The 144,179-nt window shown below is 35.2% G+C and overlaps 1 protein-coding gene across 3 annotated transcripts; it reads left to right on the top strand.

Annotated features, from left to right (window-relative positions):
- The first annotated feature begins 46,559 nt into the window (after positions 1–46,559).
- On the top strand, positions 46,560–112,913 carry LOC136038679 (leucine-rich repeat-containing protein 24-like). Of its 3 annotated transcripts, XM_065721961.1 has the most exons (3): positions 56,762–57,645; positions 61,566–61,630; positions 104,928–112,913. In XM_065721961.1, the coding sequence occupies exon 3, from the start codon at positions 105,023–105,025 to the stop codon at positions 106,847–106,849; it is 1,827 nt and encodes a 608-aa protein (XP_065578033.1). In that variant the 5' UTR covers positions 56,762–57,645; positions 61,566–61,630; positions 104,928–105,022; the 3' UTR covers positions 106,850–112,913. The 3 variants fall into 3 exon arrangements, with proteins under 3 accessions (XP_065578031.1, XP_065578033.1, XP_065578030.1); XM_065721959.1 differs by lacking the exons at positions 56,762–57,645; positions 61,566–61,630 and adding an exon at positions 46,560–47,328; XM_065721958.1 differs by lacking the exon at positions 61,566–61,630 and having other exon boundaries at positions 56,764–57,645.
- The last annotated feature ends 31,266 nt before the right edge of the window (positions 112,914–144,179 follow it).

Raw genomic sequence — 144,179 nt, forward strand, 5'->3', positions numbered from 1 at the left:
AAGAAGATTGTTTTGCATAATTTTATTGAAATGATGAAACTCAGCAGAATCTTTTATTTCCAGCAGAATAGTGTTCCATAATGTTGCCCAAACATGTTCTATGGAAAAAAGATGCTTTTTGCGTGTGACAAATGTCCGGAATAAGAGAAAAACGTATAGATGACAATATTAGATAAGCATGTTAATACATCGATTAACAAAAGTGGACAAGTTGTGTTAGTACTGTGGGTGCTAGACTATTTATATATTTATACATTAATGCAGCAGTTCGGGAACTATCAAATTTGGTTTACTGTTAGTAACTGAGATTTAGGAAAAGCATCTTTGATATTAGATTCATTAAAATAAATTAACTTCACATCTATACTTGAAAATTGGCACACCGAGCTTTTTCAGCCTAAGAAAAAAACAGCCTAGATAGGTAACAAGTTCGGTAAATTTTGTTTAGAGCCTAGGTTCCCAACATTGGGCATGGCAAAATTGTGATACGTCACTGACAGGACATTCACCCTTCGGCTGTCTGTGCTAAAGACTATGAGGTAGTTCCACAATGAGTTACAAACACTGATTTGTTTTCTAGTGAGTCTGTGGATGTGAATGCTCGTAGTAATGTGTAGATAAAAATGTTTATATGTACATGTGTATATGGTGCAACAGGTATTTTTTATTTCCCTAGTTACGTGTCTTGGTTGACCAAGAACATGGTAGGACTCATCTTGGCAGAAGAGGAAACATTTTCTTGGCCAATCAGCGTACGTGATATTCAGTTTTCTTCGCCACCTGCTAACACTTAGTCCTGTGTCCACCGCTATACCGTATTGCTCTGTATTTATTTATAAAAATATGTGATTTTTGTGTGAATTAATTTGCTATATTATAATCGAGAAAACAAAAGAAACAGATTACAGAAAACAAAAGAAACAGAAACTCATCTTGGCAGAAGAGGAAACATTTTCTTGGCCAATCAGCGTACGTGATATTCAATTTTCTTCTCCACCTGCTAACACTTAGTCCTGTGTCCACCGTTATGCCGTATTGCTCTGTATTTTTTTTATAATAATATGTGACTTGTATGTGAATCAATTTGCTATATTATAATCGAGAAAACAAAAGAAACACATTATGTTATTATTTTTTCATTTATATATCAATTGAACTCAACAATTATGTAAATTAGCAGTATATTGCCTCTATAACCACTTGTGCTAAAACCGGGCTGTTTCTACAATATTTTGTTTTCGTTGATATTAGTAGTTTTCATTCGGAGATATTTGTCTTTAATACCCTATTTTTCTAATTAATTATGAGTTTGTTTATTTTATTCACAACTGCTGCGCATAAAAAGAGTAGTGCAAGTAAAAAAAAGCTCGTAAATATTCAGAGTAATATTTAAATTTTGGATTTGTAGCCACTGTGCATAATGAACGATCACCTTTCTGCCTCTTATGCTAACTATGCTTGACCAACAAATCAATGAAATCAGGTCGTCTTGAGTTTTATTTCAAGTTAAAACATAGTGTATATGTAAATTCAACTTTAAACTACTTTAAGTCTTTTAAGGAGAAGTTTCCAAAAAGATCAATAATGGAGTCCCTGCTTAACGCACAAGCGGTTAACGTCAATCATAGTTTTGAGGCAAGTTATGGAATATCTTTACTTGTTGCCAAATGTGGAAAAAATCTTTCAATAGGGACTTATTTAATAAAACTATCAACATGAGCACTTCTAAAAATAATCCTGGAAAAAGATGACAATACTTTTAAAGCCATGCCTCTCAGTAGCAATACTGTTTCATGAAGTAGGTAATAATATCTAACCACATTTTGTTGAAAAGTTGAAATCCAGATATTTCTTGCTACAAATGGGTGAGTCAACTCAGAGAGACAGCGAGGTTTTATTGTTAGTATATACAAGATATATTGATAAAGGTGAATTTGCTGAAGAAATCATATCTGATAATCATTAGAAACCACCATTTCCGCCACTGATATATATGGTAATCTTAGTAATTACTTATGCTTCAATATACCAATTGAAAACATAAAATTTTATGCCACAGATGGTGTTCCTAAGCAAAAAACAAGGCTGTTTAAAAATTTATGAAAGATAAGTATCGGAAATGATTTTCGTGCAGTGTATTATTCATAAAGAGAACTTAGTGGCAGTCCTACACTCTGTGATAAAATACTAATGAGTCCTACGCTCTGTTATAAAATACATCGATTATCCGAAGTTAATGCAAATTGTGCACGATCTTGCTGAGGATTTTTGGAATGAAAAGTCTATGTTAGACTGTTACTTCACACTGAGGTAAGATGGCTCTCACAGGGGAATTGCTTAAATATATTCATAGATTTGTAGGATGTACTTAATGACTTTTTGAGTGAGAAGTCTGCAATGAAGTACCTGAAAATTTCTGATGGTAAAGCATTTGTGAGTTATTTCACAGATGTTTTTGACTTTTTAGTTATTTCTTAGTGACTTTTTGAGTGAGGATCCTGCAATGATCACTTGAAAACTCCTGATGGAAAAACATTTATGAGTTATTTCACAGATAATTTTGACTTTCTAGTTATTTCTTAGTGACTTTTTGAGTGAGAAGTCTGCAATGGAGCACCTGAAAACTCCTGATGGAAAAGAATTTGTGAGTTTTTAAAGATATTTTTTATATACATTATTGAGGTATACATTTATTGAGGTATATAAAAAAAATTCTTTCAAAATTTTGGTCCAGTTTCATGATTTCAAAGAACAATGTTCTAATTAAAAAAAAATGATTTCCCGACGCGTGTAACGGGGCCAATGCTAGCGGATATACCTCATATTTTGATTCAGTACTACGATGAACCTCCTGATGGTAAAGCATTTATGAGTTTTCAAAGATATTTTTGACTTTTTAGTTATTTCTTAGTGGCTTTTTGAGTGAGAAGCCTGCAATGAAGCACTTGAAAACTCCTGATGTTAAAGCATTTGTAAGTTATTCCACAGATATTTTTGACTTTTTATTTGCTTCTTAGTGACTTTTTGAGTGAGAAGCCTGCAATGAAGTAACTGAAAACTTCTGAGGGTAAAGAATTTGTGAGTTATTTCACAGATATTTTGACTTTTTAGTTATTTCATAGCTACTTTTGAGTGAGAATCCTGCAATGAAGCACCTGGAAACTCCTGATGGTCAAGCATTTGTGTGTTATTTTACATATATTTTTGACTTTTTAGGTATTAATTAGTGACTTTTTGAGTACGGAGCCTATAATGAAGCACCTGGAAACTGTTGACGGTAAAGTATTTGGGAGTTATGTCATAGATATTTGTGAAAAAAATAGGTCTCTTAAATAAACAAGTTCAAGAATCCGATAAAACTTTCTTGAATGCAAAGGCAAAGATATTTGGCTTTTTTACATTTATTGAGGTATATAAAAAAATTTCTTTCAAAATTTTGGTCCAGTTTCATGATTCAAAGAACAATTTTCTAATTAAAAAAAACTGATTTCCCTACGCGTGTGACGGGGCCAATGCTAGCGGATATACCTGATATTTTGATTCAGTGCTACGATGAACTCTTGGAAATGCAAATGTATGAGTCCGATAGAACTTCTTTCAATATAAAAGAAGTGATTGTATTACTTTTTGATGAGACATAAACTAAATACCTACATTCAATGAAATCTACAAGAAAATTATTTTTACCCTTCCCATCTCCATATTTGGGTGAATGTGTCTTTAGTAATTTTGGAAAAACAGTTCTCATTTGAATGGTGTTGCATTCATATGCATATAAAGAGTAACCCCCCAGCCCCCAGGAGTTTTCGTATCGCTTTGTATATTCATGACATATGCAAAATTATACAAGACGAAGAATGATTCCGTAATTTTTTATTTTTTTTAATTATCCGAAGTAACCCATACCTATGGTGATGGATTGGACGGTTCTAGCATTGGTTTGGTTACCATGCTAAACTAGTAGATTTGGTTGTTGTTTTTTTTCAAACATGTGTAATGCTATAAAAAGTAAATACCAGGATTTCTGGTATACAAAATAGCAATAAAAGTAACAAAATAATACCGATACATAGTAGTGTGTATAAGCTAATATTATAGTCAAAGACTAGTCTCAGGTTGGCTATTTCTGTTTCTCTCAAGTTTCATTCGTGAGGAAGTTTGCAAGCAATGTCTCTGCACGGATATATGCATTTTCTGAAATATCTGGAAGTACAAATAATGAAATTGTGATGCACACATGATATAAGAATTTTAGACATTAAAAAAAATATCAAACGCACCATTCATCACTTAATGCTACATAGCAGTTTAATTAGGTTTCTTGCTTGTTCCCTTCTAAATTATTGGCTCTTTAAACCTAGAATCCCCAAGAACTTTCTCTTTTGGGGTTCATCCAGCAGCCAGAAACAGTCACTCCGTGGGTGCAGATAAAAATAAGTTCTGAAGGCTTTCATTGCTCTTGGATAGTCTTTCGGCATGGTTAGTTCCTTTTGCCTATCAACGACATATGAAAGAATCTCCTCCTTCACACTATTTTCATCACATTCACAATTCTTAGAATCGCCTGCGATAGTTTCTTCGTCAATACTATCAAAGTACTCTTCACCGGAGAAGTAGCTACCTTCGTAAGTACTGTGAGCCTCGTTAAACAGCTATATGATCTTTAAGCTATCTTGCTTCTTGTACCAAAAATTCAACAGCTACATCCCTACTCTCGCTAGGGTATCACTTTAGTTTGAAATAAGGATGACTTTATGTGGCAACAACATAAGTTCTGGTATGAAAAAGTCACTCTTCCATTATAGTAGGAAATCTTTCTTCCAGACCCATAAGAAGAGCATATACCAGAGGCTGGCAAAACCTCGATAAATCTTTCAGCTTTCTTAACCTCTCTTGAAAAGATCAAATTGAACGGTGAATTGCAAGGCAGTGGCACTTTTCTTCCATATTCAGAGCGATCGCTAATGGCTCCATGACTTTCATGTTTGCTTTTATAAAATTGACACCACGAGAACCAAAGGTAGGTTTCTGTAAAGCATCACAGACATCATGAAGCCTCTCTTTTTCGTGATAATCCAATAAACGTATGACACTGTCGCGCTTCAAATTTTATTGAGTTACCACAGGTCTGACGATCTGTCTATCGTATACATTTTTGAGAGTATCTGTGGCTTTAACAAACCTATGACACTGTCGCACTTGAAATTCTGTCGAGTTATCACAGGCCTAATGATCTGTCTATCGTATACGTTTTTGAGAGCATCTGCGGCTTTTGAACTCTTGTTGACAGCGTCTCAGAGATAAGTACACCTGGCAAAATTGGTGTAGAACAGTCACTTTTACACAACATCATTCAATGCTGTATCAGAATCTGTGGATGCAAGTAAATTGAAATGAGGTGAAAATGGGAAATACTCAAATCATTCTTGCTCACTCCATTTGCTAAAAATCTCCCCATTATTTAAAAACGAGGGTAAGTCATTTTACCTGTTACATCTTCATTCTCATCACCACTCATCACTGGAGACTGTTGGATATTCTCTACAGGCTTTACTGAAGTTCGAAGCATTGTCACTTAATACTCTGCGTATCTTTCTTTCAACCGGAATTTTATGTCTTGCAAAGGCACCATTAAGTTTTTCAGTGATTTTATCGTAAGTATGTGAGCCTTTAAAACATAAAAATAAAGGAGCAAAATATTTCTACCTAAGATCTTTGTCAAACAAATTGGCAGTCATCCCCAAATAGCTTCTGTTGTTAGGAGACCAAATGTCTGTCGTTGAGGACATTTGGTCTGTCAGTGGAAACTCATGAATCTTAGCCTTTTATACTTCAGAGCTGAAATGGTCCCATCTGTATTAATTTTTCCGTTAATCTAAAAAAAAATTGTTCATTCCAAACAGAATACAATTCAACATACTCCATGATTTCTTTGTTAAAATTTCTGCAACTGGGCGCTGTTTCATGTGAGTAGAACCCCTTGTTAAACGGTTCAACAGCGTCACAGCGAGCGTCTTCCCAGCAAATTTGGGATTGAAATTGAACACTGGTCTAAAAGTACTTGAGTACTTAAGTACCCTCAAGTACTTCTAGTCTTTACTTAAATACGAATATTAAGTGCTTTTAGAATCTTTTACTTAAGTAGAGTACAAGTACTGAGATTATTTGCTTAAGCAATTACTAAGGTTCTTTTTACTATAAAATTCTCAACACTGCCTCTCATCAAGGAAAATTGCGTTTTATTTTAAAAAATCAAATATACCTAAACGAGTCCTTTTATTTAAGCATTGTCAGACGAAGTTCTTAAAAAAACAAGGAAAGGAAAAAAAGTGAGAAACTAAATGAGAGTGAGTTTCAGCGATGAGAAAAAATGAAATTCATGTTCTTTGCTTTTTGTAATGTTATGTATAGCCCGTTCGGTCACAGAACGTAACCCCAAGTTTTGCGTGCGGCTTCAACGTACAAGGCTTCAACTTTGGCAGAAGAGTGGGCGTCAAGGGGATGTCTCCCCCTCATATTATTAGAACAGCCTGGAAATGATATTTAACACGAACCAAAATTGAGTTTAAAAAAATCTTCAAATGAAAGTATGAGCAACACAAAATTTTTAAATAAAAAGAAATTTAAAGTACATAAAGGATCTACCAAATCATCTTCTTTCACTAAAGATCCCCCATCCCTCTGTACTCTTTAAGAACGAATGAACTAGCACAGGTGTAATATTTTAAAAGTCTTACTTCACATTACTTAGAAAATGGAAGAACCTATCGATGCATATTTGCTTTAAGAAATGTCATTATCCTTTCAAATATTCATAATGGAGACTGGCAAATAAAACAATTGTAAGCACCAACTGCCAGTAATTGCTGCAATCACGAATGCTTTAAGTGAAGCTTTAACTCAAATACTCAAATGCCTTAACTTCAATGTAAGGAAGGGGGGGGGTTGGAAGGTTCAGGTAGCCTTTCATATATGGGACAATTTCTTTTTGTTTTAGATTATATCTTACTCCTTACTTCGGTTATTAGTGTCATAATAGGAAAAACATCTTTCTTTTGAGAAAAGATTAGCCTGAATAAAGAGGGGTTTAATTTATAAAACTAAAATTTAAACTTATTTTCTCAAGAGTTTGAGAAGGATAATTCATTCAGATGGAAGATCAAGTATATAAAATACTGTTTATACATGCAGTGTAGTTTCATAAATTAGTTAAAATGGTAGGAATAATTAATTTTCGCAAACACCAATTAATAATTAATCTGAATTTTTTTCACAAAGAAAGTTTTTCAAAGAAAAATAAAGAGTTAAATTAAATCAAGGATGAGGAAAAACTCAGTCAAATTAATTTTTAATTGAAGAATATTTAGGATAGATAGATAAATAATTTTGTATTTGCAACAATAACATAAATAAATATGACAAACCAGTGCATATGACTGGTGGCATACTTTAGCACTGACAATGTTACAATGTTGCATACACTACGAAAATAAAAACTAGCACAGACAATGTTACATACTTTAGCACTGACAAAATAAAATAAATCAAGCAAAAGTAAATACAAGCCTACAGAATCAGTATAAATATAAAAAAATAAACAAAAAATGATTCCCCGCAATACATTAAACACAAATCAACAAATCATTTGTTATTTATTTAAATATTTGAAAATCCGTCATAAATTACATATAAATCCGTCAAACCTTTAATCCTCGCACCCAATAGTTTTGACAAATTTCATCTTTATGATTATGTTTTGCAATTTTTAAAAAATAGTAAGTTCAAAATTTCTGAAAAAAATATTTTCATCTCAGCGTCGTTAATTTTTTTTTTATAATTTTAAAAACTCTCGCTTATTGCTACATTCTCGTACTGATACTGGAATTGAGTTCCAAATTGTTTACTCAGTATGATGGATGCTGAAACCCGCTCTTGACGTAGGATAAAATTCACACGAAAAATCTGAACGATGAGTGGTTGTATAATCATGAAATTGGGAATTAGTTGAAAAAATACCAGATAAATTTGAAGGTAAACTATTGTATAAACAATCATGACAAATATTAGAAATAGAAATTGTATGAAGTTGATCCAAAGAATATATTTCTAAATTCCCATATAAGTGTCTAACTGAAGATCTATGCTCAACATTAAAAAGAATTCTCATTGCTTTATTCTGGAGTATATGGAGAGATTTAAATACAGATGTAAAAGTAGAAGCTCTTAACAGAAATAAAATAAAGAAGATATGGGTGGACAAAAGAATAATAATAAAAGAAGGATTACCTAGAACTTTTGAAACAAAGGCAAAAGTGCGCTCAATGTTTGATTCCAAGCTTCCTGTGAGTATATTGAGTTTAATTTACCTAAAAGGTTATGTACACCGAAAGGCAACTCTAGTTGTCAAAGTTAGATTACGTACCTACACTTTAACCAATCATAGTAAAAACGGATTAAGGTTTCCCTGTCGCTAAACCCCATAAAACACGAATTTTCTGCAGTTACAACGTATGTTGTAGCTCTGATGACTAAACTTCAAATAAATAATGTATAAGATGGCGCTGTTGTCTCTACAAGGCTCTGCACGAGGTTGACAGCAAATAAAATTGTTGCAACTTTTTCAAGAGTTTTTCACCCATAGGCCAACATCAAATAAGTTTGCACCATAATGAAGTTCATTGTTTAGTTTGAAAGATTTCGATGACAATCATAAAAAGGCTTTTTTTCGTTTTTTTTTTTCGTTTTTATTATTAAATTTGCATTTTGCTAGATTGCTGACACCCGTTTTAAAGTAAATAAATTGAGTTTTTATTTCTGTCATGAAGGTAAACAGTAAAGATATCTACTTTATCGTTTACACTCAAAACTATGGCATCCTATATCTACAAGTGCAGCCGCAGTTTCTAAATAATAGTGCCCATGTAATCCCCATTTTTGCTTTCGTAGCTCAATTACAAAAGTGGGCCTTTTGCGGTTTTTGGAGAGGAAACCTTTGAATTCATCCAAATTTGAGAATAGAATTTGACAAAGAATGAGATGAGCGAAGGAATTCATTTCCTTAGATTACAATTACACACTGCGTTTGATACGGCGGCGGTTCCACAGAGGGGGTGGACAAAGAGAGTACTTGCCCCGTTTCCCGGGTGTAGAAACTTAAGGGGTGCATGATTTCAACTAAATAATCTAACAGTTATGGTCATTTTGGAATGTATGATTTTTTTTTTATTATTAAAGAAAGTAGAGAGCGCAGTTGGTATTAAGTAAAAGCAAATTGAATCCGAAATTTCATTTTTCAATATTTTCATTACCATTCATTGAAAACAAAAAGTAGTAGACCGAATTTAATTAATTTCAATGATTATTTCACATTAAAATTTTGTTAACCGATGAAAATTTAATTAATAAATGAAAGTTTTGTTAAAATTTTGCCTCAAAATTTATAGGAGACTGAAGGGGGGGGACTAATCAAGATTTTGCACCCTGGCACAAGAGAGGTCAGAACCGCCACAGATTTGACAGAAAAACTAGTCAAACCCTGATAACTGATAAGGAGTGCTTACACATGAAAAACCTAATCAGCCCTTTCAAGCATTTTTTTCGGGCCTGAACTCCAAATAGGCTGTCGTTGATAGCTACCACATCGAACACACCCAAAATTGTTGCCTTTATAAGCAAACTTTCTTTATTCTCATTGTGCTTCCTCCTTTTTTTGGCCTTAAAAGTTTAATCTACGCTATCACAATTTGATTCTCTGGACTAGGAGTATTTTGAAATGACATCTATTTGGATCGGGACCTAGGTAGCATTCTGTATCAACGTATCTTGTGTTTGTCATTACATGGTAAGTACGCTAAAAAGGAGGAAAACATTATAAGCAAAGAGAAATTTAAAATTGAAAACTAAGGTAGTATAGTATTTTTAGGTATTTGAAATATTTGTTTTCGGCTATTGTCTTTTATGCTCGAATTCATTTGTATTTATATTTAGAATGTTTGTTCATTGTTTTAATACAGAAAAGAATTGAAATTTTAGTTTAAATACTAGTTAGGATATGTTTGTAATTAATTTGTTTTTGTTTGTAATTAATTTGTTGTAGTTAATTGATAATTAATTTGTTTGTTGGATTCAACATGATCACAAGTTCAAGACACGTCATTGAGGTATCATGGAGTCAAACACAAAGAGTAATTGCACTTTAGTTTAGGGGTATATGAAACATTCGTTTAGAAATTATTATTAATTGAAGACGTTCAAATTACTAGTGCGGAAATTGAGTTGAGGGACGTTGAATAAATGGTAATGTTTTTTTTTAATATAATTCTAATCATACCATCAAACAACTAGTATAACCTTAGTGCGACTATCATGTTCGGACCTCCCTTTGCATGGGCTAGTGCTTGAGCAAATCTTCTTTTCCTTTTTAGCCTCTCACCTTCTTCATATTTTATCTAAGGAAAGTGGTAACTTGAAGGAAAGGAGAATAGAGTTAATGTTTCAGCTTTACCCTTTACCTCTCCCATGAAGTTCCGATTTCCTTTAAGTTCTTTCTTTTGGAACCTCAACTACCCAATTGTTGACGACCTGTTTGGTTTCATTTTGGTCCCAGATGAATCGCTAAAAAGCCCAATTTCAAGCAATCTTTCATCCCTTCCCCTTAAAAGTCACAAATCCATTTCAAGTTTCCTATAACTTTAGCTCTAGAGAGTCAAGGACAAAATTCATTTTCCGTAATACAAATTGATTAATGTTTGGTTAGTTAAAAGAGTCTTCAACACTATTCAGTTGATTACCATAGGATCCCGTCCATTTTACCGGATAAATTTCCTTTTCTCCTTTCATAAAAATTGGCTTTTCCTTATTTCCGTGAAAAAAAAATATTAAGCGAAATAATTTCCTTATTAAGTGAAAAAATAAAGGTTTTTCGACTGAAAGTAAAGAGCAACATCAATATTAAAACGAATATAAATTATTGCGTATATGAGGAAGCTGCCCACTCCTCAACCTTTCGCTCGGTTCCTTGTTACAGTTAAACGCCCCTTGTGCTTCACGAGTTGTTCTTATAGAATCGTGCAAAAAAAAGCTAAACTTTAATATAAAAAGTGGTGGTCGAGGAAGGGACCCGTCTCATACGCAGAATCATTCTTATTCGTTTTATGTTCTTCTCAGACCATTTTTTCCTCGCTCAAAATCCTCCCCAAACAATTCCAGTGCCTCCCTGAGGCACTGGAAAATTCTTCTTGCTTTTGTTTGAATATTTTTGTTTTATTTCTGATCGTATTTAAAATCATGCCATGAATCCCTCTTCTCCATTGAAAATTTCCCCTGAAAATCCCCCCCCCCCATTGAAAGCCCCTTTAAAATTTCTGTATATTTCTCAATGACCAACACTATGTGTAAGCAAAGGAAAAATTGCATAGCCGACAGCCTTACCTCCTTCCGCATACAATTTGCCCCACACCCCTCCCCCATAAAAAATATTGAATATCCGATGATCATTCCCGATGGGAAAATTGAGTAGCCTACTTCCCTTTCCCAAGGGGCTATGGGGTGGGTGGGGTCATGTCATCTCCAGAGGCATAGTTATTGGATTTTTCAACTATTCTGAATAAAGTGGCTGTATAAAAATTTTGATTAGAGGTCATTGGGGACAAAGAGGTGCAGAAGGGGGGCTAGTTTCCTTTTAATATTTTGATCATTTAAAATGGACGCTAAAGCTTTTAATGTCGGTTCAAATGAGCCGTTTCCCGATTTTCTAGGACCATTGGTTTGATACGATAGCTAATAGAAAATAAAAGCAACAACAAAAATAAAATGTATAAAGTCGCATCAGTGATCTTTTTTTCTTACAAAAAAAGCAAAATTCCACATTTTTGTAGAGAATCTTTGTTCAGAGTTTCGAGTACTGTTTGGGGGAGTCACACCTTATTTACAGTTCGTTACCATGAGCTGTTTGATCTAGATGACACAACCTTCCACAGCTTTTTAGCTGTTCTGCTCCCGCGTTAATTTAAAGTCATTTTTAATCACATGTCAAGATCATAGGATCATGCGAAAAAATAGCTAAAACAATTTTAGGATTTTCTAAGTGGCCAGCTTGACCCGGTTTATAAAAGCGAACAATTTTTAAGGTTACTCCTAAGTCTTTGAAGACTAAAAAAGCCATGTTGGCTTGAAGGTTTTGTTTGGAATGATATTTAGAAGATGGCTTGAAAATGTTTTCAAATTTCACTTCTTACAGCTATCAATTGACTGATTAAGGTAGTAAAATGTTATTTTCCTTATTATGATAACTACGCCAATAAACAGCTGAGTCCTTCCACAATAACCTTGTGATCTTGTTGGGTTTCTGAACTGCACTGTAGTTCATAATTATTGCAATTTTCTCATAAAGGATCTTTCAAAAATATTCAAAAAGGAAGTGCTGAGATCTGGAAATGAGCAGTAATTTGCTTTTCTTATGAATTTCCAATACCTATTTCTAACTCACGAAATTGATTTAATAGTAGAAATGCTGTGCATTAGCAGCCAGCTCTTGAGTCAAACTATACTTGATAACATCTTATTAATAAATAGTTCCAGCAGTAGAGTGGTGATGAGAATCTACTTTAAAAACAGATTAAGTCCAATCCACCGTATTAACAAGGTAGGTACAACTAATTATGCTTTAAATCCATTTTTATGCTTTTCGCTTTTGATCTCTAATCCGTAGCTAAGATTTTTGTCAGAGTGTGTCTTCTTTATTGATAAATGCCTTCTTATTCTTATTGTGTAGTGGTAATGATAAGTCTTTGCTTTAGAAAAAAAGGATGGAGTTCCATCTACTTTGCAATAATAGCTGCGATTGACCATAGCTAATTAATCAGAGGTTCTTTAGTATCATATTTTTAATTATATCCTTTAAAATTCTTAATTTTACGTCATGATATTTTTTAACTTGCAGAAATACATTGCATTAGCAGCCACCACTTAAGCCGTAACATGCTCAGATTTGGCACACATTAACAAGGTAGGTGCAAAGTATTTCTTATATATTTTTTAAATTCTACTTTTGTTTAATTTCATCGTCCATTCTTCCTCCTGACACAGGTTCATAAACAAAATCACACCCTGCATGATAGGGAAGAAAACTTAGTTCGAAATTAGTCAAGTTTCTAGTGGTTTGAAGAAAAAGTGGCAACTCTGTCAAGGAAAATTAAACAAAAACTTTTTGGGAAGTAATAGCTAACATGCTAGTTATAATTTTTGATACGTAACCCAAATTTTATGGGGAAGTGATAGAGTAGATATCCAAAATAAATTCATTTGGAAACAAGCATGCTACGGGAAAGTATACCACGAAGGACGAGTCTATTTTGCTTCTCCAGGGACATTGATTATTGATTCCTGTCCTTTACCTTGTGCTACCCAGGTCTGAAAATCTAGCAAAAGGAATTATTGGAACTTGGCAAAACTTAGAGGGAAGTAAGAGTAAGTGTCCAAGCTGTTTTTTGTGGGTCTGTAACCACTTTTAATTCAATCAGTGGAATTAATCCTTAAATTTGTAGTATAATAACATCATCTATATCTGTGGTAGTGCATTGGGTTGATTTCTGCTATGCAAGTAGGGGCCTGGGGTTTGATCCCAGTTGCAGCAAGATTGGGTGATAGTCTTACAACCAATCCTTGTGGAAAAAAGATTTGGCAACTGAAAAGTCATCAGTTGTTGACGCAATGTACACCATCAACAGCTCTAGAGGATCTCTATCTTTTTACTTATGACATCTACTAGAATCATTTGTTGAATCACGAGTCAGACCTGATCGGAAAAAAGTGTCCTATTTGTGTTTCTACTGGTTCCAATCGTATCGGACACCTTTGCTCAGTGGGCTCGTTCCATTCTAATAGGTGGCAAAATACTACGCAGATCACTGCTCCAAAAATGGTATGTTTTATTGTGATGTACGCATTAAACGAATATGTAAAATCTATTTTGTTTAGAACTAATCAACAAAATTATGAGCCAAAGAAACCAGGACTAATCTTGGAGAAGGAGAAAATACCTCAAAAGGAGGAACGATTTTGACAAGACCATGTAAAGTTATCGGTGTAGCCTCCAGAAGGCTTTGAATATGTATTTTCAGAAACCCCCTTCATTTTTTCGTCCATATATTTCCTAAAAACTACCGTTGTCTATAAAAAAAAAACTGTTATCTAAATTTTGATCCAAGGAATCATGGTTTGCTCATTACTAGATTCTTTTTACCGAAAAAGAACACTAATAAAAATTCTCTACTCGAACCTTATAAATCAGATACAAATGACGAGAAAAATCGATACGGAAAAAGATTGCTTTTTCTTTTTCGCACTACTATCTAGAAATATGTAACATTTTTGTTGCTTCAAGATTCCATTTGTTTCCTTACAAGAAAATTTCTAATGTGTCTTTATAATGCAGATATTATGATAAATTTTATGTGTGTTTCCTCTCTCATATCGTTTTCCATCTGTCGCACTTTATTGCTTAGTAAAGAATTTCCATTTGAATGTGTCAGAGCATACTTCAAAAGCACTCTCAGATAAATGCACCTATTTCTGAGAAAACTCTAAACATAACAAGTTTCAGTTATGGTTCTTTATCTTTAACAAGTGACTAATTATCAAGCATATCGTGTCTTCCTAAGGGAGTTCAAGAGGTTAAAAGACTGACAGAGTCTACAAGAAATGACACGTTGTCTCTTAAGCCTAGAAACTGTTTAAGAGCATTGCTTTGAATTTATCCAGATGGTAATTTTCAAACCTTGGATAAAAAAAAAATTGGTTAACTAGGTTTTTTTAGTGTCCTTTCATACACATTATGCGTAAAAAAAACATGAAAATATCCATTAATGCACGAATAAATGTTGAAATAGAGAACTTGATCATAGTAATGAACACAACGGCAATTTAGGATAATTATCATAGCAAAATAAGCGTAAATTGTTCTGGCGATAAAAAAGCATCGTGGATATTTGTTTTATATCATGCCATCGATAAAGGTTAAGAAACACCTTTTGATTTTGCAAAAATGAAGGAGTATATCTCACATTTTTCAGGCTTGTTATTTTACAACAGTAAGTAAGGTTCTGTTATGTTAGAACAGCGGAATAAGGTTCTAAAGAAATTCATGGGAAATATTTTTTATCCAGATTTGGTTTTGAAAATTTGTTTGTAATTTATCCATACCTCAGATTTCTGCCCCTTCTCCATCTCTTAAACGTCAATGTTTGTGTGTGGTTTCGTAAAGGTTTGTCTATTTTCTAAAAATCCGCCTGTTTTAGTTTTTTATTTTGAAGTTGCTACTTGCCTGAAATTTCGTCCATATCTCCCAAGAAATCCTGCGTTTGTTACTGTATAGTGGTGGATAATGTGACTTTAATTTAGTTTTTAGGGCTTATAATGTACGGTGGCCTTTGAGCTAGAGTTACTGAAAGTTTCATTTTTACCAATCATGGGTGATATCTCCCATGAAGAATGCACCTATCTGAAAACGTAATTAATGAACTAATATTTATCGAAAAAATGTCTTTGTAATAGTCCCCTGGCCCAAACATTTATCAGATGAATTTCCTTTTGTTCTCTTATAATTCCTTCTAAGCTTATTTCTTTCTCTTTTCCTTTTCGTCCACCTAAGATTTTTTTCGTCTTTCAAGACTTGCTAGTTAGTTAATGTCTGAAAAATCAACATTTGAGGATGAGTCACCCGGCTGGCTGAACATCGAATTTTTAAAGTTTCACACTGTGTGTCAAGAAGGTGGATACCCTTTGCTGGATTGGTGGAGTAGTTTTTTGAAGGAAAACTGGTATCCCCTATCTTTAAGAAAACCTTAGGGTACGCACTTCTTCCAAGTATGAGAAGAAGTTTCCTGCCTTTTGTTTTAAGCTCACTTCTGTGCATGAGTTTGAATGTTCTTCTTTTATTTTGTTTTTATAGTCTACTGCGTCTATGTATAATTTTCCTAACCAAGGCACAGGTTTGGGATGGTTTGATAAGGTTTTTGCTTTAGAACAGTTATTTGCCCAATCTTGGTATTATTAAAATACGAGGTTAGGTCCACCTTCCTCATATCCAACTTCCGAATACCCTGAGTCTTAAAAAGAGCACTAGAACTTCTGATTGTCAATCAAATGAGACACCTCCAAAGTCTTATATGTTCTGAGGGCATAACAAACAACTCTTGCCATGAGGGCTGTGGGGGTCGCCATCCTCAAAACGTAATTATTGGACCTTTCAATTACGTTGAACAAAATGGCTATCACAAAATTTTTATTGAATGTTTTTGAGGAAATGGTGGACATGAGAGGAGGGTAAGTTGCCTTCCATTCACTTTCGACTATTAAAAAGGGTACAGACCCTTTCAATTTCCAATAGAATGAGGTGTTTTCAAAGTTTTTACGACAACAAATGGCCATCTCAAAGTTTTCATCAGTTGCATTTCGGGAAAATACAAGGTGTAAGGGGGGAGGTGTCCACCCTCTGATCACTCTGCGTCTTCAAAAGAACACTAGAACTCCTGATTACTAATCCAATATGCCACATCCAAAGATTATACAATCACCCTTTCTATAAGTATCTTGTATTCCCACAGGGCATAGCATACATCCTTTGCCGTGAGGGCTGTGGGCAAATGCGTTTTAAATGTTTTAGCTTTAATAAATTAAAAATTATTGAAACTTCAAATAATATATATCAGTATACTAAACTGAAAATCCACAACAATTTTTTTCAGTAAAGTGCAAATTATCTTTTGGTCTTGAGATTGTATCGGGGATGTCAAAGAAATAATTTCTTGACCTTTTAACTGCACTGAACAAAATGGCTATCTAAAAATTTTGATTAGATGTGTCATAGGAATTGATGGGCGTGGGGGGAGAGGTTGTTGCGCTCAATCAATTTTGACTAAAAAAGGGCATTAGCCCTTTTAATTTCCAATCGAATAAGCCTTTTTTGAATTTCTACAACAGCAAAGGACCATCTCAAAATTTCTACCAGATGCATTACAGAAAAATACAAGATTTGAAGGGGAAGAGGTTGTCCATCCTCCCAGAACTCTGAATCTTAAAAAGGGCACTAGAACTTCTGATCACCAATCCAACAATCCTCCTCCGAAGTTTATATGATCACCCTATCTATATATACCTTATAGGCCCTCAGGGCATCACTAAACTTGCCCTGAGGGCTGTGCGGGAGGTTGTCATCCTCAAAGAGATAGTTTCCGATCCTTTCAATTATGTTGAACAAAATCGCTATATTAAAATTTTGATTGGATGTGCATAGGAAATAGCGGGTGAGGGAGGGGGGTTATTTACCCTTTAATAACTTTGGACTTTTAAAAAGGGCACTGGCCCATTCAATTTCAAATCTAATTAGCTGTTTTCGAAGTTTCTACGGCATCAAATGGCCATAAAAAACTTCTACTAGATGGATTTTGGTGAAATACGAGGTATGGTGGGGGTATTCACCCTCGGATCACTCTGAGTCTTGAAAAGGGCACTAGGAATTCTGATTATGAATCCAATGAACCCCATATAATGTTTACACGATCCAATCAAATGAGCCCTCTTCGAAGTTTATGCGATCACCGTTTCTGTATATACCTTATATGCCCCCCCCCCGAACATAACTTACATACACTTGCCCTGAGGGCTCTTGGGAGGAGTAGGGGTTCATCCTCAAAAAGACATAATTTCCGGTCCTTTCAATTACGCTGAACATAATGGTTATCTAAAATTTTGGATTGGATGAGTTTGGAGAAATGGTGGGCGTGGGAGGGGGCTAATTGCCGTCCATTCACTTTAAAATTGAAAAGGGGCACTAGCCCTTTCAATTTCCAATTGAATGACTCCAATTGAAACTTTTTGAAGTTTCTAAGACAACAAATGGTTATCTCAAAATTTCTATCGGATGCATTTCGGGAAAATACGAGGTGTGGAGGGTATCCACCCTTTGATCACTCTGAATCTAATAAAAGACCCTAGGAATTTTGATTAAGAATCCAATTATTTCTCTCCGACGTTTATGTGATCACCCTTTCTATATACCTTAAATGCCCCAAGGACATAATTTATAACCCTTGTCCTGAGGACTTTAGGGGGGTTGTCATCCTCAAAGACATAATTACCGGCTCTTTCAACTACGTTGAACGAAACGGCTATCTCAAAATTTTGTTTGGATGTGTTTGAAGAAATAGTGTACGTGGTATGGGGGCTAGTTGCCCTTCAATCACTTCTGACTATTCAAAAGAGCCGAGCATTTTTTGAAGTTTCTGCAATAACAAATGGCCATCTCAAAATTTCTATCAGATGCATTTTGGGAAAATACGAGGTGTCGGGGGGAGGATGGTGTCCGCCCTCTGATCACTTTGAGTCTTAAAAAGGGTACCAGACCAATTCAATGAGACCCTCCGAAGTTCATACGACCATCCTTTCTATAAAAAACCTTATGTGCTCCCAGGGCATAACTTACAACCCTTGTTCTGAGGGGTGTGGGGGGTTGTCATCCTCAAAGACATAATTTCCGGTCCTTTCAATTACGCTGAACATAATGGATATCTAAAATTTTGGATTGCATGAGTTTGGAGAAATGGTGGACTTGGGAGGGGGCTAGATGCCGTCCAATCACTTTCGAACTGAAAAGGGCACTAGCCCTTTTAATTTCCAGTCGATTGAGCTCTTTTTGAAGTTTTTAAGACAACAAATGGCTATCTCAAAATTTCTATCGGATGCATTTCGAGACAATATGAGGTGTGCAGGGTATCCAACCTCTGATCACTCTGAATCTAATAAAAGGCCCTAGGAATTTTGATTAAAAATTCAATTATTCCCTCCGAGGTTTATGTGATCACCCTTTCTATATACCTTAAATGCCCCAGGGATATAACTTATAACCCTTGCCCTGAGGACTTTAGGAGGGTCGTCATCCTCAAAGACATAATTACAGGCCCTTTCAACTACATTAAACGAAATGGCTATCTCAAAATTTTGTTTGGATGTGTTTGAGGAAATAGTGGGCATGGGAGGGGGGCTAGTTACCCTTCAATCACTTTTAACTATTCAAAAGAGCCCTAACCTTTTCAATTTCCAATCGAATGAGCTCTTTTCGAAGTTTCTACGACAACAAATGGCCATATCTGAATTTCTATCAGATACATTTCTAGAAAATACGAGGTGTGGGGGGTATCCACCCTCCAATCAATGTTAATCTCAAACAAGGCATTAAAACATCAAATTTTCAATTCAATGAGCCCATTCTGAAGTTTCTAAGACCACCCTTTCTATACAAACTTTATGTGCCTTTAGGCCACAATTTGCCCTGAGGGCTCTGGGCGGTTGTCATCCTTAAGGATATATTTTCGGACATTTTAATTACGTTGAACAAAATGGCTATTTCAAAATTTTTATTCCATGTGTTTGGGGAAATAGTATGCGTAAGAGGGGTATTAGCTGCCTCTAATCACTATCGACTTTTAAAGGGGCAGTAGATATTTTAATTTCCAATATAAGAAGCCCTTTTTGAAGTTTCTACAACAACAAATTGCCGTTCAAAAAATTGTATCAGATGCATTTCGGGAAAATACGACGTGTGGGGGGAGGGTATCCACCCTCCGATCACTGTGAATCTGAAAGAGGGCACCAGAACTTTTGATTACCAATACAATGAGCCCCATCCGAGGCTTATGGTCACCATTTCTATATAAACCTTAAATGCCCCCAGGGCATAGCCTACGACCCTTGCTCTGAGGGCTGTGGGGGGGGGGATTTTCATCCTCATAGACATAATTTCCGGATCTTTCAATTACGTTGAACAAAATGGCCATCTTAAAATGTTTATCTAATGTGTCTGGGGAATATGTGGGTGTGGGAGGGGGGTTAGTAGCCCTTCAATCACTATCACTTGAGCCTTTTTCAAAGTGTCTACGACAACAGCCTCAATACAAAGTGCTCTGGTGTAAAAAATAAGAACAAAAAACCAAAAACAAAACAAACAAAAACAAAAAAAAAGTGTGCCCACATCACTCTTTACTTAGGCAGTGCTACTGCGCTGCCTATGATTGGGGTGGGGGGTTAAAAGAACTTTTAACAGACGCAGAAGTTTGCCTGAGCAAAACATATGAACGTAGTATTGAAATTACAATTACAGAGGCAGATAATGATAAATTAAACAGTAAAATGTGCTTGATTTGCGAAAAACCGTTGGAGAATAACCGAAAAACCGGAAAACGTTCAGTCTGAGACTAAAATCAAATTACGAGGAGTTTCAGAAGGATGGTGTATAATGCGTGTAATTCCGTCTTAGAACCAAGCTCTACATACCTATCGGCTTCCGCAATCTTTCCTATGACATTAAATATATTTTACTAGGTCCCTTAAAGCTTCATGACATGAAATTTTAGTTTACCCTATTGCCAAAACAAATGATAAATACGTGTCACTAAAAGTCTCTTGGACGAATGAAAAAAATAGGAGATGTTTTTTTTTTACCAATTTTACCAAAATCTACCAAAATCTTTTGACGCTTTAGTTCAAACACAATGAAACATAAATACTAGTAATACCCCGATTCTAAAATCAATAACTCCCTTAGAAGTTTAATTTTCTTTGGTTACCCTGAAAGGTGTTTTTCCATACTTTTATCCTGATTGTTTTTAAACGTGTTGCGGAAAAATATTACCTACAAAGCAGGCTTTTTATAACGATCTAATGTAAAAAGAAATTTTTGATGAAGTACATGGTTTCACAAAAAAAAATGTTTGGGAAACTTTGATTGTAAAAATTTATGAGAATACACATCGTTGTATCTTGCCTCAGACATGCTTACACTTGCAGATCTATTAATAGAATTTAGCGACACGATCCTTGATCTTTATAAACTTGAACCAAGTGCTATCTGGACACTCCCTCCTTTGCATATGACACAATGCTAAGAATGATTTAGCCCAATAAAATAAAATTATTTACTGATAAAAATATACCTTTTTATATAAAGGGCTAATTATGAAGAGTTATTTTTCGCAACGATCGCTACGTAAAATTTGACCTTGAAGACATAGAGAACCCGACTTATTGACTCTGTCTGGACATTAAATAAAAAAAACGTGTTTTTTTTACTAAAAGTAAGGAGCAACTTTAAACTTACAACAAATAGAAACTATAACGTATACGAGGGGGGTTGCCCCCTCCTCAACGTCTCGCTCTTCACGCTAAATTTTTTTTTGGCATTGAAAAAAAAAGTTACTTACTGTTCTAATTAAACGGCTCTTGCGTCTCAAGAGTCGTTTTAAAGAATTGGGACAAAAGTAAAACTTTAGCGTTAAGAGTGAGGCGTTGAGGAGGGTGCAATCCCCCTCGTATACGTAGTAGTTTCTGTTCGTTTTAAGTTTTAATAATGCCCCTTACTTTCAGTTGAAAAAACTTGTTTTTTTTATTTAATTTCTAATCATTTTTTAAATAAGGCCTGGAAATCTGGCTCCAAATACCACAGAAAAATCCTCCTCCCCACTGAAAAATCCTGTGAAAAATTCAATCCTGATGGAAATTCACCCAATATAATTACTCTTAACTCCTCCAAGTGTAAAATTGAGTCAGTAAAGAAAAAGCAAGACACATAAAGAAATTTCGTACAGGAATTCTGGCAAATTCCCCTAGTTTACAATTCCATCTGAAAAGTTTGGCCCCTGGAAAATTCCCTCTCCATGAAAAATTATCTCAGTACAAAGTCCCCCAGCAAAAAAATTATACTCTCCACTTCACCCGGAAAATGTATGCATACTTCCCAATAACAAATACCATAGGTATACAACGGGCAAATTTTATAACTTAAAGTCTTTTGCCCAGGGGCTATGAGGGGTCATGTTATCTCCAAAGACATAACTATTAGGCCTTTCAAGTATGCTGAACAAAACAGCAATCACACAATTTTGATCGGATGATTTTGGGAAAAAAGTGGCATGGACAAGGGCCTAGTTGCCCTGCAATTTGCGTGGTCACTTAAAAATGGTACCAGAACTTTTAATTCCCTTTGTAAATAACCCTCTCCCTATGCTCTAGATCCACTGGGTCGATATGATCACCCTGGGAAAAAAAACAACAACAGAAAAATAAACAAACATGCATCCGTGATCTTTCTTCTGGCAAAAAGTACAAAAAAAGTACGAAACCACATTTCTAAAGATAGGAGCGTGAAACCTCCACAGTAGGGTTTTCTGATACGCTGAACCTAATAGTGTGGTTTTCATTAATATTCTATGAGTTTTAGGGGTTTTTCCCCTTTTTTTCGAAAATCAGGCCAATTTTCTAAGGCTCTTAACTTTTGATGAGTAAGACTAAACTTCATAAAACATATCTATTTAAATCAGCAACTAAATCCAGTTCTTTTGATACAACTATTAGTAGAAAATTCCGTTTTTTAGAGTTTTGGTGACTATTGAGCCGTATCGCTCCTTACTTACAGTTCGTTACCACGAACTGTTTGACAAAGCCGCTTTACGAATAATGTATGCCAACATTCCGAATGACAATGACAGTTTTTAGACCCCTCAGAGTATCTTGATTTTAAAACCGTTGAAGAGAACAGGAAATATGGGTAATTTGTGGAAGTCAGCGGTGCTTTGGAAAACCCTCTACACTCTGAGGATTTCCCCCATCCAGTGTGCTGAGAAACATTCGATTCGATGAATTACCTCTGTTCAATCAAAGACGGGTCAAGGAAGAAAAAGTGGCTTAGATATCCGCAGAAAAATTAGTCGCTTTTTCTAAATTATAAAACAAACATTATTTTACATCACGTAAATTTTAAATGGATTCTGAAGTTATGATTTTAGAGTAGATAAAATACATATGGTTACCCGGTTTGAGCAATCATCACATATTCATCACTATATTGAGTATTTCTCGGGAAAAAAGCAGAAACAACTACGAAAACAAATAACCAGTTGTTTAACCTGTTCAACAATACAACTTGGCAAGTCTGTAGGATAAGAGGGCAAACAAATGATATGTGACATTGTAACAGATTTTACACACGGAAAAGCTAAACATTTAAATTCCCGGTCTTTCACTAAAATTTCTGAAAACAAAGCCTTGATTTTTAGGAAAAAGATATAATCTTCTTAGTAAAAATGCTGTAGCTAAGGCAGCTATTCTTCCTATTTCCAAAAAAGTTTTGAGCTCAATTTTCTAGGACCCTTTGGTGAAATTTTTTTTTATACCAATGGGGAATGGTGCATAAGACTTTGCTACATAGATACGGATAGTCTCTTTGTAAAAATATAGATATATAATTTAGTCGAGGACTTAACTTTGCCTAACTCCGTCCTATTATTGATTTTTCAAATTGGGAACCTAAAACATACCCACATTTATTAAATTGCCAAAAGAAAAATCAACTCGGAAGACTGAAAAATTACTTGGGTAGCGATTTTTTTCTGAGCTTTTAATTGGGGGGGGGGGCTAACATTTTATTGTAATGTGACTTTAAGTGGGGGGGGGGTACAAAAGACAGTGAAGGTGGTTGGGACATATTTAGTTCAATAAGATATTTTTCCTGGGAACCTTAAACATGCTATTTTTGAAAAAAAATCATTAAAGCGAAGACTAATATGATTCGCTCAATCTATTTTAAATAATAAATAATGGAAGCCGTGAAAATCATAATATGCGGCATTGCAAATAAAGTCTAAGTAATGGAAAATGGAGTAACAACACAATCGTGGTCAAGTTTAAAATCGATATTTGCTTGTTTATTCTTAAGTGGAGGAATAATTTGGGGCCCTTGTCGGCCTATGGGATTACTATAATTACCGGTGGTTAAATGTTAATCTAACCCGTTGCTTTCTGTTATGGCAAACCCAGACCTGTTTTCAGAGGATTTGTTTACTTTTGCAATACTATTATCAAAAACTTCCTGGATATCTCCGTTTCTTATGAAAAGTTTCCATTTTCGATAGTAAAACTACTTGTTGGTCTTCCCCTCCCTCTTTAGAGGAACCAACAAGAGCGGCAAGCTGAACGCGTAGACTTAAAATATTTTGTTTTGTGTTTTGAAGTAATTACCCTTTTTTATTTCTTAACTCGTCAATAATTTCTTCTGGATTATTGGCTAGACACAATCAATATGATATTAAATACCGCTTGAAGGCATTTTTTTTTTTTTTTTTTTTTTTTTTTTTTTTACAAAGAAAGGTTTACCGTATATTGGAATTTTAGTCTGTTTACCACCTATTTGATTTAATACAACATAACCTTGATTGATAGTAGACAAATCTTGTATTAGATTATTTGAGGGATCTAAAAAGCCTTCTTGATTTTTCATTTTATTGCTGAATATTTGTATAGATGGCTGAGTTTTGAAATGGAGCTGAAAAGTCTTCTAAACCTTGTATTTTACTAGGGGAGGTTAGGGTCTCTCAATATACTGATTATCCATCAAGTCCTGGAAGATTTGATGTGAGAATGTGAGCAAAACTTTTCTAAATCATCTTGAAATTAAGGGGAGGGGAATAGGTGGGCGGGGAAGTTGAGTCTCTTCAATACAGTGATTATCGCTAAAGTCCTGGAACAATTTATACGAGAATGTGGACAAATGTCAATATAATTACTATCGCTATTGTAAAGGGAACAATTAATGCGGGAATGCTGGTAAAAAATTTTAATTATCATGAGGATAGTCTGGCAAGGGTTGTATTTCTCTGGTAAATAACTGGCTTGTTGTGGGGGTGTCCGATAAAGTGTCAGTTGATGAGCCCTTATAAATTTGGCTAGTCACAGCAGTATTGACATCTGAAGCACCTGAAAATTGGCTGGCATTAATTTGGCTAGTTGTAGCAGCATTAGCAGGTGAAATACTTTTGAATGGGTCGGTATTAAATAGGCTAATTGTAGCGGCATTTTTTAAAGATGAGGCGGTAATAGTTTGGCCGAAGTAAAACTTGCAAGTGTAAAACTATCTTAAATCACCATCAATAAACAACTGAAACCCAAAAAGAACAGAAATTACAATAAATAACCGAATTAAGCTCAAAAAGAGCAAAAATTAACGTATGTAGTGCTGACAACCACTATTCCCTCTCAGAACCACAGCATAATTTGTACTTTAAAGAAAATTGAAAAAACAGATGACCCTGTGCTGTCAGTTTAATATACACATACTGATAAAAATTCCTTGAAGTTTTAATAATTGTTTATTTATTTAAGTCAAAAAAGTAAAAACATTTCAGAAGTATTTTATTTTCAGTAAAGTGCAACTTTTGAAAAATCCCCTTCATGTGGTAGTGATGACGTACCGTTAGATATACTCACTAAATCCCAACTTCTCTACAATAGGTGACCGCCTTAAACTGGCAACGGGAGTAAAAACAATGTGTTTAGAAAAAGTGATTTGCAGGATTCTGACAATGGAAGAATCTCGTTTACCTGTTCCCCACTTTTGGAAAATCCCATTCACGTGCCTCTGACACATGTATATGTTTACATACAAGAAAAATATATATATATATAATTCCAGCAAAGAAGCTATATAAAATTAAATATCTTAACTCATATTTTTAGTCCTTTATCTTCTTTCCTGATATTCCTCTTATTGTCATAGTAGTAGTAGAACAATTTTATTAGAAAAAAACATTTCTTAATCAATAGCACAACATAAGCGAAGCTTGCGAGGCTGTGCTAAATTCAAAGAAAAAAAGAGACAATATGGAGAATAAGAAGTTATGGAGAATGAGACCATATACCGAGATCAACAAAAAACAAAAAAACATAAACAATACACTCCCTTGCGTGACCCCAAGACAACAGCAAAAAAACAAAAAAAAAATACATAAATATTACAAATGAATAAGCTATGTAAAATTTATATTAATTAATCAGTTTCAAAAGCATACCTACCGACCAACTCCACACGTAGATAAGACTTAAACTGGTCAAGGCTACCTAATTCCTTGATATCTAAACTCAGTTTATTCCAAAGTTTTGAAGCTCTGTAAATAAGTGAAAAAGAAGACCTACTTGAAACTAATCGAGGAACCTCAGTATTACCTCGTATCCGAGTATTGTGGTGGTGAACATCAGACCTCTCACAAAATATTCCTGTAAAACAATCGGGAAGGCTACCTCTGTAATACCTATATATAAAAATCAACGTATAAAAATCACGTAATCCAGCTGCAGGCATTATATTTAAATCACTATACATAGACCTCAAAGACTCCTGATTCCCAACACCACCAAAAACTCGGACAGCATTATTCTGGATCACACGGATTGGATGAACTATCGAAGGGAAAGTACCAAGCCAAATCGACGAGCAATACAAAATGTACGGGTGAATCAGGGAAAAATATAACAATCGTAGAACATTTGGGGGGAAAATATGTTTTAATTTGCGCATCATACCTAAGTTACGTGACAATATTTTCGAAACTGACTTCACATGATCTTTAAATGATAGGGTTTCATCAACATTGATTCCGAGGTATTTGGTGAATCTTGTTCGTTTAATAATTCCCCGCTCCGAAATTATTTCCATAAACCAAGGGTAAAAATTCGGAGATCGAGAGAAAATAACAAAATTTGACTTATCTATATTCAGGTCAAGGTGGTTTATTTTAAGCCATGTACATATCCTGCTCATTGCTGCATTTATCGTTGACATGAGCAGTTCTTCTGTAGGGGCAACACACACCAAGGTTGTATCATCAGCAAATAAGGGCATAGTAAGCTGGGTCTTACTCGTGCCATTGTCAACAAAGTCGTCAATTCTGGGCAGAGCTTTCACAACATGCTGTAGATCATTAATAAAAATTAAAAACAGAGTCAGACCCAGTACGGATCCTTGGGGAACCCCCCAATTAACAACATTTTTACTAGACAAAAATCCTTGTAAATTGACATACTGCTGTCTATTTTGAAGATAACTCCACAGCAAACTCAACGTAGCACCCCTTAATCCATAGAATTCACATTTTTTTAATAATATTCGATGGTCAACAGTGTCAAACGCCTTAATTAAGTCCAAAAAAACACCAGCTACCCTAAGCTTTTTATCAAGAGCATCATTAATTATAGTAGTAATAAATGAAATCGCCATTTCAGTTGTTCTGCCCTTCCTGAAACCAAATTGATTGGTATGTAGAAGTTTATGACGCTCCAAATGCTCATAAATTCTAATATTAATGCATTTTTCTAAAACCCGTGAAACAACAGGTAATAATGAAATTGGTCTATAATTCCCCAGATCATTCTTATTACCACCCTTAAACACAGGAGTTATTCTTGCAATTTTAAGACAATTGGGGAACTTCCCTTGCTTAAAGCAAGCATTAATAAGGGACGTTAATATATGTGAAATGCTTGGAAACACGGCTTTTAAAACAAGAAGGTTAATGGAATCACTCCCAGCCGAAGAACTTTTCATCTCAAAGATAATTTTACGAACTTCATCATGAGTGACAGGTCTCAGATACATTGATACATCGACAGAAGTACCCATAAAAGTCTCAAGCGGAGGATCATTATCAGAAGCTACTGTAGCACGAGAAAATCGAGCCCCAACAGTTGCAAAATGTTCCGAAAGGGCATTACAGATTACAGCAGGCTCATTCGATTTTAACCCATCACTTGTAGTAACTTCGTCAGGCAGAATCGGATCTGTTGAAGATATAACACTTTTAATAATTTTCCAAGTTTTAGCTGGGTTACCACTAGCATCTTTAAATTTACACTCAAAATATTTTTTCTTCGCGTTTCTCAAAAGTTTATTAAGAGCATTTCTATAATTTTTATAAATTCTTGTGCAAACTGGATCATTTTCATTCCTTATTGAATCCCTATATAACTGGTCTTTCTTATTTATGCACCGCAGAAGACTAGGTGACACCCACGGCTTTTTGGGCATCTTTTTCCTTGACCTTGTCCGATTCACTACACAAGTTTTACTCAAAATAGAGATCAATGTATCATAAAATTTTTGAAAACTTATATTTATATCATCTAGATTTTCAACTTTATTATTCCAATCAACATTAGAAATCTCTTGTTTAAACTTTTCTAAGTTACCCTGGTTGAGCACAGGTAACATACTCATTTTCAGTCTAGAACCTTGCAGCCTCGGAAAACAAACTTTAAAACTTGCCGAAATCCCAAAATGGTCAGAAACATCAGTAACAATAACCCCTGGATCTGAAAATTTAGAATTAGAAAGAATATTATCAAGTAGCTTTGCTGTTAAAGTGGTAACACGCGTACAAATATTGATAGTGGGAAATAAACTATATGACATGCAAAGCTGTAGGAAATCTATAGGAGTATTCGAATTCATATCATTAAGGTCAATATTAAAGTCCCCAAGCATGAAGAATGGGTGCGAACCAGTAGGTAGTTTATCCAACTGTTCCTCCAAAATATCAAAAAAGGCCAGTATAGACCCAGATGGTGGTCTATATAGTACAACAACATAAACATCTTTTGGCTTAAGCCTGAGCTGAAGGATAAGTGGCTCAAATAACATCTCGTGAAACAGCACTAGATCAATTCTTACCAAAACCTCGATATCACTCCGTATATAAGCTCCAATACCTCCATGTTGACGAAATTGACGATTCCTATGATAAAATGTATACCCTGGAATATCCAAGAGAGCAGAGTTATGCTCATTTAGCCATGTTTCTGTGAGACCAATAACCTGAAAAATGGAAAGTTCACATATCTCGCTTATAAAATTAAAAGATGAGTTCAAACCCTGGCAGTTAAGATGGAAAACTCTGAGATCTTCAGAATCACCACCACCATTCACGGACCTCAAACCATCCTTAAATAAGTACTTTGAATTACAAGAAACATATTGACCAGCAATCCCAATATCATAATTCCGGTGGAGCTGCTCCGTAAACATACTACCAAAATCCACAAATGAAGCTTCCAAAATTTTAAGACGGCTGTTGCCCGGGGTGCCACAATCATCATCAACCATATTTATACAGTTTTACAACAAAGTAATTTGGCCTCATCTCCACAACAAAACAAAAAAGAAAAGAAAAAGAACTAAACAAGAACAAAATAGAATATAATAAACAACAAAAGAATGACACTTTCCATCTTAGAAAAAAATAAACACAAAAAGAAACAGGCCATATTTCGTTAACCCGTAACGAATCCATGTACAAGTTACCAAATACAACGGCTACTAATTCCTACAATCACACAACCATAATTATTGCGACAAAATAGTAAGTTTTTTTTATTAAATTTTGTTATTATTTTTTTTTAATTATTCTTTTCAATAACAAATAACCACTCACTAATTCTAACAACTGCAAAAAAGAAAAATTAAAAAAAATTAAGAATCCAACAAACTCTTAGCATTGTACCAAGGCACTTTAATAACACGGTTGTCCTTTTTAACAGAGATGCTGGGTGGTAGGGTAGGAGGTACCCAGCATTCCACACCTTTATCCGCCAAACGCTTACGTAACCCAAGTAATTCTTTCCGCAAAACCCGCACACGCGGTGAGACATCATCACTAATAAAAACAGACTTATAAACACCGAACTCTTTCCCTTTTAATTTTTTCGCATTACTTAGAATCAAAAAACGTGCCTGGACACTGTCCACCCTAATTTTAACAAAATTCTTGGAACAGTGAACCACAGTGAATGGTGGCAACTTGTCAGGTGGGAGTGACAAACCAGCTACAATCACCTCAGAAACCCGAGATGCAGCCTCATTCAAGGCTACATCATTAAGGCCCCAAAACAACAAATTATGCAACTTGTCCCGATTTTCATCAACAAGAGACTGGGACACAACCACATTCATTTCCTCATTGCATTTCTTAATCAGCTGTGACTGGGCTTTTACAATACTTTGTAGAGTTAGAAATTCCGACTTTACTGTTGCAATTTCATTGTTTGTTGCATTACTTTTATTTTCAAGCACCATAACACGACTTTTAACTGTACCCAACTCGTTCTGAATTTCAAATACACTCTGCTTTAGGGTTTCCATGTTCACATTTATAGATTGGACCATTTCCAAAATTTTAATGATATTCTCTGCATTCGTTTTCTGGCAGTCCGCATTAACACTCGTATCCGAATTACTAGTAGAATTCATAACCGGATCCGATAGCTCAGCTTCTGTCCGGTTGCGTTTGGGTCTGGCTTTCTTTCCCATCCTGACTTTATCAAAATAATATGTCACCTACCTTTACAAAAACTTATTTTTTACCCACGCTAGTTTACAGCGTGCAATTTGCATAAACCGTTAAAAGGCACGGCTAACACCACATCAGGATTCCTCAGGAACTAGCTCGAACGTAGAACTCACTCCTTTATATCCAAGATTATATTGTAACAATTAATTTAAGCAATTATCACGCTATTATTCACATAAGTCTACAACATGGCATAGCAACCGTTGTATCCGGGCAAAAGCAGTCAGACAAGTTTATCCATTGACTGCTGAATGCGAACAGAATATGATCTATCATTGAAATACTTCTTGTAAAAGCCTCCTCCTCTTCACTATTAAACTTTAAGCATTTTCACTGATATTTATGGCTATGTCTCTAACCTTCCTTTCCATTACAGCACTTGCTACTTCAAAAATTATTTTCCAAAAATTATTCTGACCATTTCCCACATTGTCAAATTTTAGACTCTCTAGTCTAATATTTGATTCTCCTTGGAAAGTTTTTCCCAGATTCCCATTCTGGATTCTACAAAAGTCATAACTTCCTGGTATTTAGCTACGATTTTTAAATTTCAGCTTCAGGGTTAACCCTAGACACTGCTAGATGGTGATTTCTTTTTAACGTCAATAACAGAACTCCTACATACCCTGGTAGGTTCTGTCGATCCTCTCGGTCTTAGATTTACAGTAACATATTCTATAAAGTTTGTCGTCTTTCCACTTTATTACTACTATGTTAACTTATGGGCCATTTATGACCAAATACCGTGTTGGTTTAGCTAGATTGTTGTACCTACAAAATTGCAGCAGTCTATAACCGTTACTATTTTCTTCTCCTACATCATTTTAATGGGACATGGGTTTCATCTGTCCCTATTTTCTACCAGCCCGTGTCTTAAAGCCACTAATAAAAATACCATATTTCTACGTGGGATCCTGTCTATTTATTCCTGCAGCTGTAAGTAAAATTAACATAATTCACTAGTAACATGTCAGTCAGTTCTACAGAGTCGCTATGACTCATTAAATAAAAACAAGTTTTTTCAACTGAAAGTAAGGAGCAGTACTAAAACTTAAAACGAACAGAAATTATTACGTATATGAAGGGGATTGCTCCCTCCTCAACACTACGCTCTTTACGCACAAGTTTTTTAGTACTTTTAAAATACGCTTCTTATTGGTCTATTTAAATGAACCTTGTGTTTCAGGAGTCACTTTTAAGGAATTGGGACACAATTCAAACCTTAGCGTAAGGACCAAGGTGTTGAGGAGGGAGCAATCTCATTCATATACATAATAGTTTCTGTTTGTTTAAAGTTTGAATGTTGCCCCTTACCTTCAGTTAAAATATTTTTTTCTGATCGTTTTTAAATAATGCCAGGAAGTCCGGCCCATGTCCACGGAGAAATGTGCCTCCCATCGGAAATGTCTTCTAGGCAACTAAATCCCGGTGAAATTTACTCCGGACAGTTACCCTTAATAACCGCACGTGTAAAATTGAGACTGATAAGAAAAAGACATATAAACAGAATTTTGTATAGGAATTCTGGCAAATTCCCTCAGTGTATAATTTCTCCAAACAATTTCACTCCCTGGAAGCTTTCCTCCCCACGAAACATTCCCCTGAGGAAAAAACCCCAGTCGAAAATTTGTCCCCTCCGCACCTGAAAATATATGCATATTTCCTATTAACAGATACTATGCGTAAACAATGGGCACATTTTATAATTAATTAATTTGATAAATTAAATTAATTTAATTATAATTAAATTATAAATTAAATTTATAAATTAAAGACCTCTCCTCTATGGCTGTGGGGGTTGGGGGGGATTGCCATGTAATATCAAAAGGTATAGTTATTGAGCCTTTCAACCATGGTGAACAAAATGGCAACATCAAATTTTTATCAGACGACTTTGGAAAAAAGTGGCGATGGAAGAGGCCTTGTTGCTTTCCAGTGTTTTCGTTCACATAAAAACGAGTTTATATAAGTTTCCATTCAAATGAGTCCTCTCACAATATTCTAGGACCACTGGTTCGATACGATCACCCTGAGAAAAAAACAACAACAAATAAACACGCATCTGTGATCTTTCTTCTGTCAGAAAGCACAAAATTCCACAATTAGGGTTTTCTTATACGCTGAATCTGATGATGTAATTTCAATTAAGATTCTATTACTTTTAGGGGATATTTCCCCCTTTTTTGCAAAAATAAGGGAAATTGTCTTAGGCTCCTAGCCTTTAGTGGGTAAGGTTAATGTTGATTAAACTTATATAGTTAAAATCAGCATAAAAAAATCAATTCTTTTGGTATATCTATTGGTATCAAAATTCCTTTTTTTAGAGTTTAGGTTACTATTGAGCCGGGTCGCTTCTTGTTTACAGTTGGTTACCATAAACTGTTTGATGCCTTGCGTATTTCAGTCGTAGTCGTAACATAAGCAACTAGAATTCCATTATTAATTGAATGAAAAAACATGCCAAGTTTTTTTCTGCTGAAAGTATAGAGCAACATTAAAACTTAAAAAGGAAAAAAAACTTGTTCCGTATATGAGAGGGTATGCCCCTTCCTCAATACCCCTCTCTTCTCTCTAAAGTTCTTAAGAACTTTTTAAAATGGTTCTGACTTTTATTACACGGCCTTTGCAGGAGTCGTTCTTGAAGAATTAAGACAAAAGGTCGAACTTTAGCGTAAAAAGCGGGCTATTGCAGTTTTAATATTGTTCCTTACTTTCAGTAGATTTTTTTTAAATTTAATTTCTGGTCATGTTTAAATAAACCCAGAAATCCCCCCCCCCCGTGGAAAATACTTCGCCGAAAAATTCCCCTATAGAAAGTTCCTCCCACGTGAAATTTATCCGCCAGGAAATTATCCTCTGACAATTCCATCATCACCGCAAATTCCCCCAGAAAATTTCTTTCATACGATTCCGCCTAAAAAATACTCCTTAGCATGCTGTCATTAGAAGAAAGACTTGTTTTTTTTTTCATTAATGATCCTTTATAAGGTCATGGCGTAATCCTCATTGTGGGTAAAATATTTCCCGGAAATCCTCCAACCTAATGGAAAGTTTCTCCCATAGAAAGTTTATCCATGAAGAATTTCCGGTGGTAATTCCCCTGTGGAGATTTTTTCCCATGGGAAATTCCCCCGCCACACAAAAATCTCCCAAAGAATTCCTAACCAAAATTTATTTCAGACAATTCCCCCAAATTACCTCCACCTGTAAAATGGGGTCGCCAACGAGAAGGTAAGAGAAATAAAAGGAATTTCGCATACAAATTCTGGCAAATTTCTTCTGTGCAAAATGTTCCCTGGAAAGTTCAAAACTGGAAACTTTCACCCTAATGGGAAATCCTCCCCGTAGAAAATTCTTCCCACCCAACCCCCCCCCCCTCCTCCCTTAGGATATGAGATTGTAACGCTTCTAACAAATTTAGTTCAAAATGTCTTAGTTCGTCCGTCAAAATTTCGATACGATAGTTGTTTTGTAACGTTGGAATATTCCAAGTTGCAACTTTTTTTTTATTTAAACCATTGAAACTAATGTTCCTCAAAAAAATCATTAGGTCCCAAACTAGTATAGGACAGGATAAAATAAATCTCCTCATGTCTACACGAAGACTGTTTCCTCCAACTCATTATATATTCATCTCTAAAAACAGCATTAAAACTGCCCAGTAAACAGCCCATGATTACAAATTATAAAGTTAATTTTGCGCTTGACTTAGTTTATATGACTGTTTTATCATCTATAAAGGTAAATTACAATGTTTTGCCACAAATATCAGCCCTTTAAATGAACAAAATTAAACTTAACATAAAATACAGCTCTTTTGAGGTGGATATTTCTGATTTATGTTTCAGCTTTTCACTGTGAAAGTACACGTGTACATCCTGCAAATTTGTTTCGCCTGCAAATATGATTCGAAAAGCAATATAAATTGACGACAAAATTAAGTTTTTCCGATTTTGATTACCCAAGCTTTACGAATTCTTAGTTGAAGATCTCTCTTAGGTTAAGTTGCATCACGATTTCTTAACATGTGAAAGTCAATTGAAAAGTAGGTCACGAATATCAATGCTGTAAATGGTGAAAATAAAGCTTCTTCTTAAAAATGTAGCTCAGTTAAACATGGACATGCCCAACAACTACCGTAAAAAGAAAAATTCATATGGCAACAAAATAGTCATACATTTTTACCCCTCGGACCAATCGAGCCTATTATCTAAAAAGGAATTTTAGCACAAAACCTTGGGCACAAAAAAAAACACATTGTGAAATATCTAATTGGGATGCCAAAACAGGGTACGAAATCTTTATAGAATTAATTAAAATAAATATTTTCAAAAAAATTTTCGATGAAAAGTAAAGAGTCATATTAAAACATAAGACGAAATGAAATAGTGTCTATAATAATGCAAACTTATAACTAGCAAAAAATACTGTAAAATAAGACATAAAAATCAAAAGGAACAGCAGTATTTGATCTTATGGTTACCTTGTCTCTCGAAACATTTTATAGGGAGTAAGTAGTCCCTCACTTCGAAGATCAAGGTCATTGGGAAAAGCAAGGGATGTTTTTCTCAACAGAGGAAGACCTTTGGGAAACAATAGTTACCGAACTATTTTGTCAAATACACGAGACATTAGGGAAAAACCTTGTTACCAACCATGCGTGTCAGCAAAGTTAGACCTTGGAGAAAACCCTTACTTGCATAACTATTGGAACTAATGAGATTTACTTGCATCATTAAATAACAACTATCTTTAAACTTGATGGAGGAGATAGAAATTCAAAGAAGAATTAATAGCCTCACCGTTTTCAATTGTATATTGTTCGATAGCATTATTTGTAGTAGTATTTTTTTTTCTTTGGAATATTACAAAAATGAGTAGTTTCACTGTATTGAACATTAAGAGACCAGAGGAAGAGAATTAGTGATGAAGTTAAAATAAGGGCTAGAAATGTTGTGGTAGAGACAGCACAAGGGAGCAGATTATTTTTTTTCATGGGAAGAAATATTCAGTAGATATATAATACCTCTGAGTTAATTCAATATATGATATTTTTTGTTTTCTGGTTAACCATTTTAGATGGTCGTTTACTCGTTTACTCTGCTCTTTCCAGGAGAACCAATAAGTGACAAGAGGGTACACGAGGCAAAGAGAGAATCTTTTTCTTGGACATTCCTTAGTTAGTTTCTCAAATGAGTGTTTGAGAAACAAAAAATCCTGAAGAATCTTGTCGCTTTGGAAAAATGCCTGAATCCAAATGATCAGTTTCAAAAGGTGTCCGTGCAGAGGATAATCTTTAGTCAAAGAATGGTTTTTGTCATCATAAAACAGGAATCTCCAGCCTTGGATTGTCGAATAATGGTCACATTCATCCCTCTTACATCGTGGTCCCAATGCATTTACTCAATTTATTGACATACTAATTGAAAAAAAAAAAAATGATATTGTAGATTTCCTTTTGAACATAACCTAGATTTTCAAAAGGCAATAGAAGCAGTTTCCGTGAAAAAATCTAAAAGCTGACATTGAGGTGAAGTCACGAGAATGGAAACAAGTCGACGATTTAAAATTTTGCACACACAAGTTTTATCAGTGTCACATTCAAATGAAGTCACGAGAATGGGAAATAAATCGACAATATAAAATCCCGCCCAGACAAGCTTAAATCAGTTTGAAGTATGAAGTCACATGTTTACTCCTCGTGTTTCTTGACAAAATCTGAAGCGAGTTCTATAAGTAAAAAATAACATTCTCTTAGGGATGCTACATAGTTTGTAATGTGCAACCTCAGTGTCAATAGAGAAACAAATGTACTACACATGTACCCTATGTTTGTATGCATTTGGCAGTTGGTCTTCCTGTGAAAATTGCGCTTTAGTTGATGAATATGATGAAAAGTGTAGATTATACAATCCATGTAAGCTTCATAGAGGACACACCATTAAAATTAAGGATTATAATTCTTGTAATGAAGAAGTTTGTCACTTTCATGTCAGAGAGTTCCTATATGTTTGAACTGTCACTATGATAAATGTGATCAGTGGGAAAATACCTATACCGGTATGATTTGAAAAAATTCTAGACAATCATTTGGTATATTTCTAAGAGACTGAAATCGTCGTTGATTTAAATTATATTAGGAGGAAGAATTTTTACTACACTTCAAGTGCTCGAAAAGAATAAAGTGTGGTTTCTACGTCATCACTGTGAAGACACTGTGTGTTATGACTGTAAGTCTACAGAATTTTATACGTCAGTTACGAAGAGTGATCCACCATTTTAGAATTATGTTAGTGACATTGCATCAAAAAAACAAATTGAAACACGTGAATTTTACATTATAAATGAAAAAAGTATTATTGACTATACAATAAGATACAACAAGTGTGAAACTGCATTGTATTGTGGTAAATGTGATCATAAATTTTCCCTACTCGATCAGTACAAAGTGAAGGTAAATGATCTAGCATCGTTAGTTCTCGTCGACGATGGTGATCATCTGTATGTAAAATAAGAAGAAGAAAGCTAAAGAAAACAAAAAAAGATATTTTTATTTTGTGCATAATTTTTTTTTAATAAAAAAACTGGTAAATATTATCAGAAAACTTTATTCTTAGGGCACTGAAATCAATATAATACAAATAGGAGTTAGTATTTTCCACTATGAAATTATTCAGACAAAGGTTGTAAGCACAAATTCTGAGAAATTCTTTTTAGGTATAGCCCCGATTTCGGAAAACAAAATACAATAGTACATGAAAGCTACAGCTTTTAGTTGTCAAATTATTATTATTATTTAAGAACTAGCTGTTGGGGTGCGCCATCCCAACGCCTAGTTGGTGGGGGCGCTTCGCCCCCCCCAAGCCTCCCGGCGCGCGTAAGTCGTTACGCGCCATATTAGTTACGCGCCATTGTAGTTGTGTCCCTATGTCCCACCTGTGAATATAGATATATATATATATATATATGGTTTTAACTACGTAAAACTTGCGAATATACAACATTCTTTGCTGTCCCATTGTCTTTGCATATAAATAGATTGTCAGGTTATCCCCCTGTTTCCCCCGGTGTCCCCGTTGTAGTTGTGTCCCTGTGTCCCGGTCGTCATTTATATTCCCTGTGTCCCGCGTCCCGGTCATCATTTGTATCCCGGTGTCCCGGTCTGTATATACATTCGTTTTTTAGTTTTGTTTTTCTCCTTTATTTTTTTCCTTTTTTTTTCTTTTTTAGCTTATTTAGATTTTTAGATTTTTTAGTTTTTTTTATTAGTTTTTAGTTTTTATTTCTTTTTAGTTTTTTTGTCCCGGTCGTCATTTATATCCCCCTGTTTCCCCCGGTGTCCCCGTTGTAGTTGTGTCCCTGTGTCCCGGTCGTTATTTATATTCCCTGTGTCCCGGTCGTCATTTGTATCCCGGTGTACCGGTCTGTATATACATTCGTTTTTTAGTTTTGTTTTTCTCCTTTATTTTTTTCCTTTTTTTTTTTTTTAGTTTATTTAGATTTTTAGATTTTTTAGTTTTTTTATTAGTTTTTAGTTTTTTTTTCTTTTTAGTTTTTTTGTAGTTTTTACCTTCTTTTTAGTTTTGTTAATTTTTTTTTTTACTTGTGTCCTGGTCGTCATTTATACTCCCTGTGTCCCGGTGCTTTGTTGATTGCTAATCGAACATTCCTTTTGTCCTGGTCGCTTTCTCTTTGAGTGTCGTCATTTATTTTTTTCTTTTTTAGTTCTTTTAGTTTTTACCTTTTTTAGTTTTTTTTTAGTTTTTAGTTTTTTTAGTTTTTTACCTTTTTTTAGTTTTTTTAGTTTTTTAGCTTTTTTATTTTTTTTATTAGTTTTTAGTTTTTTTGTAGTTTTTGCCTTTTTTTTTAGTTTTTTGTCCTGGTCGCTTTCTCTTTGAGTGTCGTCATTTATTAGTTTTTTCCTTTTTTTTTTTAGTTTTTTATTGGTTTTTACCTTTATTTTAGCTTATTTTTCAGTTTTTTCCTTTTTTTTAGTTTTTTTTTATTTTTTATTTTTTTTAGTTTTTTACCTTTTTTTAGTTTTTTTAGTTTTTTTAGTTTTTTAGCTTTTTTACTTTTTTTATTAGTTTTTAGTTTTTTTTTGTAGTTTTTGCCTTTTTTTAGTTTTTTCAGTTTTTTTTTTAGTTTTTTATTGGTTTTTACCTTTATAGTTTTTTTAGTTTTTTAGCTTTTTTATTTTTTTTATTAGTTTTTAGTTTTTTTTTGTAGTTTTTGCCTTTTTTTAGTTTTTTCAGTTTTGACGTCACCTAATCCAGTTTTTTCAGGTGACGTCACCTGACACATCCATCCATCCATCCATCCATCCATCCACAGACAGACAACTTATTTTTATATATATAGATATATATATATATATATATATATATATATATATATATATATATGGTTTTAACTACGTAAAACTTGCGAATATACAACATTCTTTGCTGTCCCATTGTCTTTGCATATAAATAGATTGTCAGGTTTACCGACTCTTGAACATGCAACATATAATGGTCCATGGGAAAACAATCTGTATTCAGATCTATACCTCATGATTCTAATGATTGCCCTTGAGCTTTGTTGATGGTGATTGCTAATCGACCATTCCCTGTCCCGGTGTCCCGGTCGTCATTTACATCCCCCTGTTTCCCCCGGTGTCCCCGTTGTAGTTGTGTCCCTGTGTCCCGGTCGTCATTTATATTCCCTGTGTCCCGGTCGTCATTTGTATCCCGGTGTACCGGTCTGTATATACATTCCTTTTTTAGTTTTGTTTTTCTCCTTTATTTTTTTCCTTTTTTTTTCTTTTTTAGTTTATTTAGATTTTTAGATTTTTTAGTTTTTTTATTAGTTTTTAGTTTTTTTTCTTTTTAGTTTTTTTGTAGTTTTTAACTTCTTTTTAGTTTTGTTAATTTTTTTTTTTACTTATGTCCTGGTCGTCATTCATACTCCCTGTGTCCCGGTGCTTCCCGGTGCTTTGTTGATTGCTAATCGAACATTCCTTTTGTCCTGGTCGCTTTCTCTTTGAGTTTCGTCATTTATTTTTTTCTTTTTTAGTTCTTTTAGTTTTTACCTTTTTTAGTTTTTTTTAGTTTTTTAGATGAAAATTTTTTTTAGTTTTTTCCTTTTTTTCTTTTTAGTTTTTTATTGGTTTTTACCTTTATTTTAGCTTATTTTTCAGTTTTTTCCTTTTTTTTAGTTTTTTTTTATTTTTTATTTTTTTTAGTTTTTTACCTTTTTTTAGTTTTTTTAGTTTTTTTAGTTTTTTAGCTTTTTTACTTTTTTTATTAGTTTTTAGTTTTTTTTTGTAGTTTTTGCCTTTTTTTAGTTTTTTCAGTTTTTTTTTTTAGTTTTTTAGTTTTTTTTTGTAGTTTTTGCCTTTTTTTAGTTTTTTTAGTTTTTTAGCTTTTTTATTTTTTTTATTAGTTTTTAGTTTTTTTTGTAGTTTTTGCCTTTTTTAGTTTTTTCAGTTTTGACGTCACCTGATCCAGTTTTTTCAGGTGACGTCACCTGACACATCCATCCACACATCCATCCACACATCCACAGACAGACAACTTATTTTTATATATATAGATTAACGACACTTCTTGAGTACTAAGCTCCCTGCGTCGTTTTATTTGTCAAATCTTGCATTTTATTCTGTTTTTGAAAAATAGATTTCCTTTTGCGTTCAATATACGTTTGAATATGGAGGCCATAGAATGTATATGGCAAGCCCAAAGGATTAGAAAATTCTATATTTTTCGTTGTTTGAAGGATGCACAGCTAGTGACCGGTATTTCTTACAGTCGATGAAGTACTATTAACAACGACAATGGTGTGAATATTACCTTGAATTTTGTCAAGGCGATTCGAGGGTAGACAATAGGATTTGTATTTTGAAATGAATTGGTCCAAGTTCAATTTATCAAGTATTTCATTCGTGTTCTTGGTGCCAGGTTTAGTAGAGGACTACCATTGGAAGTGGTTTCCCAATGGGTTTCAAATTGACTTAAAGATATTAATGTAATACTTTCAGTCAAGGCATCGGTGAATGTGAACTCTATACCTAAATTCCCAGTTCCAACATCCGTCATATCTTGAGTGCCAGATAAGTCTAAAACAATTACACCATGAGTTTTTGAAAACATTGAATCATTTATTCTATTTTTAAATAATTTTGAATCGAGATCCATTGATTGTCAATTCATTGTCAATTCAGACAGAGTTCTACTGGAGTTTTTATCAAATGATAAATTTTACAGAGGTATTCTATTCACTTTGCACATAAGAATAGATACGCCGAAAAATTCTAAATCATGGAGGGATGTGGTCCAAGACCCAACGACACTAGCATTCTTCGCACAGGCCAAGGTGAGTTTTGAAGGTATTTCTTGATTGATATATGATGAATCAGTATAACTAAGAGAGCCTGTGACAATCTGGCGTTGATTAGTAACTGTATGAGGAACGATCAGTTTGATATTGTTACCGTTGGCTCTCAGTTTTTCCGTTGCCAATGCAACAAATATCATAAACTGCTGTTCTTGCATATGACGTACTGCTGAAAGTTGAGATTGAAAGTTGCATCAGGTACTGCAGGAATTGTTCTTCTCAAAATGAAATTACCTGGAGCAAGTTGTAACTTAATATCAATCTTTACCCTGAGTAATTCAGGGTAAATGTCAATTCCTTGTATGATTCTGGTGTCATCAGCATAAATTGTATATAACTTACATAGTTTGATAAATTATTGCTAGTGGCTCACCAATATTTCATTAATGTACACATGAATTTGCCTGAACAAGTATGCTGAACCGTATGGTTCTGCAAGCTTTGAACCTCTACAATCCAATTTTCTAATATGCTGAACTTGATAGTTTGATTTCCATTAAGATTTATTGACTTTTTGGGGTATTTCCCCTTTTTTTAAATCAGCCAAATCTTCCAAGAACCTTAACTTTTGATGGGTAGCATTAAGCTTAGTGACATTATTATATATGACATCTACATAAAAAGTCCATTCTTGTCAGTTTCTATCAAACTACCACATATTAGCGTCTCGGTTACTATTGAGCTGACTCGATCCTTACTTATAGTTCGGTACCATGAACTGTTAGGACTTTGCTTGCAAAATGTCCTCTTATTTAAATTTATTTTGTGGCAAATTGAAGCTACATTATAGAAAGTTTTGGAAGCATTATTCATGGTAGGAGAAAGGATTATTTTTGAGTCCAGTTGAAATGTTTGCTATTTCAGAAAATTGTCCTTTTTTGTTCATTTACGTGCACATGAAAGAGTTGAATGTATTTACAGGCGTCTTCTTTTCTTTGATATACTGATATATTTGTGTACTTGGTGATAAATAAAAGTTCAAATAGATAAATTTTTTCATTGACATGTTTAAAATTACATGTTTTCAACTGACAAGTACATAGATCTTAATAATTTCAATAATTTCTTGGAGTTCAAACAGCAATTCATAATTTAAAAAAAAAATTGGATTTATTTGACTTGTTTAAATTGCAGCAAAACATTTTGTTGAAAATTAACTTCATGGTGCACTTAAAATTTGACACATATGAAATAAATTTCAGTACCATGCCTTGTTACGTCAAAATTGGACATATAAGATATATTTTCGTGTAATTTTTATCTATATTTAATTGCTCGAGGACAATTTCTTTTTTTTTTACAAACCATCGTGAGACTAATATTACAGAAGTTACATTACGAAAGTACTAGCTGGTTAAAAAACTTGCATTTCGCAAGAACAATTTCTAAGAAACATCACTTTGAGGTTATACGCAAATCGTATTTTAATTTCAAAGTAATTTTTGCTGGCGAAACAGAATTGTAATAACGATTTAAAAAATAACCTTCTAAATACGCAGTATTTTTATTTACTTCTTGAGACATAAGTTAAGTGATGCATATAATGAAGTATGAAGTAGTAATGATGAAGTATGTATATTAAAAAAATGAAAAGATCCACCAGAGCCATTGCTGACGTAGAGGGCGTCAAATCGACGTTCCACTTGCTGGGTGTTTTTTTTTTTTTTACAGGGACAACTACATGGCTGCCAACTAGTCATATTTGTGAAAAGGACATATTCCCATGTGCCGGGACGTAATGCCATAAAAGAGCAAAAAAGTTGCACCTTTTCGAAATTTTGGACATGAAAGGGCAAAAAGGAACATATTATGCAAATTTACAAGATGAAACGAAACCTTTCCCAACTGGATATATATTTTGGGAAAAAAAGAAACATATAACTTTTCACCAAAGTTTCTTTTTAGCATCTAGATTTTACAAGATATGTCGTGAGTAAAGGATTTTGTCCAAAGTAAGCCACTTTGAGAAAGGTTCAGGAAGCATCTTTTGGTCGATAATACAACTGGTAAAAAAAATCAGCTCTATTTTTTGAGATTTCAAGATGGACACATTTTAGCTAAAAATGACCCATTTTCAGACGCTGATTGTACACATTTATGGACCAAAAAGTTGGCAAATGTGAAAAAGTAGCAATATTGACATTCAACCATGCTGTGGCTGGGAAGTATTTATACATCTTAAGCAAATTGCAAGACTTTCTCAAAATTTATAATAAATATGTTTGTAATAATACAATATCAATGAGAAATAGTTTTCAACTGCCATTCTGATCACCGAGTATTTTTTCTAATTTATTTGTAAAATAAAAATTTACTATAAAAGTATAAAATATAAGATATAAATCACAAAAAATCAAATTTATTAAAAATATGCTACAGGTGTGAAATGTGTCTTTTAAAAACCACGAGTGATGCATTTGATTACATGAAATTACTATTACAATTTCAGTATTTTAATTACTTTTTACTGTCTGCTGTTATTACTATTTTGATTTTGTCATAGAAAATTACAAATTTTAGGTAAAAAGTAATCACTAGAAAGGTTTTTAAACGAATTTTCTCCAATTTTTGCAGTACACTCTGTGCCTTGCTCTTTATTAGGTTGCAGCAACTGCTTTAAATATGAAAACAAATGACCATTGACCTGTAACAAATGGAGTCAATTTAAAAAAATATAAGGGGAAGGGAAAGTTTTTAATATCTAGAAGGGAGAAAATTTGTTGTATTCGCAAATATACCAACAAAGGGCATTTCTCAATAGAAATATCACCATTAAAAGTATTTTCGTAAACTTTGGAAGGGGAGACACAAATATCTAAGAGGCATAACCTCTCCCCGCTCAGCCTAACCATTGATGCCGCTACGTGTCACACAAAATATCTAAAGTTACATTTTTGTAGTTGGGTCTTCAAAAACTCCGGCAGATGTCTTTTGGGCACCCAGAATTTTATTTAGTTATCTTAGAATTTCCATTAGCCGTCATTTTCTAACCTCTATAAAGTATGTACGTACCAAAAATCCAAATTTCGTGAAAAATTGAATCTTACTTTCATCCAATCATTTCTACTCTAAAAAAAGCGCTAGAAGCCACAATTTTTAATATAATGAGTCCTCTACTAAGTTCTTAAAAGCTACCCTTATAAACAAAATGGTTGAAAGAAAAAACACAAAGGGCCTACATTACTCTTTACTAGGTGTTCCTATCCTGGGCCCTTGATAATATTTTAATGGAAAAAAACTGATGATCAGTTTGAAAATTCTAGAAACACCCCTTCCCTCCCCAGTTTCAATGAACCTATTTTTAAGTATCTAATACATTCGACTCTCGATAACTCAAATCTCGAAATCCTCCATGCCTCGAATTATTTTCAGTCTCTGGAAAAACTTGTCACAGTCGTAAAAGAACCATACACAACTTGAAATGATTTTACAGTTAAATTTTACCTCTGTAAATCAAAGCTACCCGATACTCACCTCTAAAATTTGAAATTCAGCAGATAAGCCGTCACCTAATTTTCTATTTTACGTCCACTAGTCAAATTTTACGTCTGTATCTCAAAGTTTTTTCAACGGACCTCTGTTAGTCGGAACCCCGGTATGTATGCTGCAACGTGTAAACTTTGATATGCATTATTTTTGTTTAATATATTTTCGCATTAGATTTATATCAGATTTTTGTATCTGTTTTGATTCTGATAATGTTCAGGTGTCTATTTCCTAGTAAACTAAATTTATTATTGAAATTTGAAAGTCAAGTCTTGACATATGAAAACTAAGTCTTGATATGTCAAGTCTAAAATACACTAAAATACACTCTTAACTTTACAGTGGCTGTTGGAAGTAAATTTAGCGATTTTGTACCTCTGTAGCTCAAATTTTCATTTGGCTTACCTCTATAGCTCGTTAGTCCTGTGGTGGCGCAATGGATTTGACCTTGGCTTGGTACCCAGAGATCGAATCACGCTGCAGGAATGCACTGCAGGGCCGACGCAGGGACCATGGTAGTCAAGAAGCGTCGTTAATTCTAAAATAAATAAATAAATAAATATAGCTCGTTACCCTTATAAGCAGAATTTTATGAAGAATGACCTCTATAACTCGCAGTATAGATAAGTCGAACTATACGTAACTTGAAAAAAAAAATTCGTGGTTCTGTGAATTTTGAGTTAGCGAGAGTCAACTGTGGTAGCTAAATGTAATCAGTTACCAGTTAGTTGTGGTCAGTTAGTCAGTTTGGATGAGAGCTTCAGAACACAGCCGATACTGAGAAACTGCTACGGCTCTATTTATGGCATTAGTACGCTAAATATAGTCATTATTAGGTCAACGATCCCAGGTATCAAATTACTTTTTTTCTATTTTTTTGCTATGTGTTCCAGAAGGTAATTTACGAAAGCGAGTCGAATGAACATTTCTCCAAATATTCTTTGATTGTTTTCTATGGAATATGAATGGGCTAATAATATTGATTAGATAGCCTACAAAGCCTATTTAGTGCTCTGGCTTAAGCGACAATTAATTTGTCGCATTTCAGCCATTATTTATTTCCAAGGAAAATAAATGTCGTGAATTATAATGAATTAGGCACACAACTTGGAGAGTTTTGAATGTACACAGTCATTTGCTTGATGGAAAAATATGGTTAAGTTTGCTTTAACCAAAAAAATGAGCATGACATGCCAAACCAGTTTTAATTAAAAGACATTTTTTGTTGACACGACGAAGAAATATTACGGGAAACTTGGCAATGAAATGATTTTCATTGGTTTTGAAATTTAGCTAGTATAGTTGATTCTTTGGTTATAGGAACACAAAGCTAAAGTTTGAGAGAAGGTGGTAGGCATTAGAGTATGTCTGTTTTTTTTCTATTATTTCAACGACTGGTTCTGTCCCCCTAAGTATTCGAATTAGGAAGTGAGGCCCAGATGACTTGTGCATATCTTCCAGATGTAACACTATATAAACTTCATTCCGCAGCTGTTAAGCTGTGAGTCTCGAAGCCAAACCGCAAAAATATGAGAGCTCCATTCTAAAAGGAAAAAAAAATGGACATCTAAGTGCTACAGCTGCAAAGTTTTCCTTGTTTCCTTGTTGCTCAAGCTAGGAGGCGATAAGTTTCCTTTAAAAGGGCTTTCGTCCATGGCAAATCGAATGATTGGATTTTTGTTTCAATTTAACACCATTTACGATAAGGTCAAGGCTCTTTTCCAAAATTGTCATCAATTTGTGTTCGAGATAACATCTTACTATTAAAACTAATCGAGATAATAGAATCACACCAGAATCCACTATAAATGGCAGTTTTTACGTGCTAGCCAGTTTTTAAACGTGTTTTTCTTTCAATTTCGGTTAGTTTGAGCCCTTTCTTGGTCTTTATTAGGTAGAAGGTACCGCAGCAATTATGATTTTGAATGCAATTTGATGGGTTTTTGCAGCGATTATGAAAAAAAAAGTTTTTTTTTCAGAAGCTTGTCAAAAACAAGTAAGGAGTGACATTAAATCTTAAAATGAATCTTACTTCACTATGCTTCTTTACTTTAAGGTCTTAAAGTGAAAGGTAGGGTTTGTGCGGTCGTTCTTAAATAACTGAGACTAAAGTCAAACATTAGTGTACACAGCAGGTAAAGCAGGAGGAAGCAGCTACTAAACCATAAAAAGCCTTATAAAAGTTTGAAAATACTTCTTACTCTATACTAACAGCCGTGGTCTTTGAGCAGTAGTTTTTAAAAGAACTGAGGTAAAAGTCTTATCTTAGCGTATTAACTTTTCCGACTCCTATTTACTTTTCTAAAGCAAAGTTTCGAGGGAAAAAGCTCATTTGGTATATTTTCTTTTTCTGGTTTAAAAAAAAAATTTGTTAGGTCACGACTTTGGGAAATGCAGATTAGAGCCTTAATTTGAAAAACATTTTTCATATGAATGAAAATCACATTCATATAGCCTACATTTAAAGAGCAACTTTCTTCATTTTTTCCCGGAGGAGATCCTACCGTTTTTGATATCCTTGAAGCAATGGAAACTATACCAAATGACGAGAGAATCCAAACAGCTAAAACACAGGCCATGGAAGCCAAAAATGATAAAATGGAACAAACACGGAGCCCAACAAAATCTGCGGCTAGAAGATATGCGACAATGAGTATCACAACGGGTCACAAATGAAAGCGCAAACAATAATGATGTAGATCAAATCTGCAGTTAGAAGACAAGTGATAGCGAGGATCCCAAACATCACAAACACAATAGATGCACAACGAGCAAAAGGCATGGAAAAGTGCCTAAGATAATAATGTACAAAAACGAAGTGCAACGAATTATGCTAGAAACCAAAACGAGCATCACAACAAATAACAAATGAAATTATGCGGAATAAAATCCGCAGGTTAAAGAAAAGTGACAGCAAGGATCATATCGAATTGTGGCCAAACATCGCACACAATAAAATATAAAGTTAGGAGACAAGCAAGGGCGAGAACCAAAACAAATCGCAAACGGAAATAATACACAAACGAAATTTACGCTTGGACGACGTATGACACAACGAAATCAGCGGTTAGAAGACAAGTGACAGCAAGAATCACAACAAATCTTAATTGAAAACGATGTACAACAAAATCTACGGTTAGAAGACATGCGATAACAAGCATCGTCAATCAAACAGGAATTATTTGGAGAGCAATCAAAATTACAGTGGAATGAAGGAACGTGTCATTTTAATGATCCATAAAAAGTAAGTAAAACTGATGCTGAGATTACTAATCACCTTTCCGGGGAATAAAACCCTTTCATATACGAAGTAATTTCTATTCATTTTAAGTTTTGATGCCGCTCCTTACTTTCCGTTAAAAAAAGAACTTTTTTTTTATTTAATTTCCGAACGTTTTTGAATCAATGCATGTTTTGATTTTGGCTCTCTGCTCTCTGCAGATTAAAACGAAATTTGCATATTTATTTTTTGGATAAATGGGTTTCTCATAGTTTTGATCGAATGATTTTGAGAAAAAAGGAGCGGGGGGGGAGGCCTAGTTGCCCTCCGATTTTTTGGTTACTTGAAAAGAGAACTAGAACTTTTCACTTTTTACGAATGTTTTTATTGGTAAAAGATATACGTAACTTACAAATTAGCTTACGTAACGAACTTCTGTATCCTCAAGTTTTTATTACGTTTATGAGGGGGTTCACCCCCTCGTTAGTACCTCACTCTTTACACTAAAGCTTAAATTTCGTTCCAATTTCTTGAGAATGACCCCTGAATTACAAAAGCCGTAGTATAAATAGTTTAAATTACCGAAATAACTTTAGCGTAAAGAGCGGGGTATTAGGAAGAGGTAAGCTCATCATATGCGTAAAAATTTCTGTTCGTTTTAAGTTTTAATGCTTCTCCTTACTTTCAGTTGAAATTTTTTTTCATATTTATTTAATCATTTTTTTTTATAAATAATACTAGAAAATCCTGCGCTCCCTTCATATAAATGTCCTTCTTCCATGACAAATTCCTCCAAGGAAAGTTCCCCAAACATTTCCCCCTATTCTCAACCCCCCCAACCTAAAAATCCCCCTGAAAACGTCTTTACACTTCCAAATAAACATTACTATATGTAAGCACTGGTCAATGTTCGTAACTTGTAGCCACCCCACAGGGACTGTGGGGGAGTAATTCGTCCCGCGGCTTACTTATTTTCGACTACGCTGAATAAAATGGCTATCTCAGAATTTTTATCCAGTGATTTTGCGAAAATAATTAGCTTGGGAGGGGGCCTAGGTGCCCTCCAATTTTTAGGTCACTTAAAAAGGGCACTAGAACATTCCATTTCCGTTAGAATGAGCCCTCCCGCAAGATTCTAGGACCACTGGGTCGATACGATCACCCCTGGGAAAAAAATAAAATAAAAAAATAAACACGTATCCGTGATCTGCCTTCTGGCAAAAAATACAAAATTCCACATTTTTGTAGATAGGAGATTGAAACTCTTACAATAGGGTTCCCTGATACGTTAAATCTGATGGTGTGATTTTTGTTAAGATTCTATGACTTTTAGGGGTTGTTTTCCCCTATTTTCTAAAATAGGGCAAATTTTCTCAGGCTCGTAACTTTTGATGGGTAAGACTAAACTTGATGAAACTTATAGTTGAAGTACAAAATGTAATAAAGATGTTGTTCTGTAAATATTTTGATCCTTATTGATTTTTCTGTTATTTTCTGTAAGTTTTTCCTAAAATTAACTCCAAACGTTATTTCTGCTTGCAAGAGATGAGGTTTGTTTGGAACCTTCTACAAAAACGAAAAAATTATCGTCATGGACGGTAGCATTTTTCTTTATTAAATTTTACAAGATAACATTTCTAATAAAGTTTATTTTAATTTATTGGCGAATTTTGTAAGTAATTTAAGTGATGAATGGACCAAGAAAGCGTAAAATTTTAAGTTGTATTTTCGGGGTAAAGTCTAAAACTGTGTATTTACTACAGACTATTGCAAAACTGTGGGATTTTTTATACGAAAATATAGACTATACTTTATACAAAAAAAAACGTTTTCTATTTTCATTTTGTTATGTAAGATTTTTTCATCTCTGAAATGAGATAAACCTCAGAAACGTTTTGAAATCTTAGTTTTTAGATACCACAATATTTATTATGGCCGTGTTTAATATAACTTATTATTGAGGCATACACTATTTTAAAATATAATGCATACAGAAGGTAATAAAACATCATGGAGAACAAGAGCAAATATTTTATTTGAGATAGATGCAGCTATTCCACAATTTGTTTTTACATATCGCCCATTCACAGTCAGCTTTGTCATATTTGATCCAGGCATGTACACAAGAATTTTTTCATCAGGGGCTGCAATTTTAAGAGGGGGAAGAAATTATAAAAGACGTAGGGAAAGTATAAGAAAGTTTGGTTAAAATCCAATCATGTTTGTATTTCAAGCAGTAGTAAGTAGTGGTAGTAGTAAGTAAGACGGCACTAGATCCTTAAGGTCCAAACCGGCGGTGCTGATATCCGTTTCATGGCCCTTCAGCCAGGAAGTGCATTGGGGGGTTGGGGGCAAACCATACTGTGCTTTCGCACACCCTTCCTGATTACCTTCCCCAGATTTCTCCAGGTACCCATTTAGAGCTGGGTCGACTCTGGATGAGCTTACAGAGTCACGCCACTGACCCTCGTCCCAAGCTAAATAACTGTCACAACTGGGATTGAACCCGTGCCCCTTGGACACAGGATTCCCACGCCAGTGCGTCAACCACTCAGCTGGAACGGTGTTTCAAGGAAGAGCACCAGCCCAAATTCCTTCCCAAAAGTTTGGTTAGATCCAACAGTGCATAAATTAGTTAATTTTCTTCTGTCTCTGAAATCTTTTCCACTTTTTTTTAGGCCCCTAATAACTCTCTCAGGCAATCAAAATTTATGTTCAAAAACTGGAAATAGCTCCATCAATCTTCCCGAGGAGTTAACTCAGAAAAAGTATATCTTTGCGGTCTTTATAACATCCATGATTTGCACAAAGCTTCGGATATGAATCATAAGATTTATTATCTGCAGGGAAGAAAGTGACTGAGCCTAGTGTCAAGAAAATCCCATTACAAAGTACATGAAGCATGACTTGTCTGTTAGAAAATTATTATAAGACCTAGGGGATTAGGAGAGGGGTAGCAGGCACATGTTAGTGAATTATAAGGCAAGGGAAAGTCAATCAAAGCTGGAACTAGGAAATTACGCAATAAATGAAACAATTACTGGCAGGACTTCCATAATGCAAAGCCAGTCCTTTTACAAATGTTTAACTGCTTAACAGAGTTAATTTAAAAAAAACTTTTTCCACAAAACAAGTTTTTATAAGAAAAGCAGAGCTTAATTTAGCCAAAAATGAGCAGAAATAAAGTCAAATAGTTTTCCAAGCGTAAAACTACCAAAAACCACTATCAATAAATAAATGAAACTTAAAACGATCAGAAATTAACATGATCCACCCCCATGTTTTCCCAAGACCAGAGCATAATTTGAGCTTTATTTTAAAAAAAGATAACCGTGGATTTTTGTAGTAGTATTGGCAGCATGCAAACATTGTCATTTTGATCATATCCTTTATCATTTCCTGAATTTTCCAAATTAATACACTCAATTATTCTTATATTACGCACTTTTGACAATCCTTATACACATAAAGTGTTTCGATTCAGTTCGGCACCCCCTCAGGATTCTCTGAAAGGCTTCCCTGAATGCCTTTCGTCTTCCTGGAGAATAAAGTTCAAACACGCATACCTTTCTCAACAGCATATGCTATGTGTAGACAATTAACGAATTGTCTAGCTTACAATCCTTGGCCTGAGGACTCTGGGGAGGTTGACATTCTCAAATACATGATTACTGGACCTTTCAACAAGGCTGAAATAAATAGATCTTTTAAAATCTCGATAGGATGTTTTTTGGGGAGTTATAGGCATGGGGGGGGTTGATTGCCCTCTATTTATTTTTGACTCTTAAAAAGGACACTAAAACTTCCGACTTCCAATCAAATGACCTCCATCCGATCCAAAGCTTATGCGATCAACCGCTCCGTTAAAACCTTATATGCCCGGGGATCTCTTACAACCCTTTCCCACCGGCTCTGAGGTATTGTGTCAACCCTAAAGACTTTGTCATATGACTTTTGGACTATTGATAACAAAATGGTTATGTCACAATTTCAACTGAATGTGTTTCAGGTGAAGAGGATGTTAGGGGGGGACTAGCTGCTCTCCTTCATGTTTCGCTCCTAAAAGGGAAATACAACTATGTATTTCCAATCAAATGAGCCCCTTCTAAAGTTCAAAAGACTACTCCTTTCATAAAAACCACATATACCCTGAGACATAGCTTACAACCCTTACCCCCAGACTTGGGGTGATTCTGTCAACCTCAAAGGCCTTATTATTTGATCTTTGGACTATTTTTGAACAAATGGCTACCTCAAAACTTCTACTGGGTGCATTTACGGAAAATACGACGTGGAGGGGGGTAATCGCTCTCCGATCACTTTGACTCATAAAAAGGGCACTAGAATATCTGATTTTCGATCAAATGAGCCCTTTCGATCATCTTTCCATGAAAAACCTTATGCACCCTCGGTGTATAGCTTAGAACCCTTGTGTTGAGGGCTGGGGGCTGTCATCTTCAAATGTAGAATTTCCAAACCTTACAACTACGCTGAACAAAATGGCTATCTCAAAATTTTGATCATATGTGTTTTGAGGATTGATGGTTGTGAGCTGGCTGGTTACCCTCCAATCACTTGTGACTAATAAAAAGGGGACTAACCTTTTCAATTTCCAAGCGAATGAGCCTTTTTCGAAGTTTCTACGACAACAAATGACCATCTTAAAATTTTAGATGCATTTCGGTAAAATAAAAGGTGTGGGGGGGTCATCCACCCTCCGATCACTTTGAAAGGTAAGTAGGGCACTATAAATTCCGATTACCTCCAATGATCCTCCTCCAAAATCCCTTCGACCACCCTTTCTATAAGAATCTTATATGCCCCCAGGGCGTAACTTACAACCCTTGTCTTGGGGTCTTTGAAGGGTTTATCATCCTCAAAAACATAATTTCCAGATCTTTTAACTCCGTTGAACTAAATGGCTATCTCAAAATTTTGATTGGATGTTTTGGAGGAAATAATGGGCGTGGGAGGGGGTTAGTTGCCCTCCAATCCCTTTCGACTATTAAAAATGGCACTAGCCCTTTCAGTTTCAAATCGAATGAGCTTTTTTGAAATTTCTACGATATTTCCTTCGATAAAAAGTGCCCTGGTCTAAGAAAAAAAAAATAATAATACATTATGTCCACATCACGCTTTACCTAGACTGCGCTACTGCCGTTCCTGTGATAATGGGACTGCTCTTTTTTTCTAAGACGAATATTCAGTGTAGAAAAATGGGCGTGATTGTTTTAAAAATTGCAGCATTTAACTCAGCCTGTCTGAGGATCCTATAACAATTTCAGTCATCCATTTACGAGTTGGATGAATTTTATATTTTTCCCTAGAAGTATTGTCATAAATGGATGTGCATCTTTATTGCTCATTTTTTTTTTCGTGGTGATCGCCTGGAAGCAGTCTCGTTGATAATGGAAAAGGGCAGAAATTTTAAAAGGGCAGAAATTAACCAGAAATTTTAGATTCTGTTCCCTTTTCCCATATGCAAAAAAAGGGATTGAGCCTCAACAGAACGATATTTTCAACCATTTTTTTCACAAAAGAAGTATATATATATATATATATATATATATATATATATATATATATATATATATATATATATTAACATTTCTGCGTCCAGGGTAAGTGCCCCCTCTGTCCTTCTCTTAAAAGCGCTTTTGCTAAGAGGGAAAGTCCCCACTCCCTTTATATAAATAATGTTTTTATATTTTAATTTGTCCTTTAATCATGTATGCTTTTTATTTCTTTATTCATTTTCTGTAAGCAGAACTGCTTGCCAAGGGTATTTTGTTTTAAGTCGTAATTGAAACTGACGACACAAAGAATTGCGGTCTCATGTCTGCTCTAGGACAAATTCTATTGTAATGACGAAACAACCTTATTAGTTGCAGTTATGATTTACATTTTACAGGAAGAGCCTTATAAAACAGCTATTATGATTTCTCAAAATGACTTTTGAAATAAATTGACCATACCTTCATAGTTCCGTTCCTTTAATCGTTTCCTTTTACAATTTCTACCACTAAAAGTAATACGATGAATTTGTCATGGTAATGAATCTTGAATTGGAGCCATATTATATTCTTCATTTTTGCAATTCAGGTGCTTGTGTAATTTACAGGGGTGAACACAGGTTGAGGCCCATAAGTCTATCAAAGACTAACAAATGATTCATGGCATAATCTTCACTATAATTAAGTCACTGGAGGGTTAGAGGAAGAGGAACTGATTTTAATAATTGAATTCAAGCCTTGATTTTAAGCCAGCCTGCGTTAAATTATACCATCGCATCCTTGAACTTTCAAGGATTCAAAAGAACAGCCTTTCAATCTTACTTTTTTTTTTTTTTTTTTTTTTTTTTTTTTTTTTTTTTTTTTTTTTGGTTAACGATATGCTGGTAACAGAATATATCCTATAAGATGTATTTTTTTTTCGTGCTTGGAGAAAGCTCAAAGGAACATCCTTTGGTTAATGAATCGCTTCTCTGGTCTTCAAATGGGAGGTAGTGAAGAATTTAGTGAGTATATTGATTAGCCTTTCCTTATTAATTAAAAGATATTTTCCAAAAATAGCTGTTAAAACAAAAGTCAACATAAATTTAAAACTAGAAAGGGGCAGAAACAAGTCCATGCAATAAGAACAGCCTTTCAATCTTACCTTTTTTTTTTTGGTTAACGATACGCTGGTAACAGAATATATCCTATAAGATGTATTTTTTTTTCGTGCTTGGAGAAAGCTCAAAGGAACATCCTTTGGCTAATGAATCGCTTCTCTGGTCTTCAAAGGGGAGGTAGTGAAGAATTTAGTGAGTATATTGATTAGCATTTCCTTATTAATTAAAAGATATTTTCCAAAAATAACTGTTAAAAGAAAAGTCAACATAAATTTAAAACTAGAAAGGAGCAGAAACAAGTCCATACAATAAGTCAAACTTTAACCGCAGAGACATCTATAGATAAAAGAGCGACCACCTTCGCCGGCTATTTTTCTGGCGATGGTGAATTAGGGCTTATTTCACAACTTTCTTCTTTTTGAGTCAATTTAAAAACAAGTATTTAAACAGCTAAATTTTTAGTGGGCTTGCTTGAGGATACTCTAAAGGATTTTAACACCCTACTCAAAAAAAGTATTATTTCACTAGATTATTTCTATGGCTTACCTAACATAAGATGCTGTAAAAACGTTTGCAGTAGAAATTATATAATAGCCTTTTGTTTTTAACAACCCTTGGTCAGACGTTGCAACTGAAAACATATCAGCAAGGAACTTTTTGAAGAATTTATTAATTTTGATTTCAATTGATGAGCCTCTTTTAAATAGTATCTCACTTTGGTTTGTCAAAATCATTGCAGCGTCCTAATGTTCTAAATCTCGTACTATCTACTCATTAAATAAGGCAGAGCTATGTCGAAAGTACGCTTAATATCTCCATTAAGCAGTCATTATCGAAATTACCTCATAAAAGGAATGTTTGCTAAGACATACAGTCTTCTATTTCCCTAGCTTGTGAGAATAGAGGGCTGTTAGTAAAATCTATAAAGAGGACTTTCAGCCTTTAAAGTGATAGAACTGGAAATCATTTAAATGATGTTATTATCATGTCAGTCCTTGATCAGTCGTTTTAATAAAGGTTTGCCATAGACACGAAAAGAAAAATTTCAGGCTATTATTTTCAATTTATTTAGGCATTAAGGTGTTTAAATTATTATCGTTATCTTTACTATATTTAAACTGAGGAGGTTCGCCTTATCGTTTCATGGAAGCTTTTACTTGATGCTATTATTTTCGATTTATTTAGGCATTGAGGTGCTTAAATTATTATCGTTATTTTTACTGTATTTAAATTGAGGAGGTTCGTCTTATCGTTTCAAGGAAGCTTTTACTTGATGCTATTATTTTTGATTTATTTAGGCATTAAGGTGTTTAAATTATTATCGTTATTTTTACTGTATTTAAATTGAAGAGGTTCGTCTTATCATTTCACGGAAGCTTTTACTTGATGCTATTATTTTCGATTTATTTAGGCATTAAGGTGTTTAAATTATTATCGTTATTTTTACTGTATTTAAATTGAAGAGGTTCGTCTTATCATTTCACGGAAGCTTTTACTTGATGCTATTATTTTCGATTTATTTATGCATTGAGGTGTTTAAATTATTACCGTTATTTTTACTGTATTTAAATTGAAGAGGTTCGTCTTATCGTTTCATGGAAGCTTTTACTTGATGCTATTATTTTCGATTTATTTAGGCACTAAGGTGTTTAAATTATTATCGTTATTATTACTGTATTTAAATTGAGGCGGTTCGTCTTATCGTTTCACGGAAGCTTTTACTTGATGCTCTTTAAAAAATTAAAGACTAATTTAGAAGACTCTCTATAGTCTTTCACTGTCCATGAAGTCAGTAAATTTTAGCATGATTTTGATTCTCTCGAAATCTCAATTGAGAACAGTTTTTAGTAAAGCGCCAATTTTTCGGAATTCCATAGGGAAATGTCTGACTAGTTGAGACGGGGACAGGCTGATACAAAGATTCTTCCTAACCTTCGTAAATGCACAGCCTCAAGTTGGCGGTTGAAAACAAGTCAGGGTACAGTGGAACAGCTTTATTAGTAGTTTCAGAGTTATGCAACATGTGGTTACTGTGTGACGAATAAAGTGTGATTTTATAATTTAAAAGTCAAATTTTTTGTCGTATCTTAATGTTAAATGTTGTGCTATTTTTCAAAGGAACCCCTCAATTACCACTACATTTTATTTAATAGTTCTTACGAGTAAATTCAGGTTTAATTAACTAAGGAAATTTGAAGTTATTTTTAACAACACATGATGACTTGGGGCAAGTTGATACGACAAGTTGAGGTTAGATGGATAGAGTGTATTAATGTGCCCCAACATAATTTTTACTGTGATTCTATGACCACTTAAGGATTTTGCTGCTTTTAGTCCTGTTTCATCTCGTCGGTATTTTGTTTTCAGTATAACGCAGGTTGTTCAGAATTCTACAAATATAGGGAACAGGCACGTACGCAGGATTTTTTTTCGGGGGGGGGGGCCAAAACCTTCGAAACAGCAGATATGAAGTAGCACTTTTTTTATTTAGTAATGCGAAAAGCACGTATATCGGAAAATACAGACTAACTTTAATCTGTAGTATTGTAGCGAATGGGGGGGGGGGGAGAAGACTGAAGCCTCAAAAGTACGTCTTAGGCTCGGGTTATGTTCATAGCGATTTAGAACCAGTGACTTTCTATTATCTATATTTTCTATTATGATTCTATTATATCCCACTGAAAGGGAAATTTTAGGGTTAACAGTGTAATATGTATGCTGTGGGGGGTGGGTAGTTCTTTTATTGCAAAAACGTAGATTTCAATTAAAAATTACAGTTTCCAAAATTGATCCATTAAAAGCTGTACTTTATCCTGAAAGGGGGGGGGGGATAAAGCCCTAATATCAAGGATAATTCTATTTTGCTGTGGAAAGCAAACTCTCTTTACAAAAAAAAAAAAAAAAAAAAAAAAAAAAATAACAGCACAATTGCTAATTACTTCAAAGAGGGTAAAAAGTTAGACGGAAAATGGGTTAGTAATTGGGCAGTGACTTCACCGGATAATGGAATGCTGTAAAATCCCCCAAAAAAGGCTTCACACATGCATCTATATTCTTAATAAATGTTCTGCTTTTGCCAGAAATCCCAAGAAACCATGGGGAAATTTAACATTTCACAAAGTTTCAGGGGGGGCGTTCCCAAAGGCCCCCCCCTGCGTACGTGCCAGATAGGGAAATATCTCAAGACAGTTTATTTGAAACAATTTCTAAAAATATCTTACCCAAACTGCGAAGCAGTAATTTTTGTTCATTTAAGTTTCAACTGCGCCTAAGCACCTGCGCGACCATTCCCCACAATGGCAGGAGAATTACTCAAGTCGGTTTTAAGTTTAGGCAAAATAGTAGTTTTAAATGAACAATGTTGTTATGGCCGATGAACAAAAGCATTCTCTTCGGCCTCCTGAACAAAAGTTATCCCACTCTTCTTTAACTGTTCACAATTTGTCCGGCCAAATTTGTTTGCGGAAGAAGCGACTGGTAGGCTATTGTTATTCCGTAGATGTAAAACCCCCTGGATGACCCTTCTTTTAAGCTCATCCAAATCCGAAATAAGTTTTTATAGCCCGAAGTGTTTCTCCTGCTCCGAGACACTTGGAGTTTTGCTTGCTGAAACATTCTACAGATTTTACCCTTAGTTAGTGTCAAGTACTCAATGAAGTAACAAGTATTGGATATTAATGTATTTTGGGATTAGTCGTGAATTTTGGATGTTAAATCAATAAATAAACGTAAGTTATTTAGATTGTTACTAATCTGAAATAAAGCTTCTAGACTATTCAAAATTATCCGAGTAAGAACGACAGTCAATCCATCTGAGATCAAACTGATGAATGGTAGACTAGTTTAGGCCTATTGTATCGAAGAAGAATAAGCTCTCGGAAAGGGTTTAGGTTAGGAAAATGAAATTTTCAGGGATGGGTTTACAGGCTAAATTATGTCCCGGGAAGATATTTTTAAGTACCTACGTCCACTCCTTCTCCCTCTAGAGGGCCCTGACCTTTGACGACCTTCAAAAATATGTTTGTTATAAAAGTGAAACCTTGCAAAATAGATCTTCTGCTTAATTGAAGTACAACAAAAAGTTTTTTCAGCTTCAGAACTTTGCTCAATCCCAATTTATAAGGTTTTAAAGATATGATAATACATTTCCTAAATTTTGAAAAAAAACATTGATATGGCTCAGAATTCTAGTCAAATAACGGGAATTGCATTTTCAGAACTAAAGGCAGAGGAAAAGCAACTGGTAAATGAAAATTAAGGTAAAATGTTGTTTTGTCAAAATTTCAATAGGTATAGACCTGTCATGTAGGCAAATTTCAGGGTTCTCTAGAGGGAGAAGGAGTGAAGGTGGGTACTTTAAAATACATTCCCGGGATATACTTTAGCCTGTAGACCCATCCCTGAAAGTTTCATTTTCCTAACATAACCCCTTTCTGAGATAGGAAGAAGTCACTCAACTAGAATTTTACCAAAAATTGTGGTTCAAGAGTGAAAATCTTTCTCGTTAGGCTATTTTTAATCTTACCCATAAAAATACCAAATGAGGCATTATTCAATGAAAACGCCCCGCAAAAAAGTATTTTTAACTGAAACCAATACTATCAATTGTTTATCTGTTCATGAAAGGCCACTGCCTTGGGGGGGGGGGGGGTATTTGGTATAGTATAAGGCAGAGATCCAATAGGGAAAAAAGAGATGCACCATTTGGTACTTATCTATTATATAATACACCCTCGACAAGTGAAATGTGGTTAATGCTAATAAAAAAAAAAGATGAAAATCGAATAGGCTACCTTATTAGCAATATTGTGAGAACTACAACTTAGAAATATGCTCCCAGAACGTAGTGTTACACGTCCAAAAATGTTGCTTCTTGCAAGAGTCCAAGGTCATGATGTGTCCATTGACGCAGTGTTTTGTTTTGGGCAACAACCCCTTATCCTGGAAAAATATAATTGCCTCTTCTTCGGTCCTTGGCAAGTCCCAAATCTTAATTTGAACATCCATGGTGAGGCAATAGTCTATCAATAGTCAAAGCAATCTAACCGGCGTCCTCAAGAATCGCGTTAATAATGAACTAGGTCAAGAATCGCACTAATAATGAACTTTTCTTTGTCTTTGAGACGTTCTGCCGAAGCCAAAGCTCCCAATTTAATAATTCACAAATGACTTTCACAGTTTTTCTAATAAATTATTCCACTTCCTTCATATTTTATTGTCACCAAACTTCACTTCTTGAATGTGTTTTATATAATAGACAAGTACCCACCATTTGACTCTTGACTCAATACCGTTTCCAAATTACTATAATAGTCATTACCATTGCAGTCGTGTCCCAGTCCCCGCCTCCTAATGGGGTCAGATATAGGCGACGCTAGCAATAGGCTATGTACAAAATTTTGCTGACTCTGTTTTTCTTTCTATTTTTATTTTAATGTGTAAACTACGATTATTTTGCTCTTTTTGCATCCCTGCCCAGGCATAGAACCCAGTATTGCCAAGTGCCGATTATAAACATCACAATCAAGGCTAAAAAATAGTGTCAAAAAATGTGTGCGCATACCGTCTGAGGTAAAAAAAGAGGGTATTTTCACAAAAAGTGCAAGTTGACAACCCTGTTTCTTGGGTTAAATGCACTTTTGACAAAATTACCAACTTCTAACGTTAAAGGCGAGTGAAAACTCACATCCTAAAAGAGTGATTTCAACTCGTTGGAGCAAGGCTCCTCTTCCAAACTAGCTCCATTAGAACAACTTTCTTAACTTATTCTTTTCAGAAAAGCTTTATTTTGCTTGTTGGTTTGCACTCTTTCCTGTACTTTTCTCGTCAACAGTTGGTTCATAATGCAAATTGAAAAAAAAAAAAAAAAACTGCAGTGAAGTCAGCAAACATTGTTCAGCAAGAACTGGCGTTTAGTGGATTGCGTCCATGCATTATGAGGGAGGAGAAAGGGGGCTGGGAATCAATTAAACTGTAGCAAATCAAATAAGCCTAGAGTTTCTCTCATAAGAATGAAAAAACAATTTGGGTTGTTATTCCACCCTAGCTAGTAGGCTATAGAAGAAGAAACTTAGGTAAATATTTCGCTGTTCATATTGTTGACCTACAAATAAGGCAAATATAGTGCTCGGTGTTTTTTTATGCTCTGTACGGACATAATAATCGCTTCTGTCCCAAATTCAAATTTAAGTCCTTTTAGAACCCTTGAAAATGACTAAAAAAATTCTGTTTTTTGGGTATAAAAAAGGTTTAAACCATGGATTTAAAACTTACTATTTTATTATAATTTCATTGTTTTAAAGTTATATAAGCCACAGGCATTGGTTAAGTCCGATAAAATATTCAAAATAATTTCTTCATTTTTCTGTCCGCCATGTTTCTTCTATCGGCTTTGATATTTTTCGACACATAGGTGAAACGGCATTTTTTAAGCGACCTAACGGAACAAAAAGAAAACATGGAGGATTTGTTATGAATTTTCTTTAATCAACTTAACCAATCTTGACAAATCAATGTTCGTGAATTTTACAACTTTTACAAAGTGGACTTATAATGAAATTGAAACAAATTTGTGTGATTGAAACAAATGTTATAACCCTTGTTAATATCCAAAAAATATAGAATGAAATTATCATTTTCAAGGATCCTAAAAGTGCTTAAAATTGAATTTGCGAGAAAAACAATTATTATATTCAGAAAGAGCATTAAAAATTGCATCTAGTAGTATGTTCAATTAACTTGTAGGTCAATAACATGAATAACGAAAATTTACCAAATCTTACACCAAGACTACCTAAATTATTAGGCCTATCCTAGTAGTTTCACATACCATATTCTATCCCTTAAATGACTACCAATGAGTGAGTAAAAAATCTTATAATATCTTATGCTTATGCTTTGAAATGAGGCCTAGTGAATGGAGTTACTAAACTGAGTCACTGGAGGGTATATTGTTTGATGAAAATAAATTTTTACACTGAGATGAATATATGCCAATATAACTGTTGGTGATCTTTTCGTCCAAAATTGTTCCTCAATCGCAAAGAATCAAAAATTAAAACAAAAATATTCAGTTTACCTTTGTAGCTAATGAATATTTCGAGGATTATAAGTAGACCTATTGGAAAATATCACTGGTCTTTAGTATTTTTATGTAGTAATCGATTGACCTTTTGCTTGTGGTTTCCAACAGAAACTAAAGTAAATGAAGATATTGGTTATGCCTAATTCAGATGAAAATTCAAAATGAAATGCCTTTCATTTTGACCACAGCTACGTATCAGCCCCAGTAGCCTAAGTGAAGGAATGTTTCCATTTTAGCTTATGGTTTTCTATCGATTGGAATAAAAACTGCGTGTAACTGTGAAAATACCTGTCAGCCTGAAAAAGTGAATGGAATATTTCGTTTCTATTTTTAATTTTTATCGTTTGGTGTAAGTAATCGTTGCGAAAAAATATCTCCAATTATCTCACTATTCACCTTGAGAGGACGGAATAACTATTGACTTTAACTAGTTTTGTCATGAAGTCTACGGAATAGCCGACTTTTTATTAGTGATAGTTTTATAAACTGCAGCTGAACATTAAAATATGAACAATACGAGAACCTACTTAATTTCTTTCTAATCTGCGTACATAACAATTTCAGCCTACAAAACATATACAAACTCGAGTATATTTGAAGATGGACCCACTCTCGAGGCGCCGTATAAGGTAGGTTAACCGAGGCATTTTATGGCCCTTGGTATTTACCAAGTTACATATAGCGATTGCAAATTCTGTAAGTCTGTCTGTCCCGGTTATGCTAGTTTAGGCACTTCCAGATAAGCCAGGACGATGATATTTGGCAGGCGTATCAGGGACCAGACCAGATTAAATTCGAAATAGTCGTTTCCCCGAGTCAAACATCTGGAGGGAGCGGGTGGACGGTTAGTTGGAAAAAATTAGAAAAAATGAGGTATTTTTAACTTACGAACGGGTGATCGGATCTTAATGAAATTTGATATTTAGAAGGATATCGTGTCTCAGAGCTCTTATTTCAAATCCCGACCGGATCCGGTGACACTGGGGGGGGGGCTGGAGGGGATACCTAAAACGGTGGAAAACGCTTAGAGTGGAGGGATCGGGATTAAACTTGGTGGGAAAAATAAGGACCAGTCCTAGATACGTGATTGACATAACCAGAATGGATCCGCTCTCTTCGAGGGACTTAGGGGGGAAGGGTTCATTCTGAAAAATTAGAAAAAATGATGTATTTTAACTTACGCAGGAGCGATCGGATCTTAAAGAAATTTTATATTTAGAAGGACCTCGTAATTCAGATCTCTTATTTTAAATCCTGACTGGATCCATTATCATTGGGGGGGGGGCAGAAATTCTGGAAAACGCTGGAGCGGAGGGATCAGGATGAAACTTGGTGGGAAGAATAAGCACAAGTCTCAGATACGTGATTGAATTGGAGGGGTGGAGGGGGTGATTCGGAAAAATTAGAAAAATGAGGCATTTGTAACTTACGAACGGGCGATCAGATCTTAATGAAATTTGACATTTAGAAGGATCTTATGCTTCAAAGCTCTTATTTTAAATCCTGACCAGATCTGGTGACATTGGGGCGAGTTGGAGGGGGAAACCGGAAATCTTGAAAAACGCGAAAATTGAGGTATCTTTATCTTACGAATGGGTGATCGGATCTTAATAAAACTTGATATATAAACGATCTTATGTCTCAGATGCTCCATTTTTAATTCGAATCGGATTCGGAAACATAGGGGCTAGAGGGGGAAACAGAAATCTTGGAAAACACTTAGAGTGGAGAGATCGGGATGAAACTTGATGGGAAGAATAAGCACAAGTTCTAGATACATGATTGACATAATTGGAACAGATTTCCGGTACTTTGGCGAGTTCGTTGCTTCTGGACGTGCTAGGACGATGAAAATTGGTAGGCGTGTCATGGACCTGCGCAAATTGACTTGATAACAGTCGTTTCCTTGGTTCGACCATCTGGGGGGCTGGAGGGAGAGGAAAAAGTGAAAAATTAGGTATTTTTTACTTACGAATGGGTGATCGGATCTTAATGAAATTTGATATTTAGAAGGACCTCGTGTTTCAGAGCTCTTATTTTAATTCCCACCCGTATCCGGTGATATTGGGGGAGTTGGTCAGGGAAACGGGAAATCTTGGAAAACACTTAGAGTGGAGAGATCGGGATGAAACTTGGTGGGAAGAATAAGCACAAGTCCTAGATACGTGATTGACATAACCTGACTGAATCCGCTCTCCTTGGGGGAGCCTGGGGAGGGGGGTGTTAATTCGGAAAAATTAGAAAAATTTATGTATTTTTAACTTAAGAACGGGTGACCCGATCTTAATGAAATTTCATATTTAGAAGGAACTCATGTCTCAGTGCTCTATTTCAAATCCTGACCATATCTGTTGACATTGGGGGGAGTTGGAGGGGAAACTGGAAATCTTGGAAAACGCTTAGAGTGGAGAATTCTGGATGAAACTTGGAGAAATCTGGATGAAATAAGCAAATGTCGTAGATACGTGGTTGACGTAACCGTAGTGGATCCGTTCTCTTTGGGGGAGTTAGGGGGTGGGGCTCAGTGCTTTGGCGAGTGTGGTGCTTCTGGTTGTGCTAGGACTATGAAAATTGGTAGGCGTGTCAGGGACCTGCACAAACTGACTTGATAAAGTCGTTTTACCTGATTCGACCATCTGGGGGGCCTAAGGGAGAGGAAAAATTAGAAAAAATGAGGCATTTTTAATTTACAAGTGGGCGATCGGATCTTAAAGAATTTTGAAAATTAGAAGGACCTTGTGTCTCAGAGCTCTTATTTTAAATCCTGACCGGCATTAAGCCTCTGATTTTCCTTTTAAATCAGTCTATTTCCCAGAAAAAAAGCTTTTGCTAATCCTCAGCATGGGTTATATTATATTTTGTCATCCTACTTCCTCTTCTTCTTTTTTCAGCCCTTTTTATGGCACTTGGTATTAACCAAGTGACATATAGCAATCGCAAATTCTGTCGGTCCCGGTTTGCTTCTTTAGGCACTTCCAGGTAAGCTAGGACGATGAAATTTGGCAGGCGTATCAGGGACCGGACCGGATTAAATTAGAAATAGTCGTTTTCCATATTTGACCATCTGGGAGGGGCGAGTGGGGGGCCCGTTAATTCAGAAAAAATAGAAAATTGAAGTATTTTTAAATTACGAACGGTTGATCAGATCTTAATGAAAGCTGATGTTTGGAAGGAATCATGTCTCAAAGCTGTTATTTTAAATCCTGACCGGATCTGGTGACATTGGGGGGAGTTGGGAGGGGGAAACCTAAAATCTTGGAAATTACTTAGATTGGGGGGATCGGGATGAAACTTGATGTGAAAAATAAGCACAAGTCCTAGATACATGATTGACATAACCGAACCGGATCCGCTCTCTTTGGGGTAGTTGGGGGGGGGGGGGGTTAGTTCTGAAAAATTAGAAAAAATGAGGTATTTTTAACTTGCGAACGGGTGATCGGAAGTCAATGAAATTTGATATTTAGAAGGATATTGTGTCTCACAGCTCTTATTTTAAATCCCGACCGGATTTGGTAACATTGGGGGGGGGAGCTGGGAGGGGTAAACCTAAAGCTTGGAATACACTTTGTGTGGAGGGATCGGGATGAAACTTGGTGGGAAAAATAAACACAAGTCCTAGATACATGATTGACATAACCGGAACGGATCCGCTCTCTTTGGGGTAGTTGTGAGGGGGGGGGGGGTTAATTCTGAAAAATTAGAAAAAAGGAGGTATTTGTGACTTACGAACGGGTGATCGTATCCCAATGAAATTTGATATTTAGAAGGATATCGTGTCTCAAAGCTCTTATTTTAAATCCCGACCGGATCTGGTGATATTGGGGGGAGTTTGGGGTTGGGGAAACTAAAATCATGGAAAATGCTTAGATTGGAGGGATCGGGATGAAACGTGGTGGAAAAATAAGCAGAAGTCCTAGATACATGATTGACATAACCGAACGGAAAAACTAGAAAAAATGAGGTATTTTTAGCTTACGAACGGGTGATCGTATCCTAATGAAATTTGATATTTAGAAGGATATCGTGTCTCAAAGCTCTTATTTTAAATCCCGACCAGTTCTGGTGATGTTGGGGGGAGTTTGGGGGAGGGGTTGGGGGAACCTAAAATCATGGAAAACGCTTCGATTGGAGGGATCAGGATGAAACGTGGTGGGAAAAATAAGCAGAAGTCTTAGATACGTGATTTACATAATTGGAATGGATCCGCTCTATTGGGGGGGGGGGGGGTAATTCCGAAAAATAAGAAAAAATGACGTATTTTTAACTTACGAAGGAGTGATCGGATCTTCATGAAGCTTCATATTCAGAAGGACCTCGTAACTCAGATCTCTTATTTTAAATCTCAACCGGATCAAGCTTAATCAAGGGGGGGGGCAGAAATCTTAGAAAATACTTAAAGCGGTGAGATCAGGATGAAACTGGATGGGAAGAATAGAAACCTGGCTAAGAAATCTTAGAAAATACTTAAAGCGGTGAGATCAGGATGAACTGGATGGGAAGAATAGAAACCTGTCTAAGATACGTGACTGACATAACCGGACTGGATCTGCTCTCTTTGGTGGTGTTGGGGGGGGGGGGGGTAATTTTCAAAATTGAGGTAGTTGTAACTTACGAAAGGGTGACCAGATCTTAATGAAATTTGATATTTAGAAGGATCTTGTGCTTTAGAGCTCTAATTCTAAATTCCGACTAGATCCTTTGACATTGGGGGGAGTTGGGGGGGTACCGGAATTCTTGGAAAACGTGAAAATGGGGTATTTTTATCTTATGAATAGGTGATCGGATCTTAATGAAATTTGATATTTAGAAGGAATTCATGTCTCAGAGCTCTGATTTCAAATCCCGACCAGATCTTTTGACATTGGGGGAGTTTGAGGGGGAAATCTTGGAAAAAACTTGGAGTGGAGGAATTGGGATGAAGCTTGGTGGATAAAATAAGCAAATGTCCTTGATAAGTGATTGACAGAACCGTACTGGATTCAATCTCTTTGGGGGAGTTGGGGGGAGGGATTCAGTGATTTGGTGATTTTGTGGCTTCTAGTCGTGCTAGGACGATGAAAATTGATAGGCGTGTCAGGGATCTGCACAATTTGATTTAATAAAGTCGTTTTCCCAGATTCGACCATCTGGGGGGGCTAAAGGAAGAGGAGAATTAGACAAAATTAGGTATTTATAGTTTAAGAGTGGGTGATCGGATATTAATGAAATTTGATATTTAGAAGGACATCGTGACTCAGTGCTCTTATTTAAAATCCCGACCGGCCTAAAGCCTCTTATTTTCCTTTTTAAATCAAACTATTGATTCACAGAATTTTTTTAGAGCTCATACCATATGATCTCTTGGCTCTTAGCTCTTCTTGCCTCGTCACAAGTGCCATATGAGCTCTTAGCTCTTGTTTTATTGTAGAGAAAACTTTATTGTGACAAGCTTGTGTGATTATGGGAGTATGTGACGTTGGATTGACTTATATATAAGAATTGTTTCGTAGCGTATTTCATTTAAGGGGTGGTAATCAGCATTTTTGTCTTAGGGCGAACTTTCTTTTCAAGCAATCTATATATATATATATATATATATATATATATATATATATATATATATATATATATATATATATATATATAATATATATATATATATATATATATATATATATATATATATATATATATAATATATATATATAATATATATATATATATATATATATATATATATATATATATATATATATATATATATATATATATATAGACATATATATATATATATATATACATATATATATATATATATATATATATATATATATATATATATATATATATATATATATATATATATATACATATATATATATATATATATATATATATATATATATATATATATATATATATATATATATACATATATATATATATATATATATATATATATATATATATATATATATATATTTGGAGAAAGCATTTGAATAAGATGTCCACCAATACTTTATTTGTAGTCACAACAAGAGTATCTGTTTTCTAGCATTGTATCTTATGTTTTATCTAAGAAACATATAGTTTTGGAGACGATTATGAGCAGATCTCTAGTTTCCTTTGTTGGCGATAAGAAAACGAATATTGAATAAAATATACAAAAAAAAATATTATGGAATTACGCACAAAGTGGTTTTACTTACAACAAAAATATGGAGGCGTAGGATTGGAAAAAGATGTCGAACCCGGTAAAGTCTTGGATGTTGGACAATTTTTTTCGGATGCCAGAGAGTCTGTTTGAGCCACATATTCGTCTATCATTAATGCGTCAAGGCTTTTGAGAGATTGTGTAGTCCCTTGAAGAAATTATTGAACAGCGTAGTTATTATTAAGTTTAATATTTATTCTTTATATTGTGGTTTTGACCACATAACGAATGTTATGCCTCCTTGCGGCATTTCGTTTCATTTTGCCGATAACTTACTTGATTTTATCCTGTCAAATACATCTCATATTTAAAGATAGTATTAGAAAACATATTCTGTTGCTATAAAATCTAATCAAGGAATTAAACGTAAGGATATCTATCTAGTCAGTTTTAGTTTGGGAAATAAAAATTTAATCTTGAAATCCGTGGGTACAGACAGTGGCTGATTCAGGTGGGGGCACGCACCCTCCTAACTTAGTGGTGGATGGGGGTAATATCTTGTTCCCCTATTAAATATCACATTTTTCGTAGAGGGTGAACAGTTTCTCATTTTTTTATGGCGGGGTGGTTTCTATAACTTACTTGTTTTTTTGTATCAATAATTTTACATCATTTTGATTTCAACAGATTTATTAGAACTTTAACCTTCAGCAGCTTTTAGATTGAATTTACGACTATTTCGACAACCTACCTACGGCGTATAATCGTTGAGGTCCCTTTAAATTGCTGGCATTTCTTTGTTCGTAGGTTTATCGGAGTAAAATATTTTCCGCCGCCCGCTGAAAAATTCCTGGATCCCTGGGTACAAATCATTTGTGTTCCTTGTTTGTTAGACTTTAAGATAATGAATACAAGGTTTGCAATTTTAAACATGTATGGAATAGCCACCGGGAATAGAATCATATTTCATCGTATTTGGCAAAAGAATATTTTAGGCTGTGATAAAGAGTCCCCACCCATCTGCATTATGATTACAACTCCCCGCAAGTTTGATCTAGCTGCTAAAGCTTGGAAGAGAAATGGGTTATTTTCCTTTCATTTGTGAAATTTCGTCTTTTCAAGATGACACTGCGCCAAATACAAAATTTTCGATTCGAAGATGCTTGGCTGCATGGAAAATGATGGCCGATTAAAATTTTGGAGTTAGCATTGCCGATATCAACATATAATACATCTGAAAATGGAATTGCTCAAGTTAGTTTTTGACATCCGACTTAAGAAAAAAAATCACGTTAATCCAAACTATAAAATTATAAAAAAAAGAGTTTGATACAAGACCTAAGCACCGCGCGTTACAGATTTTTTTTCTGTTTTTTTTTTTTGGAATAAGCTATACTATTAATAAGATCCTTACGATTATGCAGCTTATTTCTCGACGATTTTCATTGGTGAAAAGGTATTGCATTTATTAGCTTTGCGCGTTTACGTAATATTAGGCTCCAAATGATAATTAAATCTAAAGGTTGTCTCATTTCTACTATTATAAACAATTAGAATTTCACCGAATTTTTTATTGACTGCTTAAATCCCAAATAGAGTTTAAAATTTATTTATGTTAATCTATTTTAATGCAAATACCCCCCCCCCCTTCCGAAGGCCATGTCTTCGTGATGCAAAATTAGCTTTAGCTTACCTTATTTTCTCTTTACTCCAAGTTCAATCACTTAGTAGCTCCTAACTAGTTTCGAATGTACTTCATAATGTTTGGCGACGATAGTTGAGTTTGATGAAACAGCGACTCCAACCAATGGATCAAAGGATAGTCTTCTCAGCTTTCTGCTTAACGATCTACCTTGTGTATTTAAACCAACCAATCAGATCGCTTAAAATTTTAATTTCCCTTTTAATAATTCCAGTAGTTTGTTAGTAGTATATTTGAGGAAATAGTTTCTTCTAATATACTTCTGACCCTCTCCCAAATCAAAACTTGAGATCCACCTGACCCCCAACCCCTGAAAGTTTCAACTCAGTCTCCAAAGCCGTTCTTGGGTTGTTCCGGATACCTTATTTTGAAGGAGTTGGTCATTTATCCCATTTTTAATGAATGGTTGCAGAATAAAATGTTCTACAACTAAAGGTTGTAGTATGTTATGCCTGAAGCTGGAGATAAAAATACGAAGCACCTCGACTCTGGGAGAGCGTAAAAGGTCTTTGAGTTCGGTGGATTGTTATTTTAAAACAATATCAATAAGTTAGGGAAGGACGAGTATTGACGCATTGTCTTGATTACTAACGTGTGCCACCAGCAAAATCCAAATAATAATTCTATCCCTCCCCCTACCCCTCAATTTAATGAAATAACGGACTTGAAGTCAATAGTTCTTACTTGAAAAGATGATACGTGCACATTTCCCGTCGACAGCCCAGACACTTCCATTGTATTTCAACCATAATGTCTTCCTGTTTTTACGCTAAATTGTATTTTCTTGAAGTTGTGGATTTCCATGAGAAAGTGCAATCTTTCTCACGGCTAATCCATCCTGGCTATCGTCCTCCATGTCTTTGCTGGTGTAAAATATGTTAGCTCTTTCTGATTAGTTTCAGACATGATTTTTTCTAGGTGAAGCATTAGGCGGGAAAACGGTTTCATGATTAACAATAATCCAGTGTCTTCCAGTGGACTGGGCAAGTCTTCCTTGAAAAAAAAAATAGTAAAGAATAAAGTTAAATCGTGAATGAACTGACGTTGAGTCTTGTATATTGAATGGGACAGTTGCCCCCTGTTCCTACCCTATATGATAATTTCTGTTCGTTTACTTCTCATGTGAAAAATCGTTTTTTTTTCATTTTTATTTAATTTCGTTTTTAATATAACATTCAGGCTTATATTAAATATCATCTGGTAGGGAGGCTGTCATTTAGGCTTTTCTTTTGAAAGTTGGAGGTTTCGATCGCTTAAGTGAACTATTTTCTTTTTCTAATACGCTCTCCGCCTGCTGGTTTGCATTATTTTCGATAGTCGTCACCCCCCTTGGATTAGATACACAACCTGGTTGAGTTTGGGTTGTACTTTTTATAAATTACTTTTAGCTAAACTTTCACAATTATTCTACTATTAAGCTCAAATATTGCTATTTCAGGTACTGAAATAGCAATATTCAGGTGTTTTTTGAAACTTCGAAATAATTCTAGAAACAAAAACTCCAATGGGGGAATATATTAAGACCTTTAATGCTGTCCAATGTGTCCAGGAGTCTAAAAATCAGCACTCTGTTAAAAAATACAGCTTTTTACTTTGTTTAAAATAGAAGTATGAAATTCTTTTGTTTGAGTTCTGCATTTTTGGCAACATTTTCTTTGGCCATGGGTCAAGTTCTTGAGTTGCCGAAAAGAGAATGCATCACTATATCTGCTCATAAATATTGATGTTTTATTGTTGTCATAGCAATTACATTTGACAAGTTGAAAGAAAAAGTGAAATAGTTGCAATCATATGCAGAGGAATTTTGGATTTCGTAATTAAAAAAACAATATCCTGTGCCATTTTTTGAAGAGGAAGCGATACCTTAAGATCATTTTGCCATCTTCAGCATCGGATTATCGTTACAAAGGTTGGATTGTCCAAGGGCACTAGCTATCATCGAGAGATGTCGTAAGTTTATGGTGTTGACTGAAAAGGCAGTGAGATTTCGCGTCCCTTTTGTCGGTGAGCTTGTCAATAAAAGCGGGACGCCAGTGAGAACTGCCAACTCAGCCAAATTGTTCAGATGATAATTTTTTGAGAGGATTTTTAGTGTTCTCCGAGTGGGTAGCCTATCCTGGAATATTTTTAGGAACTCTCCTTTCCTGAACTTAAAAAAGAAAATTCTGCTCTGTTTAATTAAAATTTACTGTTTCTGATTATCTAAGTTTCATTAAATTGAATATTTCTCTCTCTGGCTCAAAACGCAAGGAGTTAGATAGTTTTTCCGAGATTTTCGGAAAATTAGGTGTCGGCTTTTAGTTTTCTGTCATTGGTCGGATCCTTCATCCAAGCTCTACAAGTTATGACAAGGACCCCCCCCCCCATCGATTCCAAGTAGTTTGAAATACAAACTAAGAAAAGTTTTTCGTAGACGAGACAGGGTAATACTTTAAGGTACCACATCCTCTTTAGTCGAGAGTTGTTTCCCACCCACTTCGACTGTGCATGTTGGATCGATTGATTCCTTCCGTTTGCTTGTAGTTTTTGTTATGTCTTTCTTCAAAAAAAATCCGTGACAAAGAACTTGCCACATTTCTCAATTTCTTGGCTTGTCTATAAAATTGATTATGTGTTGTATAGTGTCTTTTCAATAACTGACGCTGATTTTGTCTTTTTTCCTGCTAAATTCCAGATCATTTTTGTTTGCTAAACATGATGTTGGTGAATGTTTTTGCGTTTTAATTCATTAACAAAAAAGGTTTAAGCCAGACGTTTATGTAGAGGCTGGGCAGGGAGACGGTTTTAGACCCCCCCCCTAAAAGGTCTTGATTTCTACCAATTTTTCAGTTTAATTCTGACTCTTTTTGCTTCTTTTCCTACGAATTTGGTCCTTTGCCAAAGGACCCCCTCGATTACTGGTTACCTGGTTCCAACAATTCCTTGTTGAGATATTACGCTTATAAGTCACATATTTACACACATGTTGATATCTAAGCGCTTGTCCAATCCATGGTGACTTGGTACAGACATTGAACTAACGAGTAAGCTACCCAAATAGGAGTCTGACTGGGAAAAAACCTTTTAGGAAATTACCAGTTATCGCAGGGATGTCAAAGTCATCGCAAAAGTGTTTGACTTATTGGAAATGTCCTGGACCTTAATAAGTGTTTTAATTAAAATGTCGTTTCTTATAAATTCCACTATGCAATTGCTATTAAGTAGCACGTAGTCATTTAAGAAAGTTATAACTTTTTCCTGGAAAAGTTAGGAAATTTTAGGGTTTCCCACGATTTTCGAACATGTAATGAGCCTGAAGATTTCAAGAATGATAACGTCAAAGAAGCGTTTTAATGGGATCGACTCTGTTTTCATCATACTTAAAAACACATATGCATAAGGGGAGGGGATATGTTGTAATCGGTGCCTCCTTCCCAATTATCAATCAGTTAAAATTTGGAGTTGATTTCCTGGAATATATTTTTCCGTATGTTTTTGAAATTTCAACAATCGTATTACTAGCCAATGTATACAATGCACTGAACTATATTTGTAGGTTTTATTGCTAGTTTAACCTTTTGTATGTTCATATTCACACCATTTCCGAGGAGGATTGTTCCATAGTCAACTTTGTTTATTAACGACTCCTGTTAATTTTCCTTGTTAATTAAGAGTTTTTGCCAAGGCTAAAAGGATACCAACTTGGTCGATAAATGGTGTCAGTTTTTCTTTGATCGATCCAGGGACGCTGCAAATGTTTAGTCCACTTTTAAAAGCTCTGCTAGTATTTTCTGTCCTTCAGATCGAGCTTTTTCGTTTTTTCTCTTGTGCCTTTTAACTAAAAAAGGCTTTTCAGAGTAGCCTCTCTGTTGAGGGGATGTTGCCTAAGGTTGAAATTGCTAGTCCTTTCCAATAATTCCCGCAGTCGTGATTAAAAAAAAAAAAAAAGTTATCAAAGCGTAAAATAGGCAAATTTTATTCGAATTTCATGAAATTCGTGGGGAGGAGCGTGAGCTTAGGAGGCAGGTTACGCCTAGGCTAAAGGCACTTGATTACGTAAATAGTGACATACTAAGATATTTTATTTTATCAAAGGCATGGGACTAATGTTGCCAACGCTCGGTTGGAAAAATTTTTGGTAAAATAAAAATTTTCGAGTACATTTCCGTTTTCCTTGCTCCTTTGTGACTCGGATATTGGTTTTAATTTATAGAAAATTTTCTTCTGATTACCGTAAATTTTTGCCTAGTTTTCAGACGGTACAAATTATTCTCTTCTGGTACAATTTCAGTCGGGAAACTGGTACAGTTTATTTCTTAGCGTTGGCAGCGCTACATGGGACACCCTAATTAGGCCAGATGAAGAGGAGGCAGGACTAGGTGCTCTACTAGCTGTATGTGCCCCGGAAGACACGGTGTAATCCTTTGATTCCTTCTCTGTTATTGACCTCGTTTTATTATTATTTTTTCTTTCACTGAATGTTAATGATCTCCAATGTGTGATTTCGACAATTTCTCACCAAAAAGTTAGCAATCGTTAATTATATTAAATTTTTAGGAAACATTTTAAGTGTTCGAAAATGCTGAGACTAAAAGAAACATTAGCCTTTAGGATTCCTGACGTATTAATAAATAAAAAATGTCTGGGGTTAGTTTGGAAACCTCATTTTTCAGAATTCAGTCATTGCCCCCTCCGTCCGCACCCAGGATACTATTAAATTTAGGCACCTGTTTTGAATTATTGATTTTCAGCGTGAGTGTGAGCGTAGAATACCTGTTGACTCTCGCATCTCTATGGTTGTCCCTTTTAGGAGACAGTCCCCTCAACAGAAAGGATAAGTTGCATTGTTGTATATGATCAGAAAATTTAAGTTGACGATGTCGAACTTTCAGTAGTAGTAGTTTCATGATGAAATTACTGCTAGACACAATTGTTAATTTTGAATTAAATAAAAGCTCATTCATATTTCCATCCGTATTGATGTTTTTCCTCATTTCGGATGAATGCTCTACCTAAGAATCCCCTAGGTATGCTGCTTTGAATTGTTGCGCCCTTGCAAAAGGGGAAGGGAGAAATTACGGACCTCCGGAATTGGATGATTTTGTTGCTATCCTACAGTTTTCGTTTCTGTTTTACTGTGCTGGCAAAATTGGTCCGTTAAACAAAAATTCAATTTTCATGGCTGAAAACTCATGAGTACGTGCCTATTAATGCAGTTTTGTTTTTCACTTTAAGAAGTTTAAGCTATGGTTTCTAAAAGTCTTAAAATAATTCCAGGTAAATTGAAAGTTTTCCACTTGCCCAATGCCACGGGGTTATTATTCGAATAGTGAAAATGCAACTTTCTAATCAGGAAAAATGTCTTCTTTTTCGTTTTTCCCATTACTAAAGATGATCTTTGCTTTAAGAAAACTTTTTTTCTGCTTTCTCCATTTAGAAGTAAAATATATACTAATGAAATATACTTTAAATTATACTAATTATACTAATAATTTTTAATAAAAAGAAAAACGAATAATCATTCTTTGTGATGATATAGTCTCACCATATGTTCGAAGTCATTGCTGGTTCTGATCCCTTTGCATTGTCGAAGTTTCAGAATTTCAGCATGTGACACCTATATTATGAGACATATGAGAACATATGAGAAATCAGCAAAGAATTGTTCAGCTTTTTAATCATTTCTTTAAAAACAACCTAATTTTTTGTACTTGCAATTGATTTTCAGCATTAAATGTTTCAGCATTTTTTGCATTTATTGCATTTATTTTAATATTTAGGGCCTTAACCTATGCAAACTACCTACTGTTTACAAATAGGCCTTATGGTCGAAAAGGGGACATGTTTGACCTTGAGTATATCTTTAGGTGGAAACTTTCAGGGATTATTCCCTGGGCCGAGGGGAATTTTTTTTGGGAGAGGGAGCTTAGGCTATTTGGGGAAGTGGAAATAGACCAAAAAACCGTGTTCCTCGTCAGTTTGAAACTTAATGCTGTTAGTCACTGGGCAAAGAGTACACAACAGGTAAAAAAAGTAGTCGCAGCTTTCTTGTCAAGTACAATCCGCCACTCTTTCTGCAAAGGTTTCAAGTCTAGTATGTGAGAACAGCAAGCCTCATCAGCACGGCTCTCAAGGTAACTCCTGAGCTCGTCAGGCGTTTCAAGACCTTTAGGTGGTTGTTTCAGAATTACTGAGTATGTAGATTTCATTTAATGAACATCAAAGGAGCGCTGAGGAACTTTACCATGCTGACGTTTCAATGAGGTTACGTGTTCCTTGAGATCATCAGAAGTACTACAGACTGCATTTAATATCCTGGTGAGGGTTGCAGTAATTTCACCAGGGATCATCGGCATTTCATCGGGCTCATAAATTACAAACTTGGGTAGCATACATTTCTTTTCGTCACAATGCCAAATAGCCCTTATAAATCGGACACAATACCCTGTGGCTTTACGCGATCAGAAGCGCAAGTAGTCATGTCAGCTAGTAGCTAAAGGATTTTCTTGGATTTAGCTGTATATCGGGCTTGTGATATTGTACAGACTTCGAAACAATATAATTGCTTGCATTTTCCGCCTTATTAGCACGAAAAAAGAAGTTCAAGACAGGATTGTGTATTAATTTTATCTCTCGCTGGTCAGTTCCCGTTTTAGCACGGGGATAAGTTGCAATCAACTTCTTACTTCTGTAACAAAATGGGAAGTGCGGGACCCGGTACACCTATCCCCATAAGGTATTAAAGGGTTAGTAGCTCCAATAATACACCTATCTGTCTGCTCGGATCCATAGGGCTGTCACTACTGTTGATTCCGTAGTGCGAACTGTCTCACGCCTACAGCGTTTGCAGGCTTCTGGCATTGATAGAGTGAGCGCTCTTTACATTCTACATTCTCCCTCAAAAAATAACGGCCTTCAAGTTTCCCACACTGCTTCTCATTACCCGCACACTCTTTAAATATGTGTCGACGTTGAGAACCCGTTAAGTTACCATTTCTTCCTCTTTTCTCTTCATTAATGGAGTTCTTGATGGACAGTCAGCTGCTTCATCGTCTGTCATTCTTGTCTATATTCGAGTCATACTATCTAGCGCATTAGTTAGGTTTTTACATCACCACAATCTCAGTATGCGAAGCTTGACTTTAAGTTCAAGGCCCAAAAGTCGAACCCTTCAACTTGAAGTCACTAGCAGACATCCTTCTCGGGAATAACAGGATCAAGCCAGCTGATACATTATTCATCTTGGTCTCCTAATTGGCTCGTCGAAATACGACAACTCTTAATAGCTCACATTAAACGCCAAGTCGAGTTATTGTATACATCTTTTGTCACGAATAAGTACGTTTCAACCGTCGTATTCTTTCGAAACTTTTCAAACCCGTTGCCTTACCGTATTATATGTACATGTACCTTTCTGGAAATTATTTACAAATTTATTAACATTGTTGATCCCATTAATGATATAGAAAAGCAAGTTTTTATGTAAAATTCCTGTTTATCAAAACTAAATCATCTTTGGACATATGTATGGACACAATAATCTGTTGAAGTTGTGATGTATTTTGAATGTTTAATTTTTGTCTTTAATGTTTTTTTTTTGTTCTTTATTTATTACTGTTCCGTTTTCATGTTTTTTGAATGACGGGTTTTCAAATAAATAAATAAAAATAAAATGTTATATTCATATGCTTACTTGCACAAAAAGGGGAGAGGCGAAATTAATATTTCTATAAAAATGTGTTCGAAGCCCCCCTTTGAAAACTGTGGAAATTGATGACCCTTTAATTCGTTTGGGATATTTCAGCCTTTTGAAAAATAATTGAAGAGTGCATTTTTGCCGCGGTGTTTATCAATCTCAACTTATTGTGTCACAAATATTAGACTTAAAGGCAAAAACTGGGGTTTAAGGAGGGTATGGTAGCATTCCTTACATTTACGAAAGCCTTGGGTCACACAGCTGGTAGCAACGAACTATTAATAAAGAGGATCGGCCCTAGTCAATAGAAAACCAAACGTTCAGAGGTTTTCATTACGACTTACACAAAAAAAATTATTACTTTTCTTGATTTTAAATATATATCAGAATTAAATTTTGAAGTTGCTCATCAAAAGCTACTAGTATGTGAAAATTTACATAATTTTTTGGAAAATGGGTCAAATTTCTCGAAAAAGGACGTTATGCTGATATGTTATGTAATGGGATTCAAAGAAGTGGAAAAAGAAAAAGTAGCGTAGAGTTGTTTGACTCTCCGGTAATAAAGAAAAATATGATTATGTTTAGATCATCTTGGATGTTATAGAAATGACATCTAAATCACTTGGAAACGATTTGAATCCTAATAAAGGGATTTTAAGTTATTATGTTTTGTATTTAAGTACATTGTAGTTTTGCCAGAACATTCAATGTTTGTTCACTTTGGTTTATATTGATTTTCAGTGGAAAAAACGTCATCAAATCCGAATAGCATTGCTCCGGGCCTGTTATTTCTTAAATTTTGGCTCTTTCTTTTAATGATCTATTTATTTAAATAATTTTGTTAGTTGAATATATGGCCTTTAACGGTTCAATCAAACCATTCACAAATATCTTTTTATTTTACCTTAAAAACTTGTAGAGGGTTATGCCGGTATCTCCTGTCAAAATGCTATAGTTGAAAAAAGTGAGGTTGGAAAGAGTCCAGTTTAAATTAACATATTTAATAATTAAATAATTTATTAATATAAATTATTTAATAATTAACATATTAACATTAATATTTAACATATTTAATATATTTAATAGTTAAAACCGAGATATATGTTCTTTTTGTGCTGTTTGTTATTTGCTGTGATAATCCAAACCTGAAGGGGTAGTGATAGAAATCATAAAACAAGAGCCGAATAGCTATTAGTACAGCCAGATGTTTTTGTCAGAGACACCAGCTTAACTCTTTCCATATTGTATCCTCTTCATACTATACCCAATAGGGTTTTCTGGAAAGAAGAATACAAAGCTGCTTATCCATTATCTGCGATCAAAGAAGATCCATGACGTCGCTATAACAGCATTCCTTGAAAATACTTATATATGTATGTTCTTTTTGTGCTTATGTTATATATGTTCTTTTTGTGCTGTTTGTTATTTGCTGTGATAATCCAAACCTGAAGGCGTAGTGATAGAAATCATAAAACAAGAGCCGAATAGCTATTAGTACAGCCAGATGTTTTTGTCAGAGACACCAGCTTAACTCTTTCCATATTGTATCCTCTTCATACTATACCCAATAGGGTTTTCTGGAAAGAAGAATACAAAGCTGCTTATCCATTATCTGCGATCAAAGAAGATCCATGACGTCGCAATAACAGCATTCCTTGAAAATACTTACATACCCGTAAACTTTCCGGTGGTGTCTACATATTAATTAAATATATGCCACCCTTGCAGATGCATCAACAGGACAATAAATTTATTCTAAAAGTTGTTGAATTGTGAAGTTCTTATTGAAGACTATATCTACCGATATGAAAATTAGGCCATATCTTCTTTTTGATGCAGTGTTTATCAGCAACTATTAATTGAACCCTAAGCAAAAGCGATTGAGAAACCATTACCCCACACTTTCAAGAAGGGAATTGTGTGGGATTTTATTTAAAAACTTACCCATCAATGGTAAGGGTGGAATAAAAACTGTTAAAAACGGGTAGGTTATATGAAACGTATAAAATATTTTAGGGAAGTATTTATTTTCAGAATTAGGGTATGGGTCTGAATCCTCCGCTCGCACGACAGGTTAGATATACCATCTCTTCGAGATTTCGTAAGCTTTCAAACTGAAATGTGTTTTTCTTTAAAGTATGAATTAGCATCTAAGGACAAAGTATATAGTTTGTCTAGGGATGGCCATGGAGACCCATCAGTTTCCCTTGTTCGTACTTTCCACCAAGATGGTGAATACCTAATCGAGAAGCTAGAATGGCAGTCGAAGCTTTTAGATCTGAATGACTGTGTTACTGGTTTTATACCATGTCGCATCAGTGGACTATCTCAGGATTTGCATTTTTGCATTTTGAAAAAAATTATGTTTTGCTGCACCAAATGGCAGAAAACAGCTCTGGTTCGATTATGTCCCCCTAGGGTGGAAACAGAAGAAAACAAAACATAAATTTTTCTTCTTGTTTAAGGTTGGGGACTGCAAACATCCCAATGATTTCGGTAATGGAGGTTTCGATGGTGCATTTTTTATGCAAATAGGCTGTCCTCGGGGGAGTTTTCGTGCTCTTTTTTCAACTCTCAAATTCTATTTCTCGAAATAGAAATTTACTGCTCAATTGTACATGAATGAAAACTACTATTTCCAAAACAGTGCTATGCGGGAAATATTTGTCGTTAAGACAGTTTCTTTGAAACCTGTTATATATATATATATATATATATATATATATATATATATATATATATATATATATATATATATATATATATATATATATATATATATATATATATATATATATATATATATATATATATATATATATATATATATATATATATATATATATATGTATATATATATGGGCTACTTTTGGCTGTGGCTCCCTCTTTACTCGGCTAAAAGATTTTATCTACTGACCTACTGGTGCAACTACGATGCTTAAAAAGTTAGAATATTGAAATCGGTAAATTTAAGAATGGAGACCAAACTATAAGGGAGAAAAACTGTTGCAATCTCTAATGATTTTATTAAACTTTGGGAGAGAAACGCCAAAATATACCAGACTTAATATTTGCATAGCATCTTCAATACCAAACTTGTCTAGAAGAGCGAATTCTGCATGCTACTTATAGAAATCTTCGTAGAAAAGAGGGAAGTACAATATTCTTTTGGATTAAAAGTTTGAAAGTAGGCTAAAGATAATATTCTAGAGATTTCTATCCATGCAATTCACTTTCTAGAGTTGTAGATGGAAAAGTAAGAGGAAGAACTTTCAGGAAGTTCAAAGCCCTCATTCAATGTCATTTATTGTTCAGAAAACTGTACAACCAGCTCATAGTTTTTGAGAGTTTTCAGATCTTTTATATAATGATGTGCCGAATATTTAATGGACCTACAACTGGCTCAGTGTTGGTGTACACAATTTTAAATCTATTGTAAGAAGGTAAATTTATCTTGCTGAGTATAAATTTTTTTTTTGTTTTTTTTTCAACCAAAGCCGTGTCCAAGATTTTCGATCACGAGAAGCGGGGCACTATTTTTGCGTGGGGGAGGGTGAAAAAATACTTAAAAACTCACCAAAAATGTGTTTTATGCAATTTTATAACGTTTTACGAGTCGGACTAACATTTCAGGGGAGAGGTTCAAACCCCCTACCTCTTTGGATACGGCCTTGTTATCATCTTTGAATGTTGAAGGTTTTCCACCATAGAAACAATGAAGAGTCAGTCGATGTTATCAGAACTGCTAATAAAATAACACACACCTGCAAATAGTGTTTATATTAACCGTACATTAATCATAGCTAGGCATAGAGTCGAGAGAGGTCGTCAGACCCTAGATTCCTAAAATTCGGAATTTATTCGACTGTATCTTTAGTTTTTCTTACGTTTTCTATGCAGTTCACGTGTTTTTTCTTATATTTATGCCGCCCCGCAGTTACTCTCTTCCCATCCAAATAGTGTTCGCAAAGGAGGATGGGTCGTTGGATCCTAAAACCTTGAAACTCTAGAGTTATGTGACTTTTCCTGCAATTCCTTGTATTTTCCATACAGTTTGCCTTTTTTTTAAGTTTATGGTGTCCCACTGTCCCCTCTCCATCACTCAAATTATTCTTGTATACGAGCCAATTGATATCATGATGTCCATGTTTACATCTGTTGATGGGTCAAACGGATTTCCTAAGCGTTAAAGCCATAACTTAAAAGTGTTAAAGGACATAACTTAAGCATAGGTTCATGGAATGATAATATATCCCAGGCATGAACAGCGTCGGGAATTTTTTTGGGGGGAGCAAGTTCTACCAGGTAGGGGCTTGCGTGGTTTTGTTTTTCAGCACCCTTTTCTTTCTCTATATCAGGAATATCAGAAAAAACTTGGTTATTGCGCAGGCGTTAAGATAGACTTAATAAAGATGGATGTCTCTCTTGTAATTCTTCCCCGACTCTTCAAATAAGAGGGGTGGTCTAAGGAAGTTTGGAGGAGGGTTAATTTATTCCTAAACTGATAATTATAGTGCGCTTTTGAAGGTGCCTCCGCTACGCGGATCATTGTCTGCGTGTAAAAAAAGCCAAAGGAAGAGAAAGTTTTTTAAAGGCACAAAACTGACCCAAGTGGCAAACAAATGGTCCTTAGTGTCCCCGATCCACATATTTTATTAAGAGTTCTAATCAGAACGGTAGAATTGTCTGAAATATATGCTTAATTGGGTGATAAGATCAGTACAGTCCAAAGGGTGATGACTCCGAATTATTAAATTAACCTTTCGAAAAAAGGCTTCATAGATATATTTCAATAAAAGATTGACATGTTACATCTTATTGAAATCAGAGTTAAGAAGGATCTTCGATATGTAGCTTTTCATTGCCCAAAGTTGGACCTTTCTATCCCTCCTTCTCCAACACCTTCCTCATTCCTAACTTCAAAAATACTGACATGTTGAACCTCATAATCCATAGTGGTCTTTCATGGATCGTAAAAGCAATTGTCCTGAATGAATAAATGCTAATAAATAAAAATCAATAAGACTATCCTAAATTAAAACACACGAGAGCATACTTCACAATTCCAGCTTGTCGGAATTCAAGAATTTCTGAATTCTTAATTTCTAATTGGTGGCTAATATTCCAATATAGGTCTGCTAGTCAAAAAACATAACAGGTATGTTGAAATTTTACAATTTCAACATACTTTAGATTTTCTTGCTATGTTTGTCAATTTGTACCGGCAGTGAAGGTCAGGCTCTTGTTCAATTAAATAAAAAGAAACGTTTATTTCTCAGCTGAAGGTAAGGACCAACATTAAAGCTTAAAACAAACAGAAATCGTTATGTATATGACTGGAGTTACCCCCTCATCAGTACCTCGCTCTTTACGCTAAAGTTTTAATTTTTTTCCAATTGTTTAAGAATGCCTCCTGAAACACAAGGGCCGTTCACTTAGAATAATAAGCTTTTTTAAAGGCTCAAAAAAAACTTTAGCTGAATCTGATGGTGTAATTTTCATTGAAATCACTTGATGTTTCGGGGGTGTCCCTCCCTTTTTCAAAAACTGGACAAATTTTCTCAGGCTCGTAACTTTTGATGGGTAACATTAAACTTGGTGAATTTTGTGCATTTTGAATAAGCATCAAAATTAAATTTTTTGATGTATCTATTGCTATAAAAACTTAGTTTCTTAAATTTTCGGTTATTGTTCAGATGCATCGCTCCTTATTTCATAACACGTTACCACAAATTGTTTGATATATATATATATATATATATATATATATATATATATATATATATATATATATATATATATATATATATATATATTTATATAGGGCGTTTTTCTCATAATTTTGAAAGTATTAGCAACAAATATACATTTACTAGTAAGAAAAGATTCAAGTTAAAACTTCTTTTTTATTGCTGCATCATGATAGTCGCCTTTTAAATTTCAATTTGAGTCTAAAACTATCCCAGCAGCGATACTGTTATTTGTCAATTAGAGCTTGTCATATCCCTCTTGATGAAAGAAACACTTTTCTCTTCTCGGGATCGTTTGGCATGTTCGTTACTTAAACTTTTTCTACTTTAATTCCATAGAGAACAATGAATCAGCCAATTAGCGATGCTGTTTGACACATCTCCAAGCTTACCGATTTTCTACTTATTCTCCCTACCTTCTTCATTAATTATAAATGCCCTTCTTTTCAATTAAGAACCAATGTATCAGAGAAAGGCTAAACTCTTTAACTTCCAAGGAATAATCAGCGTTATATGCGACAAACAAGGGAGTGTGCACTTGGTTGCTTCACATTCACCAAAGACGCTAGAGAGGGGTGGGAGCGTTGGAAGCAGAGCTGAGGCCATGCTTTGTCTGCACTGGGGGTGCCACTAAAAAATCGCTTTGGATAAAACAGATAACTGGCTCGGCACTTACGCTTTCTGATTTCTTAGAAATTGTTTGGGAAAGGATGTCGTTGCTTCAGAGCAAGGCCTTAGCCAGAATTGGTTTTGGAAGGGGTTTAACTAATGATTTCTTTTTTGGGGGGAGTACACAAAAAAGCCTCAAAAACGCGTAAAAAATTTGTGTATATTCATTTTTGTTACGTTTTTACGAGTCGGAAAAATATTTCGGGTGGGATTTAAGCCCCTAACCCCCCCCCCCCCCCCCGGATACAGCCTTACTAAAAAGTTTGATCAATAGGTACTTGAATGCTTAAATCAGACCAAAACTTTTCTAAAATATGAAGCCGTATAGGTCCTTTGCTTGGGACTTTACTTATCTGTAAGGATTCTCTGCTATTCGTTTAGCCTGTACTTATTCGAATATTCGTCTGAAGTTAATCCAAAGTGTAATCCAAAGCCGATGTATACATGCAAATGATTTTTTATGCAAACAATTTCCCTTAAAGCTAGATTCCTTAATGTGCCCACGTACATTAATTAAGCTTTGCTTTACAGACACTTTATCAGTGGTTCCCAACCGGTGGTACGCGTACCCCAGGGGGTACGCGAAACCCTCGCAGGGGGTACGCGAAGGTCCCAAAATTAATTTAGTCTACATCTTTAAAACTTGTTTCTGACTCAGTTCCAACATTTCCCTCAAAATCAGATAACATAACCCATTGTACGTAATTTCAGACTCATTTTCAAAACTTTCGCTTTCAGTAACCCGCTAATTTTTCTCCATAGCCGTAAGGTCTCGATGCTAATTTTTCTCCATAGCCGTAAGGTCTCGATTTAAACTCAGCGAGTTCAGTATCTTGTCATCTGTTGAAACACGAAGTTCGTTAATTGTGGTTGCAAACAAAGATGGATAGATTCCTGATCAGGAATAACAAGAAGCCGAATGATGGTACCCGAAACTCTGAACCTGCACCTAAGAAGAAGAAATATGACGAATCATCGGTCAAAGTGCGTCGATATTTGTCAGAATACCTAGGGCTCGGATTTAGTGCGACAAAGTCTGATCCAGTGAATGCACAGTGCGTTCTTTGTGGTCAAGTCTTGGCCAACAGTTCCATGAAACCTGCGCATATGAACCGGCATCTCAGTACTGTGCACCCTTCTCATGTCGGTAAGCCCATAGAGTTTTTCAAGCGTAAACAAGAAGCATTCACTAGTAACTGTTTGGAAATTGCAAAAGTGGCATCAGTTTCTTCAAAGGCTCTCCGGGCTTCGTATGCTGTTTCATATTTAGTTGCGAAACAGAAAAAACCGCACACCATCACCGAATGTCTGATATGACCAGCACTAGTGAAAGTCAGTGAAATAATGTTTGACACGAAAACTGCTACTGCCCTTCAGTCTATACCTGTGTCGAACAATACCATTTCAAGAAGGATAGAAGACATTGCAAGCGATATTGTCATGCAGGTTATTGAGCAAATAAAGTTGACGAAGATGTTTGCGTTACAGCTTGACGAAAGCACGGATGTGTCAGGTGAAGCCCAGGTGATCGTCTTTGTTCGATATCAAGATTGTTCTGACATAAGAGAAAATATTCTGTTTTGTCAAAACCTACAGTCAAGAACAACAGGAGAAGAACTATTCAAGGTGATTGACAAATTCTTCGCAGAAGGGGGCATCTTGTGGGACTGGTGTCTATCAGTTTGCAGTGATGGAGCTGCCGCCCTAACAGGGAAGAATAATGGGCTCATGGCCTGGATAAGGAAGAAAAATCCAAAGGTGAAGTGGTTGCACTGCATCATTCACAGGCAAGCTCTTGCATCGAAAAGGATGAACGCACATCTGCACGAGACCCTCAACGAGGCTGTAAAAGTGATCAACTTCATCAAAGCCCGACCACTGAACTCAAGAATGTTCAAGTTGCTGTGCCAAGAGATGGGTTCAGAACATCAACATTTACTTCTGCACACAGAAGTTCGCTGGTTGTCTCGTGGGAAGATTTTAAACAGACTTTTCGAGCTTCGACAAGAAGTTCATATGTTTCTTCTGGAGCAAAAATCTGCATTCAGTTCACTTTTTGAAAACCAGGACTGGGTCTGCAGGCTGGCCTATCTTGCGGATATTTTCGACAAACTGAATGACTTGAATCTGTCAATGCAAGGTTTCCGGACGGACGAACTCTCCCTGAATTCGAAGATGTGTGCTTTCATCAAGAAATTGGAGTTCTGGCTTAAAAAGGTTCAAAGAAACAGCGTTAGTGTCTTCCCGACCCTTGACAAGTTTGCGGACGATAGTGAAATTGATAACCTCAACACAATCTGTGATTATTCGGGAGCATCTGACAAAGTTGCGAGATGAACTTGTGTCATATTTCCCATCGATTATGAACCAAGATAGAACGCAGGATTGGATCCAAAATCCATTTGTTGAAGACGTGGCCTCAAGCTCCGGTCTTAGTGACAAGCTTACAGAGAATCTGATCGAACTTGCCAGTGATCGCGCCTTAGAACTGAAATTCCAAAATGTAACTGTTTCCCAGTTTTGGCTGGAGGTGAAAGGAGAATACAAGGAACTAAGTGAAATCGCCATGTCTGCTTTGTTACCATTCGGATCCACTTACCTTTGTGAAGTGTCATTTTCGGCAATGTCATTGATCAAAACCAAACACAGAAACAGACTGAGTGTACAAAATGACCTTATAATTGCCGTTAGTGACATCGAGCCAAGATTTGATAATATTTTAGCAAAAAAGCAGCCTCAAGTTTCTCATTGATTTTGTACGTACATTTAAGCACCGTCATATTGGACAATAAATCTCGTGTTTTTGAAAATCTGATTTTAGTTAAGAAAAAAGTAAAACAACGATTCTCAAGAAAGGGGTACGCAAACTTTTTGGGCCTTGACTAGGGGTACGCGGACCGAAAAAGGTTGGGAACCACTGCTTTATCAGACATTCAAACCAGTACGCATTAAGTGCAAAAAAAAAAAATATAAAGTTCGAAGATGCTTGGCATAAGTTGTATTTTGCTTAAACTTTGAAAGTTTAATTTGAAACGGCTAATTTTTCTTAGATGTCACAAATTGAAACAAGCTTGAGAAAATATGGACAAAAAAGTTCAAAACTATGAAAAGTGTTAATGCTTTTATAGTCTGCTAGTCAGTATCACTAACAATATAAGTCACCGACATGCCCACAAAGTTTTAACAAATGGTGGTAAATTTTTTACATACAAAAACAACCAATCGACACCTAAATGTGAATTTCTGCTGTTTTATAGAAAATGTAACTCTCTAAGTCTTTCTATGACATTTCTTGAAACAAAAATAGTTCTTTTGGGTATTTATCATAAGAAAGTATCGACAGCAGCCTAACCTGAGGAAAAACAAGTCTTATTTTTCGAAAGAAAAATTAATAACCGAAAATTAAATCTTTTAATTAATCCAAAAAGAAAGAAACCAAATATTTGTCCCCGCGAAAGCTTTTTTTTTTCATTTGATTGCCTATTATTTTCATTATTGCCTATTTTTTTCATTATTGTTATAACCTATTTTTAGTGGATTCCTTCGGTGGACTCATCAACCCTTAGTTTTCCTGCTGATGAAAAAGAAATATTGCAAATGGTAACACTTTAACCTACTCGACGAGAAACAGCTTGTAAGAATATGGCAGGTTTTGACCTTTCTTGGAGGGTCTAGAGATGGATGTGTACTTAAGGGATATTCCTTCGTTGATATCTATTTGGAATGAGCTATTACTGCTTGATAGTGGTTCGAAAGTAACAGCAGCACCGGTTGCTATAGTTAAATTTCGGTCAAGTTTTTAAATTTCGCAATAGCTATTTTAACAAAAATGGCCAAAGAACTATGCGTACTGTAAAATACTCGGAAGTCACATAGAAAGAAAAACGCACCGATAAAATATGATGATTAAAACAATCGCATACACATATTTTTTGGAGGGAGGGGTAATAAAAAAAAATTGTTTGATATTTAAAAAAAAACTCCAAAAAATCTGTAAAATTGACGATTTCAGGGTGGATGAGGGGTGAGCCCTGAACCCCCTCCACTGTATACGTCATTGGATGAATAATTGGAATAAAGAAAAACATAGTGATGGACAAGATTCTTTCTGGGGACTTCGCAATTTAATTGTTTATAATTACCCACCCAACCCTTGACTTAGCAAATGACATGATATACAAAAGATATAAAAAAGCTTCTAATCGAAAAACAATATAAACTTTGCTATCCAAAAATGCAGTGCCGCAATTGTCAACAAACAATAACTATAACTATTCTCATTATAATTATTGATGTTGAATGTTGAAGCTTCTCCTGTTTTGTTGCTGCTGTTTCGCTGAACTTTACAGAGAAAAAAGATGAAGCAATTATTTTTCGAACTTTGGGCTTACTTGTTTTTCATAAATCTATCACTATTAAAAATTCATCGGAATACTAAGCCCCCTGAAATCAACATCTATTTCAAAATCTGATTTTGGCAAAATGGACTGAATCTGTTCCTTAATGCCACTCTTTTTACAGTTTTTTTTTTTTTGTTAGCCTCTTCTCAAAAAATCCCCAAAGACAAGTCATTCTGTAAAATTATCGAAAGCCAAATCATGGGGCTACATCGTTCTCGTACCCCCTTGCCGGCTATTCTAGGAACATGGTTTTTGTGCATCCTAAGCACTTGGCAAAGTCACTTTTTCATTATAAAAATTGAACTGCTTCATTCAGAGAGTCTGGGGTGTGGCATCTAATCTCTAATCTTTAAACTTAGAATCATTCTTAAGGAATATGTTTAACCATAATTTTTCAAGGACATCCTAATCTGCCTACTTTAGTGCCAGTAGTTTCGTCCTACCGAGGATATATCCTATAGCGTCAATGGGGGAGGGGTTGCCCCAGTTTGAATTTAGAAAATATCTTTTTTGTTTATTTTCTTAAAAATTCAAAATAGATTTTGAAAAAATCATTTTTGTACATCCTTGATTTCCTTGATTTCCACGCCACTGGCTATACCATTCTGCTTCATTCAAGTTTTACTTTATTCAAGTACTTAGATCGATTACTTAAAGAATGTATGAAGACAACATTATTTACATCACAGCTCGAAAAAGAAAGGCAATCTTTTTACGCAGTGTTTTTAGCTTCTAATGCTGTCTCACCCAAATTCTTCAGAAAAAAATTGATTTTCCAATTTTGGCCTGATAAACTTTCAGCTCTATGCTCAAATATAAAATAATGTTTTGTAAAACTTTTTCTCTTATTTCTATCGTGTCTTGGTGCTTTCAACGGATTTTCGTGCTAGTAAGAATGAATTAAAATATACTAGAAATTCCTATAGCGTTCCCTTCATAGCTAATAAGAAAAACTGAAAACTGATGACATCCTTTTTTATAGTTACTATAATAGCTAAATCTATTATGGAATTGACCTTATGAAATCGAACCATAAAGAATGTCTAATATCTTTTACTGGATTGGCTGAATACTGAAACAAAGGGAAAAACAGACTCTTGTACTGTATCTCCGTGTTATTGAGCGTGCTTTAGTTCTATTGGTTTATCTTTGTGACGTCAATCGACACTTTTTTAAGCCAGTACCACTATTCCTTACGCATTTGCTGGAAAGGGAGCTAAAAAGCTCTACATTTTTGCCCTTTTATGCATTTACCTATTGGTGCTATGTCAATTTTTACAAATGAAAAGAACACAAACCCAATTGGTTCTTTATTATGAAATTTAAGCAAGTAAGACGAGTCACATTTCTTAAAACTGGTCTCTGTTTCTCTGTGGCTGAACCGAACTTTTATCTTTTACTGGAATTTATATAAAACTTTTGTGTTGCGACATAAATTGGATTGGATTTCAGTTTGGAATTAAATTAGAAAAAAACTAGTTTTTTTAACTGAAAGTAAGGAGCGACACTAAAACGTAAAACGAACAGAAATTACTCCGTGTATGAAAGGGGCTGATCCCTTCTCAACGCCCCGCTCTTTACGCTAAAGTTCGACTCTTTTTCTCAATTCTACTTTGTAAAATAGTAAAAAAAACTTCAGCGTAAAGAGCGGAGTGTTGAGAAGGGAACAGCCACCTTCATCAAAATTCCGATTTTTAGAGTTTGGTTTTCTATTGAGCCGGCTCGCTCCTTACTACAGTTCGTTACCACGAACTGTTTGACTAGATTGCTGTAGTTCGTTATTTTTATGGTGAAATATTAAAGTTATGTCAAGGTTTGGCTAAAGTACTACTAGTATATTTGATGAGAGTATGCCACCTTTGTTTAATTAAAGAAATTGTTTGTTCGTCACATGTTCCTGTTGTCCTGGTAGACATCTGCTATGTGTTGGGACTGGGATAGTGACATAAGCTCTGCCCTTCCCGGTGTAGTCTTAGTAAAAAGTGGAGCTTGTAGCGAAAAAAAAAAATGGCCTGGTTCACAATCTTAAACCATTTTATTTCACTCATAGAAGTTATCTTGCTTAAACATCTCCAAGAATGAGTCAAATTTGTAACGTTATATTTCTTAAGATCAGAGAAATACAGCTTCATGTTCCATCAGCATTTTTCCATGTTTCGGAAAAACAGCTGTTCGCTTTTGACATGAAAATTACACAGATTTCAAAGCATTTGTAGTTACGCAGAATTGTAGCCTTTGCGCTTTGTAAATGACTAATCAAAATGTATAATAACTAGATGACATTTAAGAAAATGTTCTCTGTGAAGTCATCGTGCTTTGGAGGCTGCAATTTTGAGTTCCGCTGGTGACCGATCTTTTCGCTACCGATTTTATATGTGTTGGCTATTTAATGGCTTTTCAATAGTAATTTGTTCCTTTGTTCTATAGGATTGCAGGTGCGAGGAGTATGCCCTTCCCCGCAATGTTTGGTGACTTAGAAAAAAATCTTAAATCTCGATATTGTTTTTTTATATTTTTTATAGATATACATATTTTCTATTAGTATCTTACTTGCAATGTCTATTTGCTGATTTTTTTTTTCCGGACTTGTAGCAAAGGAAAGGCTCCTCTTTCGAGCATTCATGTTTAAAGAAATAGTGCTGTTTACAAACCCCTCCAAGGTATGTTCCCGCCCTGATGACAAACCCCTACAAGGTATGGGTCCATGGTATTTTCTTTGCCTATCTTCATTTTTAGTACTGAATGATCAAGGGATAACAGTACGCCGCTATTTGTAAGAGAGTATTATTACTCGGTTACGGTAAAACTTGTATTAACGAACATATGTAAAAAAAAAATAGAGATAAGTACTTTTGGGGGAGGGTCACAGAATGCTAGTTTAGTTAATACGTGCATCATAATGATATTTGGAAACAAAACTCACGACAACGATCCCTCCATGGAAAACAACGATCCCTCCATGGAAAGATCCTCCCACGTAACCCTTTCCCCCGACCCCCACCAGAAAAAATCCCCCTGAAAACGTCTGTATACTTCCCAATAACCAATGCCATATGTAAACAATGGGCAAAGTTCATAACTTGCAGCCCTTCTCCCGGGGACTGTGGAGGATTTAGTCATCCTCAAAGTTGTAGCTATTAGATTTTTCGACTACGCTGAACAAAATGGCTATCTCAAAATTTTGATCCGGGAACTTTGGGAAAAAGTGAGTTGCCCTCCAATTTTTTGGTCACTTAAAAAGGGCACCAGAACTTTTAATTTCTGTTCGAATGAGCCCTACACAAAATTCTAGAACCACTTGTTCGTTAGGATCACCCCTGGGGAAAAACAAACACGCATCCGTGACCTTTCTTCTGGCAAAAACACAAAATTCCACATTTTTGTAGATAGGAGCTTAAACCTCTAGAATACTGATACGCTGAATCTGAGGGTATGATTTTCATTAAGATTATATGACTTTTAGAGGGTGTTCCCCCTTTTTTCGAAAATAAGGCAAATTTTCTCAGTTTCGTAACTTTTGATGAATAGGACTAAACTTGAAGAGACTTATATATTTGAAATCTTCATAAAATTCCGTTCTTTTGATGTATCTATTGGTATCAAAATTCCGTTTTTTAGAGTTGTGGTTACTATTGAGCTGGGTCCTCCTTACTTACAGTTCGTTATCACGGACTGTTTGATCTTAGTTATTCAACTAGAATTTTACTCACCAAATGCTAATAATTCACCCTAGCCTTCCATTTTCTCTACGATTCGCCTATTTCTACATTTTAAAAGCTATATCCTCCCTATTCCTATCCCGAGAGACTATCCTGACTCAAGAATATCCAAAAAGACCCTCATACCTACTTGGTGGAATTACACCTATCTCTGGCTCCTAGGTTTCACAGTTAAAGTTTTTTTGGGGGAGTTCTTAATTCATCCATTGACCAAACATTACCTTGATATCTCCCTCTTCACTTTATGAAGGTTAATAAAATGAGTTGGTATCTAGTTGATCTAGCCATACAACTAAGGGCGTATCTAGATCATTTTTGGGGGTGGTGGGTTCACAAACAAAACTTGGAAAACGCATCCAATTTTTTTTACGTGTACTTACGTTAAATTTTTACGGGTAGGACAAAATTTCGGGGGGTTTCGGACCCAGTACCCCCCCCCCTTCTGGACACGGCCTTGCTTACAACTACTAGCTTTGGACCTTCTTGGGCCAGAAGATGCCTTGTACCTTCACAAGTCATATGATTTCAAAAGCAGCCAAGTAAAGAGTATGTTTCTCAGTAAATTCCATAATGGCTGGCATTTTAGTTTAAATTGCCTTGATTAGGAGCGCCACAATATAGTTTATGCGATAATCCACTTCATGTAGTTTTAGAACCTTATCCGTGTACTAAGAAAACTCAATTAAATTTCAAATTTTTAAAATTTGTAATTATATAGAAAAAGGAAACTACTGAAACTCCCGCAAATCTTGGAGAAATTTGAAATTGTAATTAGAAAAGGCAAATTGCAAATTGTGAGAGAACCATAAATCGGTTGTAATAAAGAAGTTTTTAGCTATGTACTTTCTTCTTAGTAATTATTACTAAAAACTAGTAGCTGTAATTGCTTGTTTTTGTTCAAGATGAAAGAAAGTCATTTCCGCGTTGGTTAATAGGATTGATAGACAATGTGTTGTGTTTTTAGCTATTGTTACAGGAAAACAATTTCCTTTTGAAATATTAATTTTAGAAAATATGTGACGAGACATTTGAAAGAATCCTAAAGACGCGTGACGATCGTATTAACGAGCAGGAAGCGAGAATAAATGACTGTTTGTTGTTTAAAGAATTATTGTCTTTGAGTTAGCTTTTGCTCACTTCGCCTGTATCTATCCATAAAGAGCATGTATTCGATTGCACTGACATCATTTTTATAGAATCCTATTAAGGGCTTATGCCAGATTTGCCTCTCACTCAATCTGACTATCTGTCTTGGCTTTTTCTACAATTTGCTATGGTTTGGTGCCCAGAACCACTTGATTTTAATCCATTGAATTGTGATTAACCTAACCAATTTGTCGCAAGGCCAATTTAGTTGACTTTTAAAATGGTCAATTTTATTCAAAAATCTCCAATGGTTATTCTTAAAATGACATGAAAATCGTTTCACGATAGGATTTTACAATTGTATTAGTCTTCTCTCCTTGCAAAGAGACTTACCACTTGTAGGAATTACAAAGCCATTCCATTGCCCCCTCCTTCCATAAATTCTGTTGAGGTCAAGGAGCTAAAGATAAAGTTATCAGAATTTTTCCTTTAATTATAAAATCTTTTTCTTTGAAATTTGAAGGATATATTAATTCATCAAATTTAAATTTTATGCGTAAATACAAGAGGGGAGAATAAATCAAATTAAATGAAAGCAAAATTTGTTGTATGCAATGAAGTGATAAGTCATTAAACCTTTAAACAGACTGATAGCCCCTCTCATATTCATCTAAAGTAGCCAATCTGCTCATCCTCCCTCCTTTAGAGAAACTCAGGGGAAAGCAAGTTAAAGGGGCTAGAAACTCAAAGACGTGATATTTGACCTAAGAATTTGCTTTTGAGCCAATAGAACCCATCAGACGGAGATTTCCCCTGTCCCTTTACATGCCTAGGTCCCCGCCCCTTCAAGTGACTATACGTTTACAATCTCCAAAATGTCTTCCAATATTTTCCATATAATTCGCATGTTTTGTTGTTTTAAGGAGCTCACAAAGGCTTTGAAATTAATTCACATGTATTCGGCTGTTTTAATTCTGGACTTCTTTTACACGTGGGTCGGTAGAATATGTACAATACTTTGAGCCGGCGTATGAAAAGTCACATTGTGAAAACGTGGGATTGTATGTTTTGCCTTAATTCTTCACCACTCTTAAAAAAAGGGAGAGCGCAAATGGAAGATGTATTGCTTTCGATTTCTCCCTTTGATAAAAATAAAGAAGCAGAAGAAAAAACTAGGAATGCAGTGCGACATATAAATATGCCAGTATTTCGGTGGTAAATCATATTGGAGGCTGTTTCTTTTCCTTTTCTTTTCCACTCTCAATTAGTTTTTTGACATGACCTGTCGTATCGTATAACTCCTAGAATAAGAAAGAAGCTTCGATCTAACTTGAAAGGAAATTGTGTCTGGTGTTTCGAAAGTGAATGACCTTCTACTTGTCGGTAGTTTTCTAGAAGAACTTTATGGTAAAAGTAGAAATAAATAGACACGATAAAATTAAAGTTAGCCTTCCCCAATTTCCTCCAAGAAAGTCATTTACCCTGAACGATTCTCTTTTTGTAAATACCGTAAAGTGTTTCTATAAAGGGGGGTGGTGAAAGGGCCTATTCCTGGAATGTTCTGATTTGGGAGATCCTTCCTGAATATATAGGCCCTGATGAATGTTTTAGTAGTATTCTAAATATTTTCAAATATTTTTTCATATGATCCTGATTCTTCGATTATTATATACATTTTAGGCAACAAGTAAGATCTGGTCACCTGTTCTTCAGGACTCGAAGTTTCAGTTTTTTATTGTTATTTTTTTTTATTATTCAACGTTTCAAATTAATTAACTTATTTGAATTGTTATTTTTAAATGGTAGTAGTCTTATTTGCGGCTTAAATGTTATGAAGTGCTTTGACCTCCTCCACATTATGCAACCTTAAAATATTGAAATGTACTGCCCAAAACAGCGTAATGAATTCTCTATGGGTCAATTCTATTTAAAAGGAATCAAGAAACTAACTTTCTGAAATTTCTTCAATACCTCTTCGCCCTGTCTAATCGTTCTCATAGCGCAAGATTAACTTATCTAGTGATCCGAATCGCAGAAAACAAATGATACTCTTTCCAGAAAATCATAGGAAAAGTTTGTTTCGGTTGTTCTGCTCTGCACAAGGGGTTATCTATCTCAAAAACGTTGTCCCTAGTAAAAATTTGCGATTGATTCTAACATCCAAATTGACAGTGAAGTGAAATTTCTATAGGTGCGCGAAGCCCCTTCCATAGAATCCGTTTGGTTTGTTGTTGAAATTTAAAATCAATCAGTGGGGAGAAAATTACTGGAATCTTCTCTATTTTCTCAAGTAATTCATCTTATTAGCCATGTCATTATACCCAAGTTCTCTTTTCCCTATTGTCTTTGAATCTTCAAAGTCTTCAACCGAATATCAAGTAGCTGTGTATCCCCCCGAAAACTGCTACGAAATTAATGCTGTTTTTTTTTTAACTCCCTCGGTATTTACTCTGATAATGGTCATCTGGAGAACCACGAACACGTAATTTAATTTTTTACAAAAAAATAGGCCCAAGCATATTTATTTTTCCATGATATAATTTCCATCTTTTGAACGCTGCTACGTGCCTACTGAGAATTCTCTGTAAAAAAAAAAATATTTCAAGAGGTAATTGATGGCTAACACGTAGATAGGAAAGGACCTTAAAAACGTTGATTCTACTCTTCCTCTCGAGATACCGATTTCTATGATTTTCCAAAATTTCAGGGAATTATCAATGGTTTGTTTGTTTTGAAGAAGCTACCCGCCTCAAACCCCTGAAAGACTTCTTGCGTACTTGTCTTCTTGATCCAGTGTATGACAAAACTGTCAGTTTCCCTTCGATTCACGTCCACATGAGCTATGCTGTGTGGGTTTTTATAAACTAGTGATTAATTTAAAAAATACAAGCCTTTTCTGATGAAAGTATAGAACGAAGTTGGAACTTAAAATGACCAAAATTGCTGCTTCGTAATTTATGCAAAATATTTTTAAAAACAGTTTCAAATAAGCTGGCTCGTAAATTTTACTATATTTGTAGGATTCTGAAAAACTAGCACTTTACTGAAAATATAAAAAAAAAACTAAACACGACTAAGTAGGAAAAAATGAGTAGAAAAAATCCTTAAGTAGCCTGTAGAGAGTAAAAGACTAATTTATAAAACTTGTCTTTTACCGGCTATGAGGTTAAGTAAATTGTAGCATACAATTTTAATTGTCTAAAATTTCAAGGAAGCTTACTTTTCAGTAACGCATTGGCTTTTTAGAATTCACGAGCCAGTTTATTTGAAATACTTTTTAAAATATGTATCATAAATAGCGAAATAGTAATCTTTACTTGTTTTGAGTTTCAACTTAGCTGTTTACTTTCATCAGAAAAAATTTTTCTTAATGGATTTTTATTCTCTTTTTTTTTGGTGGGGGGGGGGCTTTCAAAAAACTATAAAATAAACCTTACAAAAAGATCTTTGTAAAACTTTGGGAAAGAAACTATGGTGGCCAACACTAGTTCTGTTAAAATAGGACACATTTAATATAGGTTTTGCTTAGCATCTTTCTGAAACTTCTTCTTTAGAGAAATGTACAATTTCGTCACATGAAGAGTCCATGGGATATATTATTCTTGGTGTCTTTGAGGAGTTGTAGATGAGGGCTATCTCAATAACTCAATCAGGGCTATCTAGGAAACATTTTCTTATGTGAATATATATATATATATATATATATATATATATATATATATATATATATATATATATATATATATATATATATATATATATATATATATATATATATATAGAAACCGGAAGGGCTTAAAAGGATTTAAGATGTGCAGTTGATACAATTTTATAATTTCATCTTAATGCTGCAATTTTTCTGCTGTAAAGCTACAAACAATTTAGGATTTCTCATTAAAAAAGTACATTTTCATTACTTTTTCTTTTTGGCCATTACAATCTCATGGTCAAAAACTGTTTACGAGATAACAATAGGTTCCCCAGTTTTCGCCATGTGAAGCACTGAACTGTCTCATTTTCTTCTGCTTCTTTTTTCTTCGCCGCTAGTGGGGGCGCTAGAAAGTGAATATATATTTCAAATGAAATGTTTGTTTTAGATGGAGTTCAATCTAGATTTTCACGGTCGCCACATAGGTTTCCAACCACCAGACCATCGTATCCCGTGTAACAATGTTTGTTTTATACTTTTGTTTTTTCCCAAGCACTCGTTTACACGCTAGAAATTTTAGACAATAAGATAGAACTGGAATTTCTATCACCCTTCGATACCAGTGGCGTCAATTTGGTGTGAGGGGTAGCAGAGGGCCTATGTCCTGTAAATTTTGTACCCCTTCCTCAGATTCTAGAAAATATATTTTTTGGGATATTTCTATGGAAAATCCTTGTTTTTGGTATTCACATTGAGAAAAATTTTAAAAATCACAAACTTGCCCCCCTAAGATACTTTAAAATACATTTTGACCACGCTCAAAATTAGGTAAATTGACCCCACTGCTCGATATACCTTTTTTATGCTCTATTCAAATATAAATCTAGAAGAAGCACGTTGATATGATCAAGAGCTTTGAATTGAGCCATTAAACATGTCTACGATGTTCAAGTACCCAAATAGTTCTGATAGTCAGCAAACGATTTATGAAACCTATAAAGGGGCCTGGCAAGCATTTTTATACATAAGTGAAATTTGGAAACATTAGTTGTAGGGTTTTCGACCATGTACATTATGTTGGTACTCTTTTCTACTTTCCAAAACAATAAATTTAAAAAATAAATAAATCAAGAATTGGTTTTTAAAGGTCCAGTAAGTTTCTTACCGTTTTAAAAAGTAGAGTTAAGAGAAAGAGTCAAACTTTAGCATAATGAGCGGTGTTGAGGAGGAAAAGCCCCTTTCATATGCGGTGTAATTTCTGTTCGTTTTAAGTTTTAATGTTGCTCCTTTCTTTCATTTAAAAAAAACTGTTTTTTTTTTATTTAATCTAATACAGGACTATCCCATTTAAATCCATTAAATTTGACATGAACTTAATGAAATTTGATATTTAGAAGGAATTCATGTCCCAGAACTCTTATTTCAAATCCCGAACATATCTGTTGACATTGGGGGGAGTTGGAGGGGGATTGGAAATCTTGGAAAACGCTTAGAGTGGAGGAATCGGGCTGAAGCTTGGTGGATAGAATAAGCAAATGTCGTAGATACGTGATTGCCGTAACCGTACTGGATTCGCTCTCTTTGGGGGAGTGGGGGGAGGGGCTCAGTGCTTTGGCGAGTTTGGTGCTTCTGGACGTGCAAGACAATGAAAATTGGTAGGTGTGTCAGGGAGCTGCACAAATTGACTTGATAAAGTCGTTTTCCCAGATGCGACCATCTGGGTGGCTAAAGGGAGAGGAAAAGTTAGAAAAAATGAGGTATTTATAACTTACGAGTGGGTGATGGGATCTTAATGAATTTTGATATTTAGAAGGACATCGTGACTCAGAGCTCTTATTTTAAATTCCGACCGGCATTAAGCCTCTGATTTTCCTTTTAAATCAATCTATTGGTTCTTAGAATTTTGTTAGAGCTCATACCATATGAGCTCTTGGCTCTTAGCTCTTCTGGCCTCGTCACAAGTGCCATATGAGCTCTTAGCTCTTGTTTAAGGTGAGTTTTCTGCGGGTTTGAACGGGATTCAGAAGTTCTAGTGATCTTTTTAAGTGACTCTTCCCACTCCCTTTTCCCCCAAAGATATTCAATCAAATTTTGAGACAATCATTTGACTCTGCATAGTTGATATGTTTTAGTAATCTATCCCTTCTGGGATGACACGACCCCTATAGTCCCCGGGGAAAGGGTTGGAATTTACGCAGCTTGTCCATTGTTCACTTAAAGTTTCTTTTTTTCGGAGGGGTGATTATTTCGATGGCAGATTTCCTACGGGGAGAATATTCTTTGAAGACGAAAGATTCTGGGGGGGGGGGATTTTCCAGGTAAATTTTACATGATGGGGATTTATTTGCTTGATTTGAAAAACGGGCAGAAATTAATTAAAAAATAAGCTTTTTCAACAGATAGTAAGGAGCGAGATAAAAACTTAAAACGAATATAAATTATTCCGTGTATAAAGGGGACTGCCCCCTCCTTAATCCCTCGCTCTTTGCACTAAAGTTTGGCCTTTTCTCTTTCAGAGAAAAGTAACAGCGATGTGGGCACAGTGTATTATTTATTTTATTTTTTCTTTTAGACCAGGGCACTTCGTATCTAAGGAGTTGTCATAGAAACTTCGAAAAGGACTCATTCGATCGGAAATCGGAAGGGCTAGTGCCCTTTTTAATAGTTGAAAGTCATTGGAGGACAACTAACACCTCTCCCCCGCCCACCCTTTCTCCAAACATATCCGTTCAGACGTCTAGAAATTATGTCTTTGAGGATTACACCCCCCTCCCAGCCTTTCAGGGCAAGGACTGTAAGTTAAGCCCTGGTGGCATATAAGGTAAATGTAGAAAACATGATCGTATAAACTTCGGAGGGGGGCTCATTGGTTTGGTAATCAGAAATTCTAGGGCTCTTTTTAAGATTCAGAGCGATTGGAGGGTGAATACCCCTCCCCAACACCTTGTATTTTCCTGAAATGTGTCTGATTTTGAGATGGCCATTTCTTGTCGTAGAAACTTGAAAATTGCTAATTCGATTGGAAATTGAAAGGGCTAGTCCCCATTTTTTTTATAGTCAAAATTGATTGGAGGGCAACTAACTCCTCTTCCAAGTCCAACATTTTGAGATAACCATATTGTTAAATGCAGTTGAAAGGTCCGGAAAATTATATATTTAAGGATGACAGCCCCCTTACAGCCGTCAGGAGAAGGAATGTAAGTTATGTCCTGGGGGCATATAAGGTTTATATAGAAAAGGTATCGTATAAACTTTGGAGGGGGCTCATTCGATTGCTAATCAGAAGTCTTAGTGCCGTTTTTGAGATTCAGAGCGATGGTAGGGTAGAAACCAAAACACACCTTGTATTTTCCCGAAATGTATCTGATAGAAATTTTGAGATGGCTATTTGTTGTCGTAGAAACTTGGAAAAAATCACATTTGATTGGAAATTGAAAAGGCTAGTGCCTTTTTAATAGCCAGCTAACCCTCCTCCCAGACACATTTCCCCAAACACATCCAATCAAAATTTTTAGATAGCCATTTTGTATGACATAATTGAAAGGTCCGAAAATTATGTCTTTGAGGATAACAACCCTCCACACCCCTCAGGACAAGGGTTGTAAGTTATACCCTAGGAGCATATAAGGTTTTTATAGAAAGGATGGTTCTATGACCTTCGGGGGGTCTCATTGAATTGGTCTATTACCTTTTTTAAGATTGAAAGTGATCAGAGGGCGGACACCACCCTCCCCCAAACACCTCGTATTTTCCCAAAATGCATCTGATAGAAATTTTGAGATGGCCATTTGTTGTCGCAGAAACTTCAAAAAATGCTCATTCGATTGGAAATTGTAAGGGTCTTTTTTAATAGTCAAATTGATCGGAGGGCATAAAGCCCCCCCCCCCCGCCCATCAATTCCCAAAAGATATGTGAGCCCAAATTTTGAGATATCCATTTTGTTCAGCGTAGTTAAAAGATCCGAACATTAGGTCTTTGAGGATGATATCCCCTCAGAGCCCTCAGTGCAAGGGTTATAAGTTATGCCCCGAGGTCATATAAGGTTTTTATGAAAAGATCGGTTGTATAAATTCCAGAAAGTCCTCGTTTTATTGGAAATCAGACCTTCTAGTTCCCTTTTGTAAGAGTCGGAATGATCGGGGGCAACCATCCCTCCCCCACCCCCTCTTCTCTACGTTCTATTTTCCAGAAATGCATCTGATAAAAATTTCTAGGTAGCCATTTTTTTTCAAAAATAGTTCAAAGATCATATAATAAGCCCTTTTGGGTGGACAGAATCCCCCAGAGTCTGGGGGTAAGGGTTCTAAGTTATGTTCCGTGGGCATGTAAGGTTATTATGGAAGGGATGTTCGTGTGAACTTTAGAAGAGGCTCATTTGATTTGAGATGTACAGGCCTAGTTCTATTTCCCTTTCAAAGGTCAAACAAGATGGAGAGCAACTAGCCCCGTCCCTGACATCCTCTTTTCCCAAAACGCATCCAATTGAAATTGTGAGATAGCCATTTTGTTACCAATAGTTAAAAAATCATATAACAATGTCTTTAGGATGAAGACAATCCCCCAGAGCCCGTGGATAAAGGTCGTAAGCTATGCCTAGGGCTTATGAGGTTTTTATGAAACGGGTAGCAGTATAAACTTTTGATCTGATGGAACTCCGAAGTTTTATTGCCCTTTTTAAGAGTCGCAGTACAAAGGAAAAAAATTTAGCTAAATCAAAAGACTGTATGTGCACGCACATTGTCAGAATACCGTATCTCAAGAATTGGTTTGGGCAATAAGTTGGAACTTTCTGAGCACACTTAAAGGGGAGAATCATGTCACCAAAAGGCAATATGTGCACACTTCTGCTAATACTACTATTACTGCTACATTCACTATTTCTACTACTACGTCTATTGCAACTAATTTTAGGGCTAATAGCATTAAGATGAAAATTTCAAGAAGTATATAAACATACAGGTTAAGGTTAAGGGTAAGTTTTGGGGGATTTTGAACTAGCCAGAAGGCACTATAGGTATACTTTAAATGCTACCACTACAGTTAATGTAATTAATGACGCTAAAGGTATTAAGATGAAACTTTTTAGGAAAGTTTAAGAGTTTCAATTGAAGGAAAGTATGCATGCAGGTTTTCAAAAGGACATATAAGCAATATCGTAGGCAGCACCACTCTATAGTAGCTAGAAATATCATTCAAACTTTCAAAGGAATTAATTTAACTCAAAATTAAAAGTTTTTCTGCCCTTTTTAAGAGTAACAAGAGATTGGAGGACAAACAGCCCTTCTCTCATGCCCCTTAATTTTCCAAAGGTATCCAGTAGTTTTATTTTGAGAGAGCCATTTTGTTCAGCATAGTAGAACCGTCCAGCAACTATGTATTTAGGAATATTAGGCATGTCAACCCCCCACAATTATGTAATTGACCCAGTATGCTTTAAAACTAAATGTTGCTTTCGAATAAATCAAAAGGCAGCCAAATTATGATTGCCAATAAGACACCTCAGCAATGTATCGAGAACGACTGGGGGGGGGGGGGTAATAGGTTGAAACTTTTGGGGATACTACTATTAGGCTACTACTTCTGCTCTTACAATTAAATAATAATAAAAAAAGTGTAAGTGTATCCAGGTTGTCAAAGAGCATAGATAGAATCTTTTGGGCATGATATTAAGTTTTATATTTCAAGTCAACTTCAGAAGCAATAAAATTAAATTAAAAAATACTGTGTTTCAGGATTAAAAATTGTTGAAAAAGTTTCTCCAACATACAAATAGCAACCCATACTGTGGATTCTTATAGGAAAAAAACTGAAAAGATATGAAATATTATTTTTTCACGAAAAAAAAATATGTCAGTAAAAAACTATCTAGGTCGCCAAAAGGTCGTCTGTACGATATCCCTGGAAAAGCTAAGGTATTATGTTGGAACTTCCAGGACATTTTAAACTGAACCTAAAGACACTGCGAACCCAATGCTGTCAAAACAGTGCTTCTGTGATATTTCAGGAAAGGCCAAGGGAAAACTTTAAGGGTATGTTGAGGGGGTTGGTTGATTAATACTTGTTTTTACTGAACGCTGTAATATGACCGCGGTCAGAATTCCTTCAGCCCTGTAGAACCCCAAAGTTGTACAGATGTTCAGTCTGTTTATTTGAATATTATCTGCTATATCCTTTTACACTATAGTACAGCAACTATATATACTAGGTACAAAATGTGGTCCAAAATATAAATAGCAGTTAAGACTGCTAAATTAAGAGACTGTTAATTAAGATTGAACAGAAATTAATTAAAAAAAAAATTCTACAAAAGAAGTTTTTCGAAGAAAAAAAAAGATCTACATTTAATGAAAGATCAACAGACATAAAGTTAAATAATACATCAAGCGTTAAATGTTCATAATTCCTTATCATTAAATTAATGACACCCAAAACGAAAAGAAATAGCAATAAATAGCCTAAAAATTCAAACTTAAAACAAACAGATATTACTACAAACAGGTGTAGGGCTAACGCCCCTTATTCTTGCTCAGAATCAAACGTCATTTACCATTTAGTGAAGACAAAATAAATTTTAAATAATTTTTCTTTTACAATGTTAATAAATCCAAATGTGTACGTACTTCCAGGAATAAATAGTAATAATAATGTATTAAGCTATCAATGCACATTCATTTGTCAGCTATCATGTTTGTTTTTTTTTGTTTTTTTTTTGTCTTATGGTCAAAAACATATTGGTCGAAGTAGCAGTTGTTTTCAGTGAAATGTAATTGACTTTCTGGTCTTCAGCAGGCAAAGGAGGTGATAACCCTACTTTTGTTCGTGATAATTTCTGTTCGTTTGAAGTTTGACGTGGTTATTTATGATAGTATTTGTTTGCTTTGGGTTTAATTGATGTATCGTTAGGGATTTACGGCCGTTATATGCTCAAATTACTAATTGATCTTATTTCTGCTCTGTTTGGCTTAATGTAGCTCTTCACTTTTCTTTGAGAAATTTCTTTCCTGGAAAATTGTTTTAAATTAATATTGAGAAACAGAGAGAGAAGAAAGGAAGGAACGAACACGGTCCTTTTTGAGAGTGCCTTGTTAGCTTATTGAGAATGCTTTGCTAGCTATGGCATACCTTGCCAGAATTCATTGTATCCATTATGCTTATTACTTCCTTTTCTTTATTATAGTTGCCAAATTTAAAATGAAGCCATTTATACGTGTGTGCTTTGGAAACTGAAATAGTTATTGTCCGACGCTGTACACCTGATTGCTTTTTTCATCAATCTTTCTCTTCTAATATCTTTCTTGGGAAGGCTTTCTTTTGTTTAGAAACAAAGACAAAATTTAGTCTAAAATATCTTGAGAGAAAGCTGGCTTGAGAAATCTCTATTGTTTAGGTTTTGTATTAATTAAATCTAACATTCTATATTTCTTGATACTCACTAGTAGTTTCTGAAAGATAATTTAAAGCTCTTTTCTACTTTTCTCTCTCTCACTCCCTCCCACCAGCGTCGCGATATGATTCTACAAGATCCAGTACATTTTCTTCTGGCCTTTACTTCCTTCAACTTTTTCTCAAGTCAGAATTGCAGCACAGTCCTGCTGAATTGGTACAAGTTCAGGACATCTGCTACAAAATTCACCGATTCGGGTATTCGGAGGTTCATCGTTCATTGTTGGATAAAATACTTATGTCTCTTGACTTGTCGCTGTCTTCTTTGTGAATTTTAAGTGATTGTGGCTTTTGTGTGAACATACCTTTTCAACTGTTCAGTTTCTCGTCGTTTTCAGAAAGTTTGCGCCGAATTTAAAAATTCTAAAAATTTCATCTATTTTATCCTTAAGGTAGACTCATTGAATTATAATTAAGAAACCAACATTGTAACATCGCAGCACTGTCTTTAATCACGCACACTCATTGTTTTTCTAGACTCATTTAATTCACATTTAACCCGCACACTTAAATACAAATTAACCAATTTAATAGAAGCTCTTTTTGTCCTGTAGTGGCGCAGTGGATTTGACCTTAGCTTGGTAATACGGGACCCAGAGATCGAATCACGCTGCAGGAATGCACTGCAGGGCCGACGCAGGGACCATAGTAGTCAAGAAGTGTCGTTAATTCTTAAATAAAATAGAAGCTCTTTATAGATATGACCTTTCTGTTGTTGAACCCCTTCACCCGCCTGAAATTAAAATCCTAGCTACTCCTCTGTCTTCTGTACGGTAAAAGTCCTACATGAACATCAAGCTTATTTGTAACTTCGACAGTCGAGATAAACTGGCTGAGATTAATCTGATTTAGAAGGTTCAAACAAGATGACAAATCACAATAATTAAATTTAGCAACTTTATTCTGGAGAATCCCGAATGGTATAATTAGAAATGTAACGCAGAACCCCATACAGAAATACAGGAGGAAAAATTACAATTTTGATGTAGAAATATAATTCTATTAAAATATCGCACGTAAATAAAGCTTTAAACAAGATACTAACCCCACATTAACAGAAAAATTTTAGATCAACTTAAATAAAACGAAGATAAATAACGAAAATTTTATATGCACCCAAAACTAATAGGTATAACGTGTAATCAAACTCTTTCAACTATCCTGGGAATGTAAGGAAAAATAGCATTTATGTTGATAAAACAAATGTTCCTTTTTTATGTTTTTTTTGGGGGGGTTGGGGGCTCAAATCAATTTCAAGGCTGTTTTAATTATAAAAAAAATATTTTATGCTTAATGCTGACTACTATAAAATCTAACTATTAGATAGGAGCACGGCTTTCTACGAAGAGATATTTAAAAGTTATCAATAATTTGTTCTGAACAAAATATGCCCTCTAATAAAAGCATTTGTGTTTTTTAAAATCTAGAAATTTAATGTTGCACTGTATTACTATGTTTTTTAAATTCACAGATTTTTCTCTTGAATGTAAAATGTTTGTTGAATTTTGCCAAAAATGAGACCGTTTACGCTGTAGTATTTTTTGCTTCATTTTAGCATTGGTCTTAAACGTTTTAAACCCCAACAACACTTTTGGATACCTCGCATGGATGAAAATAATATTTACATGTATAACTTTAGTGCTGATAAATTAATCTTATTCGTGCCTCCCAGTTTTCTAATTATGTAATATCTTTTCAGGATTGAATTTGGCTGTCACCCACTATGCAATTAATTAGGCAAGTTTGAAGAAATCGGAGACCTCCATACTTCTCATCAACGGTTGTTGAGATAAAATGGCTTATCTAGTAACTATATTAAGCTTATTGGTTCTAATTGGAGCTACATTTGGTTGCCCAAATGTATGTGAGTGCAAATGGAAAGGTGGAAAGCAGAGTGTAGGATGTAAAAGTCGTGGGCTAATCACGTTACCATCAGGAATTGAGCCAGAGACTCAAGTGCTTGATTTATCTGGTAACAACTTACAGATTCTACCAAGGGAAGTGTTCTTAAAGGCAAATCTGTTAAATTTGCAAAAGATATTTTTACAAAGCTGCAGATTAGGGCAAGTCGATAGTGATGCGTTTCTCGGGCTAACGAACTTGGTGGACCTTGATTTAGGTGATAATCTTCTAACGATAATTCCAACTGAAGCTTTTCATGACACACCATCGTTAAGAGAGTTACGTTTAAGTGGTAATTCAATTCAGAGGATTGAGAATAATGCATTTAACCACCTCGCAGGACTTGTGAAATTAGATTTAAGTGATTGTCGAATAAGGTCAATATCGCCTAAAGCCTTTGACAAATTAAGTCATCTCTCTCATCTCAGATTAAACGGGAATAGTTTAACAGAGCTCTCAAATAGTGTGATATCGTCGTTAACTAGATTACACAGTATAGAATTAAACAGTAATCCATGGATATGTGATTGTCGCTTAAGAGGTTTGAGGGAATGGTTTGATAAATATCGAATCCCTACGCCGCTGCCTCCAACTTGTACTGCGCCGTCTAGACTAGCTGGAAGAATTATAATGGAGATAGATATTGACGAGTTTGCTTGCGTGCCAGATGTCAATCATAATTCCATACGACATATTGACGCATCTCTTGGTGACAATGTTTCTATTGTATGCCATATTCAGTCTTTTCCAGAACCTGCCATATCTTGGCTTTGGAGGGGTCGTCCATTTTTAAATCAAACTTCTTGGGACTATGAAAATGACGGAACTCCTCAGAGATCTGTAAATATTATTGAACATGGCGTCTATGAAAAGACAAGTACTGTCAAAATAGAAAACGTGAGGGAACTAGACTCTGGTGAATTTACTTGCGTTGGTGCTAATAGGGCAGGACTTGTACAAATCAATTTTACCTTAACAGTAGAGGCACGCGCTCCAGCTAGTAGCACTCTAGGGACGGCTCATCTAGCAGGTCTTGGTGCTGGAATTTTTCTCCTTCTGTCCCTTCTTGTATTTGTCTTACTTTTATTTACAATGAAGCTTCGGGCAAAGCAAACACGGAAATCTGCCGGTGAAAACAAAAAAGCTATGAATGGCGGGGTGATAAATGAGGCTGAGGGGTTGGAAAAGTCAAACTGTGAAAGAAAAGCATCGGATGTCCTCAATCCATCAAACGAAGGGGAGTATCAGTGTATGCAGTCTGATTCGCTTTATCCATCAAATATAATAAATCATGGAATACGTCCAAAAGCAATCGGTGCTGAACAAAGACCAATACATATCGAAGAATCTAATTACCCTAAAACCTTGCCCAGAAATTATTCAGAGTGGAGACAGGCTGATATATCAGATAATCAGTCAAATTACGGCACTGGAAGTCTTCCAAGACGTTTTTTACCCACTTATCAATTTCCTCAGTATCCTCAAGACTATGGGCTTCCTAAAACTCCAATTCCTTCTAGTTCTTATGTTAATCCCATAATTGGGATCCCGAATAGAATGAATTCTATAAATCCTTTAGATGTTTGGACTTCTATTCCTCCAAGTGCTACTTCTAGTCCTGCTATTGGACTAAGTCCTAGAGCCCAATTACGGCACAAAGTTATTAGAGGGGATTCCCCCGATGAAGGGTACCAGGAAGAAGGTTCTGCAGAAGTATGATTGATATTGTCTGCAATAATCTTATTTTTCTCTAGAAATGAAAAAAAAAATTGACAAAATGAAAATGATTTAACAAAGATAGAGGTTGTGTGATCTAGGTTATGTGCAGTTCTTTAAGAGTAATGTAGGCTGTGATAGAATTATTTTCCTTTTTTGTAATTACGGGTGCGGATGTTTAATTATAGTGAGAACTTTTTGATAAATTGAGTTGTCTCCATCTCGTTTTTACTTACCTTGAAATGGGATTCATAATTTTTGCTTTTTTGTTTATATTTATTAATTTAGATTTTGGTTACTAGAATGTTTTTTTGAACTATTAACTTTTAAGAGAGTACAAAAATTTGTAACAAACGATACTTAAACATTTTTGCAATATGAATTTTGGGATAATCAGTTAGTCTTTTAAATGGGTTATTCACGAGAATCATACGACTGATTCCCGTTTCGGGGCACTTTCTGTACATATTTGTGAAAGTTCAGTATTCAACCAATCAAATAACACTTCATTCTAGTCCTGTGTGGTTTTGATGTGAAAATATTTTCACCAAGTCTCAGAGCATCGAGATTCATATTAGTAGTTTTTCTTAATAAGCTAACATTCATAACAATTTGTTGTGTTAAGTAAGGCTAGCTTACTTATAAATTAATTAGAAATTAACCAAAATATTCATTCTAATTTGTTTCCAACTGTCTTGAGAAATTCCCTAATGTTCCTCTTGTTTTTTGGTGGTTTTTTTTTTCACAATCTGATGGAAGGGAGGGCGATTTTTTGGTTTTTGATTTTTTTTTCAATCAAATACCAAGACAAGGTATTTTTGAAACTTGGGAGGAACGGCAAATGCCTTCCTGTCTCCCCCTCCAAGTGATGCCACTAATCAGAGTAGCCTTCTGATCTCTGAATGTGGTATTCAACATTTATTTTAGCATTTTGTTCTGGTTCTTCTCAAGATTGTCTACTTCTCTCGAAAAAGTCTTAAAACTATAAATATCAACAAGCTATAGACTCTCTAATGCAGTAAAGGGATCAAGTTTTAAAAAATGGAATTAAAATCAGTCAAACTGTTACTTCACTAGTAATAAATAGATAACCACAATTTGGCTCTTATATAATATACCGCGTTCATTTTTGGAATGGATAAGAATAATAAAACTGTAACCTTAATTATTAATAATAAGGTTTCATATTGCCATTTTGTAACATCAGCTACTCTGTCAACTAAACACGATCAACCAATGAGAAATAAGTTTACATTTTTGCTGATATTATATATACCTGTGTGATAGGCCAACCTACATATAGCAAACCGCTGTGACGCCTGGTTATTGAAGAAATATACCTCAGTCTGCAACAAAAAGGGGTAATTTGCACTGACTGCTAATCAGATTTCTGCAGTCAAACTTTATTTTTTTTTAGATTTTTAATCTCCTGAAAAAGTTTTTAGAGTTGTGCAACTTGAAAAAATGAGAATTATTCAAATACAAAGTTAGAATACCTTCAATTGTAAAAATATTATTTACTATCTTTTTTATAAAGGATAGTTGGCTCGTCTAGAGAAAATGCTGCTTTATCGCAAATTACACAGGAGAATATTTTTATTTGTTAAAGTTTAACTCGGAGTTCTGGAATAGCTCCTCCCCCCCACCAGAAACAAAATTAATACAAAGGTAAGATTGAACTTAAAACTGATTCTCAGAGATGATACTCTTATCATTGTCCTCAAGCTTTCATTAAGCAATTTGTTTTCGTATAAATTTCTTACCTCGGCATGAGCAGCAGGGAATAGTTGAACAAGTCAACCCTCGAAGAAACAGTTTTAACCCTGGAAACTTGATATTTGCACCGTTGAGTTCCCTTATTTTATATATAATACCCACTCCCATCTAACCCTCTGATAATCTTCATGTAATATATTATGCTTGAACTTGTATCTACCCCACCTTCTAATGATTAAGTATAATAAAGTAACCGCGATTATTTTTTCTGTTGGGAATTAACAAAAGGAACCAACAAACCACATGTGAAAAGTAAAAACAGTTCTGAATTTATAAGTATGTGAACTAACTCATTAGTGACTGTAAGGTCGGGTTAAAGGTCTAAAAGGTGCCTATTCAGCATTTTAATAAGAACACCTCGGCTTTAATTTCCGCAGAGTCTGGGAACTTAATACAAAATTTCTCACGGGCCATGGGTGCTGTCATAGAGAGTAAAAGTAACATCCATACTAAACGTGGGAATGAAAGTGTGTCCATTCCATTTAAGTTACTTTTATTCAAAATCATTTCAGTTTGCTTTTCTCTGATTGAATTGTAAAAAAAAATTAACGAAGCTATCAAAAGAAAAGGTAAAAATGAGTTGTGGAAGAAATTCTTATTTTTTCCAAATGTATCGATCGTTTTGAGGAAGATAATTGAAATGCCTTTTTGGTAATCTTAGGTAACAAGTGAATGGAACAGTCCACAAAATAAGTAGCCTACTTGCGGAAGATAATGAAAGCTAATATTTAGATTATCTGGCTCAATGAACCTCATAGCCTAAAAAATTATAAATCATTATCACATGAAAATAAGCTTCTTTTTTAGTGCAGGCATGTACACTGGGATCTGTTTCAAAGGTTTGGCATTTCAAGGGGTATCCCAAATTCTAATAGTTCCACTAACGTTTCATAAGGAATATAAGAAAATGGGAAATTTTAAGATATCTGATGGTTGGGAGCCACAGCCCAGGTACTTACATATGACTTCGGTTTAGGAAGAAGGGACAATAGTAATAAAATAAACCTTTGAAAATTTGAATATGTAGTCCCATTAAATTTAAGAAAATTCAAGATGTACATACTGTAGCTATATATCAGTAATCGGTATCAGATTGGGTACTTCAGTATTAGCCTGTACACACTCGAGAAGTGAAGTTAGGTTAATCCTAATGTAACCGGATAGTAATAATTCCACTAGCAACAGTCCAAACTTGCCTCGTCTTAGAAAAAAAAAAGGAAAATAAAGGTTTAAAGCAGGATCTTTTGGCGTTTTCTAATCTGAGTGCACTTATGGGCGGCTAAAACTACTGGATTTATTGACTGTTTGATATTTTTTTTTTTTTTTGTTTGTATCTTTGCTAGTGATATTGTATTATTCCAGTCAATACAACTGCAGCATTTTTGCCCGTATAAGATCCAGAACATGTCCTGTTTCTTTTTCTTTCCAACCGAAATTCAGAACTAATTCTACCAAACCTGATAAATTTGGGTGTTCTTTTTTCCCAGTGGAGCACAGTCATCTTCAACCACTCATGTCTTAATCAGCTGTATTTGAACTATTCGTAGTTAGATTTCGTACGCCACTAGCGTAGTATAATTTTCAAACCTTCTACTTTCCAAGATGTGATCAAGGGATATTCTTTTTCGACTGTAAGAGGGTTATAATAGGATTTATGTTAACTAATAATGTAATGTAATCCCGAATAATCATCACAACTTTAGACATCCAAGCAGGATTAGGTGTAATAGTAAATCAACGCCTCCTTCCTTTACCCAATAACGTATGTAAAAATACCTCTGTTGATAATCCTATTATTTGTGATGCTAGCTCTATTCCATGATATTCCCAGCAATTGCGCAATATTTGTTGTCAATAATAACTTTAGGTTAATTTCCCACCGCCCTAATGGAAAATCCTGTAATTACCTTAAGTGTCTTATTCCTGAAGTTACAGTTTTTCCTGAATTATGACTGTCTCTTTTTGCGTTTTAAATTGGCTAGATCAGGGAAATTTGGCTAGTTCCTTTCTTTTATTCTTTTTTTTTATCGAGAAGGGCATATCGATTGCACCTAGAAACTTTTATCGATCTTTCTATTGTACAGCGATCGTTTATTGCTGAATAAAAGCTAATTTAAGATCTTGACAAGAAAAAATTTCGTTTTAAATTGGAATACTTTTAACTCACCTCTCCATTTGGCAGTTGATAGATGTTCATTGGCGGTTCTGACCTTTCAAGCGCCCAGGACGAAATCTTCATTAGCGCCCCCTCCCCTGTCTTCCACAAAATTTCCAGGCGAAATTTCAACAAAAGTTTCATTTACTAAAAAGAGTATTTTCAACTTATTAATTACTTAATAATTCATTTTTCTTGATTTAAATTATTATTATTTAATTATCTTTTTATTAATTTTATTGTAATTAATTAAATGCTCCGTCTACTCTATTTCAATAAAAATAAAATTTAAAATATAACAACATGATTATAACAACTAGGATATTTGTTTGAAATTTTGAGCCTCTAAGACTCTTGTGTCCGGGGCAAATGCCCCCTCCGTTCCTCCCCTAAAACCGCCTCTGTAGACATTGTGTACAGGAATATGTAATAACTGGTATCATAGGTGTTAACTAAGAAAAAAAAGGGTACGGGTTTGTTACGTACCTGATCAAAACAAACAACTTTTAGCAACAGGTTGCAATGTAATTTAGGCTATCTCGGCTACGATAGCTCAAATGTCCATGATTTACCCACTGTAAATACTACAGGAGTGCAGGAGGACAAACATATTTTTTGGATTTTTTTTTTATCATTGCTCAGAACTCGTTGGTTGTCCACGGAAGGTTATTTTCGACGGTAAGATGCGACATAAATAATTTTAATATCCAAAGTTCTACTAAGCTAATTCTATGTGAGAAAAAAGGATACAAAGTATTTGGGGTAAAAGATGTCTGTTTCCAAATATCTGCAGAACCAAATAAGATAACAAAAATTTGGTTAGATCGATCGTGAAACTTGCTTAAAAGACTAGGCTTTAAATCAGTTTTACAAGATATGTTATATAATACATTTTTCAACTAGGAAATACAGACAGCCAATTTCAAACCGTTCAAGGTTACCCTTAGAACTGCTTCCATTTGGGTAGATGTGCAAATGAATACGGGTGGAAGAAGCGGACGTTTGTAAAAAAAATCAAATAAGCCTTATATGTCGTCCAGATGTTACACAGTATCCTTCTCACTGTGCGTCCCCTTTAAACCGAGTGCTACTATCGTGTTTACGTCAAAACTAAAAGTCCATCTGTGTGACTTTTTAATTCTTATTAATGACACTGAATAAATACTATTAATCCAGAATTTGTGTTTGTTGTACAGTGACATGCTCTAGGCGCCAGGCCTAATGTCGAATGAAGATTTGTTTGCACCTCCCCTGTATTCTCACCCTAAATTTTACAAAGTACCTTTTTTGGTATATTGCTGGAAAATTTAAAGAAAAAAAAAATCCCCCTCTTACATTTTCGTAATTGGCCCGACTGCATTGTTGAGGGTTAATTTAAGTTGGTTGACTGTAATACAATGAGACTCCTACTTATTGGAGTATTCGCCCTTTAGACATGCGAAATTCATTTTGAAGTGGTCATATATGCTGACAAAAAAAAACGATATCCCTTTAAACCAATGAGGACCAAGGGCTAACAGATAATCACAATTTAAAACAGTTTATTTATGTAATATAAACAAAAATCAAAGAGTAATTGAAATAAGTACCAATAGCTCCTTGGATTGCCTAAAGCTATGTTTCTGATATAGATTTTTATATTAGTAATGATGTTTTAACCTTATTAACTGATAATCCCACTGTTTTCTTAGGATATATATATTTATATATATTAATTTACATATTTAGGCAATTGTGGCCTAGAATCATAATATCTGTCTCTCTTGTTTACGTTTCATAAACTCGTATTCTAATATGAAATACTTATGATTATTTCATTGTTTTCTCTTGACTTGTGTTTTTATATTTTTTGACACTTTTTTTTTTATGATTTTATTTTCTTACTCTGACTAATAGCATAGTCAAAACCGACACTTTCTTTTTTGACACTTTCTTTTTTTATGATTTTATTTTCTTACTCTGACTAATAGCATAGTCAATGGATTAGGGTTTAGGCTATTATTAGGCTGTTATCAGTAATGCAAGTGCATGTGGATGTTTATTTGTTGATGAATTCTCATTTGTTACTGTTTTACTATGGGGTTGAAAACATATTTATTGTATAAACAGATGTTTTAATAAAATATCAATTTGTTATTTTTCTTTTCAATTTTTTTTTTCACAGAATTTTAGAAGTATATTTCTTACCCTAGGCCTAGTTGTTTTATTTTATTTCTTTTTACTGACAATTTTTGTTTAATTTTACGCTGTTAAATATATTTTCTGAGGAACTTAGCTCGGGAAAGAGAGGGGCATTTCGAAGAAACACACAACATACAAATTATGTGAAACACTTAGGGCACCGTGGGATAAAGTAGAATTTCGACATTTTGAAATTTGGCCCGAGAGCCAACCTTTCCCCATTCTTACGGATTGTTTTGGGTCACAACATTCAGCAATATGTTTTTTATATTTATTTTGCAAATTTTGTGGCATACGAAAAGAGTGTGAATTTCATCTTCTTGCGCATTGGCGGCAGCGAGATCGACATGGAACCAGGTCTTTTAGTGCGTGGCAGGGGAGTTCAGAGTCCGGTTCCTATTGAAAATAAGTTAGAAGTCGGGTGCAGGTGTGAAGTCACGGGAGTTTGAGTGGAAAGGACAGTTGCAGGAATCCAATGCAGCACGGGACAAATACATTCCTACTCTTCCGATACAGCCGGTGGACTGGAGAAACTCTGCCTTGAAATCTAAATAAATATTCTGAAGTCAAATTGATACGATTCAAATTGATAATCGATACGAATCGATCGATACAAAGGTTGGTAACGGGGACAAGCTTAAAGGAGGGTTCTGAGTTAATTTTGGGAAGGAACAGGGTTACGTTCTTTCAGTTTTTCTTTAGATCATTTAAAAAAAACTTGTTTCAAAAAAGAAGTTTTAGAGAAAAATAGGAAGCCACATTAAATCAAAGATGAGCACAAATGAAGCAAAATAGTATTACCAACTTAAAGGAAGAGAAACTATACTGAAATATCAAGTTTTACCTAAACCAAACATCAATTGCGACAAACAGTAGCGTCATTTTCAAAAGGCCAGAGCATCATTTTCATTTTACCGAAAATAGTGTTATCTCGAGTAGTGGATTTTTATTTGTCGTAACATCAAAAACAACAAAAAGAAAGAAAATCGTAATAATAACAAAGATTATTACGAAGAACTAATGCAAATAGATTGACAGTTTAATAAGTGATGATATTCATTTCTGAAAACCTCAGCAATTTGAATTTATTAATGTTATAAAAGAAAATAATGCTTAAAATAATTTTCTTTTAGTAAAGCGCAAATGACGCTCTTGCCTTTAGAAAGGCTAGGGCGCGTCGGCTACTCCTGTTTTGTTTTTGTCACAATTTCTGTTCGGTTCAAGTTTAACCTGATTATTCATTGTAATTTATGTTTATTGTATGTTGTATTTATTCATTGATTGTGATTTCTGTCTATTTTAATCTTGAATTGTTATTTTTCTTATTTCCGCTCTTCTTTGAAAAATCACATTTGGGGGATTTTTTTTATTATTATTAATTTGAGCTTATAGATTTGGCTTACTGCTTAAAGTTTGGAAAAAATTGCAACAAATTTTAGGTTTTAGATTTAGAATTACAAATTTTAAATTTGGAACTTGGAGTGGATGGGTTGGGGAAATATTTATTGGAAATCTGTATAATTTTTGGCCTTTTATTGCACAATAAAAAAAAAAATCGTCAAAAAAAAATGTTTTGCTGGACTTCAAACAAGTAGAAAAAAAATCCATTTTCTTGTTGTAATTGTAACTTGCTGTTTGAATTCCGACAAATTATTGAAGTTATTAAGATTTATGTACTTTTCAGTAGAAAAAAATGTAAATTTTATCGTAAATAGGCTATATTAATCAGCTTGTTTTGGACTTCAACAGTAGATTAAGTTTGGATAAAATATTGCAACAAATTTTGATAATAGGTGCACTTTGCACTAGTGGATGGGTAGGGGAAATATCATAATTAATGAATTGAAAATCTGTATAATTTTTGGCCTTCTATTGCACTGTAAAAAAAAAACAATTTGTCCAACAAAATGTTTTGCTAGACTTTAACCAAGTAAAAAAAAAAAAAAAATTTGTTGTTGAAATTGTAACTTGCTGTTTGAATTCCAACAAATTATTGAGCTATTAAAATCTATGTACTTTTCAGTAGAAAAAAATGTAATTTTTAACGTAAATAGGTCATATTACTCAAATTGTTTTGGACTTCCACAGTAGATTAAAAATTCTTGAATTTCGTATTAAATTTGACTCTGGGACCATTGAAAGTATTATGTTCAGTGTAAGTTCAATTCAAATACTGGAATTATTCAGAAAAAATTGGACGCAATTGTCTTTTTAAGTTTAAAAAGTTAATATAAACAGAAGGAAATATATTTTTGCTACGAAATGAGTTGAACTGATTTCCCTATAACTATATGCTTTTCATGTGGATTCTAAGTATAATTAAATAAAAAAAACGAGTTTTTTTTAAATAAAAGTAAGGAGCAACATTAAAACTTAAAACGAACAGAAATTACTCCGTATATGATAGGGGCTTTTCCTCCTCAACACCCCGCATTTACGCTAAAGTTCGACTCTTTATCTTAACTTATTTTTAAAACAGTAAGAAACTTTAGCGTAAAGAGCGGGGCGTTGAGGAGGAAAAACCCATTTCATATACGCAGTAGTTTCTGTTCGTTTTAAGTTTTAATGTTGCTCCTTACTTTCATTTTAAAAAAATTTGTTTTTTTTATTTAATTTTCTGGGCGTTTTTGAATTAATGCATGTTTTGACCTTGGCTCTCCGCACACAAATAATTAAAGCGAAATTTGCATATAAATTAATTGCAATTAATTGGAAGATTTTGAGAAAAAGGAGCGAGGGAGGAGGCCTAGTTGCCCTCCAGTTTTGTGGTTACTTAAAAAAGCAACTAGAGCTTTTAATTTTTTACAAACGTTTTCATTGTAACTTACGTAACGAACTTCTATATTCGTATGTTTTTATTGCGTATATGAGGAGGGTTCAATCCTCGTCGATACCTCGCTCTTTACATTAAAGCTTAAATTTTGTCCCAATTCCTTAAGAATGACCACTGAGTCACAAAGGCCGTGGAATAAATAGTTGAAATTACTAAAAATACTTTAGCGTAAAGAGTGAAGTATAAAAAGGAGGTAAACCCCTCATATGCTTAATAATTTTTGTTCGTTTTAAGTTTTAATGCTGCTCCTTACTTTCAGGAGAAAAAACTTTTCATATTTATTTTTTTTATTGTTTTTTCAAATAATGCTAGAAAATCCTGCGCCCCCTTCATTGAAATTCTCTTCCCCCATGAGAAGTTTCTCCTTGGAAATATCCTCCAACGTAACCCCCCTAAACCGACAAAATCCCCCCGTACACTTCCCAATAACCATTAATGTATGTAAACAATGGTCAAAGTTTGTAACTTGCAGCCCCTCTCCCGGGGACTGCGGGGGAGTAAGTCGTTCCTAAAGACATAGTTATTAGGTTTTTTCGACTATGGTGAATAAAATGGCTATCTCAGAATTTTGATCCGGTGACTTTTGGGAAACAATGAGCGTGGGAGGGGGCCTAGGTGCCCTCCAATATTTTTGTCACTGAAAAATGGCACTAGAAATTTTAATTTCCGTTAGAATGAGCCCCCTCGCGACATTCTAGGACCACTCAGTCGACACGATCACCCCCGGAAAAAAAAACAAATGAACACGCATCCGTGATCTGTCTTCTGGCAAAAAAAGTGAAATTCCACATTTTTGTAGATAAGTGGTTGAAACTTCTACAATAAGGTTCTCTGGTACTCTGAATCTGATGGTGTGATTTTTGTTAAGATTGTATGACCTTTAAGGGGTGTTTCCCCCTATTTTCTGAAATGAGGCAAATTTTCTCAGGCTCGTAACTTTTGATGGGTATAACTGAACTTGATGAAACTTATATATTTAAAATCAGCATTTAAATGCGATTCTTTCGAAGTAACTATTGGTATCAAAATTCCATTTTTTAGAGTTTCAGTTACTTTGAGCCGGGTCGCTCCTTACTACAGTCTGTGTCGACTGACTTGTAAAGGACTGCCTGGTCTCGAATCTTGGTCAAAACAATATTGTTGATTTCGTGGACGTCTATATTTTTGGGTGCGAGAATCGCTCTTTCACTTAGCCATTTATTATTTTTCTAATTTTTTAGAATATTCGGAAATACTTTTTCAATCAATTCATTTTTGGACGTCATTAAATTACAGAAATCAGCAGGTAGTTGTATACGTCCTGAAATTGAGTCTATCGTATCATAAATGTCTTTTTGTTCCGACGTTAACTTGGAAATGTTATTTTGTACATACGACAATAGATCACTCGTACTGTAACTTTGTTCACGATCCAATTCTACACATGTCGAAACAGCAGCGATACGGTTAGGTGAAGGCATTCCCAAATCCTGAAGAGGTTTGTTTGCCATACGTACGCACAAATCTTCTATAATAACTAAAGTGTAGTTATAAATTTCTGATGTAAAATCAAAAGTCATATCTGACGTCTCTAACTGACTTATATTTTTCCCATAACTCTGTAGGAGCTGATGGAGAGCAAGTTGTTAAAATGATGCCAAACAATGCACGAATTCGACTTGGGGTTGACGTTACGCACGCGTCATTGATTCAGTTATCCCAGTGTTGGTCATTCTCCAATAAATTCAGAGCTTGGCATGCACTACGGTAAGTGTCATGTATAGTACCGTTTACAGTTCCCAAATACTCAAAGGATGTCGGACCGGGTACATTCACCAAAAGCAGGCGTAGAAAGAAGCATTCATGTTGATTGGGGTGAACGGTGTAGAGTCTTCCTATCGTGGTATCTTTGAAGATGGTAGGTTGGCCGTCGACTGACTTACCCTGTTTTCGACGTCCAAATACTTTATTTTTAGTATTCCACGTGTAATACGAAGGCACTTCAGTATACTGCAGTTTTTTTTGCAAAAGAATCATTTTTGCAAAGCGAAAACAAAGCTGTTAAGTTTGTATCCGGTGGATTCAGGGCTCTTTGTTGCACGTTGGTTTTCGAGAAATAAACACGTTGACCATTCTGTAAATGTACCGCTAAGTGAACAACAGCTGGACTACGTTCATGTATCGGAAATGAAAGAACTCGCCAAACAGCTTCATTACTGCTTATGTATCTTCCAGCCTGATATTGTACGATTTCGTCGAAATCTTTGATTTCGGGCTGCAAGCCAAAAACTGCCATGTCACTGCCTTTGTTGACGTATTTACATATGTATTTGATTGCCTTTACGGAGTTATAGTATTCAACGTTTATGTGTGCATTAAATGCTTTTGATAATAATGGGGAATATGGAACAACCCACTGGTTATCTACTTCGATGGTGGTACCGTTGCCATTGTAGGTTCTTCAGTCATTTTACAATTAGAAATTTCTCTTTCGAACGGTCTTCTTACAATTAAAAATTTGTCTTTGAACGATATTCTTAAATACCTGTGTCCTGGTCGTCATTTATATTCCCTGTGTCCCGGTCGTCATTTGTGTCCCGGTATCCCAGTCTGTAATTTCTCTTTGAGTGTCCCGGTCGTTATTTATATTCCCTCTGTCCCGGTCGTCATTTGTGTCCCGGTCTGTAATTTCTCTTTGAGTGTTTTTTCTTTTTAGTATTTTTTAGTTTTTTACATTTTTTCTTTTTTCAGTTTTCTTTTTCTTCTTTATTTTTCAGCTTCACTATGATTTACATATCGCCGAACCTTTGTTTTTTTAACTAAAATCTGGTAGGCATTGATGACCTTATCCAAGTCAAAATCCCAAACCCAATCATCATCGCTATCATTTTCAGTTTTGATATGTTTTGACTCTCGCTGTCCAGGTGGATCTTCATCTAACTGCGCGGTTTTGCGTTCTTTAGCCTCAAGCCTGTTTCCTTGCTGTTCTTTTGATTACTCGGCACGCTTTCTTTTCCGACTTTCTCTATCAGCAGCAAGTTTTTTGGCATAGACTCTTTGAGCATCTTCATCGGCTTTTGCCATTGTAAGTTCATCAGTCATTTTAAACTTAAACATTAATAGATTTCTACGCGAACATATATGTCTTAAATATCTTTAATGACGTCACCGTCATAGCAAAAATGACGACAACTAACTTCATGACGTCAGTCGACACAGAAACATGACGTCACCTGACAGACAGACACACAGACAGACAACTTATTTTTATATATATACTAGCTGTTGGGGTGGCGCTTCGCGCCACCCCAACACCTAGTTGGTGGGGCGCTTCGCGCCCCCCAAGCCCCCCCGCGCGCGTAAGTCGTTACGCGCCATATTAGTTACGCGCCATTGTAGTTGTGTCCCTGTGTCCCACCTGTGAATATAGATAGATTTATATATGTGTTTCAAACTACGTAAAAATTGCGAATATACAATATTTTTGGCTTTCCCACTACTGGAAGCTTTCCGTTTCCAATTGCCAGCAATTGATCTGAAAATGTTTGACCAGAATCATCGTTTTGCAATCGGACACGCATATTTGTAGTTAATTTTAATATTTTTACGTGTGCCCATAAATTAGAATTTTTCAGGCAAGCATTCATTTCGTCTGCAGGAGTTAAACTACGTAAAAATTGCGAATATACAACATTCTTGGCTTTCCCATTGTCTGTGCATATACAAAGCCGTATGCACTAATAATGACGTCATATGCAAACGCTCTTTTTACAAACAAACAAACATGCATACACACAACTCGTTTTTATATAGATAGATGGATACAATACAAATTAACTGCGTAAAACTTGCGAATATACAACATTCTTCGCTGTCCAATTGTCGCTGCATATAAATATATTGTCAGGTTTACCGACCCTCGAACATGCAACGTACAATTGTCCATGGGAAAAACAATCAGTATTAAGATCTATACCACATTTTTCTAATGATTGACCTTGAGCTTTGTTAATGGTGATTGCAAATGCTAATCGAATTGGGAATTGCAATCTTTTAAATTGAAAAGGCAGATCCGTTGGAATCATGGGAATGCGAGGAATAAGAACAGCCTCACCCTCAAAAGGCCCTGTCAAGATTGTGGCCTCTATTAGGTTTTCCATTGTTTTTTTTACGGCAAGTCGAGTGCCATTGCAAAGCTTTGGTGGGTTTATATTTCTTAAAAGTATTATTGGTACGCCTATTTTTAGTTGTAGCACGTGTGGTGGAAACCCTGAAAGATCTATGGAATTTAAAAATTCAGATGGATAATTAACCGTTTCATTTGGTTCCAAAACTGTGTCGACTGACTTGTAAAGGACTGCCTGGTCTCGAATCTTGGTCAAAACAATATTGTTGATTTCGTGGACGTCTATATTTTTGGGTGCGAGAATCGCTCTTTCACTTAGCCATTTATTATTTTTATAATTTTTTAGAATATTCGGAAACACTTTTTCAATCAATTCATTTTTGGACGTCACTAAATTACAGAAATCAGCAGGTAGTTGTATACGTCCTGAAATTGAGTCTACTGGGAGCTATCCGTTTCCCATTGCCAGCAATTGATCTGAAAATGTTTGACCAGAGTCATCGTTTTGCAATCGGACACGCATATTTGTAGTTAATTTTAATGTTTTTTCGTGTGCCCATAAATTAGAATATTTCAGGCAAGCATTCATTTCGTCTGCAGGAGTTGATCTAGGTATTATAGGTAATGTTTGCCTGAAATCTCCCGCAAGAAATATTAATGTGCTGCCAAAGGGTTTCGACTTCCCTCGCAAATCTTTCAAGCATTGATCCAGAGCCTCGAGCGATTTTTTGTGTGCCATTGTGCACTCATCCCAAATAATATGTTTGCATTGCTGCAATACTTTACCCATCCCAGATGATTTGGAAATATTGCACGTGGGAGTTTCTGTAGAATGCAAGTTCAGAGGCAATTTCAAAGCGGAATGAGCAGTTTTTCCACCAGGCAGCAATGTTGCGGCTATTCCGGACGACGCAATTGCCAACGCTATATCATTTTTTGATCGAATTGATGCCAGAATCAGTTTTATCACAAACGTTTTACCAGTACCTCCTGGCGCATCCAAAAAGAAAATTTCTCCAACGTTGTTATCGACACAATGCATTATCGTATCATAAATGTCTTTTTGTTCCGACGTTAACTTGGAAATGTTATTTTGTACACAGACAATAGATCACTCGTACTGTAACTTTGTTCACGATCCAATTCTACACACGTCGAAACAGCAGCGATACGGTTAGGTGAAGGCATTCCCAAATCCTGAAGAGGTTTGTTTGCCATATGTACGCACAAATCTTCTGTAACAACTAAAGTGTAGTTATAAATTTCTGATGTAAAATCAAAAGTCATATCTGACGTCTCTAACTGTTTTCGATGGAGTATATCTTCGGACATTTTTGACTTATATTTTTCCCATAACTCTGTAGGAGCTGATGGAGAGCAAGTTGTTAAAATGATGCCAAACAATGCACGAATTTGACTTGGGGTTGACGTTTCGCACGCGTCATTGATGCAGTTATCCCAGTGTTGGTCATTCTCCAATAAATTCAGAGCTTGGCATACACTACGGTAAGTGTCATGTATAGTACCATTTACAGTCCTCAAATACTCAAAGGATGTCGAACCGGGTACATTCACCAAAAGCAGGCGTAGAAAGAAGCATTCATGTTGATTGGGGTGAACGGTGTAGAGTCTTCCTATCGTGGTATCTTTGAAGATGGTAGGTTGGCCGTCGACTGACTTACCCTGTTTTCGACGTTCAAATACTTTATTTTTAGTATTCCACGTGTAATACGAAGGCACTTCAGTATACAGCAGTTTTTTTGCAAAAGAATCATTTTTGCAAAGCGAAAAAAAAGCTGTTAATGTTGTATCCGGTGGATTCAGTACTCTTTGTTGCACGTTGGTTTCCGTGAAATAAACACGTTGACCATTCTGTAAATGTACCGCTAAGTGAACAACAGCTGGACTACGTTCATGTATCGGAAATGAAAGAATGTAAATGTAATAAATAAATCTGGACGACCATAGAGACGAACATACGCAATAGCATCTTGAGCATATTCATGCATATGACGGGAACTGCCAGCATATGACGAAGGTAAAATTGTTAATCTTCCAACGTTTGTGGTATTACCGTCATTTATAACTGCATCTCGCAAATGAATGTATTGTTCAGAGCGGAGCTTGGTCTGATTCAGGCGGATATATAGCAAACGTTCTGATTCAATTTTAGCATACATATCACCGACGAATTGGTGAAACAATTCACGGCATTTTAAAATATAATTTTCTTCATCCTACCGAATCATTAGTCTATAGGAATGATAATGCATTGCACTGCATTTCTTATTCATTTCTTTGTTAGTGGCTGGATTCATCAATTTAATATTAAAGTGATAGCCGTCGGCTCCATCCCAAAAAATGATAGGATATTGTAGGGCATCGTAGCATCGATGAGTTTCAGCAATTCTTAACAACTGAGCGTTTCGCTTATGAAGAATAATATCTCGAGGTAAAAACTGATCACCGACCATAACGATTGCCACTTCGTCGATAGTTGGAGCATTGTATCTACGCACATGTTGGCCAGGAGGCGTTTTGTCAGCGGAAATAACAATTTTATGCGTATCAGTAGGCATCAAATCGATGGCTGTTTTGAACAGACGCACTAAATTATTATTTTCGTGGAAAAGATGTTGCAATTGGGAAACGATTGTCCTTTCAACGTTGGGAGAAATTTCGCAACGTGCATTCAATTCAGAATTTCTATCACTGATGAAGTACAATTGTAAAAATTTATGATTCTCGCCTGAGAATGGTAGAAGGGACCCTGCTCTATGATAAATTTGCCCTTTTACTTTGAAAGTAGACATAAATTGATCTGGATTTTCGATTTGGGCTCCAAACGACGTCATTTGGAAACATGAGTTGTATTTTCTGATTTTTGACAAAAACGCTTAGATTCTGACGTAGTTCCAGTAAGGAAAGTCTTCAATGGCTCTGGTGGTGCAGCCAATATAGGAAGTTTAACTTTTCCTGAGGCGCAACACATTCCCATTGTTTCACCATTGAATTTCAAGGCCTTGCAATAGGGACAAATTTTAGACATTGTCCCGATTTGAACACATCTACTCAAGCTATAATCATCGACTGGGTTGTACCTGAATGCCAGGCGATAATTTTCAGGTTGCTCTGATTCCTCGGCACGCTTTCTTTTCTTACTTTCTCTATCAGCAGCAAGCCTGATTTCTTGCTGTTCTTGTGATTCCTCGGCACGCTTTCTTTTCTTACTTTCTCTATCAGCAGCAAGCCTGATTTCTTGCTGTTCTTGTAATTCCTCGGCACGCCTTCTTTTTTCACTTTCTCTTTTAGCAGCAAGTCTGCTTCCGCGTTGCTCTGGTAGTTCCTCGGCACGCTTTCTGTTCTTTCTTTCTCTATCAGCCTCAAGCCTGTTTCCTTGCTGTTCTTTTGATTCCTCGGCACGCTTTCTGTTCTTTCTTTCTCTATCAGCCTCAAGCCTGTTTCCTTGCTGTTCTTTTGATTCTTCGGCACGCCTTCTTTTTACCCTTTCTCTTTTAGCAGCAAGTCTGCTTTCGCGTTGCTCTGGTAGTTCCTCGGCACGCTTTCTTTTCTGACTTTCTCTATCAGCAGCAAGTTTTTTGGCATAGACTCTTTGAGCATCTTCATCGGCTTTTGCCATGGTAAGTTTATCAGTCATTGTAAACTTAAACATTAATAGATTTCTACGTGAACATATGTCTTAAATATCTTGAATGACGTCACCGTCAAAGCAAAAATGACGACAACTAATTTCATGACGTCAGTCAACACAGAAACATGACGTCACCTGATCCACAGACAGACAGACAGACAGACAACTTATTTATATATATATATATATATATATATATATATATATATATATATATATATATATATATATATATATATATATATATATATATATATATATATATATATATATATATATATATATATACATATATATATATAATTAGGCAGACGAGATTAAATTAGAAATAGTCTCTTCCCCGATTTGACCATCTGGAGGGGGGAGGGAGCGAGAAAACAAGATAGTTGAGTAGAATTCTATTTGCCGACAAAACAAATAATTGTTCTTCTTAAGTATGGCTTTTGGTCTAGAGGTATAATTCTCGTTTAGGGTGCTGCAGGTCTCAGATTCGAACCCCGAACCACCCTAATCTTTACGTGAAGAAGATCCGAAACTAGATACTTGATCACTATAACGATCGCTGAAAGTTTTCAGGCGTATCAGGGACATGGCCATATTAAATCATAAATAGTCGCTTCCCTGATTCCACCATCTGGGCGGGAGTGGAATGACCGTTAATTTGGAAAAATTAGAAAAAATGACGTATTTTTAACTTAAGAACGGGTTACCGGATCTTAATCAAATTTTGAATTTAGAAAATTTGCGACATTCTTGCGACATTCTAGTCACACGGTCGAAACACAAATAAACACGCACCAAGGTACACACGGTCGAAACACAAATAAAAACACAAATAAACACGCACCCGTGATCGGTCTTCTGGCAAAAAGTACGAAGTTCCACATTTTTGTAGATAGGAGCTTGAAACTTTTACAGTAGGGTTCTCTGGTACGCTGAATGCGATGATGTGATTTTAGTCAATATTCTATGACTTTTAGGGGATGTTTTCCTTATTTTCCAAAATAAGGCAAATTTTCTCAGGCTCTTAACTTTTGATGACAAAGACTAAATTTGATGAAACTTATATATTTAAAATCAGCATAAAAATTGGATTCTTTTGATGTATCACTTAGTATCAAAATTTCTTTTTTAGAGTTTCGTTTACTATTGAGCCGGGTCGCTCCTTGCTACAGTTCGTTACCACGAACCGTATGATACGTTTGCTTTTATACATTTATATGTATATTTATAGGTATATTATATGTATATGTTATATGTATATTATGCTCATTTTTCATTTTAACTGTTATTTTCACTTAACTTAAGAAACTGGCTCTAATTTTGCCCCCCCCCCCCATCCAGGATTCTGACGTAATTACGCCGCTGCAATCTATGCTTGCATCAGAATCAGATATAAGATTTTAATGAGTCAGAAATAAAGAAAGGTAAGTGATCAGGTCTTTATTCTTTTATGCCGCAGTCTTTCATCCATAATTCAAGTAAAGAACGGGAAATCCAACAAACAAGGTTGAAATCCAAAGAGGATCTTAAAATCCAATATGTCGCGTTTGAATATTTAATTCGGGTATGGGAATCAACATTTTTTTATTCAACAAATTGGAAATTCAATAATGATCAGAGAATCCCAATAAGGTCTTTAATATTAAATTCACCGATGTTCAGGTGTTGAAATTCCAATTTTGTTGTTGATTAACATTACAAACAATTTTTGTTGAATCTCAAACAGTTTTCTTTTTACAATGTGAAGCAGAAGCCATACTGGCCCCCATCATGTTACAACCTGAACATAGAATATTGATCGATAATTTCATTATTAGTATCTTTATCTGTTATATTTTGTTTAGCTGCTTTTTCCTTGAATAAATTCATTTTGAGCTCGTTTATTAAGGGAGTTACGACCAACTGTCGTAAAAAACAAAAATATTACGCCAAGAACCAGTGCAATCAGAGTTGTTTCTGGTTGTGGTTCCCTTTGGTCTGAAACATCAATTGAGGTGACTTCATGGCGTGAAATTTTAACAAAATGGCTATCTCAAAAATTCAATCAGACGGATTCTGGTTAAAAGGGGCAGAAGGGTTAGTTGCCCTATGGTCCCTTTTGACTCTAAAAAGGGAAACCAGAAGTTTCAGTTTTCAATAGAATGAGCCCCAATGAAGTTTATACGATCATTTCTTCCACAAAAACCTTATATGCCTCGGGGCTTAATTTAAACTACTTCCCTGTTTCTGAGGGATTGTGTAAACCTCTGAGATTTTGTTGTATGATCTTTGGTCTATTTGTTAACAGAATTAAAATCCCAAAAGTTGGTTCATTCACATTTGGAGAAAAGTCGGTTTGGAGGGAGGAGCTAGTTGCCATCAGATTACTTCTGACTCTAAAAAAGGAAGCTCACTTGCGATTTCTTGTCATTTGAATCCCCTCCGAAGTTTACCTTCTCCATAAAAACCGTATATGCCCCCAGCCATACGTTACAACCCTTTTCCCGGGCTCGGGGGGGGACTTGGGTTATATTAACCCCAAAGCTTTTTTTTCTGATTGTTGGACTATTTCAAACGAAACGGCTATCTCAAAATTTCGATTAAATGTGCTTAAGAAAAAGAGGGTTTGTGTGAGGCGGGGAGGAGGGGTAGATGCAATCAATTCACTTTTGACTCTTAAAACGGTAACTAGAATTTTCAGTTTCTAATCATATGATCCACCTCTGAAGTTTACACGACCACTCCTTGCATATAAACCTAATATTCCCCCATTGCATAACTTACAACACTTAACCCGGGCTCTGAGGGGTTGTTTGAACACCGGAGCTTTTATTATTTTATCTATAAACTGTTTTGAACAAAGTGGCTATCTCAAAATTTCGATTGGATGCATTTGGGGGAAAAGGGACATGCGAGGGTGTCTAGTTGCCCTCTGATCACTTTCGACTTAAAAACAACACTATAAATTCCGATTTACAACTGAATGATACCATACCTTCCACAAAATCCTTATATACCCTAGAGGCATAACTTGCAACCCTTCTCCCGGGTTCCGAGTTCTGCTAGTTGCCATTGGATCGCTTTTGATTCTTAAAAACTGAACTAGAACTTCGAATTCTAATCATTTGCGTCCCCTCCGAAGTTTATCCAAACATCGCATCTATAAAATCTTATATCCCCCAGAACACAAGTTACAACCCTTAGTTCCCCAGATTTCTGGGAGGGGGTGGGGTATTTTGATCCCGAAGTTTTTATTACCTGGTCTAAGGACTATTTCAAAGAAAATACCTATCTCAAATTGATCGGATGCATTTAAGGAAAAGAGAGTGTGTTGGGAGAGGGAAGGGGTGGATGTTCTCCGATCTCTTTTTACTCTTAAAAATGCAACTGCAACTTTTCAGTTTCCAATCAGAGCTACCTCTGAAGTTTATACGATCACCCCTTACAAAAAAATCTGATATGCCCACAGGGCATAACTTAAAACACTTCCCACTAGGCTCTAGTGGTTGTGTCGTCCCCGGTCTCTTTTGACTCTTAAAAAGTGAACTAGAATCCTTGATTTCCAATCAAATGAACCCTCTCTGAAGTTTATACGAGCAGCTCTTCCATAAGAACCATTTATGCCCCACGGGCATAACTTACGACGCCTGCCCCTGGGCTCTGGGGGTTTGTGTCGACCCTGGAGTTTTTTTTTATCTGATCTTTGAACTGTTTTAAAAAATTATTGGATGTATTTGGGGGGAAAAGGGTGTGGGGACCATTTGTCCTCCAGTCACTTTTGCTTCCTAAAAAAGGCACAATAATTTCATATTGCTGATCGAATGAGCCTCTTCCGAAGTTTATACGACCATAGCTTCCATATGAAGTGCTTCTGGAAAATTCCAGAAGTTATCTACTGTTAGAACTATTTAAAAAAAAATGGTTATCTCAAAATTTTAATCGGATGGGTTTGGGGAAAAAAGGACTTGGAGGAGGCTAGTTGCCATCCGATCTCTTTTGACTTTTAAAAAAGTAAATTAGAAATTTCGATTTCCAATCAACTGAGCCCTCTCTGAAATTTATATGAGCATCCCTTCTATAAGAACCATGTAAGCTCCCAGGACAAAACTCACAGCGCCTACCCCCCTGGTCTGGGAGGGTTGTGTCGACACCTGAGTTTTTATTATTTCATTTTTGAACTATTTTTAAGAAAATGGCTATCTCAATACTTTTAACGGGTGCATTTGAGGAAGGAAGGGTATGGGGGCTAGTTGCCCTCCGATCACTTTCGACTCTTAAAAAGGGCCCTAGAACTTCCGATTTCCAGTTGAACGAGTCCGCTCCGAAATTTATACAAACACTCCATCCATATGAAGCGCCTCTAGGGAAAAAATAACAATAAATAATTAAAGATTGGAGCCGTATGGCCTTTACTATAGGCAACGCTATAACTTTGTCTCTGATAATTTATTGTTCTTGATAAGCTCCCCATGGTCCTTCATTTAAAAATTTAAATATTTTTTTGATCTCCCTACCCCAGACTCCCTCAAAATTTCTGCTGGGCCCTTTAAGCCGTTAGTTTATAACATTAGCTCTACATAAGATATTTCAGATGCACCCTTTCGTCAGCTTGGATGCACTTTATTTCTTTGGAAGTAGTTTAACATTCCTTTAGTTTTCCCCTTAACACCTCTCCCCGTTCATGAAATATTGCAGATACGCTCTTGTGACAACCTGGATGTACATAGTGAGTTTTGATTTAGTCCTGCATGCCAATCAAAATTCCCTGAAAGTTTTAACTTTATAGTCTTATCCGATCCTGAAATTTCACAGATACTTCTACACGATTTTGAAAGTCTGGATACAGAAATAAAGACTTAGATTTAGATCAAATCCCCCTCTACATTCCCTCCAAGTCTTAACTTGAGACCCTTAGCCGTTGCAGAGAAATCACGGATATGTGATTTTAACAATATGAATGCATTTAATGTTTTAATTAAGTCCAATATTCCCTGAAAGTTTCAACTTACTACCCTTAGCCGTTCCAGGAATACTTCAGATGTGCCTTTTTGAAACCTCCCCCATGACATTCCCTGAAATTTTCAACTTATTACCCTTAATCGTTCATCAGATATTACCTGGATGCACATCGTGTCTTTTAATTTGGTTCAACAATTTCCTAAACATTCTTTGGAAGTTTCCCATTGGTGCCCTTAGCTGTTCCTTAGATACTGCACCTAAGCCTTTTTGACAACATGGATAAGAATATTTTTCACATTTAGTTTAGTATCTTGCTCAACATGCCCTGAAAGTTTCAATTTTATATCCTTAGCTGTTTCTGAGACATTGAATATAAGCCTTTGAAAACAATGAGGCTAAACATAGTGTCTTTTGATTTAGCTCAACATCCCCCTCAACACTCCTTGAACGTTTTAATTTGATGCCCTTAGCCATTCCTGATATATTGCAGCTATGTCCTTTTGACAACCTGGACGCAAATAGTGTCATGTAATTTAGTTTAGCATCCTCCTTAACATTCCCTGAAAGCTTTAGGGAATGATAAGAAAAAAGTTTTTCTTTTATTTCCCTATTTTTTTATATATTGCTCTTTAACAACCTGAATATACATTAACGTTAACACCCTTATAAACTCTTACTTCATATAAGTTTCAATTTAACTCCCTTAGCCAGTCCAGAGATATTGTACATACTACCTTATGTCAAACAGGATGTACCTAGTGTCTTTTAATTTAGTTCAACATCCACCTAAGCATTCCCTGAAAATTTTAACGTAATACCTTTGGATTTTTATGAGAGTTTCAGCTTAATACCCCTAGCTGTTCCTGAGATATTGCACATACACTATTTTGACAACCAGGATGAACATACTTGGATTTTGATTTTGTTTTGCATGCCCCGTAGCATTGAAGCTCCAACTTAAGGTGCTTGGTAGCTCCTGAGATATTGTAGATACATCCTTCTGACAACCTAGATGCACTTTGTGTGTTTTGACTAGTTCAACATCCTTCTGAACATACCAGGAAAGTTTCAGATTAATACCTTTAATCTTTTCGTATACCCGGGATCAAATTCCCCCCCCCCTTTCCAATAATAAACCTATATGTAAACTATTGGCAATTTTCACACCTGGTCTTAGGAGTTTTGGGGTCATGTCATTTCGGAGGCATAGTTAGTGGACCTTTCTACTATTTTGAACAAAATGACTGTCTAAAGAGTTTGATAATGTGTTTTTGGAGTCTTAGGAGACAAGCCGCAGGAGAAAGCTGATTCCCCCCTCAACACTTTTGAATCTTACAAATGACACTAGAGTTTTCAACTTCCAATCGAATGAACCCCCTCAAAAGTTTTTGTGACAACTCCTTTTTTAATAAATGGCTTGTCGAAGCCCTATTGCGCTCCCTGTGATTATTCTGACTGATTTTGTTTTAGGTAGGAAAAGTAATAAAGGGAAGCAAAATTGTTTAAGAGAAAGTAAATTACATCTGACTTATTATTATTATTTAAGAATTAACGACGCTTCTTGACTACTAAGGTCGTTGCGTCGGCCCTGCAGTGCATTCCTGCAGCGTGATTCGATCTCTGGGTCCCGTATTACCAAGCAAAGGTCAAATCCACTGCGCCACCACAGGACTACATCTGACTTATATTATATCTGAATTTTAAATATTTCGCTGTAACGAACTATGAGTTAAGGAGCGACCCGGCTCGTTAGTAACCGAAACTCTAAAAAACGGAATTTTGATACTAACAGATACATCAAAAGACTCGAATTTTTGTGCTGATTTAAAATATATAAGTTTCATCATTCCCATCATAAGTTACAAGCCTGAGAAGATTTGCCTTATTTCGAAAAAAGGGCAAAACACAGCCTAAAAGCTATAAAAGTTTAATGAAAGTCACACCATCTGATTCAGCATATCAGAGAACCCTAATGTAGAGGTTTCAAGCTCCTATCTGCAAAAATGTCGAATTTTGTATTTTTTTACCAGAAGAAAGATCACGGATGCGTGTTCATTTGTTGTTTTTTCTCTTTTTTCCAGGGGTGATCGTATAAATTCAGTGGTCCTAGAATGTTGCGAGAGGACTCTTTCGAACGGAAGTTAAAAGTTCTAGTGCCCTTTTTAACTGACCAAAATTTAGAGGGTTACTAGGTCCCCTCCCACACTTATTTTTTCCCAAAATCACCGGATCAAAATTTTGTGATAGCCATATTGTTCAGCATAGTTCAAAAATCTAATAACTATGTCTCTTACGATGATTTAATCTCCAACATGGGAAGGGCTGCAAGTAATGAACTTGATACTTCGATACGTGGGAAGATCTTTCCATTGAGGCATTTTTCGTGGGGAAAGTGAATTTTCCATGAAGGGGGGTGCTGGTTTTCCTAGCATTATTTAAAAACGATCAGAAATTAAACAACAAAAAAAACAAGTTTTTACAACTGAAAGTAAGGACCAACATTAAAACTTAAAAAGAAGAGAAATCATTACGTACATTAGGGGGTTTGCCCCCTCGTCAATACCTCAATCTTTTGCGCTAAAGTATTTTTCAGTACTTTCAAAAGGGCTATTTATTCTAATTAAACGGTATTTGTGATTCAGGGGTCAAAAATTGGAACAAAATTCAAACTTCAGCGTGAAGAGCGAAGTTTTGACGACGAGGCGAACTTCTCATATACGTAATAATTCCTCTTCGTTTTAGTTCTAATGTTGCTCCTTACTTTCAGTTGAAAAAACTTGTTTTTTATTTATTTCGAATAAGATCTCATATTCTTTGGGAATAATGTAGAAAAGTAATCATGTCATGGTAGTCCTAATAAACTAGGCGCAAAGCTAAGAATGATGCAAAAGGTAAATGAAACGTAATACTTAAGATAGGGAATAGTATTCACTATGCTCTTAACGTAGTTGATGAGACGGTCATAGAAACATACAAGTTTTTTTTTATTACGTCGAAGATTTAGCTAATCATGGGTATTGTAGGGAAAATTCAAAGTGAAGAAGAGTAAAAGACCGAGGTGTTTTAGCTCAGTTGAAAATACGGGACATCAGTACCATGAGACCCTCTATTTTTGCCAGGAGTTGCAACTCCAAATTTTGAATTACTCCCCTTACTATTGAAAACTTGGATTTCATTTTTGTTCATCTGTAAGAAGTCTTGTTATGGAATCTAAGTTTAAAGCAAATTCTTTGGACTTCAAAGCAATCCACATTTCATAATGTTTATTCCAATTAAAGCGTGTAAAAAACATGTTTTTCGTTCCTTATGAATAAAAGGTGCATAAATGAGACTAATTACCATATTTTAACAGCAACAAATTAATGAACAATACCAATTAATGAACAATAACAATGCTCAAATAAAATTTAGTCTGACTAACATATACATATAAACATCTGATTAATGACCAAGAGAACCTTGATTCAAGAAGATTAAAACTCCAAACAAGATATCCAAACTGCTTTTAAAAGAGAGAATGTCGCATTCAAAATCCGAACTTGCTAAAGCGCTTATTTTCCAGTTCATGTGCATCTGTCAAAAACAAGAAGAAAAATTGATAGTAAAAGTAGAAGAGAGGAGATAGTGCCTTGCAACAAAGCGAAGGTTCTGATACAGTTATTCCCTAATTTATCTAATTAATTTTTTTGCAATGGTAGTAAAAAAAAAAACAAAGAAAGAAGTAATACGGGAAGCTTATGCCAAGCTACGAGGCAAATCCTCCCGGAGAAAATATATCTCTTTTTACCAAGCAATAATATTCTTTCTACGAAGAGAAATATTCTTTTTTTAAGAAGAATAAATGATAGAAACGGAATCAGCTTAATGCTGTTACCCCAATTCCGATGTGTAGAGTCATCACTAATAAGGACAGCAAATTCATGGCTTGAACAACTTATAAATTGTATGAAGTATAGCACTGAATTTGTCAAGTAGCCGTTCCTAAATTTGGTAACCGTTGGTAAAATATCAGCCGGATATATGCTATATCTGGTAATCAATTATTTTAACAGAGGGTTATTATGAGCGAAAAACAGGACTGGGAATATATGTTTCTGTCAACCCAGGGAGGTAGGTAAAGGAGGTAAAAATTTTAACACTCCCCTAACAGTGGTTTTCAGGATTTCGCCGTGATTTCGTGTATTCTGGCATAATCAACTCATTTTTTTATGTTTTTTCTATCCCTCTGTAATGTTGTCCCTCATAAAATTAATTCCTATGTATATGCCTGTGTTGGCCGACTTCTCTTTTTTTTTATCTTGGTAAACATTCTAAGCTTTGGTAACCATTATAATATTTCAACTTTTAACTTTAAGAAGATAATCTATCACAGTTTTAAACTGAAGAGCTTCTGAACTAGACCTCCAAAGCTTGAAGGGACCGTGTGTGATGATCCTCGGACAATCGCCCGACTGTAATATTATTGAAATTCCAACCCTTATAATGAAAAAAAGGCTTAAAAAGTGCATAGAAAAAATGCTTAAGAGCCTAAAACTGGTGATCCGTGTATACGCATGAAACATTCTAGTTTAGAACAGGTTTTGGGTTTTAGCGATTTTATTAGCCCCTCCATCACTCTCATCTGTCCAAGTAAGATATGTTACGAACACCTCAGAAATTCTCTAGGGCTATATTTTCAAGAAAAAGAGATTTTTTACACCTTATGTGGTTCGTTTTACGTTTGCACGAAATATAACTTATTGGTAATAAAGTGAAAAACAATGAAAGAATCACCCTCGATAGGTTTGTGCTTGTTTGGAAGTATAAAAAATCCAATTAACAAAACTACTTGACAAAAAAAAATAATGAAAAAGAATAGCAAGCGATAAAAAGAAGAAGAAAAAGAAAATATTAAGAAAACATGTGCTTCGTTACTAATTTTCTCGGCTTATGACTACCCTTTAACCAAATATAAAAGGATGAGAAAAATCTCGATTTCACAATGCATTGCCGTTTCACGTGGTTTTAAACTGCTATCCTACAAAAAACAAAACCGTTTCTAGATTCAAGGTCACCACCTTAGTACGAATAGTCTTCAATAATTCTTAAAATTAGCATTGATGAAGACCAAGTATTTTAATACCAATTCTTAGGATGGTGGCATATAATTTTTCCAGGGGAAGGAATCAAAGCCCATTAAAGTATTCATGATGAAGACAGAAGATTCGTGAGGGTGAGCTTACATAAATATATATTATAGGGAGAAAACTCACACAGAAGATAACTTATTAGTGTACATAATAAGTCAATCGCTTTCATAAAATGAAGATAGGAGCGACCTTCTCATATATTGCAAAGTCTAGTGCAAACAACTATAGAGAGAAGCAAGTCCGAATTGTTATCAAACAGTTCTTGGCAACGAACTGTAGTAAGGAGCGACACGGCTCAATAGTAACCAAAACTCTAAAAAACGGAATTTTGGTACCAATAGTTACATAAAAAGAATCGCATTTTAATGCTGATTTTAAATGTACAAGTTTCATCAAGTTTAGTCCTATCCATCAAAAGATTCAGCGTAGCAGAGAATCCTACTGGACAAGTTCCAAGCTCCTACCTACAAAAATGTGGAATTTTGTATTTTTTGCCAGAAGACAAATCACGGATGCGTGTTTATTTGTTTGTTTATTTTTGTTTTTTTTTTCAGGGGTGATTGTATCGACCCAGTGGTCCTAGAATTTTGCGAGAGGGCTCATTCAAACGGAAATAGAAATTTCTAGTGCCCATTTTTAGTGACCAAAAAAACTGGAGGGCACCTAGGCCCCCTCCCACGCTCATTTTTTCCCAAAGTCGTCGGAATAAAATTCTGAGATAACCATTTTATTTAGCATAGTCGAAAAAACTAATAACTATGTCTTTGGGGACGACTCATTCCCCCACAGTGCCCGTGGGAGGGGTTGCAAGTTACGAACTTTGATCAGTGTTTTCATATAGTAATGGTTATTAGGAAGTGTACAAACGTTTTCAGGGGGGTTTTTTGGTTGGGAAGAGGGGGTTCTGTGGGGGAGACTTTCCATGAAGGAATTTGTCATGGAGGAAGAAGATTTCCATGAAGGGGGCGCAGTATTTTTTAGCATTATTTAAAAAACAATGAAAAAATAAATATGAAAAAGTTTTTTCAACTGAAAGTAAGGGGTAGCATCAAAACTTAAAACGAACAGAAAATATTACCCATATAAGGGGTTCACCTCCTCCTAATACCTCACTCTTTACGCTAAAGTATTTTTAGTAATTTCAACTATCTATACTACGGCATTTGTGATTCAAGGGAAAAAATTAAGCTTTAGTGTAAAGAACGAGGTATTGACGAGTGAACGAACCCTCTCATATCTATCTATATATATAAAAATAAGTTGTCTGTCTGTGGATCTGTGGATCAGGTGACGTCATGTTTCTGTGTCGGCTGACGTCATGAAATTAGTTGTCGTCATTTTTGCTTTGACGGTGACGTCATTAACGGTATTTAAGACATTTGTTCACGGAAAAATGTTTAATTGTAAAATGACTGAAGAACCTACAATGGGGACGCCGGGGGCACAGGCGGGATATATAAATGACGACCGGGACACAGGGATTGTTCGAATAGAAATTACAGACCGGGACACCGGGACACAAATGACGACCGGGACACAGGGAATATAAATGACGACCGGGACACTCAAAGAGAAATTACAAACTGGGATACCGGGACACAAATGACGACCGGGACACAGGGAATATAAATGACGACCGGGACACAGGGACACATCATTAGAATAATGAGGTATAGATCTGAATACGGATTGTTTTTCCCATGGACAATTATATGTTGCATGTTCAAGAGTCAGTAAACCTGACAATCTATTTATATGCACAGACAATGGGACAGCGAAGAATGTTGTATATTCGCATGTTTTACGTAGTTAAAAACATATATTTATATCTATCTCTATTCACAGGTGGGACACAGGGACACAACTACAATGGCGCGTAACTAATATGGCGCGTAACGACTTACGCGCGCGGGGGGGCTTGGGGGGGCGCGAAGCGCCCCACCAACTAAAAACATAAAAATATAGAAGTTTGTTACGTAAACTAATTCGTAAGTTACGTATATCTTTCATCAATGAAAATGTTCTTAAAAATTGAAAGTTCTAGTTGCCTTTTTAAGTACCAAAATAATTGGAGGGCAACTGGGCCTCCTCCCCTCCCCCTCCTTTTTTCTCAAAATCGTTTGATCAAACTATGGGAAAGCCATTTAGCCAAATAAATAAATATGCAAATTTCGTTGTAATTAATTATGTAAAAAATGTATGTAAAAATTATTTATTTACATCTTGTGTGGAATAAGATTGCTCAAAGATATTTATTTGTATATGATTCGAGAATCAAAGTGCATAAAAGGCCTTTCAATTTTCTCTGTCTTCTTGTATTAACATTTAAGAGTAAAAGTAGGCATCTCGCACTTTTTTTTTACTGGGATGTTTCGGTATGAAACTGCCTTCTTTGAGGCATCTCTCTCCCTAGCTACATATAACACAATGAGAGAACCCTATTGTGGGAGTTTAAGTGCCTTTCTAAGTTTAGTAATTTGTTCATTGCATATAGATAGTATTTGCTATTGGGAAATATACGGACATTTTTGCGGTGGAGTTTCCTGTAGGGAGAAGGGATTGTCTGAGGAATTTCCAGTAGGAAGAAATTTTTGGAATAATTTTCTTTCAGCGAAGATGTTTCTTCCATGAGGGGGTACTTTTCGAGAGGGGGATATTCCAAGGGGGATTTTTTCCTAGGGGTATATTCTGATGGGGATAAATTCCAAGGGTGTATTTTTGGGAGGGGTATATTCCAGGGAGACATTTTCTGTCGGGAAGGTTGCTTTTCAGGGAGGACTCTAGGTAAATGCCTATAACCAACGGCTCCCCTTGATTCCAAAAATGTGTATTTGTATATCTGCTAAAAATCTCCGTTTCTCCGTAGTTTCGTTGGAAAAATAAAACAAAATTTACATAAATATTAACAAAACAGTAAAGTTTGTCTCTTAGATTTTGAATCGTATATTTTAGCCAACCTCCCCCCCCCCCATCCTATGTTTCATTTACAATAATGATTGATTTTAGAGGTTCATTCCAATGAATACTTATAGATCTAGTGCTCTTTTAAGTGAATCAATTTCATAGAATTAAAGTTTTTTTATAATAAATTTCATGAGAGAAGCATTCCTCACCTTTTTTGATCAAATACGACTATGAATTCTAAATCTAAAATTTGACAAATTAATTTGTTCGCCATACAATACATTAGTAAAACTTTTAAAATACTTTTTCGTTGTAATGAAGATTTTATAAATAATCAAAATGATTAATAGTATAATTTTAGTCCTTTAGGTAAACAAATATATTTTTGTGGAAGGCTTGTTTCTGAGCCAAATGATTTTGAAGAAAAAATTTAAATAGACGGGAAGATTATACTTTGAAGATAGCTTATAATATAAAGAACTACCAACAATTTTTGAAGAGCTCCCAAATCAGGTCTGGCTATTGCCGGAACCTCTTAATGGGAGCATGGAAATAGATTAGAACTTTCAACTGAAAGAATTGTGTTTTAGGCTGCCAAATAGACACATTTTACGTCAAAATCGTAAAATTTGCATGAAATAACACATTTTTGTCTTCATTTTTTAATGGTACTAAAAGAAAAGTAAAATTTCAATTTTCTACCTACAGAAAAGCTACAAATTAATGGAAGGTAATAGTGCTGCCTAACGGTGGCAGTAATACACAAACAGTGCAGAATACAGGACAGATGTTATGACCGTATTTAAAATTTAAACCACGCGAAAAAAAACCGCCATGGGCGGAAATTTCAAATCAAAATGCGCGCTGAATATATGAAGTTAATTGGCTTCTTGATTGAGTATTTGATGTAGCCAACTGGTATGTACTTAATAGTAAAAATTAAACAGCATGCAGTTTACCAAAGCTGTGTGCATAAGCAGCAACTCCCATTTTTAGGAGTACAGGAGGGGTATCCAACCTCGGACAAGATTACAAATTTCCAGAGATGTCTTTCCTTCAGAATAATCCATCTGGCCTAAAAAGGCACCAAAAAATATGACAAAAATACTAGATTGAAGCTGGTTGAATGGCTTACATATTGAGTTAATAAAAAGCTTAGCCGATTACGATTACGACGTCATACGAAAAGTCTATTTTCAAATTGCTGTCGGAATTGATTGTCCCTAAAACTTTTATAAATGTAAAATTGCCTCGTTGGCCGCCCAGACACAAATTCATAGTGTGTAACATTAATTTAATCGAATGTTTCTATTTCTTTCATGACGTCACAAAAAGGTCATGATCCCAAGATAATAGGATAAGATTAAGTTTATTCCTTTTTGAACTGATTTGGAAAAGATTACATATTCAAAACTCTAAATAAAGATTTGACAACTAAATATGATACCATCTGTAGCAAAAAAATATGACACATTTTTGACACATTTTGGAATCTGAGATGACACAAAAAGCACATTTTCGGAAAAAATATGACACACTCTTTAAAAAAAATTTGGCAGCCCTGACAATTGATGTTACGTGAAACAATGACACATTCAGTCGAAATGATGACACAATCGACGCAAATCACACATTTTTCGATAAAGAATGACACATTTAAAAAAAAATGACACAATTTTGTCATCCCAGTCGTGTTTTTTATATGGTGATAAAAGAAAAACAAAATTTCAGTTTTCTACTTCAAGAAAAGCTACAAATTAACGGAGGGGAATAACCCTACCTAACGGTGGCAGTAGTACACAAACAGTGCGGAACACAGGACAGATGCCATCAGCATATTTAAAATTTAACCAAGAGAAGAAAACAGCCATAGGTGGAAATTTCAAATCAAAACGTACGTTGAATATCTGAACTTAATCGGCTGCTTGATTGAGTATGTGAGATAGCCACCTGGTACCAACTTTAGCGTAAAGAGCGGGACGTTGAGAAGGGGACAACCCCTTTCATATATGGAATCATTTCTGTTCGTTTTAAGTTTTAATGTCGTTCCTTACTTTCAGTAGAAAAAAACTTTTTTTATTTAATTTCTGAACGCATTTGAATCAACGCAAATTTTAATTTTTGCTCATAGCTCATGAATAATTAAAACAAAATTTGCATATTATTTTTTTGCTAAATTGTTTTTTCAAATTTTTGATCGGACGATTTTGATCAAAGAGGGGCAGGGGAGGTGGCCTAATTTCCCTCCAATTTTTCGGTTGCTAAAAAAGTATCCAAAAATGATTTATTTTAAATAATGCCAGAAAATACAGTGCACCTTTCATGGAAATACTCTTCCCCGTGATACATCCATGGAAAAATCCTCCCACGCATCCCCTCCCCGACCATAAAACGTCTTATACGTAAAACGTTAGATCTCACCCGTTTTATACTTTAAACATCTTTTTGTGTTGGAAAAGCATTTTTTTAAGGAGGGGGAGGGGACTAATCCCCTAATCCTGATTCCTGGATTCAGTCTTGCTATCATAAATGGTGGCCTACATTTTTTTATGTCTATCCCAAAATGACCAGTAAATTCGAGAAAAATTTTCAAAAGAATTCAAGAGATCCAATGAAATAAAATCGAATAGTTGCGGGCATGAAGCCACAGCTAATTGTATAAGAAGCCAAGACTGATAGTCCGATTAAGTGAGAGGCAAATCTGGCATTAATCAAACAGTTCGTGGGAACAAACTGTAGTAAGGAGCGACCCGACTCAATAGTAACCAAAACTCTAAAAAATGGAATTTTTATAGCAATAGTTACATCAAAAGGATCGCATTTCAATGCTTATTTTGAATATATAAGTTTCATGAAGTTTAGACCTACCCATCAAAAGTTACGAGCCTGAGAAAATTTGCCTTATTTTAGAATATTGGGGAAAACACTCCTTAAAAGTCATAGAATCTTAATCGAAAATCACACCATCAGATGCAGCGTATGAGAGAACCCTACAGTAGAAGTTTCAAGCTCCTATCAACAAAAATGTGGAATTTTGTATTTTTTTTTGCCACAAGACGGATCACGGATGCATGTTTATTTGTTTGTTGTTTTTTTTTTGGTTTTTCCCAGGGGTGATCGTATCGACTGAGTGATCCTAGAATGTCGCGAGAGGGCTCATTCAAATGGAAATTAAAAGTTCTAGTGCCCTTTTAAAGTGACCAAAAAAATTGGAGGGCACCTAGGGCCCCTCCCATGCTCATTTTTCTCAAAGTCTCCGGGTCAAAATTCTGAGATAACCATTTTTTTCAGAATAGTCAAAAAGCCTAATAGCTATGTCTTTTGGGACAACTTACTCCCCCACAGTCCCCGTGGGAGGTGCTACAAGCTACAAACTTTGACCAGTGTTTACACATAGTACAGACGCTTTCAGACGGGTTTTTTGGTTGGGGGAGGGGTTGAGGGGAGGGGGCTATTCGGGGGAGCTTTCCACGGAGGAATTTGTCATGGGGAAAGAAAATTTTCATGAAGGGGACGCAGGATTTCTTAGCATTTTTTAAAAGAACAATGAAAAAATAAATATTATGTAAGTTATTTCAACTGAAAGTCCGTCCATGGCCGAGTGGTTAACGCGCCGAACTCACAAGCGAAGGGTCGCTGGTTCGAATCTCGGTGGTGCCGACCGTTTGGTTTAGGACGAGGGTTAGTGGCGTTTCCCCGTAAGACAAGCCAAAAGTCCACCCAGCTTCAAATGGGTACCTAGAGAAATCTAGGGAAAAGCACGGGAAAGCGTCGGATGGCTTGCCCCCAACCACGCATTGCACCCCGGCCGAGGGCTGAGAATCAGGAGATCGGCACCTGCGCTACGCGAACCCTAATCGGTTTGCATGCGAAAGTTTGCTTGCTTTTTGTTTGCAACTGAAAGTAAGGAGCAGCATTAAAACTTAAAACGAACATAAATTATTATGAATATGAGGTGTTCACCTCCTCCTAATACCTCGCTGTTTACGCTAAAGTAATTTTATTAATTTCAACTATATATTCTACGGCCTTTGTGATTCAGGGGTCATTCTTAACGAATTGGGACAAAATTTAAGCTTTAGTATAAAGAGCGATGTATGGACGAGGGCGTGACCCCCTCATATATGTAATAAATACATACGAATGTAGAAGTTCGTTAAGTAAGTTACGTATATTTTTACTAATGAAAGCGTTCGTAAAAAAAAAGCTCTAGTTGCGTTTTTCAGTAATCAAACAATTGGTGCCGTTCTCTCCCACTCCTTATACTAAAATTTGACTTTTTGTCACAGTTCTACTTTTCAAAACAATAGAAAACTTTAACGTAAAGAGCGGGACGTTGAGGAGGGGACAGCTCCTGTCATATACGGAATCATTTTTGTTTGTTTTAAGTTTTAATGTCGCTCCTTACTTTCAGTGGAAAAAAACTTTTTTATTTAATTTCTGAAAGCATTTGAATTCATGCAGGTTTCAATTTTGGCTCTTCGTACATGAATAATTAAAACGAAATTTGTATTTTTTTTTGCTAAATTGTTTTTTCAAATCTTTGATCGGACAATTTTAATCAAAGAGGGGTGGGGGAGGTGGCCTAGTTTCTCTCCATTTTTTTGTTGCTAAAAAGTATCCAAAAATGATCTTTTTAAAAATAATACCGGGAAATCCAGCACCCCCTTCATAGAAATACTTTTCCCTGTGATACATCCATGGAAAGATCCTCCCACGTATCCCACTCCCCCCGACCATAAAACGTCTTATACGTAAAAAGTTGGATCTCCACACGTTTTATACTTGAAACGTCTTTTTGTGTTGGCGAAACATTTTTGGAGGAGGGGGAGGGGACTAATCCCCTAATCCTGATTCCTCGATTCGGTCTTGCTATCATAGATAGCCTATAATTTTTTCATGTGTATCCCAAAATGACCTGTAAATTCAAGAAAAATTTTCAAGAGAATTCAATAGATCCAGTGAATTAAAATCGAATAGTTGCGGGCATGAAGCCATGGCTAATCATACAGTTCGTTGTAACGAAGTGTAGTAAGGAGCGACCCGGCTCAATAGTAAACGAAACTCTAAAAGACGGAATTTGGTACTAAAAGATACATCAAAAGAACTGGATTTTCATGCTGATTTTAAATATTTAAGTTTCATCAACTTTAGTCTTTGTCATCAAAACTTACGAGCCTGAGAAAAGTTGCCCTATTTTGGAGAATAGAGGGAAACATCCCCTAAAAGTCATAGAATCTTAAAGAAAATCACACCATTAGATTTAGAACATCAGAGAACCCTTCTGTAGAAGTTTCAAGCTCGTATCTACAAAAATGTGGAATTTTGTAATTTTACCAGAAAACAGATCACGGATGTGTGTTTATTTGTTGTTGTTGTTTTTTTTTCAGGGGTGACCGTATCGACCCTGTGATCCTAAAATGTCGCAAGAGGGCTCACTCTAATGGAAATTAGAAGTTCTAGTGCACCTTTCAAGTGACCAAATTAATTGGCGGGCACCTAGGCCCATTCCCACGCTCATTTTTTTCAGTCACTGGATGAAAATTTTGAGGTAGCTATTTTGTTCAGCATAGTAAAAAAAAACCTAATAATTATATCTTTCGGGACGACTTAATCCCCCGTAGTCCCCGAAGGAGGGGCTGCAAGTTACAAGTTTCGATCATTGTTTACCTATAGTAATGGTTATAGGTAAGTGTACAGACATTTTCAGGGGGACTTTTTTTGCGTGAGGGGGGGTCGGAGGGAGGGGATTAAGTGGGAGGATCTTTCCATGGAGGAATGTATCACGAGGGAAGAGAATTTCCATGAAGGGGCCACAGGATTTTCTGGCATTATTTTAAAAAAACAATGAGAAAATACATGAAATTTTTTTCAGCTGGAAGTAAGGAGCAGCATTAAAACCCAAAACAAACAGAAACTATTACGTATATAAGTGGGTTCGTCTCCTCCACAATATCTCGCTCTTTACGCTAAAGTATTCTTAGTAACTTCAACTATAGTATTTTTAATAATTTCAACTATTTATTCTACGGCCCTTGTGATTTAGGGGTCATTCTTAAAGAATTGGGACAAAATTCAAACTTTAGTGTAAAGAGCGAACTATTGACGAGGGGGCAGACCCCCTTGTATATTTAATAAAAATATAAAAATATAGAAGTTTGTTTCGTAAGTTAATTCGTAAGTTACGTATATTCATGACTAATAAAACTTGGAATTAGACTTGACTTTATTAAACAAGAAACGATATAACGTTCGTAAAAGAAATAAAAAGTTCTAGTTGGCTTTTTAAAAAACCAAAAATTTGAGGGTAACTAGGCCTTCTCCCTCACCCTTTTTTGTCAAAATCGTCCGATCAAAACTATGAGAAAGCCATTTAGCCACAAACAAATTAATATGCAAATTTTGCTGTAAATATTCATGTGCGGTGAGTCAAAATCAAAACATGCATTAATTCAAAACGTTCAGAAATTAAATTAAAAAAGTTTTTTTTTAAGTGCAAGTTAGGAGCGACATTAAAACTTAAAACTTAAAACGAACAGAAACTATCCCATATATGAGAGTGATTGTCCTCTCCTCAACGTCCCACTCTGTACAGCTACAATTTTTTACTGTTTCAAAAAGTAGAGTTGTGATAAACAGGCAAACTTTAGCGTAAAGAGCGGGTTGTCGATGAGGGGACAACCCCTCTCATATACGGGCTAATTTCTGTTCGTTTTAAGTTTTACTGTCACTCCTTACTTTCAGTTAAAAAAACTTGTTTTTTTTTTATTTGTACACTTGATAAAGAGTAAAAAAAAAAAAAAAAAATAGATTAGGACTTACAGTGTGTATGCTTGTTATTAAACTGAACGTGCTAATGCCAGTCCTGTTGCTATGAAATCGGAGTGTTGGAAACTTTGAACTTTTCACATGTTAAAGTAAGTAAAGAAAAATAGATATGAAGACATCTGAGTTGGATGTCTTTGGATTTTTTCGTTGCTTAAGTTGTCAAAAAATACTTGCATAATACCAAAGAGATGTTTTATACTTCGCGCTAGAACGAGAACGACCAATAAGATCAGAATATTCTGAAAGTAAGTAATGCCACAGCAACGTCTAATAATATGAACAGAAAACTTCGCTGCTTAGTAACCGAAATGGTTATTTTACAGACTTAAGTAAGCGTCAAAGGATCGTTCCGCTAAAACGTTACAACCCCGTCAAGTGTATATGTTACAATTAACACATCCATAATCTTATCCATTAGGTATATGGACCGTTGACCGCAATGAAGCATTTATGCACATAGTTGATTGCGTTAACACTTAATTGACTGCCTAAATCATTCTGCCAAAATCATCCTAAATACACTAAATTGACTGCCTAAATGATTCTGCGCTAACATAGTGCCAAAATCACATTTAGCAATATCACGATAGATCTAAACTTAATCGGCAATCATTTCAAAATTGCAGAAACTAGTAGGCAAAGATGAATCTTCATAAACAGAACAAAACCGGACATAATCAAAATCCCTGTGAAACACCATTAATATTAAAAAAACTACGATTGGATTGAACTATCCACCATCAAATGCTAACATCTATCTTATAAAATATCAGAAACCCATATACACGTTATCTTTCATTCGATGTGTTAGCTTCAGAATAGGTAATGG

The sequence above is a fragment of the Artemia franciscana genome, chromosome 18 (assembly GCF_032884065.1).
Source record: "Artemia franciscana chromosome 18, ASM3288406v1, whole genome shotgun sequence".
In the NCBI taxonomy this organism is placed as follows: domain Eukaryota; kingdom Metazoa; phylum Arthropoda; class Branchiopoda; order Anostraca; family Artemiidae; genus Artemia; species Artemia franciscana.

Bases quoted from the DNA above. Each gene is read 5' to 3' on its own strand.
- LOC136038679 (XM_065721959.1), top strand. From the start codon at position 105,023: ATGGCTTATCTAGTAACTATATTAAGCTTATTGGTTCTAATTGGAGCT.